This window comes from Abrus precatorius, unplaced genomic scaffold, assembly GCF_003935025.1.
Source record: "Abrus precatorius isolate BTA unplaced genomic scaffold, Abrus_2018 Scaffold4, whole genome shotgun sequence".
In the NCBI taxonomy this organism is placed as follows: domain Eukaryota; kingdom Viridiplantae; phylum Streptophyta; class Magnoliopsida; order Fabales; family Fabaceae; genus Abrus; species Abrus precatorius.
The window spans coordinates 16,214,244-16,356,962 of record NW_020874384.1 but is presented as its reverse complement, the minus strand read 5'-3'; the positions used below and the strand labels follow the sequence as shown (position 1 = coordinate 16,356,962).

Genomic DNA, 142,719 nt, shown 5'->3' with positions numbered 1-142,719 from the left:
TCTACTAAATTGCTGTTTCTAAGCCTTCATTTGGATTTTTTTCTTGTATGTGCAATGTGATCACATATCAAATATCACTGAATTGCAAGCCTTTCAAATCATACATTCAACCTGAAAGAAACAACTTTACAGCTACATGCATTTTTTGAGTGTGTTTTGTACAAAATCATTCACATAAATTTATAAACCTTCACCTGGGAGAGTCAGTCTAAGAGATGGTGTTAGAACCTCTATGATCAAGTAGCCAAAATTTTGATCTTTGCAGTTTCAATTCTTCAAAACAATAGTTGAATTTTAGTATATGCTAAGCTGGATCTAGGCTGTGTTTACGTGTGGCCTCAAGAGCCCTCTAGTGTGATGAGATGTGGTTTATACAAATCATTCATGAGCCCTTAACCAAACAGCTCAAACTTTTGGAAAATCAGTGCATATTATACTATAATGACACCACAACTCTAATAGACAGATAAAGCATCAAACCATATACCCTTCAGGAATCAAAACTATCCAACGCACCCTACTTTTATAGTTATAGCATGTTAGTGAAGGTGAGGATGTTAAATCATATATTGTAACATTGAATCTCCGTATAGCCTCTTACTTGTTTTGGGATGCTGAAATAACGATCTTCTCTGGGATCATTCCCAACTCCTGAACAGGAAGAACAAAGAGATGGATTGTAATTTTCATTGTTTAAAAATTTGTGAACAGATTAGTAATGTGGACATAGCATATTATAAAATCTGTGCATTTTCTTTCAGGTAGAGTGATCAAATGTGTCAACATTTTCTCTTTCTTCAGCTTTCACTTTGGCAATCCTAACTATTTCCTGAATTAGTATGAACAAATACAAACAAACAAATCTCAAACTAGCAAAAGAATTTGAGTGGTCCAAATAATACTATTCATCAACAAAGTCATGTTAACAAATGATGCAATGCCCCAATTAGTTATTCAATTAGCAGTACCACTACAGCCTAGTGGTTTATAAGACATACACTTAATGATAACGGGTTGAAGGATTATATTGTATTTCAACAAAAACATTTTTTAAATTAAAAAATGAGGATAAATAATTCGGTACATGTAGGCTTACATCTCCATGCACACTTAGTTTATTAGCATAGTTATCCAAATAAAGCTACCTGATCCATAAGTCCAGTTTCCATAATTAGAGCACGGATCATAATCCAAAAGACACGTCTCAAACCATTCTGCCCCCATGCGCCAATCTATGCCCATATCTCGAACAAGAAAGGAACACACAATCTGTCAAAAAGGCAATCAAGTTTCACATCTCAGTCACAAAGGTGTGTTCAAAATCCCACTAAAATATAATATTATCTACTTTGGTCCAAGAATCATATTGTATAAATTTCTAACAATTATTATACTGTAGGAACACAATAATGGGCTCTGGTTAACCTGGCGTCCTCGATTTGACATAAACCCAGTAGTTGATAGTTCTTTCATGTTGGCATCTATTAGAGGATACCTTGAGGTCCAAAGAAAGAAAAATAGAAGAAAGAAAGTGTCAACTCATCAGAAATATAGGATACTAATTGTGATTTGATTATTTAAATTTTCTCCCTCATTCCCTAAGATATAATATAAGATAATTCTAAGATACTATTACTTTAGAGAGTGACAAATTTTAGGTCTGTGTTAAAAGAAATAATAAAATTCTGTATAATCTGAATTTCTGACAGAAACAGTACCCCGTACAACCATCTCTCCAAGATTCAAACAAATTCTTGTCTTGGCTCCGATTGTGCTGAACTTTCCTAGGGCCACCTGAAAAGGAAAAAAGAAGATTATACTTATTCTGAACAAACTGATTTTAACAAGAAAGTTCTGCAAAGATGTATTATCTCTCTGGCACTCCATAACTACTAGCTATGGATAACACACTGGTATAAAATCAACAGAATTTTTAAACATAAAACACCAAAGGCATCAAACACTGGAACCTATTAATACCTAAATGGAAAAGTGAATTCCCATATTTCAGAGATAAGAACCTAAAGTAATCTCTCCATATCAACTCGAACAAAACCCTGTAAAAACATAGATGGGTTCAGAAGAAGAAAACATAATGAGATGGGAGTAAAAGTCAAAACTGTTTTTATATAACTTTCTATAATATTACTAAAATTTCTTGCAGATTGAAGTTACTGTAAATCAAAGAACTAAGTTATTCTCATCCTATTTTCTTCCCTTCCATGCATTGTCCTTTATTTTTCACTTCAGTTCATTTTATCACAAACACAGAGCATTGACATTTTTTTAAAAAAACTACTCTGCAAAAATAAGCTTTTTTGGGTGAAGTTAAAGCAGCTTTGCGAAATCCAACTAGACAGATTAGTTAATCTTTAAGAATAATTAATGAAATGGTAATAAGGGAATACCATCTAGAAATATGATAAAGATATATATTAATGAGAATGACGCAATGTTATACCAATAGGTAGAACTATTTGCTAGTCTTTCATTCTCGTATCTCTGCACCTATAAAGAATACACCGAACTCTGTCAATGCACTCACATTATTTCAGATATCATACAAAGCACAAAACAGAATATTTCCAACTTTAACCTCTTCATGTATGAAACGAGGAGACAAGCTTCCTGAGGCAAGCCAGGGTGAGAATTTGGTAGAATAATCAGGCCCCAACATTCCATTTCTGGTCTCTTTGTAGACCTTTAGCAAATCCTACATATGCACAATCTTAAGCATGCATTAGTCCCAAACTAGACTCCTGAAAACGATGAGTTCATTTCTTATTTGACCCTTTTTCCTACTTTTGTGCCATAAGAAATTAAATAGCTCTCATTTATTTTGTATGCAAAGTTACTGCAAACTGGTTATACAAAGTTGACCTGACAACATATTTGGTGAGCGGTGATGCATTCATTTCATAAAGCATGTGTAGATTCTATGTAGGCAATTCACAAATAGAAGATTAGTCATTATCAAAGATTACTCCTGAACATAAAGTACAACCAAAAAATAACAGATCACTCCTGCACTAACTCATTATTTACCGAGTAGCCATATGCAGCAACAGTGACAAAACATAAATTGGAACTACACTGTCAATTTGAGACAACCAACCTTCTTCCAAAAGTACTCATATACTCTGCTCAATGCTGCAGTTTCACCCCCCACAAACTTCATCCCTTTGCTAACCTATATCAAGTGGAAGAAAACAAAGGAAAGAACAAAAATCATTATCTTTTAATTCTTGACTTCAAAAGTCTCACGTTAATTTCCTTTAAAGCATGCAGAAATCTTGAAGAATGTCCAAAAATTATGGCAAAACCTACATTCTGTGTGCAAAGTCCCAGCTGCTCTAATGAAGGAAGGCATCCCCAATCCTCAATTGGGGGAGATGGTCCAAGAGATGCTGGAAGTTTGATGCATGTGCGTATGGTACATTTGGCTTCAACAATCTACAAGTTTCAGATAATTGGATCCCATTAGCATGCTTAACTAGCAGTGAAAACAAATGTCAATTGAATAAAACATGCCTTACGAAACTGAGTATACACATCTGGCAAACAAGTGTCATCAAAAGGGAGGTCATCAAGGTGGTACATTGTGGTACCCCAAATAAACTGCAACTTAGGAACTTTGTTTGAAACTGTCACACCAGTGGATTCCTCAGGAGATATCACCACTTGTTGAAGACCTTTGCTGACTAAGCTTTCAACATTCAGCTCCTCACTGCATGTTTCTTTCTGCGCATACACCTGACAATTTTACACTCATCAATCAACCCTATCTCTTCAACCATGAATTTTCATCAATTTGAACAAGCTTATTTAACATGTTTTAATTTCAAAGACTTTTGCACGTCTGGTTCAGCTTATTTTGAGGAAACAATCACTTATGTTTTAGCTTTGTGAAAGAGTTTTCAAAAAATAATTTTTTAACGGCTACAAACGTCAAAAAATATGCCATTTTTTCTCTGAAAAATAGATAATTTAAACATGCACTTACTGTATGAGCTCCAAAAGCTTTTGCAAGAGAAGGAAGAATGTCCTCAGGTTTGCCATGTCGTATGAGCAAATTAAGCCCTTTTTTAATCAAATTCTTCCTCAAGTCAGCCAAGCATTCAAGGAGAAATTGCGCTCTCAATGCTGCATAGAAGTAAAATGAATATGAATGATGCTATTACTATCAGCTCAAAAAAGACATAAAAGGTGAATATGAGTATGAATATAAGTTATATAAAAATACCCCCGGTTTTTGGAAACCCAAAATGATAAGTGGTGGCAAAGAGTCGAGGATCAACACAATAGACAGGTAACACAATTTCGGAGGAAAGCCATGCCTTAAAGAGAGCCTCATTATCCAATACTCTGAGATCGTTTCTGAACCACACAATGGCTGTTCCCTTGCCACTCCTCTTGGTGTTGGACGTGTACCTTTGAAATGTGTTGTCGGCTACACGGTCCATGTCGTTAGCATCTTGCTCTGGCACTAGGAACGATGACGAAGAGGAAGAGGCCGAGAAAGGTTCGGATTTGGCGCATAGGTTCATCGTTGGGAACCGAATTCTTCTTGTTGGGTTTGTGAATAATATGTTTAACGTGGACTTGGACGAGGATCTTAGTAAAAGAAATGGAAATGGCGCGCAGAGAATTGCCATGTATAACGTTGGTGTTGGGTTTGGCTAAAGGAGAAAGTGAACGACCAACCAAGCAGTTGCACGTATGACACGTGGCAACCAGCGTTAGGTGTGACGTGGCCAATTACTAGCCTGTGGATATACTTACTCCTACCCATTAATCAAACTGTTTTGGTCAAGAAAGTGGTAATTTCATTTTCAATTGTTCTGTTTCAACTTTTTTAAATTATAATTACTTTTTCAAACAAAATGAGTTTTTGTATTTATAATCAAAAGATTATTTTCTATACAATTTTTTGCTGTTATTTTCTATACAATTTTAAAACTTTTTTGTTTTGAATATTCATTATTTTATAGATGTTCAACATCTATTGAACATAATTTTTTTTATGAGGATATACTAGAATGGATAATACACTTCTCTTCTGCGTATTTTCTTTATATATTTTTTCCTCTCTTGATTTTCTAAGTTCTCTGTAATCTGTCTCTGCTTTCTACATATCCCTTTTTTTTCCCTATACAATGCTTTCTACGTATACTCTATTTTGTATTACCTTAGTTTCTTAAACCTAAAAAAGGCATTAAGAAGAGAGTTGAAGAGGGCCGGATCAGTTATGAAAGGTTATATAAGATACTGGGATTGGGCTATTTGGATGAGCCCAAACAAATAACGAAGTACGGTTCCACTTGTTTCTGGAAAATTCATCCAGACCAAAAAACAAAAGTTCTAGAAAATTCAGTAACCTTCCATTCCACGGCAACGTAAGGGACAATATTAGTTTATGTCGTTTGATTGTAATCGGAAAGGAGCATGAAGATGTCGGCGTACGACAGCGTTGTGATTGGGAAATTGAGGTTGAAGGGAAAGGCATTGGACGTGAAAGCTTGTGGGATTCAAAAGAAGAAGAAGAAGAAACACGTTAAGAGGTATCATCACCTCTCTGAAGCCAATTCAGGTAAACTTAACACTCTTTTTTCCTTCTTTTTTTTTTATTCTTTGGCTGAAACCACGTAAGAAATATATTAGCCACTCTGTTGTTTCGAATAGACAAATTCCATTTTCATTTAGATGAGATTGGCATGTGTTGGCAAATATCCAAGGATACTTAATCAGTTGTGTCTTGTAATGGTTTATTTCAAGATAGTTATGTAACAAATAATGTTGAGAAAAACTATTGTGGCGTACAAGATGCAAGGTGCTTATTTTTGCATTTAGTTGAAAAGATAATCCTATGTAAAGAAATAGTTAGCGGACTGCGAACTGTGTTGCGGTTCGTGCACATCATTGGTGAGATCTGTTGATGCTGGCATCAATAAGTTAACTGCATCTAGTGGTGTGCAAATTTACTGGTGAACATGCCATTCAGAATGCCCCTTTGTGAATTTATTTATAGGAGGTTAGTTTATTGTGTTTACAGCTTATTATCATATTAAATGTAGGCATTTTGAAGAAAGCTGAGAGTTGTTACTGGATTAATGGGAAGCATGACGCTTAGCAAACATTTGATGTAATGATATTGCCGCCTTGTTTGGTCAAATTTTGATTCCCCTATAAATTCAATATTTCCCTTCAGTCAATGTATTTGGTTATTGAACATTTCTTCTTGTCTCAGGATGAAGTGATGCAGACTGCTAAAGATTCAGAAAATAGATACACTCAAAAGGGCAAAGAAACATTGAAATACGGTTAATATTTGATTCTGTGCCCAATAATTTTTTCCTTGGGTGTATGTTGGTTACGTTTAGATCTTATTCTCATGTTTTAATTGATAGAAATTTGTTTCGATGCATATTTTTGGGGCGTTTCTTTGATTATATATGCAAGTTTGGCAATTTTGAATATTTCTTTATTTGCGATAGAGTTCAGACTTGTGGAGTTTTTTTATCTCTAAAGGTGTTGAGTATCGTTAGGCAATTCATGTTCCGCTGCAGTTTTTGCTCTCTTTTAAAAAATCTTTTATTAATCGTATTTTCTTCATTTTGGAGATGTTAGATGGAAACATGTCAACGGATGACCATGAAGATAGCATAAATGAGACCGACAAATATGGTGGCAATGAAAATGGTGCATCATATGATGATCATCTTACTCCAGCTGAGAGGCGATTTCTCCAGCAGACACACAAACTTGAGTTTCAAAGGCTGGCAAAGATGGCAAGCATGTCTCATAGAGATAGGATTCATCAGTTCAATCAATATCTGGCCAATCTTAGTGAGCATTATGACATTCCAAAAGTGGGCCCTGGCTAACCAAACACTGCTGTTTTTATTTTATGCTATTAGATGTATTGCATTGTTGAAGTCATAAAAATAAGAATAATGTTTTGTAAGATCATAAACAATCTTAAGATTTAAGATTTCTCTGTCATATTCAACAATGGCTCAATCTCAAACCACAACTTGCTTGTCAATGATGGCTACTCAAGGGGAATAGATAAGGGTCAATCAGTCTGATGCTAAATCTGTTGCAAAGTCCGAAGCAAATTTAGCCGTCATAACACGCAAAATCAGCAGCCACGAAGGTTCTCATTTTCCTCCAATTCCAAACGCAAAATCACTGGTATGATAATTTTATGAAGATTTGTTTATTTAGCTCTTTTTCTAATTATGTTTTGTATTTTTATTCAAGTTGGATGAAGAAATTAGAAGAAAATGTAGATGAGTACGCAATCTGGTTGACGAGCAAGTTTCTTGATCATATGATTTCTGAATACTCACTATTTGATGCTATTCAGACATAACACAACAGAACAAACTAACGTTAATATAATATTTTTAAAATTTTTTTTTTTAATGAATAATATATATATATTGATCTTTCATTTTAGACTCTTCTCATTAAGTAATGAATTGCATTAAAGAAGCATGCTTCTTTTTACAAAATTCAATAACTTCCGTTAGTTTATTTAAGAAAATATTGTTGACCTTGTGCGACAACTTAAACAAATATACAGTTAAATATTTACAGCTTCATAAAAACTTATATCTTTGTCATTTCTTTCTTTCTTTTTTGAAATCCAAATCCTAAGTATATTTAGATGGTTTTAATATTATTTTTAATTAAAATTTTGAAAAATATTTCAAAGTTTTAACAACAATAATTAAAATGAAAAATAAAGTGCTAGTTATCACAGTAAAGCTTCAATTTTAATTAAAAAACGTCATTAAAAAAACGCTTAAAATGCTATTATTAAAAAATGTGTCAATTTTGATTGGTCAATGTGCTATGTCTAGTTATATGCTTTTCTCCTCTTTTCTTTAAGTATAATTGAAACTTTTTTTTTCCTAACTTTCATATTTATAATTGTTTATTTTTTGTGCTTTAACACGCCATGCAACTTATCTATAATTTATACTAGTAATGTTTACAAATCATCTTTCATAACATTTCTATCACATCTAATTCTCTCATGCAATAACTTCTTTACATACTTTTTTATTTTTAAAATTTAGTAATAATTTTTATTATAAAAAATTATTATTTTCTTAGGAAAAATTAATACTTTTAAAAATTAATCAAATCAATTACAATTTAACACAAAAGAGACCAAAAGATATTGTTTAACCCCTCTGCGAACAAGCACTTACTGAACAGTCAAAGAAGAATGAACATAAAAGGGAAATATATCTATTTTACTGTGGAAAGTTGAAGCAGAGTTGAATGAAAAGAAAAAAGTTTCAACTAACTAAACTGCTCTGAAAATGCCTCCAAGAAAAAAAAAGGGTCCCGAGCCACGAAATCCATCGCCGGCGAGACCCACTCGAGCCACGCTTCATTCCTCAAACCGAGTCACTCGCGCCACACGAGCCACCGCGAGCAATTGTCCCATATACTTTCCCGAAGCGTTACGCTCCCCAAAGCGCAAGAAAACCCACCAACAACCTTCTCCCTTTGCTGTTGCTTCCACTTCCAACCCGAACCCAGACCCAAAAACCACCATCCTTATTGAACACTGGTTATTTCCCACCTCTCGTTCTTGCTTATTTGTGTTTTGTTATGTTATTCGAGTTTAATGAAGTAATATGAAAAAAAAAAAACAATGCAAATGGACAATTTCTTGATCATGTGTTATCCATGCAACCCGTTTCTTGATTGCATGGTTTCTGTTTGGCGTCCTTCGTAAGTTCTATTGTGTAAAGATTCATTTATGGCCAAGAATGAACGTTGGGTTATTTTTCATAGTCAATATTTGTTGCATGGTCAAATGTTTTTATTTTAAGAGAAAAAGGTTATCAACTTGCTGCATGATACGTGAAGATTGGTGGGGTTTATGACACGTGGTAATTTATGGAGAAGAGACACTTTATTTGTTAATCTTGATTCACGTTGCAATTTTTGAAACTCTCTATTTTATTTCATTTTAATGGCATTGAATTTAACTGTTGAAACTTAAAATAGTTATAAACACATTTTGGTGCTGCTGTTTGGGCTATTTGCCAAGCTTAATTGTCTCTCTCTTTAACATCTGAGATTGCATGTTTTCTTTGCCTTAGTACGCAAAGTGATTCATTCGAGACAAGAGCCACAGAGGCGAAAGAAGGTCTAGAGGCCAGAGTTCGTAATATCACCGTCAAATTCAACCATAAAAAGGTTTGCTCTCGTTTTGTATATCAGTGGACATCATGAGATATTATTTTGATTTGAAAGTGCCAAATTTTGTTTGGTAATACATGAAATATAACCTTTTTTTTTTACCCTAAGTGAAGGTTACTTCATTTTGCATTTTGGGTGGGACAGGCCTTTAGGAGACTTTTTGCTGAAAATTTTGATTTAATAGCGCATTTAGATCCACATTTAGTTTAATTGTTAATAATTTATGTGTACTTTAATATTATTAATTATAATTTTTACGTTAAAGTACAGAATTTTTAACACAATTTCAAATACAAAGTACATGATATATCAATTTAAAACTTTTGGGCAGGGCAACAATTCTTAAGTGTTGTATGATCTATCATTTGATAGTGTAATCAGTTTAGCTGAGAAGTCAACAGTTTGATTGGTCCAAATCTGACACATTTTTTTCCCATGAACCAGCCTAGGAAAGGATGCTTTGAAATAAGGGAAGAAGGAGGCGAGAAGTTCATCACCTTATTGGTAAATCTTGTTCCTATAATTTGAACAATGGCTAGTTGTTATGTTTAATTATTAATGATTTTTTTAATATTTATTGTATTAAAGTCATAAAATTCCAATGAATACTTTTTTTTTAATCAAATTTTACAATTATTGTTAGTTGTATGTTCAATTAACATTTTTCAATTATTAATTATCAAATAGTTTTTTATTTTTGCAAAATTAGAGTTGCTATGTTACCGATTGGTTCTTAACTATTGTTGTCAGCATCTTTTAATGCTACTAATCCGTTTTTAATTATTATTATTTTATTTCAGAATATGAAGCCTCCTTTTCAACCAATGATGTATCTAGACATGAAGAAGCTCGTCTCGGATATCGCCGACAAGATCAACAATAATAAACAAAATATGAATCCCCATTAAATCTACAATAGTAGATTTTAGGTACTAAGCAACATGTTTTTAGGCATTACTTGAATTTAAGCTAGATAAGTTGTTATTGTGATAGAAATCAAATGGGAACCTACTTGTTCATAATCTCTTTTTTGTTGTTGTTGGTCTTTGTGCTGGATTAGATGCATTGTACAGTATACGGTCCAAAATTGCTTCAGAGAGAAGAAGAAAAAAAAAAAGACCTACCATCCAATGTGCCTCATATTTCTGCCCATTCATTTCAATATTTTGGTGGAATAACCAAACATGCAGATTGGTGTTTGAGACGTATTATTCTATTTGTTAAGTGTCTAGGATGAATTCCAATCTATTGCTTCTAATCCATATCTCTTTTTATTGTTTTTATTATGTGCACAGATTGATTTTTTAAATTAATATATAATCTCATTATATCTTCTTTTTTTATCATTTCATTTAAATGTTACTTATTTTAATTAATTTACACCAAACCCAACATTTGATTAGTAAAAAGGAAGGCATAACAAACAAAAGATATAATTATAACAGTTAATTAAATAATATATTTATGATATTAAATACATATATAAATAAAAAATTAAATTAATCTTAGACAAAAAACCCTAACAATACATTATTTAATATTTTTGCACGTATTCTTAATTATGAAATTAAATATATTAAAAATTATAAAAAATTATTATTTTTAATATAGGGTTAACAAAAACTTAAAAATAATGTGAAGTAAAGAAAAGAGTAATTAGTTGATTTCACCGAAAAGTACTTAAGAGTGGGTATTGACAAAATCAACTTATGCATGAATATTCAGATCAAATTCTAATATAAATTTATGGATTTTATTAATTTTAGTCCTTAAAGCTAAGTTTAAGTATCAAAAAAAAAAATATTACAAAAAAAAATACATAGTTATTATATTAAAGTTATAAAAATATAATAAATACTTATTTTTTTAATAAAATTTTATTATTATTAACAGTTGAAGTTAATAAAATCTTAAATTGATAGCACATTTTAGCTCTCTCTTCACTCTTTTTAACCTTTTCATGATTCATTCGCATCCAATTACGAGATCTCTACGAGCATATATATGTATATAGCGATTTATGATTTTTTTAAATAATTTATACTCTTAAGATAATTATAAATAATAAATATTTAAGAGTCACATTTTAATATCTTCATGAAAATTACGTTGCACTTTGTGCACGTTATCTATTGGCTGATCTGGTAAAGGGTCCATATGGACCCTAGTCATGGGATGGATTTGAGGTAATCAACACAATATTTTTATTATTAATTAAAAATTATAAAAATTTGTAATTTTTACTATTTTTTACTCTTAAATTAATATTTATTTATCATGTTTTATAATTTTTATTAAATTTTATCTAATAATAAAAAATATTAAATAATATATTGCTAGTATTCAATAGAACGAGTTCAGTAAAACGGGTTATTTAATCCGCTTAGCTCAATATAGATTTAGATTTTATTAGACTTTAAAATGAGTTTAAACTTGACTTAAGTTTATATTATATATCTATATTGACTAGACTAGTTCAGTATTGGATTAATTTGTAGATAAATTAAATTACAAACATTAAAATAAATTTAAACGTAAAATTTAGAATCTAAACTTAATGCTTTAATAAATTTATTCGTGCGAAATTAAATTATGTGAACTTGATCGGATTGGTCTATTTTATCATCTTTAAATATGTCAAAATCCAGTATCTAATATGGACCCCTTTTTTTTCTATAAAATACTTAATATGAACTTGACACTTGAGAATTATGTTAGAGCAACAACGTGTAATGAATTTGACGATTTTGCACAGTGGTGAGTTTTATTTTGCTGTACGCATATCAATAAATAAAATTAGATTATATGGTTTTTTGAAAATTTTAAAAATTCAATTTTGTTATATTATTATTTTAAAACATTTTATATATTATGTTAAATTAAATAGAATTAAAGTGATTTATTTTTACAAATTATTAAAATCTATAAAAATTCAAGATATAGTTAAGAATATAAATTTAAATTTAATATATAAAGATGGAAACTAATAGAGGTTGGTCTAAGTAACAAGCGACTCGATATCACTTAAACAAGTGATATATTCACCTACTACATTTAAATGCGTGACTCGGGTCACCTACAGATTAAACTGGATGAAAAATAATATATATATATATATATATATATAGTTATTTTATTTTTTCTAACACCTAACAATTATTATTTTGGTTTATAAACAAATTGTCATTAATTTAGTTTATTGATTATATAAATATTTGTTTAGTTTTTTTTTCAAATAGTATATAAAACTTTAATCTTTCAGCTGTTAAAAATACCACTTTTTTTTAATAATATAAACCTAATATATATTACTTTATGCAATCATAAAAATTACAAGATTTTAAGTCCCGGGTAATCTGATTATATGGTAAATAGTGTTTATTGTGGTTTATATAGATTAACTGGATGAGTGAATGATAGGATAACAAGGATAAAAAAAAGTATTAAACATTTTTTAATATTTACCGCACATGTTATATATTTAGGATTCAAATTTAAGAAACAATTACATGCTAATTAATTTACATGCTCGTCGATCTATTAATTTTATATTATATTAAAATATTAAAATCATTATTTTAATGAGACTATTTATTTTTCATTTAATGAAAATACTATAATTAACATTCTTAAATATACTTATTTAAAAATCATAAGTAATTTTTTTATTAAAAAAAAAAAGAAGATAACACGCCTAATTTTTAAACATAACTCCAATGTGATGTGTTTTTGCCAAAAATGTTTTTATTTAATAATTTTGCAATATGCACTCTTAAAACAGAACCTTTATTTATGGATGAAGTTTCAATATTTGTCTATAAGTGGTCAAACATGCCATTTTAACGAAAGTAGTACAACATGGCATAACGAATCATAATTAACCAATAATTAATGTCAATGAAGCATAAATACACATAAAACCATGCATAACCACACAAAATAGTAACTATTGATTCAGAGCGTTTCACTCCTATGCCACTCCGAACTCAATTTCACTCTAACCAAATCAATCTTTTAATCAATTCCACACGCATATAAATACACAGCCGACAAGGATACATTCCCACACACACGTATTCAGCTTGGTGTCCAATATCAACCAGAAGAGAAGAGAAAAAAGAATATAACTAAAATCCGAAAAAATGGGTTTAAAAAGCTCTTCTCTTCTGTGCCTAACAATGATCCTTGCATTGTCTTCAACCATTCACGGTTTAGACATCACAAAACTGTTAGGGCAATACCCAGAATTTTCACTGCTCAACAAATACCTCACTGATACCAAGCTTGCAGAACAAATTAACAGTCGTATCGGCGTCACAATCCTTGCCGTCGACGACCAAGCCCTTTCCTCTCTCTCAGGCGAGTCCCTAGAAACCATTAAGGCGATTCTGAGCTCAAACATTCTCGCTAACTACTACGATGAGAAGAAGCTCGTAGAAGCTCAAGGTGCCCACTCCAAAGTGGAAACGCTGTTCCAATCCTCAGGTCTGGCGAAGAATAACCAGGGTTACATATACGTTTACTTGGTTGGCGAGGGTGCAGTGGCGTTTGGTTCTGCCGTTAACGATGAACCTACCGATGTGGAGTTGATGGGAACCGTTATGACTCAACCCGAAACCGTTTCCATTATGCATATTACTAGACCCATTGTGGCACCTGGCATTAATGCACTGACAGCTGGCATTGGAAGTGTAAAGGTAACCAAATCTGCTGCCCAGTCTCCGGTTGCCGCCGAAGCACCTGGTTCTAACAGTGGCTCTGGTCGCGTTCATGTGGGTCTCGTTGGTGCTGTTTCTGCCTTAGCTTCCCTTGTGTCCATGTTTGTGTAAAATTAACTGTTTTATTACAGAGAGTGTGAGGAAGAGGAAGTGGATTAAACTTTATTATAGAATAATATAATCCACTCTTCTTTTATTCGTTTTATTATTTAATTTTTAACGTCACGTCTGTTTTTGTTACTGCATTATATTCATCATGTTCCCCCAATCTCCCTTGTGTATTGTTCAGTTTTAAGACAATATTTACAAGTTTATTAATTATATTGATAAAATAATTAATTAAATGAGTGTTGGAGTATGATGTGAATCAATTAATATTTAAGCGAGATAACAATAAATAAAGATGTTCTTTTATATTATAAAGTGATGAGTGTTTTAAAATAAATTAAAATATAAAACGAAAGAATAATTATTATGTTGATTAGTGTTTGGGAGTTGGAGATGCTTGTTTTCTATCACGATCGTTCTCTCTTTTTCTATATTGATTGCTGTAAATTTCAACCCTCTTTTGCCAAATTTCATCTTAATTTTATTCTTTATTGAATAAAGAAAAATTAAACACATTTTATATTTTTAAAATAGAATACTATTTAATCAGATTTGTAAACATATTGGTTAAGAAATTTAAAATAAAGATAAAAGTTATGAATTTTTTTAATTGTTTAACTCGATATTTTAAGATAATCATTGACAGAATCTATGTCTTAAAAAAAACTTTAATCATTATACTTTTATGTGTATCTTTCACGTGGCTTTCACTTTTCCATTATTTAATGAATATTATAAGAGAATATAAAACAGGCAAGTTTTTTTTTTTAATCTTATCTTATTTTTAGTATTGGTTTACTAATAATCTATGATAACTGTATTATATAAATTTATCATTATCCTGATTTTTATGTAAATTTTATTTTATGGAGAATTTAAGCTTCAAATAGACATAAATAAAACAGTATAATGCATCTCGTGTGTTGTTTTAAATTGTACTAAGTATAAAATAAAATAGAATTATCTTATCCTATTATATTATTGTAATCTATCTCTCTCACACACACACAAAACAAAAAAAAAACTATCTTATCATGTCTATTGAACCCCGAAGGCATTTGAGGAAGCAATTACATCATATAATTTTTTCTCTTTTTCTGATAATGTCATCTTAAATTCAACAATTAGGTTTATAAAAGCATACATTTAATTTTATTAAGTATTTTTAAAAACAGTTGCTTACAAATGCTTAATTTTAAATATTTATATGAAAAAATTAAATCAAAGCGAATAATATTAAATTTTGTGAAATTGTGTATCTCATAAAATACAATGACAAATTATCTCAATTTCAATAGTAAAAAATCTATTATAATTTTTTGTAGTGTATAAATGGCTTTCTATTTAGAAAAACTCAAAATATATTTTATAGACAATAACTTGTCCCTGAAATTTTGTCCAGACTAAAATTTATCTGTTACAAACAGCAAACCAAACACACTATTTTCTATTTTGCGTAGAAGAATTAAGGATATCGAATCTCTGCGCGATCTAAGAAATCAATTGCTTCAACTCATTTTGGCTATTATTTTTCTTAACAACACCACTGTGGCCAAGAACCAATGTCATCTTCATAGTATTTTGTGCACGATTGAGGGTGCTGTGCACGTGTCTCAGCGAGAACGACAATCGGTGATCCTTGTGCCTATGGTTTTTATAAAGAAATTTAGCCAACAATTCCGTAAGTTAATTCACATTTTGTTTAACTTTAGGGAATGTTTGGTTTTAAAAACACGTTTTTATTTTTTATTCTTAATTATAAAACTGTTATTTTCTTTTTATTATGTTTTTTATTTTAAAATATTTATACATAAATGTTGAAAACAAATTTTTTGTTTTTACTTTTTTATATGCAAATATTTAAAAATATAAAAAATAAAAATAAGGTAATAATTTTATAATTAAAAATAAAATAAAACAAATGTTGTAAGCGTCGACTCAATTAATCAATTTATATTTGGTTGAGTCGAGTAAATTTTTTTTTTTTATTAAAATCGACTCAATCTAACCCACTCTTACGAGAGAAATCTTTTATAAATAAAAAGTGCCTATCATCAATTAATTATTTTTTATAGCTTTTGTAAGAAAGTTGAATTTTATGGATGATTCCAATATTAATATTTGTCATAAAGACATGATCGATCTGATCCTTTAAACAGGTTTTGCTTTACTATTTCAATTTATCAAATTTGGAAGTTTAGGACCACCACTGAATCAGTCAAATTTAGCTATCTATGATTGTGAGATCGGCCATTTATATTAATGGAAGCCATATATAAATCCAACACTAACACTATCACCTTGATTGACACTCATATTGGAATAACCAAATCGCACAATATCGTATTTTTCTTTTAACAGAGACAATCAATTTACAAATAAGGTTGAATTCTAAATATTTTAATAATTATGATCCATCATTTTGTTGGGAATTGATTCTTTTAGTAAGTCTAACCTCATATATATACTATGCTTTGTTTCCAAAATAAATGTCATTTCCTAACTAGTCGTGAAAGTTCGGATCACGTATACTTAACTAATAAATTCTCTCTCTCTATATATTATAATTTTTTTAATATTTGCTAAATTATTTGCAAATTTAAAATAAATAATTTTTTTTTTATCATTACTGAATTTGCAATTATTCTTCATAATTAGAAATAATAGTTATTCCATGATAATTTTTTTGTCATTCTCATAATTTTTACTCATAATTACAACTCTCTTTAATAATTATTACTATCATTTCTTTCCTCTTCTCGCCGCCATGTGATTTTCATTACTCTTTTTAATATTATCATTACAGAATGTTGTTCCATTCCATTACTTTTTATTTTATTTTTGTTACTGTATTATTTTATTTTTATTGTTATTAAGAGTTTTGTTGAGAATAAAAAGTTAATAATAACAAAATTCTATTAGAAAGAGAAATATTTATTGTATTTTTATAACTTTAATACAATATATATGTATTTTTTCATAAAAATTTTCTATTTGTAGATGTTTGAACTCATAAGATTAACAAAATTCTTGTTATTAATGTTATTGATATAATTATTACTTTGACCACTATTATTGTCATACTCATTTAAATATTTAATATTACAATTTTCACAACTCTATCTTACTATAATCACAATCAAAATCTACGCATTATAAACTTTCCTATTATCACTATTCTTATTACTCGTTACTGATTATTCAACTACAGTTTTAATTAATTTTGTCATTGTTTATCTATTGCTATTGTGAATATTTCCTTTCACCATTTTTATCATTGTTGTTATTTCTTTTCTCATTACTATTATTATTATTATTATTATCCAGTCATGCAAAACTTTTACATAATTATTATCTTTTATTTTTTAATTAAAAAATATCAACACTTACAAAAATAACTATATATTATAATTTTATATTTTATTTTTAAATTTTCCATGTATATTAACAATTAGTTAAATCAACGACTCATTATTAAATAATTAAATATATTCTCTCACATTGAAAAATTGTGTGTTTTGTAATTTGTTAATATGAATCTTATAATAAAATAAAATACACAATAATTAATAAATGTATCTAAAAATAGTCTAATTTATTATAATTAAGACAAAAAATATTATTTTTTTTACCATTAGTGTCGAACAAAAACATATAAAAATAATTATATTATTTACATATATAACTATTTATTAAGTTAATTAGTATGCCTAAAATATTAGATAAAATACAAATTTATTATATTCATACATATATATATTTCACACTTTAATTATATTTATCTTTATCTTATTTTAACTGCTAAACGGTACGCGATTTTACTTAAGCCGAATAAAAAAAAATTTCGGAAACGTCGATTAAGTTTGGCAATTAAGGACACGACAATAAAATATAAACAAACATCCAAAGAGAATTAATGACGGATTTGACAACAGTGTGCTTAGAACTTTTCCCATTGTCGGGGAGGACCATCAAGCCCACGTGATGCCATGTGGATTGTGGGCAACACAATTTTTAAGCAATAAAGAGTTTCTTTGCGTCGTCTTGAGGGCTTTTAGTAGGTCGACAATGATAAATGAAAACCCTTTGTGATGGATTGAAATTTGAGGGTGCTTCTGAAGGGTCTTTGATGTCAAAGCTATGTATCTCAGTGGTGATAGAAAATTTTAAGGATGAGAACAAAGTAGTTAATAAACATATTTTTTAATGCATTGTGCATATACCTCGAGGGATTAAAATAAAAAAGATGATGAAGAATATATAATAAGTGTGACATCATAAAAATATTTGAAATCCTAAAATTCAAGCTTAGGTCCACTTAGAATATCGCATTTCTCTCCCTACTTATTATAAATTAAAACCTTTAGTATATGATATTTTAACGTTTTTAAAATCATTTAAAAGTTATCACATATTTTACTTAGTGTATTTAAATTGACGTATTTTATGAACCATATAGAATTAACCTGTTTTATTTTACTAAAATATTTTAATCAAAGTGTTTGAGAATTTTTTTTATTTAATTATCAAAATAAATCATGATATCATCATCTCACAGCTCATATAAAAAGTCTTCCTCTTGCTTCTTAAGTGTCAATCTAATTTTGTTTTGTATGTAATATATATATATATATATATATATATATATATATATATATATATATATATATAACAGGTGATTTGTTCTCCAAAATTATAACAGTAAGTTTAATCTTGATCAGAAGACAAACATTATATGGCTTCCTAATAACAACCGTACGTGCTTAATTAACATCATAAATAATGCTATAAAAAATCCCATATTGTCAGCTAATAGCTACATATATACCTTCTTAATTACGCCAAAAAGAAGGATTGTTTGCTATTTAAATATGTTTGGAAGAGTGTTTTAAAAAGATAAGAAAGGAGAAAATACATTTGAACACACATCCAAAGACACATAATAGAAAATAAAAAATATAATTTTATTAAAAAAATATATAATTTAATGTTACTTTTACATTAGATCTTATGACATCCAATTAATTTTTAATATATATGAATTTTTATTATGTATCATTAACTAACTATCAAAAACAAGAATATACTACTTCTGTTTCAATTTATATTTTTATATAAAAATTCAAAACAATATCAATGGTTATACTTTCACCAATTCCCTGTAATGTATATTATGAGTTTTTGAAAATAACTTAATTATATCTGGTCTGGTAAAATAGACCACTTTTTCTGAGCCGCAAAATCCAATGTAGGATATTTGACTAGTGGTTAAAAAGTGTCCAATATTTAGTCACATTGATAGTACCCAAAATGAAAAAGAGAGAGGAATGAGAGAGCAGCCTTTATCAGCCTGCCTTCAACATATAATGACGCTGGAACTTACACCCTCCCCCTACCTTCTTCACGTGGACATCTCGTGATGTAAGTGGGAGCAACTCTATCATTCATTGACTTTGTAATTATTATATATTGGTATTCGACAACATTAACTTCTTTTTTAATGTATATAGTTGTTCTTTGTAACTTAATACGTAATGTGTATCACTTTTTATCAGTTACTTCAATTGTTTTTTCAGCGTTATGCAGTTTAAATGATACACACTTGATGATAAAAAAATATTTTGAGCATTCCTAATCATTTCTCATATATATAAAAGCAATGTCAATGCACTCTTTTGGCAGATTAATTTTCTCTAACGCACTATTGTTTAAAATTTTAATGCAATTTTTGTGAATTAAAAGTATATTAAATAATATGTCATTAACATTTCTCGTGTCATTAATATTGTTTCTTTGTTTTTTATTCCCATACTTGTCAATTTAACTTCTAATTATTTCACACTATTTTCTACACTAGTTTTTATATCCAGTGAAAAAAAATATCCTTTTACTGAATTTTCTCTCTCTCCATGTGTCAATTGATTTAACATTTATATAAAGGAGTAAAATGTTAAAAGAAAAAACGTGAAACAAATATTTTTCTATTCATATGCATGATCAGTCCCACGTTAAAATTTAATGACATAGAGGCCCACAAGAAAAGAAAAAAATTGAAAGAGTTGTTTATAGTTATACGTCGGGGCAAAGTAGCCCTGGAGACATAAGCTTGGAGAATTTTGTCAAGTTAAGAAATACCTTTGATTTATAAACACTCCAATAATATTAATATTATTTTTTTATTTTTTTATCCCATTACATTATTTAATATCTTTAATATTTTTTTTATTCCTATCTCTCCCAAAATATAGACGATCCTCAAGGCATCTACTAAATATTTTCATAATGAAAAGAGGGGATGCCTTATTCTGACCCTACTTAAGAGTTTCTTCCAAGAATAGAGTATTTCCTCGTTTTAATATTTGTCTCTTTTCTCACATATATATACCTTCCCACCTTTGCTTTCCTTCACAATAAACCAAAACCCCTTCTGTTTTCTCTTCTTTTTTGCTCTCTATACAGCAAGGAAAATAATCCAAATTAAAAGACGGTATGGTATAGCTAGGAAAACCAAAGAAAGAAGGACCAATAAAAATGTCCGGGGTTTGGGTATTCAATAATAATGGTGGGTTTCGGTTAGTGGAAAACCCTCAAGGTGAGGGGAAAGCATGTAGTTTAAAGAAAAAGGTGTTGGTTCACTTGCCAAGTGGGGAAGTGGTTTCTTCCTATAGTTCTTTGGAGCAAATCTTGACTAGTTTAGGGTGGGAGAGGTACTATGGGACTGATCCACAACTCTACCAATTCCACAAGCATTCTTCCACTGACCTAATCTCTCTTCCAAAGGACTTCTCCAAGTTCAATTCAATCTATATGTACGATATAGTCATCAAGAACCCCAATATCTTCCACGTGCGGGATATGTGAGGCTTTATTCATTGTTGCATGCTTTTCAGCCAGCTCCTAGCCTGTATATAGCTTAGCTTGCCTTTGATTCTTCTAGATTAAGATGTTTCTTTCTTTTATTGTTTTTCTGATCTTGTGGTTTGGTTTATTTTATTTTATTGTGGATGTGGTTCTCTTGTTCTATATCGTGGAGAATCTTGCAAGATGTTAGGTTGGTTTGTTTACAATTGTTTTCGGTGTTTTCAAGGAATAATTTAATTAGTTAGATGTGACAATATTTTGTGCATGAAAAGTAGTCGGCAGACACCAAAAAGAGTGTATTGTGAGAGATAGAAAGGGAAGAACAAAAAATGAAAATAACAAGTGATGTGATGCGATTGAAAAAAAGAAAAATTAAACAAATATTGAATTAAAAATTGCCTTGAAGATTTCTAATAACACTTTATGCCTTTCATATATTTACTTCGGGTACAAATTAAGTTTTGAGTCTTTATTTTCTTAAGTGTTTTTTTGTTCCTTTTTAATTTTTTGTCATGTAAGTATGCTAGGGTTACTTTCCACTTTCCAGGGTAGGGAAAGGCCAATTCAGCACAAACATACTGTGATCTCTCTTGATTGGTATGGAAAACGGTATGTTGTATTTTAAAAAGAAAAAAAAAACCACATATTTTGTCTTCAGAATTATGACAGTTTTAAATTTACATACAAAATTTAATTACTTACTTTTAGTCTCTAAAAATCAATTCAGGGAAAAAGTAACAGAAACAATGTGTTATATCCAGAAATATAAATAGTTTTGTCTTCTGAAATGTGACCTTTTTAAATTTTTATAATTTTTTTAGTGTCTAAAAATTACAAATATCGTGTGTTTTGAGGTGATTCAAAGAGTTCTTAACTTAAAAATTAATGATCATTGTGTGGTTATTTCAATATTTATTTCTTTTTAGTAACTGACCAAACTAAGGTAATCCCTTTATGATATTAAGCAAACCAAGTTGTTTCCAAAATTTGTACATTAACGAAAGATAAAGATATTTAACATGGGTGAGTAACCTGTTTATATATGTTCCGTTAAACGAGTATATTAAGAAGGATTGATTGTAGGTTTATATAATTTAGGTTGGAAGTTATTGAATTAAACGTTCAAATAAAATCGTTTACACTCAACATGTAAAGCAAATTAATTACACTCGAATTTAAATATATGAGTTATATCAATGTCAATCAATTTAATCAGCAAAGAGTTAAGTTTTGTTTTTAAAAATAAATTTAAGTCTTATGAATTAAAAAATTAATGGTTAACAAAATTTAATCTTTTACATAAATTCATCTAGCTATATATATATATATGATATTAAATTTATTAAAATAATATTTTATTATTTTATTTTTAAAAATAAAATTTAATTTTCAAGGTATAAGAGGGCAAAGAAGATGGTGGGGCCTCACGTGAGGCGGATTACCCACTGTTACTATCATACAGGGTTGCGCCACGTCTGCGTGAGTCATTTGGGAAAACGAAATTAAGCTACTTTCTTTTCTTCGCATTATTCTAAACCTCACCAAGAATGACAAGGAAAATGTTATTATCAATATATTAAAATAAAATTAACAATTTTTTATATGATAAATAATTTATAAATAAGCAGAGACAATTTTTGTACATTTAAGATATTATTATTTTGGTAACACTATCCTCTATTAGTAACATTAATATATACTTAGAAAACCAATGCAGTAAACTTTAAGAAACAGTTATTTCATTTTATATCTCATTAAATAAAACTAGGAATCATAATTTTTGTTAAATTTATAGCCATCAGAGTGGTTTGTGACCCATAGTCAATCCCATTCAACTCAACTTACAAGAGGATTTTAAAAATTTAGCTACGACCTCGGGTTAATTTGACCCTGTTTGTTTTTAACTTGCAAGTTAGTATAATTCAGCATAACATGTTAAAGTGTCGAAAATATATCTATTGATCCAGAAAAAAATAAAATATTAATATTTTTAGAATTTTTTAAAAATGTTAAATAATGTAATTTTTTTAGGTAATTTACGACGAAATAGTTTAATATTATATATATTGATATAAATCAAAATTGTATATAATTATAATTAAACGATTCGATTAAGATTATTTTTAAAATTTAATGATAATCATTTTAATTTTAAAAACTAAATTACGAAACAGTAATATGATGTCAAATTATTAATGTGGTGTATTATTCTTTTTTCTTATAAAGGAATTTGGTTTACTATTCAAAGTTTCTAACCATTCAAATGTACAAATTGACAAGGGCATTCACGTCATTGGGCTGAATGTACGGCAAAAACCTCGACTACGTTTCTTTCTCTCTCAAACGTGTGTGAGCGAGCAACCATTGGAACTTGGAAAGAAAATAGAGTTGATAGCACCAATTCCCAAACCTTACACTTCAACAACTGCAATCTACATTGGCACGCACCTAACCTAAGATCGAATCAGTCCGTGTCACTTCCACTCAACTCACCCACCAATCTCCATTTCCGTACCCATTTTCCTACCGATTTATCCTCTATCAAGTGAGCTTTTATCTCTTCTCATTTCTGCTTCCAATTTTACTTGGATTGGGGTGTTCGATTCCACTCCTAACACGCAATTAAATTTCCGCTGCGATTTTATTTATTTATGTCATAATTTTATAATTTATCGGTAACACTCGTTGTTTCGGACTGGTCAACTTTGTTATTGATGTGCAAAATAGTAATGATCGGGTTGTTTTTTCAATATAAAATAATATTGTTGATTAGGGGATGTTATGTTGATCTGATTGGTTTATTTGGAATGCCAACTTTGTTATCCATTTATCTATTATTGTAACATGGTGGTGATACTGCGTATTCTTATTGGTATTTTTTTCTAAAATTTCAGAAGTGTGTGATATGTCTGTGGTTTAGTTAACTTGATGTGCTCTAGATTGGATTGTGTCGGTAAATCTGTTTCTTTGTTATTCAGACAGTATCAGATTGCCTGTCGACGTTATTTTCATCTGAATTTTGAGTTTGGACTGATTTATTTCCTAGAAATAGTCTCTCTGCTTGTGGGGATAAGGCTCTGTGTTGTGAATCAACCTTCACATCCCCCGACACGTAGTATGTATGAGCCTTGTGCATTGGGCCACCTTGTGTTGATAGATAACAGTCCTTTGTATAAAAAAAATGCAAATTCTCGGTCGAGTGATCATATGAGAATAGTGTGTCTATTTGGTTTAGGGGAGGGGAAGGGAACAGAGGGGCTCTCTTTGTTTAGTTTGTTAGGAGAGGAGAGGAAAAAATGGATTGGGAGAGACTCCTTACTTTCTCTTCCTTGCATTATCAATTATCAAATACTATGTTAGTGTTACAAATAAAAGTTATCCCCCAACCCCACCACACACACACATTGAAATTTGTAGTTATGTTTACCATATACTTTGGACAGTTCTAAGTTGGATTTTGAGTCTTGGTCTTCTTTTCTTAGGTTTGATCTAAATTCCTAGACACAATTTGCTAGTTAGGTTACCATGTTTGCGTCAACATGATCTGATAATAGTATAAGGATTATGCCATATACTAATACACTCTGTTGATTATTTACTTATTTGATATAAGTGGCCTGTGCTTGGTTCAGACTTTGTGAGTGTAGTTCAACTCATAGTAAGCAGCATGGAGGATATTCTGTTGGATACTAATTGGGAAGATGTAATCTGCCCCATATGCTTGGAATGTCCTCATAATAGTGTGCTCCTTCAATGTTCGTCTTATGATAAGGGGTGCCGTCCTTTTTTATGTGACACAAATCAATTGCACTCAAATTGTTTGGATCGTTTTAAAAACACATGCACAATGCCACCCTCTTCAATCTATGATGCAACTTCCATAGAAAATAGTGAGCCAGTGGTATCTGATTGTCAATACAAGCTGAGTTGTCCCTTGTGCAGAGGTGATGTTTCTGGGTGGATAGTTGTTGATATAGCTCGTGTGCATCTTGACAAGAGGAAGCGTTGTTGTGATGAGGAACTATGTGAATTTATGGGAAGTTACTCTGAGCTACAAAAGCATGCTCAACAGGAACACCCTCATGCTCGTCCGTCAAAAATTGATCCTGCCCGACAGCTTGATTGGGAAAATTTTCAGCAGTCCTCTGAGATCATAGATGTTTTGAGCACAATTCATTCAGAAATTCCACGGGGGGTGGTTTTGGGAGATTATGTGATTGAATATGGGGATGATGATACTGGAGATGAGTTTGAGGATTTCCCTGGAGATGAAGGTAACTGGTGGACATCTTGTATATTGTATCATGCCTTCAATAATTTCAGAAGTTCCAGAAACCGAAGAAGAACAACAGTTGGTGATACCAGCAGAGGTAGTCGCCGACTAAGTTTTGATACTTCTAATTCTGATGAAGGTTCTGTAGCATCTGTAGAGTATGCCGAGTATAGGCTAGATGAGACCTATGATGACGAGTTTGTTGGTGCAATTGGCTCCTCGAGGGGTAGCAGCGGTTTTCGCAGGTGAGTGGTACATTGTCTCATTTATTTATTAATCAACAATTTGATATATGTTGTTATAGATGTATTTCACAATGCCAAATTTTAGTTACGTACTTGCTATTATATTTTCAGATAATGGTAGGCTCTTTCTATTTTGTGTCTGCTTGGAAAATTTAATGAATAATTTATGGAAAACATGGCTCCCGTGAGTGTTAAATCTAGTACCCAAAAAGCTTTTTAGTATAACTTGTCAAAATAAGCTATTTTCAGCTTCTTCCTATAAGTTTCATCATTAAATTTATGGTTTAAGCTATCTTTTAGAAAGAGCTTATTGAATAAATGCTTAATTAAACACGATTCCCAAACACACCCTTTGGTTTTTCTTTTGGAATGTTGGTCTTAAAAGCTGGCCATCAAAAGATAGCTACTTTCAATGGCCGAGGACAAGATTTCAATTGAATTTGAGTGATTGCATAATAACGTTTTTCCAGAATTCAATGTGATTTGACAATCAATATTGAGAATGACTGGGTGTATTTGGGAGTTACGAGGGGTATTTACTCTTTAATTTGGTTTTATTAAATATAAAGACATTTGTTGTGCTCAAGTAATATCATTATATTTCAATATTTTTAATCATGCTTACTTGCTGGCTTATTCACACAGATCGCGGAGACGTGGTTCTCGCTTCAATGACAACTAGGTGTGTTATCCTCACAAATAACTTCCTTCTCCTTTCTGTTATTGTACCAAGTTCCTGATGACTTTAAAACAAGCTGCTGATAATAGTATATTTCTTTCTGTTGTGAAATGAAGCAGTGGTGGGGCACTGCCGCACTGGTATGATGGGCCTTTTGTTTCATTCCCTTTAATATGCATATTAAAGGAAGCTGAATGAGAGGAAGAGATGAATGCTGGTGTCACGACACTCAACTCAAAAGGCGTCATTTTTTTATCTATATTGCATTTGCAATGAGATGAGCTGCTGGATCAATTCACAAAATTGACAGTTAAATATGGTTCATACTCATAGTTCCCATTATGCTTTCCTTTAAATCTCATTTGATTATTAAATATAAATGAAGAAAGTATGCTAGCCATTGGAAGCCTCTTAATTTACTCGTGCGACCAACGTAATTCGGCTAGCATTCTGCTCTGCTTCATTGTTGGACAATGAATGACTTCATCTTCTTTCTCCTGTACATATAGTTATAGTTAGTTGTGATGGGTCAGATTCACTATTAAGGTGGGGATATTTCTAAATCAATTGAAATTTTTTTTAGTTTTTTCGTCCCCTTCATTCATGGCCCGCCCAACTATTATTACAGTTTATCTCATAAATAGATAAACCAAAATATTATTTCTACCATTCATTTTTGTATCCATCGTTAAGAATACGTTTGATAAAGTCCACCAACTCCAAGGGAAAATTACAGGGAGGATTGTATAATAACCTTGTTATTTGTCCTTTAGGAGAAAAATGCTTTTTGTGGTTGCACGCTAGTGTGAAAAAATCCCCGGTTCGTGGAAAACATTTTAACTGAATTTAGAATTTAGGTAGAATCAGTACAAATTAAACTTCACCAAGAAATTTTTATGATTAAAATGTGTCAATAGCCTATTTTATGAATGTTAGAACCATAAAACAGTTGAGGACGAAGGAGACGTGAGAAAGAAAAATACTAAGATGAATTTATATTAAAAGTAAATAAAAATGATATATTTAGATGTATTATATTTTATTTTTAAAAACAGAAAATTGTTTTTATAAAGAAAAATAAATATGTTCTTAGTTTTAAATATTAACAGGTTAACATTATATAACCTATTAATGGATTAAATCACTTTAAGATTTTATAGGGGAGTAAGTTTAAGTTTTTGTTTTACATAATTCTTAAAATATTTAAAAATGTTTTCTTAAAAGGTTTTATGGAAATTATGTCATTTTTGTTTTTTCAATAATTATGACTTTTTAAATTTTTAAAAGTAACTGTAATTATAATATTTTTAGAAATTTCTCAAAATACTTTATCAAAATAATAGACGATTAAATTTTCTTTCCAAATTTTGTTGTTTTATAACTTAAACAGAGAATTTAAATGTGATTTTTAACTAAGAAATTAAAATAACCAAATTCATATTTACATCACCGATCAAAGCGTACGCAAGCAAATGATTATTGAGGCTTCCTTTATGAATCGACATGGTGCTTTGAACTTCAACGGCTAAGCACAAGGCCTGCAAAGTGAAATTCAAGCGCATTACAGTAGAATTACACGATGAATCATAATAATTTTTTTATGTATGAAATTCGAATAAATTAAGGATCTTTTTAAGTTTGTTCTATTTCAATGTATTCTGTAGCATTTATTATCAAAATATTTTACATCTTGTCATTTATTCATTTTTTATCATTTTTAATATTACTAGTTTACATTTATCTGATCGTTTCATATTTGTAAATTTAAATTTTAACACACTAAATTAAATTATAGTTAATTTAAATATTTTTTACTCTTTAAATTTTAAAAGCCTCATCTTTTATCTTAATTTCATATTAAAAAGGAATAACTTTTTTACAATAAAGATATATTTGTTATTCTTTTTAATGCATATGATTTGTTGTTATCTAATAGTTGTAACATATATCTTTATTTTGAATTGTATTCATGTTAATGTAATGCACAGAAAATTCAGTAATTTCTTTAATAAGAAGGCATCATGCAGAACTGTGTTGTATTATCATAAAAAAAAATTAATCCAAAAGATTTTAAAAGACAAAAAGAGGGTGTATATGTACGTTAGTGAGAATATATTTTAAAGAACACTGAAGAATTTTTGCTGGCCCACAGCTTCTGATAAAAACAAATATTAAAATGAAGAAAAATAAAAGAACGCAATAAACTGAAGATAACCGCTACAACAATCAAATTCTGCGGCTGCTTCTGGGAGAAGAGGTTATGAAGCAGAGTTTAGCAGAAGAGTGTTGAGCAACAAAAGAACACTCGAAGCACTTCTTCAACGAAGCAAAAGCAGCGTTTGAACTCGAATCTCGGTTTGTGGTTGGTTTGCTCTGCTTCCATGGCTTCCATTTCCGAATCTCGATCCGGCGGCAAAATGGTTCGAACCCGCCGAACATCCAGGACCCGCACTCCCTACGACCGACCCGCTCCAACTCAACCTCAAAGCCCTAATTGGCTCTCGCGTTTCGTTGTCTCTCCCACGCTTTTCATCGCTTCCGGTGCCGGAAAACTATTCTCCTCTGTTCTGGATCTCGATTCTGCTCCAACTTCATCCTCCTCCGCTTCTTCTTCTTCTTCTGATGATGATGATTCTGCTCCTGGTAATGTGTATTATTTAATATGTACTCGCTTTTGTTACCGTTGTGCTGTTGTACCTCTAATCCTAGGGTTTTTTTTTTTTTTGGTTTTAAATTCCTTAATTCAGGAATTTTTTGATTTTGACTGTGTGGACTGGAGTGACTGAGCTTCTGTGTGCTGACTTTAGTTGTAGTTGGTCTTAGGTTTGGTAGATCTAATAGTTGAGGTCGGTACCTTGTTATTATGGCGTTTTTAAAGTACTTAATTGGATTTGGAATAGATAAAATTGGACCAGTGTTTTAAATATAACTATATGCCATGGTCATGTTTTGTTTAATTAAAAAAACTTAGCAAGTATGTCTTTTGGTCTCGGGCTATGCTATCCCCTTCTAAAAAATGTTCTTACTGTCCAATTTTGCAGAGGTTGGCACTTTTGATGATGCAAATGATAGCCCTGTTGAAGGTGATGTTGCGTTGAACAAGGTAATTGACTTTCTGTTATGTTGTACTTTGCTTGAGATTTAGTGCTTATATTGTTTGTTCTAGAAGCTAGTTCTTCTTGGTATCTGTGATGAAAGTGTATGACATCAGGACTGATCAGTTTTCTCTGTGAAGGGGCTCCAGCCATCTGTTGGGAAGAGCAAAAACAAGCAAATAATTGAGCAGCTACTTATGGAGGAGTCATTCTCAAGGTAATGAAGAATTTATATTTATTGTTAGTTTAACATATGGATATTTCTGTTGTTGTTTCTTACTGTTTTCACCCTCACTTTAACATATATTAATTTGTTGAGAGGTTGCTTGATCTGCCTCTTCCGTAAACAATGTAATTTCATTAATACTAGCCTGTGGTTAAATAAAGAGACACTTAATAAGTGCAGCTTGTTTTAGGGCAATCTTTTATGTTTTATAAAATTTAATTCAAAATTAGCAGCAATCATAGCCTCTAATATAATTCTATTACATATTTATCTACTTGTATACCATCCAGAATCCCTGATGCTAATGATCATATCGTAGAAGACATTTTTGCCATTGGTCAACTTTTCAGTTTATAGCAAGACTTGATGTCATTGTTTGACTTCAAAATGTCTTACCTAAACTTGGTGGCTTAAAAAAAAAAAGCATTAACCTGGGCCAGGCCAGGAAACTTATCATGTAAAGTTCGCTATGCAACATATATCAATGATAGATTTGACTCCTCTAAAGTGAGAGATGCACTTTAGAAGGTAAAGTAAGAAATTATAACCGTTTCAATTAATGGTTCAGATTGTGATAAAATACATGCTATGCATAACAGATTATGAAGTTGTTAAAGTTTCAATAGTTGATTTTTTGCTATCAGTGGATATATGACACTTTACCTTCCTAAGTGAACCCTTCACTTTACAGTAGTCAAATACATCAATGATCTGTACTAAAATTTGTGGAGCTTGATCTATATGCAGTGTGTAAGCTATAGGGAGTGGAACTGCATTTGTAGATGCATAAACTGTATCCTCTAGTTGTTCAGATAAGATTCTAATAGAGCTTAATATTTGAACAGGGAAGAATGTGATAAGTTGATAAAAATAATAAGATCAAGAGTTGTAGATCCTGCAAATGATGGTGATGGGTTTAAGAGGCCAATGGATATACCAAACAGGACTCTTGGAAGTGGTATTCTCTATTTACAAAATTCAATTTTAACAGATTACTGTTACCTGACCATGGATTTTAAAATATTTCTTAGAGACAGATTCACCTGAGCTCTGTAGTGCTGCTGTTATGGAGGCAAAGAAATGGCTGCAGGAAAAGAAGTCAGGATTAGATTCAATTTCAGATATAGGTTATGGAAGTCCTAGTTTGAATTTGATTACATTACCACAAGTTAGTGACTTTCTTTCTCTCAGAGTTTGTGGAAAAACATATATATATACATATATATATATATATATATATATATCTCATGGTAATATGATTTCAAATTAACTGTTTGTTATTACCTGCATACCTGAATGATATGCAGACTCCCAAAGATGAGGGATCACCAGTGGATGTGGCTAAGTCATATATGCGCTCACGCCCTCCATGGGCATCACCCTCCATAGACCATACTAAACCTCCAACACCGCCAGGAATTCAGCTTTTTAAAGAAGAAACACCGCATCTATTTGGTGACAATTCTCTATCATCCTCCAAGGTGCCATTTAATGTGTTATTTTTTATTTGGAAATTGATTGTGTGTGTATATAGCTGATTTTGTCTTCTAACTGGGAATTTTTACCTATATGTCATTGACTTATTTACTGGAAAATTTATGAAGAGAATTGGGTCATACATTTTGAACTGACATTGATGTCATGGGGTACAGTTACCCCAGAAAATTTGTTACAGAAATTCATGAACTTAAAATCGTGAAAACCAATAGAGGTAAATTATGTATGAGGGAGTATCAAGAATGTCAGTTGGGTTGAAATGATAAAATTTAGTGTTTAATTTCACTGGAGTTATTTTGCACTATAATATTCTCCTAAGTTTTATGGGAAGGGGATAGATTTTATGGGTCCCATCTCTACTACCTCTCCTAATTTCACCTTTCTTAACCCCTCCCCCCCAGCTGCCCTGTGGGTGCTTGATGTTATCAGTTGCAGCTTGGTACTGTTAGCATTTGTTGAATTGAAGATAAGAAGTTGATGCTGCAAAGTTCTTGATGTTTATTATAAAAGATAGTGAAATGCTCCTTGGTATTGTTATGCATATATGCAAGATTTCTTCGATCCAAATATTCTTTTATTATTATTATTATTGTTTTTTTTTTTTTTTTGGAAGATAGATTTGGGAAGGGGGTAGGCAGAGTCAGTAGGCTATTAGGAGAAGAAAGAGATTTGTGGAAGTGCAAATTTGATGTTTAGGTGGTTGCTTGTATAAAAAATACACAAATAGTACGATAAAGGGTTGGGAAGGATTCATCAGAAGGTTGAGTTGGAGCGAAAAAAAACCTTTTGTATTAGCATTGGATCTATAGAGTTGACTGGCAAGTGATGGCAAAGTGGAAAAAGGTGACCTAAAATTAAGGTCGTACAAGATAGTTAACCAATGGCATGGGGCTTTAACCATGCTATGTGCATTTAATTAATCCAATCCATTGGCCTGCCTCAAAGCAGATAAAGCATTGCTAGTTATTGATTGATATGACTTCTATTGCCAAAAATAAGAATTTTTTAGCAATAAACTAAAAGTCATGTAGAAATTTAAGAAAAATATTATTTTGAAATTCTCATGATTCAACTTTAGCAAACAACCTGAGTGAGGAGATTTGTTCTACTAGAAAGTCTATGATTGTTACCAGGTAAAAGCCAAAGACTCAATGTTTTCCTCTTTCAACAGTTAGCTGTCTTAATTATTAATATAGTACAAGAAGATGAATTATGTGCTGTATCTTAGTAGAATTTATCATGTTCTTGAGTGTATCGAGGAAGCTAGATGAGTTTCTTCTGTCAATCATAGCTGGGTTGTCATTTGGGTTGATTGAGTTACAGAATTCAAATGTTCTGTTTATGGATTGTTTTGTTTGTGCTGATACTGAAATGCAGTTGAAAAGGGATTCTCCTGCTACTGGGTCATGGAGTATTCAAGACGAAATACGAAGAGTAAGATACAGGGCAACAGAGGAGATGCTTAGTTCTCTTCCCTCCTCAAAAATTGATTGGTCTGCATTTACTGTGGAGCATAAAAATAATGTAAACTCTTCAGCTATTGAAAATATTGGAGCTAGTTGGGTAGATAGAGTGCATAACTCTACAGATTTAGTAGATGCATCGGCAAACTTGTCCAAAGGATTAGGTTCTCAGGCCTCTCCAGGTATGATTCTACTGCTGTAAGAAACCTGTTGGTTTGATCTGGTAATCAGTTGTTTTAATGGTAAAATATATCTATTTCTTAAAACGTATTGAAGCTCTTGGTGCTTTACGCATTTAACTTCCTTTCTCTTCGGATTCAGAAAGTAAACAGGACGATGGTTTCCAACCTGAAGCTATGCTGTCTGATTCAGCTAATATTAATTTGGAACAGAATCAGGTGCTTATTTGAAGTAGAGTTTACATAACATCCCCTCCTTGAAATACATTCAAGATTTTTTAAGGATCTTCCCTATTTTATGTCTTAATATTTAATCTTTTTTTCATTCCTTAACCAGGGTTCTGTTGCTGTTCAGCAAACCACAGGTAACCCTACTGCCTAAGTATGACAGTATTCCTAATATGTTTAGAAACAAAACCATTTGTTAGTCATCAATGCTTTAGCTTTTGTAATATTCTGGAGAATTTTGAATTTGCAGTTTGACATAGACATTGTTCACCGCAAATCATTTTTATTTTAGAGCTGAGAAATATAATTTAACTACTACATATGTATAATTCCATTGTTTTTTCTGTTGGGACGACCTGACTGGCAGATAAAATGCTTTTTCATGTACATTAGTTTTATTCCATCTCATCTCTCGGTAGAAGTCTTACTTTGCTTATGAAAATCCATGCCACACAGGTACACAAGATGACAACAGAGAAATAACTACTTCAGGACTAAGAGATGGGTCCTCTGATGATCTGCACAGGTTAGAGTAGTGCTATCATGTTGTCATTTCTTTTTGACAAAGTGTTGTGGGTCTATATCATCAGGTTAAGTGTTTTCTCATTTACTTTCTGATATTACCTTATTCTCCCTTCCCACCACAACTTTACCTTAATACGATGCATCTAAGGTCCTTGAGACTCTGTAGTTTGATCTGTTGTGCTACTATATTTGAAACTGTCAACTCCCCTGACTTAAGGTCTTTGGAGTTCCAGTATTTGGTTGTTGTCATTGCACTTTCTCATGGGTGACCAACAGAATAAAGTTGGAACTCTAGACACCAAAATGTGCTGGACTGACACAACGGTTAAAAATTATGTGTTGAGTAATTCTATGTTAATGTGTATGATTACCAATTGTCTCATGTACAGAGAGGTCTGGTCAGGCTTTTTTCTAGGAATTCTGGCCCTGTTAGGTCATATTATTTGTCCTAATTTTATCATTTTTCTGAATGTAATAGGGATGGTGATCTGGTTAAAGTCAATGGCATCAATGACACAAATGGGTCTGATCATCAGCTAGACTCAGTTGAAGAAAGTAGAGAAGGTATTAATCAGTCCCTTTGGCTTCCTTGTGATTAAAAGACACACCTAGAAAATGTATTGTGCTATTTGCAACTTGTGTGTCATGGTTGTTAATAAATGCCATTATGAGATTCTATAGGGTAAGTGGTGCACCACGGGCCATTGCACTATGCTAAATGTTTAGTTTTGTGACCTTGAAATCAATGGTATCTTCTCATAACGATTGAATCTATCAGTGAAGCTAAGAAAAGATTGTGCAGTGTATGTGGTTTTTCTGTTTGGTCTGGCTGAAAATTGAGTACATACAACTCCCGTTTTAGATACACCAAATTATGAGCATTAGTCAATTTAGTCCATCAAATTATCAAATGACAGTTATTTTAGTCCTTGGCATTATCAAACAACAGTTGTTTTAGGCTTTGAAATTACAAATGTAAGGATGAATAATTGACATTTGTTAAATTCAAGAACCAACATGGTTTTTTTTGTAATTTAAGGAGAAAATTGATCATTGCTCATAATTTTAGGAACTAATTCGTGTATTGCTTTTTTTTATATATTATGTAATAGTGTGCATTTTGTATTTGCTGTAGTTCTATATATTGCTGCAAGTGTGCTATTTGATTTTAAAAATTATGTATGTAGTATTAACTTCCTTAAGTTTTTCACTATTTCTTCATGTTCATATTCTTTCCTTTTGGATATAGAGTTAATTAAACCTTTGTTCACTTATTGCAATTCAGTTTTTGTCTGGGTTCTTGCTTCAGCTATGGTATAATTTTCGCATTTTGTGAGAAATATGATTGGTTCCAATTCTAATGTTCCTTGGTCAAACATGTTATGCATTTTTCCAAGGATCTGTTTATATAGATCAGGATGTTTATCTGCTGAACCATGCTGTGTAAATAGATTTATGGTGTGTTCCCCTTATTATGTTATTATAAATTCCTCCCTTCTTGTGCTCTCTTTAGTTTAAACATTTTTTTCAGTATTTTCAATTGTTGATTTTCATCTTATGTGCTGATCCTTCCTTTGAATGCAGCTTTGAATTCTAGATTACAAGATGGTAACCACTTAGTAGACAAAGAGAAGGTTGGAACAGAAGATACAGTGGCAAATGGGTTCCCTTCTTCAGGGCCCAGGTAAATTTATGGTTCACTTCTTTTTCCATAGTTAATCAGTCGAGTGTAAAATTGGGGTTCAAATTTTACTGACTGTCATCGCAGTAGTAGGGTCATTACTCATTACCTTTCCAAGATTCTAAGATAATCTATCAGTAGCCCTACTTCCTGAATTGCCAAAATTGGACCCAAAAAAATTTAATTGGCTTGAATTATGTGGGAAAATCGACTAACTTTCTTCCTACCTGTCTGGGAAATAAATTACTGACCTTCCTGTCTTATTCCAGATATCAAAATCGTTAACTAATTCTTGCTGTTTTCCTTTTTTAGTTTCTATGCAGGGCAGGTTATCGAACAGAACACAAAAACATTGGAGAAGGAACCCAATGCAATTGATTCAAGTCAGGAGAGGACAGCTCAGGGTGTGATTGGGCAAGAGACTTGTAAGCTGTTGTCTGAATCAATGGATGTGCCTGATGTGATTGTGGAGGACTCAGTTGGTTTCAAAGATGACGGTGCTGCCTCTGGGTCGCAGAACAGTTCTAGCGTACAGTATGAAGCTCAACAGAATAGTTCTCAGCCTGGTCCAGAATCAGGCTTGATAACCACACCAACTAGCATTGCTAAGCAAAAGGGAAAAAGAATTACCAGATACAACAGAAGGGGCAGGAGCAAGGGTGTCAAATGATGCTCGTTGTATTTTGTATGTTAAATTGTAAGTTACTATGTTAGCTTAGAAAGTAGGTATTCTGCAGGCCATTTGTTGTGAGATTAATAAATATTCACGGATGAGTCTACGCCAACTTAGTATTTTTCTTTCATCTGCTTTTTTTTTTTTTTTTCTTTGGTGATTATGTTCACGAAAATCAGGCTCAGGAATTTGAATGTATTTGCTGTAGAAATGATTAAATTAGCGACATGATAGATTGATAGTTGTGCGTGCGGGCGTGTTTTCTGGTTAACTAGCTTACAGCCTGAATGGGAGCAGCGGCTATTGACAATCTGCTCCTCCTCCTTCCCAACAAGCCAACAGAGGTGTAGGGAATCATAATGTTTTGTAATGTAACATTACTCGAATAATAAGTTTGGGTTTGATTGATTAATGAAAGGCTTTTGTACGCATCATATGGCTTGACATAAGGTAACAGCTAACAGGGAAGGTTGTCATGGAAGAATAATACATCAAATTAACGTTATTAGTACCAGTAGTTCAGTCTTTGAAAATATAAAAATATTATTTTTAAAGCTTCAAGTTATCAATTGGAGATTATTTTATTTTAGTCTTTAAAGTTAAAAAACAACAGTTATTTTAGTTTTAAAATTTATAATAATGACTTAAATGATTTATATCTGATCATTTTAGGGATAAATTTGATGTATTGTTACATATGAAAATAACTAAGATAATTATATTTTATTTTTCTGTTTTAGTTGCAGGAAAAAAATTAAAAGAGGAAAGAAAATTATAATGAGATTAATTTTTCTTTTTTATATGAAGAAAATAAGATTAAAAAATATTTGAATTGATAAATTTACTTAGTTCATTATAACTTGTTTTTTTTGTTTATGGTCGATTCTTACTTTTATGGGTGAGTATATTATTATATTAAAAGAATATAAAAGTTGTTTACTGTAAATATTTACTTAGTTTATTATTACATCGAAAACATTAAAAATGAATTTTCTAGCAAGGTTTTTTAAAATTTCAATATATATATATATTGTAATTAAAAAAAAAACTTATAAAATATATATTAAATAATGTGTTAAAATAGTATTTTCGTCTCTTGGATTAATGTCAGACATCCTAACTACATACAAATCCTTTGGACCTGAATACGCTTCATGATCCGTTACTTTGGAAAAAAAAAAAAAACTCCACTGGTAGCGTGTCACTTGAAATTTGTCTGAGGAAAACAGAGTTGAGAGTCCTATTCTGGAAGCGGAATGGAAGGGGTGTCTTCTTCTTCTTCTCCTTCATCGGCGATAGCGCAGAAAACATGGGAACTAGAAAACAACATAATCCCAATGGACACTCCGGGAAGCAGCGCCCCAAGCGCCGATGACTCAATCTTCTACTATGACGAGGCCGGTCAGAACGAGTTCCAGCGCGACAAGCCATGGGCTAACGACCCTCACTACTTCAAGCGCGTCAAGATCTCCGCCCTCGCCCTCCTCAAGATGGTCGTTCACGCTCGCTCCGGCGGCACCATCGAAGTCATGGGCCTCATGCAAGGCAAGACCGACGCCGACGCCATCATCGTCATGGACGCCTTCGCTTTGCCCGTGGAGGGTACCGAAACCCGCGTCAATGCCCAAGCCGATGCCTACGAATACATGGTCGATTATTCCCAGACCAACAAGCAGGTTCTCTTAAACCCTAGCCCTAACCCTAATCCCATTTTCCCCCACTTATCCTATCGTTTTTCTTTTGATTGAATTTGTTCTTCGTGTGTAGGCCGGGCGGTTAGAGAATGTCGTGGGATGGTATCATTCTCATCCTGGTTATGGGTGCTGGCTTTCGGGGATTGATGTTTCGACGCAGATGCTGAATCAGCAATTTCAGGAACCCTTTCTTGCTGTTGTTATTGACCCTACGAGGACTGTTTCTGCTGGGAAGGTTGAGATTGGGGCTTTCAGGACTTACCCTGAGGGTTATAAGCCTCCTGATGAGCCTATTTCTGAGTATCAGACTATACCTCTTAATAAGATTGAGGATTTTGGTGTTCATTGTAAACAGGTCTTATTTATTTGCTGTTGCTTTGCAGAATCCTTGTTCTGGAATTTTGTTTGAACTGTATTCATGTGTTTTTTTTTTTTTGCAGTATTATGCGTTGGATATCACTTACTTTAAGTCCTCTCTTGATTCCCATCTCTTGGATCTGCTATGGAATAAATATTGGGTGAATACGCTGTCGTCTTCTCCTCTCTTGGGTAATGGAGATTATGTTGCTGGACAAATCTCGGATTTAGGTACTCCTTTTGCTGCAATATTGTTGTTTTGGTTTTGGTTCTGGTTCTGGTTCTGCCATTTGTCATCAATGTGATAGTGGACTACAATGGTTTCTTAATTTTATTATAAAATGTCCTGTAATTTTTATATTTTATTTTAAAAGTAGGAGTATCTCAGTAGGGGATTCCCTTTATTGCAGCTGAAAAGCTAGAACAAGCAGAGAATCAGTTGGCACACTCACGCTTTGGGCCACTAATAGCACCCACGCCTAGGAAGAAAGAAGTGAGTAACTGTTGCTTAACAATTTACAGCAATTTATTTCCTTCATTTATTGGAATTTCTGTATTGAGTGTTTGCTATGGATAATTGGAGTGTTTCATCTTGTTAGTTTGAACTAACTTTTGGATGATCAGAACCTTTCTCGGTCAAGCTGTCATCTACTTGTTGCTGTAGGGAAATTTAGATATACATCTCATGAAATTCTGAGCCTGTTTCTAAAGTTCGTAAGTGAAAATCCATGATCAGTATACCTTGCATTATGCCTTCTCATTTATCAGTCTAGAAATGTAAAGAAAAAACTTCAAGCCAATACTGAATGAATTAACAAGATTCATTGTAAATTGTTAGGAGGGGAGATAGAAGATTGTAAATTGTAGGATCATAACCGGTATTTTAAGATCGTATCAAACATTCAAAATTACACTTAAACCTGTACATATATATATAAAAGGAAATGTGGAGTCATGTATAAAGGCTATGTCAAAAAGAAGCAGAAAACCATGAAACTCAGGCAGCAGCACCCAAGTCACACAAAACAGGGTACCCATGCAGAGACATGAAGCTGATTTTGAACAGAGAAATAAGAGAGAACATGACCCGACCTTGGGCTGTAAGGTTCATTGCGCAAAACTAGAGTTTCAATATGAAAATCAGGTCAAAAACTAATGGGAAACGTATTTTTCAACCTGGGTTATGAAGTCCAACCCAGAAACCTGCACCCACGAATATTGAATCTAATCATAGATCCTATGTCCGTAACGACCCTAGGATGAAAGATGGCAATTCGATGCAATCCTTCTTGCAGTTAACTTAGCATAGGCTTCAATCTTACTATCATGAATTGCGATCGTGAGAACAGTGATTATAATAGCTTTGTAAAGGCCATATCTGCCAAATTTTATCCATCGATGATGCCACATGGCCATGTCATAAGATTAGGCCCCTAATTCCAAACAAAGTTTTCTCCCAACCTCCTGAATATGTGTGCTGGCACTTACACTATAGTGATTTACTTACAGGATTTACCTTAAAATTGATATATATTACATATTTTCTGATATGTTGTAAAATGACATTTATCTAGAATTTTTGTTGGAAACATAATTTGAAATATGTATAATCATGGTAGAATGGAGCTGTATGTGTCTTGCAAACCTGACATCAGTATCGAGTGGCAGCATATGATTCGACTAGTTATTCTTCCTTCTGTGTTACATGCTCCTGTGGTGCGGTTTCAAGGGTGGAGCAGCACTTCAAAGTGAAAATCGTTGGTGTGGTGTGCTCCAAAACGTATTGGAACTTCTGTCTGAAGCATGCAAGTTTGTTGAAAACCCCTAGCTGATTGCCGTTTTCCTAAAATAGCTTCCCTCTTTGGTTTTGCTTCTCCATGGTTGTGTCTTCTTCCCAGCAAAAACTCTTTGTTCCCTCTCTCCCTCTCTCCCTAACTCTCAAATCCTTCTCCACCTACTTCTCTTTCTCCCCCAAAACACTGGTGTGAATATTCTGTGTTGCTGCACCTATGTGTGTCACTGTTGTTGCTGTGTGCTCTCTTCCTCCTACATCCTATCATGGTTTTCCTTCTCTCTGGTCATTGCTACACCCTTCCCTGTTGTTGTGGGCTTGGTGTGTGATTCCCTCCTTTTGCTCTTACGTGTGCTATGGTCTCTGTTTTGTTTTTTGATTAAGGGATGTATGTTTAATTAAATGTTTGGTGTGAGTCAAGAGTTTTATTTTATTTATGCTATTTTTTATGCATATCTACATTTTAGTTGACTCTTACGATTTGTGTTATAATTCACCGATCTTATGATCCAAGACTCCGTTTTTGCTCCCAACTTTTAAATTTGATTTTGACAAACTTGAGCACAGCTGGTAAAGTTGTATACTAGTGTCTTTTGTCAATTAAATTTATGACAGATTGGTTTGGGTCGATTTTTGCATTATTGAGGCTGTAACCCAACCTGATATAGGATGGATTAGATTGGATTGGGTAATCAGGTTGCAGAATTAGAAGGAAAAAAAAAAGCAGAACATGTGCATTGATAGATCTAACAGCTAGTAAATGCAGATCACATTAAGGTAAAAAAAAATAAAAATACAATTCTGTAAACATTGCAGTGAAGGAGAGTAGTGTTGGATTGATGACCTGGGTGGTTGGGTGAATGTTGTTGCTGCTTGGTGGTGAACATCATCACTGCTACATGAAGGGATTATGTTTGAGTGTCTTTCTATGTGGGTGAGCATTGCTGATGCAGTGCAAGGGACTGCAAGTGTCTTGTGTGAGGTGTTTTTTTGTATGACTGTAAAGTTGAGAGGCCACGAGGGAGAGGCTGAGAGATGAGAGTTTGCAAAGCCACCTAGTTACAAGGGTTACATAATTAGGGATTCTGGATTTGTGAGTGCTGTACTTTTGATTCTAAAAATTGATGAACCCAAGCAAAAACTTAATGTAATTTATAATTATATATATTATAAATGAGTTTGGGTAGTGGGGATAGGTAACACATTGCAGGACCGAATACCAAACCAACTTAATTTGGTTATTTTTCAAGAAACCACTGAACCCCATTTTTTGATTGGGTCGGGTCGGGTAGCTTGGGTTAAATGGGTTCACCCGACTCACTATTTCCCTTAATGCAATAAAATATGACCTGAATGTTAGAAGCACGTGGATGGTTGACACCAAAGGATTTTTTTTCCAAATGTATTTTTTGTTTGCTAGAGGATTTTTCAAAATCCTAATACCCCATATTCTTGTTGGCAATGGTCCATCCCATACTTCATAATTAGCGAAAACAGAAAATCACAATATGTCTTAATTCTAATATTTACCTTTCCCCTTGATTGGAAATACTGGATAAATGCATTTCTGAATGAGGTTGTTCCCCACACGCCCCTGCGACCCTGTGTCTGTTTTGCTGAGTCATGAATATGTATTTGTATGGGTTACATGAGTACTTAATTGTGCTTGGTGCTTGATTAGTTTTCTCTGAAGCAGTAAAATTTTGCTGGTTTAACTTGTCATATTGGTTTCCCCATGACATGATTTATTTAGTCAATTTACTGCTCTATTACAGCAAACCTGTACAAGTATGCATGTCTATACTCACATAGAGCACACACAATTGTATGCTTGCTAACAACTCCCCTCACCAGTGTGTTTTTTCATATTCTTTCCTTTTGGAAAAAGTTTCATCAGAGAGAGGCTGTGCTTGTGCTGTCAAATTGCAAAATAAATTATGTTGAAGTTTGATTAGTTTATGCTCATGATATTATTTGGCTACACATCATTTACACATCTCCATGATGGACCGGTATGAATAAAGATGTTTCTTAGTTGGGGGAAAATCTCCTGCAACATGCTTAAAATTTTAGTATATTTGATAATTTCATGATGATGGGTTACTACGCGCATTGTGTAAAACCGATCCAGAGCCATGCAAATACATAGTAGATCTGTTTCTCATTTGACGCTATTCTGTCATTATCAACTCTGTGAGCCATCATTCATTAAAAAAAAACTTTTTGAGCCAGTCAGCCATCATCCATGAACACTACTCAATCCTGAAGTTAATATTGTGTTTCCACTTCCCACAGGAATTTTCCTTTGTATACCGTACGCTGACATCTCAATGATTTGCAGGAAGAATCTCCACTTGCTAAGATTACTCGTGATAGTGCAAAAATAACTGTGGAGCAAGTGCATGGTCTAATGTCACAGGTGACTTGCTTTACCGTCAATCCCCCTCCTTGTCTATTTTGGAAGACGGCTGGAATCTAATGGTCAATATTTATTTTATGTAGGTAATCAAGGACATTCTATTTAACTCCGTTCACCAAGCACACCGATCTCGCACAGAAGCATCTGGCCCTGAACCTATGATTGAAAGCTGATTCTGGCATCTTATAGACGCGCATTTATATATTCTTTTTCTCTTTCTTTGTTTTGGTCTTTTACCTCAATGTCAGCCTACCCATTTACATTTAACAGGACGGTAAATCTAGTTTTGTATTTAGCCTTTTCTTCATGTGCCCTTGCATATCTTGGTTTTATTTCACAAGAACAAATGTGTACTATCGACCTCGGACTCGATTCTAACTAACAGGTCCAAACCGTTGGCCAATGCAAACATAACTCGTACAATCCTTTATTGGTTTGTCCATTAATGCATTTTACCATTAGTTGCTGCGGCGTGCATTTTATCACTTTATATACTGGCCGTACGGACTGTGTGGTCTTTGAATTACGCTCAGTTGATCGCTGCACTCGTTGGTTCATAGTCTGAATGTGACGTGGGTAATGTTATACATTTTTATTTAAATATAATCATTCGAATTAAAGTTTTTTTCTGCGAACTACTAAAAGGCATTTAATGGAGTATAGTTTAAATATACTGTAATTATAACTGTTAATTAGGACGTTTAACTGTTGAGGTTACAATAAAATATAATTGTATGTATGATAAAATCTGACGTTATAGCCTTAATGGTTGATGATCAGTGGAGTAACAGTTGTAATTGTATGTCATCATCTGAAGCTTATTCTTTTATTGTCGAAAGAGTTAAATCCAAACATTGTGTTAAAATCTAAAATGCTTTTCTATTGACTTCTAATATTTTAACAACATGATTCGGGTAGCAAGTATCAAGTCACAGAAAAGGTGAAAGAATACAAGTACAATAAATTTTTTTACATTTTAAAAATTTCCATTATTATGAGATAAAATCTTGTCAGAACCCAAAAACAAATTTCATTCTAGTTTTTATCAATCGAAAGTGAGCTACTGTTGTTTGGCGGAATTAGCACGAGTTTGAACTTGACAATGGTAGCGCAACGCTTGTTACCTTATAACTAAATTCCCGCGAACGTAAATGTTGATTTTAGGCTTTGAACCGTGATCTTCGAAGTCATAAGTTAAACCAGCTTTTTCGTTCTTTTTGGCACTACTTTATTATTCCAATAAGGTGTATTTTCACGAGATTTTTCACAATACCAAATATTTTTTTTAAGTGTAGATAAATGAGTTGCTAACATCTTACAATGACACAAACTAGCAACATAAACCGAGGGATTAACCACCGAAATACGTTACATGCAAATACAACTAAACTTGGATTTAAGTCACCATTTTGATCCCCAATTCGGGATGATTGAAAATAGCGTATGATGAGGATTAGACAGCAGTGGTGAAATTGGATACGTATCATTGCTATGAAGAAGGGATGGTTGATACAAAATGGATGGCTCTGAGGTAAAGTAGATTGTGGACTATGTTCAGTCCTTGTGTCTGCACATGAATATGCATGGAAGGCTATAATTTTGCAAGTCCTTTTCTTATGTACGATAGTTCAGATTATAATCATTTAGATACCCAATAGGAGAGGCCTCAATTTAGACGTACTTTTCATCTTTCTTCCCCATCATTCACCGGCCATCAGAGCAAAAGACCAACTGAAACAGGACTTCTGAGTTCCTAATCATCTTTATTTTCTTCGCCAAACTCACTTTTTAGGCTCTGTGTTTTTGGTCAATTACTTTTAAGTGGGAATTTAGTCTCTATTCACTTTTGTGAATTATGTAGAAATTATGCTTTCCACCGTTCCCTCTCTAAAAAATCAAATTGACTTGTTTAGGCAAATTGATACATTTTTTTTTCTTAAAAATGTATTTAGAAATATTAGATGTTAATTTGAGAATTTCTGGTATACGATCTCTGGAGTCTACTAAAAGAATTTTGTTTTTCTCTCTCTCACTATCATTGCAACATGCGTTCGATAAGATTCTTAGGGGATAACAAAAAGGGACATGTTCATTCACAAGCAAATGGTCCTCCACTTTATTATATGTAACTCTGATAGTACCTGTGACAATTTCACATGGGACTTAGTCTTAACCTACCACCACGAGACTCCTCTTATTTCTTTTTCCAGAATCTGGGAAGCCTAGCCACTTCCATTTCCAACTTTCAGAATCCAACAACTTCTCTGCCATAACACATCATCAAATGTTTTTCACTTTGCCATTTTTTTTATTTGTCTTGTGCTAATCCCTCTTGTGACTATGATCACTTCATCCTCACGAACTTCAACACCCAAATTGTCTTTTGGGTTTTCGAGAGACATGTCCTACCACTCTTCTCGTGAGAAATCTAACTTTCAAGGTCCAAGATCATATCATAATCCTATCACGACTTCCAGTAGCTAAAGCCAACCAAAATAACATTTAAAAGAAAAACATTATCTCCATTGTTTCAAAGGAGATGAATTGTTGACTCGTTATTTTTTCTTATTAAACAAATGTTATGTTCACTAATGTATCATATTATTGCAAAAATTCCTCAAGTGGCCTCATGGGTCAACAGAGATTAGTTTGTTTGTTATCATTGTTTTTCGCAACTTCATGTGTGAAGCAAAACTGTAATGAAATTTTTGTGTTTGTTGTTACTTTATTCTATATTGAGTGATAAATACGATAATACTAGCACAAGGGTGGTGGACAAGGAGAAAAACAGAACCTTAGGCTTTGACTTCATATACAACGTTAGATGATAAACATTGGAGAGTTAACAATCAATTAAAGGATAAATAAGTAAAATGATTTTAAGTATAAACAATTTAAAATCCTAATGTATATGGTTGGTTGCAAAAAGTTTCTGAAATCCCATCAAAATTGACGGGAAAAGAGAAATAATTCGGAGTTATCACAGAAAAAAAATGCCTTGGCCACTTGAGCATGGATTGTCTACTCTAGTCCTATGCCTTATGTTTTATGTGCTTCTCAATCACACTGAAACAAAATATGGGGTCATTTTACATGCACTGCTTTTTCAAATGCCTCAAACAGAAACACTTGTCCAAATCTTGCCTTGGCCTTGAGAGTGAGGGGTGGGACATGGTCACTATTCCATCGTATACATTCGTCCTGACCCAGCCAACAGGGAATTTGTAGACCCAATCCATATTGCATGCCCTTGTGTAAGGCTACTCCTAAGAATCTTTGCTCCACTTGGTACCCATCATTGGAAAATAAAACATTAATTTTTGGTTAGTGTGCCTAAAAATTTTGAGAACAACTATAGCCTATTCAACTTTTGTCAGCAACAATAATTATTCTAATGGCATCTCTTATCTCTGCTTTTCTTTCCCAACCCTTTTTCTATTAAACTTTATACTCGAGGCGTGTCCATCTCCCATTTGATTTGGTAGGTCACAAAAATGCCGAAAGAACTTTTGTGGGGGTAATGTTGGGATGCAATAACAAAGGACCACTTTGCAATTAAGGGACAACAGCAAAATTGTAATAGAATTTGAAATATTGATAATTGATGTATCATTCGGTTTCAACCATTGCTTGCTTGAATTCTATTTGGATATATAGTTTTATGTTTTTTTTTTTAATTCTAAGTCATAAATATAGTTTTATTCTTCATACCAAGATTCACACCTTTTTCTTTTGAAGCATAAATGCTTATTTATATTCGCATGCAGCATAAAGGATAGAAACGGTGAATAAAGTCCATGGGAAATGAAAGCTTCATATTGACTATTTGTAACCATACAACTACTTTAATTTGAATTAACTTGTTACATATCTCAGTTGAAACAACATAATTTTATGGTCAATATATCTTGTTACTTGAGCAAAGGGAAACAAAAAACCCTGTATTTCTAATGTAAGTCAAACGTTTCAAAAAATTGGACGTGGAATTAGTTTTACGTGTTACGGTTTTATGCCCCTCACACATCAAATCTACTTCCGGCATTTCCTTGTTTAGTGTTAACAGCTAAGTAAATAAAAATTTGTGGATCTGTTGACCACCATAAAGTAGCAAACTTCTTGTTATACCTAATAAATTAATGTTGCTGATAAAAAAATACTAAACAGCTTTAAGGATAATTGTATGGGTCTACTTGAAAAGTAACATGATTTCAAGCTAAGATTACTGTCAAACCTTAAAAATAAGTCATAAACAACCTAAATTTTTAGATAAACCTAGGTCCAACCCAACCACAATGACTTATGTTACTAAGCTAGGACTAGCCATGAGCACCTCCTACTCCAAGAGCAAAAGCAATGGTTTGATTTAGAAATGTAATGTGGATAGATAGTGTTAAAATTAACATTATCCCATTAATAGCAAGTGTTAACTTTGCCAGGAAAAATTCTACACCCTTTTTTTTCCTATTTGTTTACATTAGGTTGTGTAAAAATGTAATGTGGTGGAGATCAAACTTCTCATATTATCATCTTTCCCAAGTTTCAAAAAGCACAAGTCAATGCATTTTGAAATTGCTCTGTCAACTAACCCTTCATTTCTAATTCTTTACGTACTTGTAGATATAGTCAAAGTGCCCAGAGATTTTTTCTGATCAAATTTAATATCGATACATATACAAGTTTTGAAGCTATATATCGTTTCAATTTTAATAATTGAATATATGAATATTTAAGATTAGGCAGGTAGTTTATTTCATGTTAAAACGATTTTATTGCATACCACGCTAGTGCTCTTATATATAAACTTGATGAGAATCATTCCTGCCATTTTGATTTCTGATTTTTTATTTTTAAATTAATATAATTGTATATTATTTATGATGATAAATAAATAATTAATAATTAATATATTAAATTTATGATAATTTATTAAAATAAAATACTTTTATTTAAAATAAAAAAATTGTTCTTTCTTCACTCTTTATTTAAAACCTTCTTTCTCAAATAACACCTAAACGTCCCAAGCAAAGTACATCACGGAATGATATAATGAAAAGAACAAACAAAGACCACATACTGAATACGAATATTTTATGAAATAGTCTCACAAGTAACATTCACTATTTTTTCTTCTAAAAATAAAAATCTGGTACAACGAGATTTCAATACAAAATTATAAGACATTCAAACAAGATAACAGCATCAATTAAAAAGTTAATAAATAAAAATTATAATTTATGACATTTAATATATTAAAAAATTTAAATATTATATTTGATTCTTTAACTAATATTCTAGTTTACTACTGATTTGTGCATCTATTTCATGAAAGAGATGTATGTTTATAAATGTCTTCACGATTATACGAGAATTTGCTTTGGAATAATGCTTCTAAACTAGAGTTTGTGTTATTTATGTTTTATTTTTTAACAAAATTTTATATCATTTATCTTATTTTATATCTTTCTCTTATCTTCTATTTTTTCCTCCCAATTGTGTAAATTGTTATATAAAAATTATTCTCAAACAGTACAATTGTCTTTAAAATATATGTAGTGCTCGACTTTATTAAGATTTTTTAAAAGAATTAGCCTCTTTATGCCTTGGATCATTTATCTTTTTAATTAAACTTACCAAAAAGGAAAAAGAGGAGCTAGTAACATGATGATATATTAGGTTAGGGACATTTAGAATAAATACCCCATTATTATTATAGTAAATTAGGCATCTACGTTTTATACTTTTTTTAGTGTGAAAATTGGATTATTTTTTGTAATATGTGAAGGGCATAATATACCATGTTTGCCACCCAGAGTAAGAACACGTGTATTCAAAAGGTAAAGTGGCTGGTCTGTTTGGAAAGAAAAAAAAATTAGCATGTTTCATTTGTATGTTTAATTGATAAATAAAAAATTAAAAGGGAAATTTATTTTCATTAATCAATATTAAAGCACTTAATTTATATTTTATCAATTAAAAGCAAGGTATAAATGTAATAGCAAATTTTATAAAAAAAATGTAATAGCAAAACATACATATAATAAATTTGTCGGTCTAACACAAATAAACAAAAATTTTAATTTTTTTTATTAAGTATCAACATTTTATTAAAAATAAAATAAAAATACAAAGATATTAACAATATATGTTAATAAATTATTCATACAATTCATATACATGAACTTTTCAAAAATTTTGCATAAGTCACTTCCAAAAATAATATTTAATAAAATTAAATATTTCACTAATTTTTTCAAAAGTGTTTATTTTTAAAAAAAGAATATTGTGTTATTTATCATTTTTAAGCACATGTAATATACATTTTAGAAATTGAAATTATTAATTACTTTTATTTTTTTATTTTAGAAACATTATTTTTCAAATATCATTTAATTATTTTTTAAATTAATTATTTTAAATTTTTCATTAAATTTTTTTGTTTTCTTTAAATTTCAACTACTCTGCCCTTATATACTAAATTAAAGTATATTATTTTGCAAGTGATTTAATCTTTTATCCTCTCACAGGGTGCAACATATTTTATTCTTAATTTCCATTTTCAAACTTTAATTATGCACTTTTTATTGTTTTAATTTTAACATATATTTTAAATTTTTCTTAAATTAATAACGTTATAGTGTTAAACGTTTTCTTTTGAATCTATATTTTTTTTTTCTAAATATAAATTATATAATCAATGTAGGTATAGCTCTTATTCCCTATTAAAGTAAATTCTGAGTGATAGGAATCTATCCTTATTTGGAGGAACAACTGATCATGGAAATAAAATCAAGGATATGTAGGCTTAATTAATTAAGTTTTTATTTAATGATTTCTTATAATATTTATATCATAAATTTAGTTATGAAATTTATTAAAGTTAGAGTTTATTTTAATAAATTTCATCAAAATTTTGTTAAAATAAATTTTTAAAAATTTGTTATAGTATGTTTTCATGTACTTAAATTTATGTTTACAAATTTTTAAAAGAATTTTTAAAACAAGATATAATACTTTGCTAAATTAATTTTTTTTAATCTACAATGAACTAAAAAAAACAAGTTTTTAATAGAAAAAAAAAACAAGTTTTTAATATAACAAACTTGTCATTTCACCCACGAAAACACCCCCTTTGACAGTGTCGTAGTGCATTCGTACGAAAGCTTTTAACAGAGAATTACAATTCTCTATGAAATAACCTTCAATTAGAGAATAAGAATCCAGCGAGTGCACATAATTTCTATACCTCCAGCCACCGATCCAGCTGACACGTGCCCTTTTTTTATTAAAAGGAAAATTGAAGATAACAATTACTCACACAAAGGGAGATGAAAAAGATTGCACATTCATTTCCGTTTTGGTCTTCAAAGCTTTGATCATTTCCCATGTTGCGTGATTCTGTACTCGTTAGTATGACTTGTATCAACATTTTCATGTTTCCATTTTCCCATTCACTTCTTTCAATTACCCATAAATTTTTCATTTTTTTAAAATATATACATATTTATATTTATGTAAACTTAATAATGTCATATAATTTATGTATAAAGTTTAATTAATGAAATAAAACTTTAATGTTATTATTTTTATATGTATATTTATTTCTAATATACATTATTATAAGGAGTAAGATTTTTTTATTAGTGTAAGTTTAAAAACTTTTATATCCAATCTGAATTTTATATTTAATTTAAATTTAATGAATTATAATTTATTATTTTATTTACTATTAAATGTAAGTTAAATTAAAAATTTAAATTAAATATAAGAGTTTTTAAACGTGAAAATATCATTTCTTCTATTATAATACATATATTCATGCATTTTGTTGTTAGGTATCTTCTGATTACAATATAACATGAAAAGTCCCAATCAAATTGCTGTCTATATATTCTAGTGCCATTGACGGAAGCAAACATGCAGGTCAATCACGGACCCGATATGAACGTGTAGACGCTTTTCTGAATAAATTGAACCGAAGAAGAAAAGTATAATGGAAAATTTTGTTTTTTTTGCTTCAACTGCACAAGAAGAATCGGAATGGAGAAAATAATTTAGTGTAAATGTATGTTGAAGCCAACGAATATTCATTAACCATTAATTTTATATATCATTATGCACTACTTATCTGTGATCTCTTCATCAGAAGAACTATTTAGTTGCACATGCCTCATGTATTTATAAATCTCAAATAAACTGGGAATGAAGAACCATACAAGCTGTTATATTCCACTTTTTCCCTCTCAATCATTAGATTGGAAGAGAATTTTTGGGCACTTTGCACTTTGCTGCTTCCGATTACTAAGGATATATGCATCGTCTATCTCCAGCGCATAATGAATATGAACGTCGTTACCTATGTTAATTACCTTCCTTTTTTCATGTTTTACAATTTTATTTTAACTATTGACATGAAAAGAAACAAAGTGATATGAAAATATTTTATATAAAAAATATTTTTCACTGAATTCAATAATATTTTATATTCATGCAACTGACTTTACTTGATCGATAAGATTTTGTTGTTGTTGAGAAGAAACACCAAAGTCTTTTTAAGCTGTTTTCATTATTCTTCAATACTGCATGATCGACATCTTTTGAGTTGTCGTCACTGTGATCACTAATACTCGAGAATCGTTTAATGTATTTCACATTTGGAAAATATAACACGTAGCAAGTTTGGTTCGATTTTCTCGATTAGTAATTTACTTTTGATAAGCAAATTCATTTATAAAAGAGTTCCACTATATGAATAAAAAGGAAAGTTATGTGTGTTTAATTTTTTTATACGATCTTTTATATTTTAATTGAATTTGGTGTTGATATTTCATTTTTAACTAATTTATTATGTAGTGATTTTGATTGTATTAGTATTTTATAGATCAATAATAGTTTATTGGTCTTTCCATGCATGTTGCGTCAATGTTGAAATCCTAATAGAATATCATTTTGAAAAAACAGTTTATTCATTAAAATAATATATGATTCTGTCGTACTTTATGATAGATTAAGATGAGTATAAAGAAGATAAAAGTTATAAAAGATAGTTATAAATAGAATATAAAAAGTATAATTATTACTAAAAAGACAAGCTTGGTGGCGAAAATAACAGTTTCACCTGCACTAGTTACTGACTAGTACTACCTTTGAATTATGAAGATAATGTTGACTTTCTTTAGATAATTTATATTAAGGAAAATAATCCTTCGGACACTCAATTTTATCACGGCTGTTACACTGCCATCACATGTGGATTAGAGTATGAGATATGATACAGTTCTCATTTTGGAATGAGTGTCCAAATACAGTTCTTATTTTGTAATTTTAATGGGAAAGTTCCTGTCTTTGAAATAATCCGTCTTTAATTTTTTAATTAATTTAAAAAAATATTTATTAAATATACAATTATTTTTAAGTCTGTCATAAAATTTTTAGTTATATTTACATTTACTTAACTTACACTACAATTTATTTTTATTAATTTCGAGTGTTCGAAATGATCGTAAGTTTCTTGGTTTTAGTTTTACACTGTAAATAAATATGTGGTCAATTAAATCTGAATTTAATTGATTTAACTTAATTTTAAAATGCTTTAAACTTAATTTTCAAAAGTATATTTTATAATTTAATTATAAAATAAATTATTTTATTTGACTTCATTTTTTTTCCAAAAAAATCCATATAATAATTTTCATATTATCATTATCACCACTACTCTCAATATTGTTAATCATGATTGAAATTATTATGTTACTGTAACAATTATTAATTATTTTAATATTTTCATAATTATTATTTTATAACTATTTTTATTAAGTTGTTAATGTTATAGGTTAATTCGACATCTTTATTTGTATTGTCATTTTTACTATTATTATCGTAATAATTATTATCATCGATCATTTATTTCATTATTATTATGTTGTTTTCACTACCTTTATTTATTGCCATTATTATTGCTTTTACTGCCATCAATAAAAAATTATTGTTATCAAATAAGTTTAACTAAAATAATTATAAATAAAGCTTTAGTTTCAATTTAGGTATTAAAGTTTAAAAATATAACTAATTTAAACAGTTTTTAATTTAAACTAACAATCACTCCAAGTAACTTTTTGAAGCTTCGTTAGGTTAAGGTGGGAAATAACTTCAAATTTAACTATAAAAAAAGGTTCTATAAACAAAGCGAATTCAATATATAACATGCTAAGTTTATTAGTTAAGTAATGTGCTGGTAATATTTTAAAAAAAAAGTTTGGATAGATCAGTGCTAAATATTAAGAAATGAAAGTAGGTAAAACGAAGATGAATGTGATGTGAAAAACTAGTAAAAGTGTGATTACGTATGGAAATAGGAAGTGGATGGATGAGGGAAGAAGAGAGAGAGAGAGAGAGAGAGAGAGTGAAGGGTGATAGAATGGGTGAAGAAGTGGGTCAAAGAGGCATAAAAGCGTTGGGGTGTGGAACCCCACCACCATAAAATCGCATAAACCACACCTCTCACATAGGGGATATATATATAGCACCACACAGCACTGCACCCACTACCATCTTAATTTCTCCTTCTTCATAACACTTTTTCTATATAACCTTACTTCTGATTGCAACGCCACTCCATTTTTCTTCCAACATGGGCGGTATCAGCCTTGAGGAAATCAAAAACGAAAACGTCGATCTGGTATATTTTTCGTTTCTCTACCATTCTCCTTCTCTCTCTCTCTCTCTCTCTCTCTCTATCTATGTATATATAAATTATATGTCTGTCCTCAATTTTTTTCCTTTCCATAGAAATTCTTTACCAAAATTAGTTCCATTCCATCACTCAACACATTCACTTTGCGTTTCTCTTTTCATACTGGTTCGTTTCAGCAGTAACACGAACCAAGGTTAAGCTTCTCACGGCAAATAACTTCAAAATTATATTCGGAAATTGAAAATGCTTGATTCTACGAAAGTTATTGCACAATTTTGTCATAGAACTGTGCATATTCATCAAGTATTTTATTTTATTATTTTAAAATTCTCCAACAGAATTTTAGTAACTCTTTCGTACTCATTTCGTTCCGTGCTAAATAAGGGTCACAGTCATAATTCCTATTAAACAAAATTAAGAAATATGATGAATATTTTTTCAATAAAAATGTTGGTAAACTTGTTGTTGTAGTTGGACAATTAATAAAGAATAAAAAAATAATTATCAAGACATTAGAAAAGACAAAGGGAATATGAAAGTTTAATAACACCTGTTAACTGAGGAAAGACATGGCGTGGCCTTTTGCCGCGTGACCCGAATTTCCTTTTTGGTTACTACGCTAACAGTCCTTTTTCTCTTTCACGAATCTTTTTAGTTAAATTTTTTCATATATATTTTTATTGTATAACATTACGAGAGGAAAGATTAAAAAATATATTATTTAATTGATGAGTACTCTCTTGTATTTTTTTTTTGTTATCCCATTTCATCTCTCTCTGTAAGAGAGGTTTTGTGAGTCATTTTTAAGAAGTATTTAGTGTGAGAATTCATTTAATTTTCTAAATAATATTAAACTATGTTAACTCTTTATATTTTATATGGATATTTTTAAAAAAATTAAAAATATTTTTAACTATTTTTTATGAATGATAATCTAAGATTTTTACGAAAAAAAATTGTTGTAATATTCATGAAAATATTTAAAAATCCGTAAACATTATAATTTTCAAAAAACAAATCCATGTACCAAACATTGCGTAAAAGAAAATCAAGAATAAAAAAATAATTGATGAGGTATAATAGTAACTGTTTGATTTTGTATCTTATGGGTAGAACAGTAGAGTGCTACATAACATATCTGCGCCTGCAATTGCACGGAAAGAAACGAATCACGACAATTACTGCTTTCTTTACCAACCGCTCGTTTTTACGATTCCCTTAACGCACTTCTGACGCGTGTCCTCAAACCATTGACATTCCATTTCTATGCCCCTTTTTCTTTTGAAAAAAATAATGATTATTATAATTTTTTTAATATTCTTTAATCAAATCTATTTTTTTCTTTCTCGTAATTCATGATAACCTCTTTAATTTTAATAAATAAGCAATACTATAAACTCTTTAAGTTTTCCCTTTTACGTCCAAATTTTAAGCAAAAAAAAAATTGTTTATTAGACTAATTAAAATTAAATTAGCAACTTATGCTGTGTTATATAGAACCTCTCGATCGGTTTCCGCTGTCTTGCGTGGAATGCATCCGTCGTAGTAATTTTTAATGTACAGTTTGTCTGTTACTTTCTGTCATATTAAAAAATATTTATATTTATATGTTACCTTTAAAATTTTAAGATAATATTGGTTATTTTTTTTATCAGTTATTTTCTAATTTTGAAATTAAAATATTAATTAATAAGAAAGATAAAGATATGTAATGGAAAATTGTACGATAATTTTAATAGAAATGAAATCATTAGATTTTTTTAAAATTATGTATTGACAAAACAGGTAAAAAATAGAGGAATTACTATTCTAATTTAATTGCCTTTTATTTATTGAAGAGTTATATACCTAAATTTTATTCACCTAATTTATCTGTTGTCTTCCATTATTGTGGATCAAAATCTTACGTAGCACAGCACTGCTTGAATACCGGTGAATAAGCTAAGCAGATAAATATGACATAAGATAAAGTTGGTTGGTAGTTTTATGTAATTTTTGAGAAATAAGGAGGCACTGAAACGTGTGTGCCATTTCCCAGGAACGAATTCCAGTAGAGGAAGTGTTTGAACAGCTGAAATGTTCAAGAGCAGGCCTTTCATCGGACGAAGGAGCCAGTCGGCTTCAAGTTTTCGGGCCAAACAAATTGGAAGAGAAAAAGGTCACTTTTGTTTATCTCACACTGCATTTAATTTTTCGTACTTGATTGAGTTGTTTCATTAACATTATATTCTTGGTTTCATGAACAGGAGAGCAAGGTTTTGAAGTTCTTGGGTTTTATGTGGAACCCTTTATCATGGGTCATGGAAGCTGCTGCTATAATGGCCATTGCTTTGGCTAATGGTGGAGGAAGACCCCCAGATTGGCAAGACTTCGTTGGTATCATTGCTCTTTTGCTCATTAACTCCACAATCAGTTTCATTGAGGAAAACAATGCTGGCAATGCTGCTGCTGCACTCATGGCTGGTTTAGCTCCCAAGACCAAGGTCTAATCTTTATCTTTGCTTGATTCATGCACGTGCAAACTTGCATGCATGCATTGTTTGTGGTTATTGATGGTGGTTGTGTTTTGTAGGTTCTAAGAGATGGGCGATGGACTGAACAGGATGCTGCAATTTTGGTGCCAGGAGATATAATCAGCATTAAGCTTGGAGATATCATTCCTGCTGATGCACGTCTTCTGGAGGGCGATGCTTTGAGTGTTGATCAATCTGCTTTGACTGGTGAATCTCTTCCAGTGACAAAGAATCCATCTGATGAAGTGTTTTCTGGATCAACTGTTAAGAAAGGTGAGATAGAAGCTGTTGTGATTGCTACTGGGGTGCACACATTTTTTGGTAAAGCAGCTCATTTGGTGGACAGCACCAACCAAGTTGGGCACTTTCAGAAAGTCCTTACAGCAATTGGTAATTTCTGTATTTGCTCCATTGCTGTTGGGATAATCATTGAGCTCATAGTCATGTACCCAATACAGCACCGCAAGTATAGAGATGGAATTGACAATCTGTTGGTCCTATTGATTGGAGGGATTCCAATTGCTATGCCAACTGTTCTGTCTGTCACTATGGCTATTGGTTCTCACAGGCTTTCCCAGCAAGGTGCAATCACAAAGAGGATGACGGCTATTGAGGAAATGGCAGGGATGGATGTCCTTTGCAGTGACAAAACTGGGACTCTGACACTGAATAAGCTGACTGTTGATAAAAACTTGGTTGAGGTTTTTGCTAAGGGTGTTGAGAAGGAGTATGTGATCCTTCTTGCAGCAAGGGCTTCTAGGACCGAGAATCAGGATGCCATAGATGCTGCAATTGTTGGGATGCTTGCTGACCCAAAGGAGGTAAATGTGCCATAATGATCTCTTATATTATATACATAAGCAAATAATTATAATTGAATTAGATATCTACGAATATCTAAATTTTATATATAAGATCATTATGATATCACGAGTCAATGGTTACATTACTAAAATTACTTTTGATAAGAAGTTATTAAGGATATTATTTTACTAAATTTGATATCGTCGGATCTTGTCCTTGTATATATACATATATACAGTGAAATTGGGATGAAAGAAAAAAAAATTTAAACTTGTACTTTGAATTTGTCAGGCACGAGCTGGTATCAGGGAGGTTCATTTTCTTCCATTCAATCCGGTAGACAAGAGGACTGCTTTAACGTACATCGATTCTGATGGAAATTGGCATCGAGCTAGCAAAGGTGCTCCTGAGCAGGTGGATATTTGTTATGTTGGCACCATTTGGTTTTGTAGACTGTTTATGAAGATGTTAGATCACTAATCTATGCTTTTCTCCTGAATTAGATATTGAACCTCTGCAACTGCAAAGAGGATGTCAGAAAAAGGGTTCACTCAGTGATTGACAAGTTTGCTGAACGCGGCCTCCGTTCTTTGGCTGTTGCTAGACAGGTTAGCAAAACTCATAGTGACATTTCTAGTTTCTTCCAACCTATTGTTTGAATATCGTTCATATATCGCTGCCTGTATGGTCTGTCTATCACAGGAAGTACCTGAGAAAACAAAGGATAGTCCTGGTGCACCATGGCAATTTGTTGGTCTGCTACCACTGTTTGATCCTCCCAGGCACGATAGTGCAGAAACCATCACAAGAGCTCTGAACCTCGGTGTGAATGTTAAGATGATTACTGGTATGATTTAAGGTCTTACTTTCATGTAGTTCATATTTCATACATAAATGAAATTGTATAGTTTGAAATTGTTTGCGGGTTTCTTGTTCTAGGTGATCAGCTTGCCATTGCCAAGGAAACTGGCAGAAGGCTTGGGATGGGAACAAACATGTACCCATCTTCTTCATTGCTTGGCCAAAGTAAGGATGCTTCTGTTTCAGCTGTTCCTGTTGATGAGTTGATTGAGAAGGCTGATGGATTTGCTGGAGTATTTCCTGGTAGGGCCTTGTCCTTCTAATAAGAATAATGACAGTAGCATTAACCATTGCTTGTGGCTTTCAACTATTTCAAACATTCTTTACCTGTTCATGATTTAACAAATGAATAACACTTATAATCCTTTCTTCTCTTTCTCTGAAATGGTAGAACACAAATATGAAATTGTCAAGAGGCTGCAAGAGAGGAAGCACATATGTGGAATGACAGGTGACGGTGTCAATGATGCCCCTGCATTAAAGAAAGCAGATATTGGAATTGCTGTTGCTGACGCTACAGATGCTGCTAGAAGTGCTTCTGACATTGTCCTCACTGAACCTGGTCTGAGTGTCATTATTAGTGCAGTGCTCACCAGCAGGGCAATTTTCCAAAGGATGAAGAATTATACTGTTAGTTTCCTTGCTTACATGATTTAATTGCTGACTTTAATTTATAATATCTTAGCAATCTAAACTCAGAAATGTTGATTGTTGATTATGGCAGATATATGCTGTGTCAATCACCATTCGTATTGTGGTAAGTGCAGAAAAAACATGTTCACACCAAAAACGTGTCAACATTTGTACATACTTATATACATTGTTCACATAATTTATGTGCTCCATTCTTCTTTTTGACAGTTTGGTTTCCTGTTTATTGCATTGATTTGGAAGTTTGATTTTGCACCCTTCATGGTGTTGATCATTGCCATACTAAATGATGGTAAGATAATATTTGCATGACCTTCATGTTGTTCACTTTGACTATCTATGAAAATGTTTAATTTAATCTCTTTCACTCCTATACCTGTAGGTACCATTATGACAATATCCAAGGATAGAGTGAAACCATCTCCACAACCTGACAGCTGGAAACTGAGGGAGATATTTGCCACTGGCGTTGTGCTAGGTAGTTACTTGGCACTGATGACAGTAATATTTTTCTGGCTCATGAGGGATACCGACTTCTTCTCGGTAATAATCTATATTTACTGTTTATCGTAGAATTATCACCAAATGGTGAAAATTGTAAGAGCTAAGAGCACAACTTCCACTATTGCAGGACAAGTTTGGTGTGAGGTCTTTGAGGAAAAGCCCCGAAGAAATGATGGCAGCACTGTACCTACAAGTCAGTATTATAAGCCAGGCACTAATTTTTGTCACCAGGTCCCGCAGCTGGTCCTATGTTGAAAGACCTGGTCTTCTCCTACTTGGTGCTTTTATGATTGCACAATTGGTAAGCTTAGACCTGTTTTTCTCCTATCAAAACAACTTAGTATATATATATATATTTGTTTGTTAGTTTCTCTTCGCTTTTGCCTTTTTTATTGAAGCAGTGTCATTTAGTTTTGTCAAGAACCAGGTCCCCAATATCATGCGTGCTCGTCCCCCACTCTCCATATTCACCTTTCAAAATAAACAGCAAATTACTGATTAATTAATAACAGTTTTGTTAACAGTTATTGAGGATAGTTTTTAGCACCCAAAATATAAGTTATATATATATTCACAATATAATAATTACTTTTTTAATAAATTTTTTTTTAACACTTTTAATGGTTTAACTCGTCTATGGGGGGAATTTTAACATATTTCGTTATCTAAAACTAAAAGCTTTTGGCTTTCTTCTGTGGCAATAATAATTTGCTTCATGATTGACAGGTTGCAACTTTTCTAGCAGTATATGCTAATTGGGGCTTCGCTAGAATTAAGGGAATGGGATGGGGTTGGGCTGGTGTAATCTGGCTCTTCAGTTTAGTGACATATGTGCCTCTTGATATACTCAAATTCGCAATCCGCTATGTTCTGAGTGGGAAGGCTTGGGATAATCTTTTGGAGAACAAGGTATTGTCTTCTTTATTATTATTATTTTATTATTAGTTGCATTATCATCTTAATCTAAAAACATTAAGATTCAAAACCTGTTTATGCTTTGCGATGTCAGACTGCCTTCACTACAAAGAAAGACTACGGCAAAGAAGAAAGGGAAGCACAATGGGCAGCTGCACAGAGAACTCTACATGGTCTTCAGCCACCTGAAACAACCAACCTTTTCAATGACAAGAACAGCTACCGGGAACTTTCAGAGATTGCTGAGCAAGCCAAGAGACGTGCTGAGGTTGCAAGGTAAGCCATTGATTTTACTTGTATTGTGTGCAATCGAGTTTGCATCCCAAAGCATTCATGAAGTGGTAACTTTATTGTTTTTGCTAAGTATGTTTAAACGTGATAATTTTGTATTATAATAACATAACATCTAATATTACTAATACATTCTTCGTAAGATTTCTAATAAAAATCTTGTATTTATTTATTTCTTATTTGGTTCCCTCTAGGATAATGGATAGAAAAACCGCTACAATATCAACAATGACCTTCATACACTCTAAATTATTCATATATTATTGAATAAATAATATACACGGTAGTGTCTTAACAGAGATTTTTAAATTTGTTCACAGGCTCAGGGAGCTTCATACTCTGAAGGGACATGTTGAGTCAGTGGTGAAGCTGAAGGGACTTGACATCGATACAATTCAACAGCATTATACAGTTTAATTAAGGAGCTTGGACAACTTTCAAGAAGAACATGCTTCGGTGCTTGTCCGAGAACAAAAACAGCAACATAATGAAGACCTAAGTTACTCCGTGTTTTAGATTAGGATGAAGGTCCTTTGGTGAAAATTTGACTGGTTATTCCTCTATTCCATCTATTTTAGTAGCTGGAAGAGATGCTATTCTCTTTAGGTACCAAATAACATGGTTGATAGGATTTACTTGCGTCTTTTTTTGCGAACGTTAATGATATTAAGGTCACTTTAAAGCCCTATATATTTTTTTCTCTGAACAAAAATCTCAATATATTTTTTATCTTGATTAATGTTGCTAAATGCTGAATTCAATCTTCGTGTCCTTTTTCTACATCCGTTCGTGTCCAGCCCAAAAAAGACAACATCGTGTGAATTTGTGTCAGTAATGGATCCAGCAACTGGTGGATAGATGCAGAAAAAATGGAAGCACTCCGAAATTAAACTGAAAAAAGGGTCACGCGTGATCTTTATCCTTGTTTCTCGTTTTGAGTTCAACCAATGGGTGGAAAAATGGATGCTGTGTTGTTGGATGAAAACATGTTCACAGGGACATGACAATAGACAAATTACTGATTTTCAGGAAGTCGATAAATATCTCGTCTTGATAAAAAAAAGCTGATATTCCTGATACAGCAATTAGATCTTTAATGGTGACGTCATGTGCATTGAACTTTGCTAATTTGAAATAAGGACGAGCTCCAGTATTTTTTTTTTTTCACCTTTTTCTTGGGTTAACTGTATGGTTTGTCCAAAGCCGAGTGAATGTTCAAAAAGTTAAATAACACTCATATACTTCTTGCAACAAATTTTAGAAATTTTTTTATTTTTACCTTTTCTATCACACCTGTGTAAAACTCTCCTAATTATAGAAATGTTGGCATAAAATTTCTCAAAAAGTTCAAGAATAAATCCCATACAAATGGTATCCAGCTAAGTTTTACAAGGGATTACAATGTTCTCCTAATCTTTGAAATACTATTAAAAATAGTCATTATTAGCACTTAGCTGTATGGTATACATCGAGTGGTGGATAAACCCACCAGCAGTATGATCCTTCATCCTTCTATGACTGCTTATAGCTGTAGCACTTTTTCAAATAACAATTTTCTTCTAGATTCTTAACAGATAATTTTGGTGCTGTGCAGAGCACTAACGCACGTCGTTTTTTGGGTATAAAGTTGCCCTCAATAATTACAACTATTTGTTGCGCTATTTGAAGATAAGAGATTCCGAAGGAATAAAGTGATAGTTTCCCGATTCTGATATCTACCCACTGAGGATTTTCAGAAACGCAAATCTATTCCAACTGTACCATCTACAACCATGTATCATGTGCGTTCCGAATATGTGCTTACCAATTTTTCTTTATGCGTGCCGAAATTACCAATTAAAAGAAGAAAAATGTGAACAACCCTTTTTTTTAACATATCCGTCACTGTTAACTAAAAATATTAAAAATTACAAAAATTATCTGAATTTCACTCTTTCTCACTTCTAAATTAATATTTTTCTCACATTTTTTTAATTTTCAACTAATAATAAAAAATGTTAGAAAAAAATGTTAAAAAATACATTCCTAACATTCCTCTTAAAAGAATTATCAAGTTGAGTACAAAACCGTTCTCTCAAGCCAACACCACAAAGCCATCGAAACCTCAAGTGCACTTAACCCACAAGTATAGCACTCGACGGCATTTAGGTTAAAACGAAATACCATTCATTATAATCCCAAATCTAAATAATTACAGATGGTCATTCGTCCATACTAACCACTTTTGACTTATCATGTAAAAAAGAGAACCAATCATATGAAACCAAATTACATGTATATTGAATTATGAAGTAAAGATGAATGAAAACAGTTGGAACTTGGCATGGATGTAGAACTCGTAAAAATGATATAAGAAATCAGAGTAGGTATTGAGCCAAAATACAAATGGAGTAGGACAATAGTACATAAAAATGTGTTCAACCTATGACCAATTTTGCTAGGTAACAATTCTAAAGCTATTTTTTCTAACATTTAACAGCTCTACCAAGAATTTTTACAGATGAATCTAGACTGCAGCAAGGGCAAGGCGAGGCGAGGCTCTAGGTGGGGGCTCTTTGATGATATATCTGCTGAAGCGCTTGCGGGAGATTTAATACAATCTCTGCATATGCTGGGATGGGAAACAAAATATAAAATCAGTTGCAAGAGAACTATCAGTAGAGCAACGCAGAAACACATACCACAGTCAAATGAACAGGGAAGCAGGCTTGTAAAATAAACTTGGGGAAACTTCATAAAAAATACTTGCTAATTTTAAAATCCAAATTCACAGGTATGACAGCTTCACCAAGCAGCACACATCCCATTAGGACGTGATTATAGACCATCTGCTGATGACGAAATAGTAAAAAACAATAATGTTCTTAGAAATTAACCAAGGGGTTGCCTGTTTTGTGTCCATGGAATATTGTATGAAATTAACAAATACACCATATTAAATGTTTTGAATTACTTAAAGCAAGCTTTGAATGACTTCTGCATTAATTATATTATAAACACTTTCTTTTCAAACAAAATTTCCATTTTCACTTCTTATCATGTGCTCATTAACCAAAGCAATATAACTTCTACCTTCTGGCAGACTCATGGTTCGTAAGGCATCTTCCGCATAGGTTAGGCGAATTGGATCAGGATGACTTCCAGAGTGTCCATCTTCCTTTGATGTTTTTTTCTTAAACATTGGCCAGGCTAGAACACTGATTCGAGTTGGAAGCACTGAAATGAGATCTGCATATCGAAGACCAACTGTCACCTTGCTGCAAAAGAAGAAAGACTTGTTGAGCACAGAATATGTTTTAAGCTTTCACTTTATTTTTTCTCTCTTGCATATCTATTCAATTGCATTGAGAGGAACTAAGGTTAGAGGTTAATAATTTTTTAACAATAAAATCCCGATACACAGAAAGAAATGTTAATAATAAATTTAAAAAATAAACAAATGAACTATTCATAGTCAAGATACAAACAAAACAAAATTGTCTAACTAAGAATCCTCTTTTTATACAAGCCATTTCTACCAACACCCCACACCCCAAGCCACTTGGCCAAAATTTTCAGCTTGACTTGGCATTGACAAGATTGCTTAAGAGCATATTTGTAACTCAATTCTGGATCAGTTATTTTTATATCAAGGTTAACCAAATGCATAAATTTCAGTATAAAAAACACCATTAACGTCCATTCTTTTAGCATTGAAAGCTGCAGCACACCTGACTTCAACTTAGTCACCTTTTACTTTTAGCATCAGATCACAAATTAGAATGTCCCAAAAAACAAGAAATGGATAGAGAAAAGAACACACCAGCACCAAGTATAAATCTTGCTTCACCATCTGACTTCACCTTAACTAACATTTCATTTGATTATTCAAACATTCTGAAATAGCCTCCAAATATAACACTTATTGCAGTGGGAGAAGAAAAATTTAAAGGGTAACCATGATACTAACCAGTCAAAATCATCCAACACGAATTCAATCATATGGTAGGGAAGGCTATGATACAGCTCTCCGATTTGATTTCCATATAGTTCTTTTATAAGTCTGACCTGTACAATATTCATAAGAGACAAAAAGCTAAATGTATTGTTAATCATAAATAAGCACACTGGTATAACCATATGGTTCTTATCATCAAGAAGATTTATTGAATTTCCAAATATGAATGATAAATATATTCCATAGGTAAACTAGCCATATATAAGCCTATAACCTCATGTTTGAAATATACTTAGGCTGTTTGGTAAAACAAGCTGAAAGCGAACAATTAGCTAAAAGCTTATAACTGCATACGTAGCTCATGAAATTAAAAGTGTTTGACAAACTAATTGTGCAACTAACTAATTTGTGTTAAATGACTTAAAAAGATATGCAATATTATATTAATATAATATTAAAATTAAATATCACTTATTTTATTTATTTACTATCAATCAATTAATTAAATAAAAAATAGATTTTATCTTCATATATATTTTGAACATAAAATATTCTAAGCTATATTTTTTTTAATATAAAATACATTTGAATTGAAAAGACAAGGGAGTAAACAAAAAAAAATAGAAAAAAAAAAGAATTAGACTGTGAAAGTGAAGAAAACAAAAAGACAATAAAATTAATGTATGTACACATGATCTTAATTGTGTGAAGAGAAAGTTGTCTTTTTTAAAAAAAATGAAGGGTAAAAATGTATTAGAAATATTTTGAATAACTAACTTTCAAAAGTTACAAGCTTCTCTTATTTTTTATCTATCAAACAGTTCTACAAGCTTATTGACCAAGTTAATAAATTACAAACTCTTAAATAAGTTACAAACTACCTTTGCTAAACATAACCTTAGTACGGTAAATATCTAATCTTAATAGAAGGAACAGATAATAAAAGCAATAGAGAAAAAAATTCTTTTAATTAAACCATTTAGTGGAGCACAGATCAAATTCTTATGCACACCCAACTTTTGACACACCATAGACTATAAACGCAGGCCTCGTTGAATTCCATTCCTCCTCACATACAGTTAAGAGCCAAAACGCACATGATATTATTTGCATTTCTATCTTCATGTAGTTGGACAGTTTACATAATTTAAACACCATACAAGCCTTTTGCATTGCCATTTTGAAAAAAAACTATAAGTGCAGACCCTATTCAATTCATCCCTCCTCACATATGCCAAGGGCCAAAAGACATGGAACTTTGCATCCACAATGTCAAGTAATGGGACAGTTTACATATTTAAGGGTAGTCGCATGATAAAATTTATACTAAAGAGACAGGATGTGATAAGCTTATAGAATAAGCTTATATCATACCAAGTTAATTAAGCAAACACCAGAAATAAAATAGGATAAGAAAAGTTACCCTATTGTGTTCTTTTATCCTGCCTACCTTACAGGCCCTAAACAACGTTCAAGCTTTTACTAGTGATGTTTTGAATAAACACCCATTTGTACATTAAGAAAGAAATGCATCCTTGAAAATTGACTTTTAGCTCTTCTATGCACAACAGAAATGTCCTTGCCAAACAAAAAAAAAAAAAAACTAAACTGAAATGTTAGCATTAGCCCCTATTTAAATATTCTTAAATGGCATTGGCAAATGAACTGCAACCTGAAACAAACACTTCAACAAATTTCCAAAAAACAGAAAAATTCCATGCGTACAGTACACCCCTGATTGATGCAGGAGATGGTGTTTTGAGAATCCAAACTACCGAGGACATGTCATTTAGTAACAGCATATTACATGTCACAAGTATATAAATATATTTCACTGGAAGTCCAGCTGATACAGGTAAACCAAATGTTAATAAATTGCTTCAGGACATTCGGGAACAGGCAAACTAGTCAGAAAGTACTTGATTGAATATGTTTTGGAATTATTCTTTCATTCACATATTTAGGTTATTAATTCTTCCATAACAGAAGTATGATTGTATAAGTAAACTTTTATTACCCAATGCATCACAGCAACTTCATGTGGATTATGAAGACAATATATTGTTATTCCAAAAGAAAAAACATTATCATTAATGATTACATACATGGGCAGTCTACCTGTTCCCGTCTGTCTACATAAGCCTGCAACAGATCTCCAACATGATCTATGAATTTCTGAAAGCCAACCAATAAAACAATTATTAGAAAAAAAAAATTGAAACAAACATGGTGTAAAGGCGATACATACAAAAGTGACTTTACCATTGCATTGGATGAAAGGAGATCATTTTCTGTTTCATGTATTGGCAGGAAAAATGGAACTGTGTGTTCAAGGACAGTCATCTTTTCAAGAAATGATTTACTCTCCAGTACACAATGGTAAAATTCACAAGGTTCACCTGGCAATAAGGGAACAGGCTTTATCATTTATCATCAACTAATGGCAAAGGCAAAGACAAGATAATGAGGCAAAAGGAAAAAAAATCCAGCCCCCATCTTGTGATTTATAATGTCATCTCAAGTTAAATAAATAAGTGTTCGTGAATAAGCAAGTCAAGAGGAATTTAGTTCCAAATTAGAATTACCAGCAAAAGATGTCTCATACTGAATACCAATTCTTGCCCCTTCCAAACAGCAAATCACCTGCTTCCAAATACACAACCAAAAGACTACCTGATCATGAAGTTAATGCACAAAATAACAACTAATCCAAGTACAGCAGTAAACACCTAGACATACCAAATTTTTTTAATACATGTTTTTTGGAGGGGGGAGATTAAAAATTTTAGAGCAAACAAGTTCAATTAGCAGAAAGATAAAAATGAAACTCAAGATAGGACAAGAAACATGAGAAAAAAAAAGGAATATAGCAAGGTTGCCCATCACTCTAGTGGGATAAGGCTTGGTTGTTGTTGTGTAGCAAAGTTGCCAATCACTCTAGACATCAGAAATGCAACTCCCTTGAAACAGCCATGAGCATAATAACAATGATGAGTCATAAATAAAATCCAATCCCATAACAAGTTAAAAGAGACACCTATACAGATATAAGCACTCTACTCCATCTAAATGCACCATTTGATTGCAGAAAACAGTTTCTAAACAATACTATCACTTCCTAGCATTATATACCAACACATTTTTTGGCAAGTAGAAAAGAGAAACTGGAACCCACAAACATTCAGATCAACATTTCTTAATGTCCAATATGAAAACCTACAGTCCAATCAACCCATAGTTCATACATCATTAAACCCTTGAGCAGCCATAGGTAATATTAGTGTCATGAAGCATCCATATAATCAAGGATCAATATTCACATAAAAAACTCCTCTTCAGCACTTCCTACATTTTATGTCTCTCCTTGCAGGAATGAAATATGCATTACATAAATCCCAAATTATAATCCTCTACCTCATCTAATCTGCCTATCTTTTCTTCTTAAGCAACTGTCTAGAATCTTTTAAACATACACTTAATGGCAAGTATAATCTGCTATTACTGAAAAATAGCTGGACATTTGCAATGAAGTGTTCAAGCAGGTGTCGTCATACAATATTTACCTTATTTCCAATTTTATAGGTAATTTTTTCCTGAGGACATGCCAATATGTCAGCATCCCCAGGCATTGCTTTTCTGTCTGCCTCCATATGCACCTGACAGAAACATAATTTAATGTATCAATCATTATTATCAATGTAAATAGGGTAACTTAAAACCAACTGATAATTACAGAGACCATTAAGGTCAAATATCAGAACACGAGTGAAGTAAGGTAGCTATCACATAACCAATACCCGCTCTCTTATTGTAGCTAGTAGACCATCATTCCACTGTTCCCCATCTAAACATACCTCTACAAAAAAAAAAAAAAAAGGTGGTATGAGAAACATTTCTGGGCATCTCTAAAATTAAATGAACAAGACAAGTAGGTCAGCATTTCAGACGTTACAAAACCAAAAGTATAGGTTCATCTAGTCAACCAAGATTCACATCTAAAGAATCTTCCCCTATTAAAATCATTTAGATTATACAATGTTTCTTCTTTGTTTAATTCCCTTTCCTTATTCCAGACAAAAATGGCCCTGATATTTATTCTACATGATGAGCAAATATCAACAGCAGTAACATTTTTTATTTTATTTGGGTCCAGTGCTATTCTTGCCAGTATAAAATATACTGTGGACATTCTGACATTCAAACAGTATTTCAACCAATACATGACACTCAAAAGATCAATTTATGATTTTTGTTTAATTAAAAGAATCTTATTTTGCTATTTATATTCAATGTTTTATTGGATTCCCTGTATCAACCAACCCAACCAGTACATTGTCTCCTCTGGCACACAGGGCCATACATATAAGATAATATGAACCTTTTTTTTCCCAGATGATATAGGCAACGTCACTCTGATCCTCCAAAGAAAGCTGACATCAATTTAGCTCCCCAAACAAAAAGTGACATCAAAGTGTCAACCTTCTGAGTAAGGATTATGAGAACACTGTTAACAGCGCATCTGATTTAGAGACTAAATTGATGCCACAATCTATGATTGGGGACTAAATTCATGCTACTTTATGATACAAGGACTAGATCACTGTCAAATTTATTTGGAGGACCAAATAAATAGCACTTTCTATGACTCGGGCTAAATTAATGTCAACACTCTTCAGAAGAACAATTTGATATCACCCTGGGGGCATAAAAATAGATCGGTGGCCTATATGACATCCTATGATCGTATGATAAAGAAAACACCCATCTTTGGAGCATTAATTATGCTAAAAACAAGCTTGATTAAGTGAATATCAATGCACCAGTAATCCAGACAACAGAAGCCAGTAAAATATCCGTCAAAAAAGTGTCACATTATGCTGGATAGAATCTCAAGAGATACCTAAGCTATATTTAGTAAAAATCCATTTACTATTAATACTATCTGACTAAAGTGCTGCCCCTGCTGAATTACAATGTACATTCACAATATTAGGAAACAAATTATCATTTAATCATTTGCTTATAGTATATCTCTTACCATCAAAACTAAAATCAGAGTATTTATATGAAAAAAGATTGGATGGAAAGATGAATGGATGGAAACACTCGTAAGCAGTTATGCATCCATGTAAACAAAATGAATTGGAAATTGCATTATAAATGAAATAAATTAATTAACTAAAAGGTTGAAAAAAGGAAAGTTGTCAAGAGTAAAGAATCCTATCAGGCTAGACTAAGTCCGCCAAGGGAAGTAAAAAATTTATCAACCAAGATCAAAGTAAAACATACCTTCAGTTTGAGAAGCTCGTGCAGCTTCAAACTCTTTCTGTAGACGCTCAAATATTATCTTGTCAGAATCCCTATAAACCCAGTAAATATCCAAAAAAAAAAAAAATATTGTTACTACAGCATACCCACAATTAATGGACATTCAAAAACAATAATCTTCAATTTAGGCATCCACATATAATGCAATCAGATCACCAAGGAAAAGAGGAGAACTAAAAATCTCAAATTGACCAAATAACCCTTCATTGTATATGAAGCAGTTTCAAAAACATGCCTATAAAAAAGGGGGGGGAAGATCTTTCTATTAATGTGGAATTGGAATTGTGACACCTACATCACAGCACAACGAAATCTGACTTTGTATACTGGCCATAATTATCAGTCCAGGATAGCAAGGTTTAAAAGCAAGGCCCCAAAAACATTATAACGAGATAGCACACTATAGTGATATAGGTACAAGATATAAAAATTTATGTAACAGCAATACATACACAAATGCTCAAAAACTTAAAAATACCCAAGTTAAAAGAAACAAAAGTAGAAGAGAACACAGTAGAGAAAGATTTAACTTGAAAGACCTGTTTAAGAATGTGGAATCTGCTGCAACAAAGGTCCAAATGAAACAAACAGAACAAAAGGATGCAACAGTAACTGAGGTTTGAGAAAGGGGACAAAACAGAACAGGCCACAGAGATCACAGGTTGGCCAGAGAAAGCTAGAATAAACAGGAAATACTGCTGCTGGGTGTGGTTTGTCCAGATGCAGGAGAGTGTCAAGCTGTGGGAAAATTTACTGTGCATATTAATTTGTGTGATTGTCACATTTTCATGGAGCACTACTGATGACTTCTTGTTCTATATATATTAATTTGCAGTTTAAGCAGGTGCACACTGATGACTTTTAATGAGAAATTAAACTAGAGAAAAAAGAGACATGCATCTTGAAGAGCTTTTTACCTAGAAAGGCGCTCTGTCAAATCTCCATGCCTTTTAAGCAAACTTCCAACTGTCATGGACAGAACAGAATAACTTCTATGTTATCCAGAAAATGGAAGCAACACTGACAAGATTATTGACTTACATCTAGCTCGTGTATTCTCCAATCGATTATCATCATCTTGCATAAAATTCTGATGAAAAGAGAGAATCCAAATATGGTTTCAGCAAAGATATATCATTTAATAATACATATCAAGATAGAAATATGAAACTTGCATAAATTTCAAATCTTTTAACTAAAAATATTGGACAAGCCAAAAATGCACACAAACATCATAAAAAATTTATTGTCAAATAATCAAAAGGAGAAAGGAATTGTTCTTACTATATCAAATCTATAAACAGCCCAACTCATGACACGCAATGTTCATAATTCGCTATTTTGTTTTCCAATTGATCTATTAAGGCAAAGTGCTAATGCAAAGGTAAACATTCCCCACACCCTGCCCCAAAAAATAAATAAAAAATAAAACTTATACATGGTCAATCAAGGCCAATGCAATCAATGGCGCTTTTCATTTCAGTCTGCCATACCATAGTAATCAATCCCAAATGGTTGTGCAGAACAGCCAACCCCAAAAATGGTATAGTGGGTAGCAGAATGACTTCTATTTTGAAGTTTTAAGATACACATCACATAACTTTTACAACACAGTGTGTGTGTGTGCCCATCTTAAAATTTAAAAAAACTAAAATTAAAGACTTAGTCATATTTAGTGATTAAAAGTCAGAATATAAGAACTAAACACATCGATAAAACAAATTCAAGAAATCAAACAATTTTAAGCCTCTCCACAGCGGTGTTTGATGTTGTTCCTTGTATCTGAGTAGATGAAGCCATGAGTGTTTCAGACTTTTAGAGAGGTTGAAGGACAGAACAACGAAGAAAGAAAACAAGAACAAGGCTGAAATGGCTACAGGCAAGCCAGACAGTGAAGAACGCGCCAGAAAATGGCCAGAACAGAGATGAGTGGGTCTTCTTCAGAGATGGTGTGTACTGCTAGAAACTGGCCACAAATGAAGTGTGCAGCCAGATTCTGACTGGAAATGAAGTGTCACTGGATTCTGGGTAGAACTTGATGTGTGCCACAAGGAAACTCACTAGAGAGAGACGGGCCTCTTTCAAAGATAGCGAGGGTAGGGCTTCAGATGTGGAGAGCACATATACCTAAGGCTATATCAGACCTGGTTAAATGAAACAGATTTTCTAATGTGTTTTCAATGGCACACAATAAAAAATCAATAAATAGTAAGTTTTAATTGAAAATTTTAGCATTTAATGTTATCAATGCATTGAATCATCTGATTTCCAATAAAATTTTACTATGTATAGGTTACATTAGAAAACCCATAGACAAAAAAGAGGTAAAATCCCAAGATTGCCCACCGCCTTAAACAACTTTAAAATTTAAATGGCATGAAGAAAGGTCAGAAAGGGCTTTTATGCCCTATGCAGAAATAGAGGCAAGATGACACCAACATCCCACTAAAGCAGCCACTATTTGCACTGCTCCAGGTATGACAGTGTAGTACTCAACAACAAGGGAGATTGGAGCAGCAGAGGGCTGCTAGTGCTACACTCCGCAAAAATACTATACTTTCATCATTTCCTTTTTGTTTACGACTCCAAAGAACAGGGTGATAAACTTGAAAACAACAGATATATCATTTCGTTTTCATGTAACATCAATAAACCGAATCATGATATTGCAGTCTGATAGCATTGAGTTGTTGCCCTCATCTAAATGGTTTCATGCCTTCTTCTCATGGAGAAAGGGGAACCCCAGTTAATCTGAGTTTAGTTTGGCTTGCAATATCAAATTATCCTCATGTGCAACCATCTTAGCAGTAACTCATAACGCACTTCTCAGAAAAAGCGATTAGTGATACTAGTTACCAAAGAAAAAAATCCATCCCCCCGAATGCATCAATTCGTTCTCAACATTTTCCTAATCTCTTATCAGTTCTTTCATAACCTTTTGCTTAAAGTGAAACAGCAGTTATCATCTCGCAATCTCTAACAAAATTTAAAAAATAAAAAATAAATAACTGAAAACAAAATTGACGAATAATTTACAATTATAAGTAAAAAAAAAAACAGAAAATAAATGTGCCGAAGGAAGGGGTCACCTCTTGGTGTGTGAACTGCGGAATGCTCATCGGTGAGCGACCAATACAGTCCAGAATAAGGTGGTCGCTACTGTGAGGAACTTGCCACTGGGTTCAATTCTGCAGATTTGTGTGTCAGCGGCGCACAATAATGGAGATTGCAGAATTAGGGTTCGCAATAAAAATACGAGCAGTAACGCTCTCGCGCTCACGCTTCCCCCACTCAGAAGAATAATCAAAATTGCAATCGAAATTGCTTTATCTCTTCTCTGTAATTTTTTGGGCCAAATTTTTTATCGCCTGATTTTTAATTCGTCAATCTTTTTCATAGGATAACTTTCAAAAAAATATTTTTTCATTTTATAATAATTTAAAATAAATCGTAAATTTTGAGATTAACAATTTAAACTAAACATAACCCAAGCAACTTATCCAAACACATCCTGGACCATGGTTATTACCCTTCCTTTTTAAAAAATTTCAAGATTATGCAAAAATTAAAATTTTTTGTCATATTCTTAGTTTAAATAGTCAATCATTAAATTTTTAACAACATAAGTAGTTGATGAAATTTTACGCGTGACACGCATATGCTATCTAGTCTCAAAACTCTAAGCAAAAATGTTGATAAGTTTTTTTAAGGATTTTTCTTATTATTATTCATTATGAAGAAGGTAGAACGAGAAAGATAAAATGTATAGTAGAAATATAAAATTAGGAAACTTTTTAATGTCATTTGTATTTTTTTTTTTTTTTCAAACATTTGGAATATCAGGTGCATGTCGTATACAGTTTTTGTTTTGTTTTTCAAATAGATTAATGATGTAATAAATGTACCTTTTTGTTAAAATAAAAAACAACATAACAAAAAACTAGTATCTACATTGAGCAACGTTGAAGTATCAATTAACAATGGATTGTCATGCCACATCATACTTCATTAGATGATTCCCACTATATACAAGGAACTTGATGGTGCAAATAATGGGGTGATGTTTGTGAAAATTTGAAGCATCTCCTTAGATTAAAGACATAGCCTCCTTATAATATGAGAAACAAAATACACCATGCAATCTCACTCCACGCAACCTACAAACCCTTTTTAATTGTCATAAGTTTAACATGAATGTTTCATAAGGATAACTTATCAAATTTACGATTAGGAACTACCAAAAAAGTTAATAATAATGTCTAAAGATAACTCGGTACATCAAGCCTGTGATGTTTCAATTCTTCAAAAACACATACTAAAAAGAATAACATTATATTTAATTTAAGATTAAATAACACTAAAAAAATTATATATATGTATGTATATCTATACATCGTTACCAATGGATTTGTAAAAATAATTAAGATTTATAAATGTTCTCCGCACAAATAATACTATATTTATTGAATTTTAATTGAAAAAAATACTGTTGGTACATAATATTGTTAATTTAAAGTGGAAGGGGTAATCTCTAGTTATGAGTAATTATTATTAATATATAAGTGTCTTTAATTTCCAACTCTAAAGAAAAGAAAATGATACATGACACATTCAAAGAAAGGCATGTTTGCTCCTTCAACCAAAGACAAGGTTTTAATATCCAAAATGTACATTTAACAGTGCATTAAAAACCACCTCAATCCTAAATACCAAACACAGACCAAACTAAAAACAATCCAAACAGTGTTCTGTGTATTTTAACTCTTATTGTTCTTAACTATGTTAAAGTGAATAAGGAAATGATCCTTTGGGGAAGGCTACCCTTGTTGAGGCCACCCGTAACAGTTCACGATTCAGCCAAATATTATAATAAATGTGGTAAGAGAATATAATCTAATCCAATGTTATATTTATGAAGCTATTAAAATGACACAAATAGTCAATCTAGTAAGACTTCCTCAATTGAATAGATTAATTATTGACGGGATTTCATTACAACGTTGCCTTCTGCATGAAGGACGTCATTTTCTTAGTAGCCATAACAAACCATAAGATCTTCTATAAAGACTTGCTCATGTCATCTTCCAAACTTTACAGTAATTTTGATTATGCAAATTTTACGGATTTGGATCTTCTTTTTCTGTTATGCCAGTGACTGCACATTCAATTTTATTTTAAGTAGAGTCACATTTTTAAACTTCTAATTGGCAACTCTGTTTTAAAAATTGAGAATTGGCAATGTTAATACTAATAAAATTTAAAATTTGAGCCATTCTGTTTTATTCACTTACTCCAATGTTAATGCTAATAAAATATCCCTTATAAAAATTAACTTCTAATCCAGCAGCCAAGGTCAATCGTAAATTCAAATCCAATTAGACAATATCTTTATAGCATGAAATTTTCTATATTTTAAATATCTCAAATCATAACATCAATTACTTTTAAAACTCATGCTAAATAAACCGTACATTCCCCTCAATAGATAAATAAATATAAAAAAAAAGGTCCTTGAACTAGAACAGGGGTGTACTATACTAAAATCGGAAAACTTCAATAAATATCAAATGACTAGAAAAATGGTTTTTAAAATTCAATGAATAAATTTCCACTTTTACTTAACCAAAATGTAAATAATTGTATTTTTTTAATATAGGGAAGGGGTATGACATGGTGAGAGATACCGAGAAAGACGGGTAAAAAAAACAAGGAAACAAAAGAGGGAAAGAAAGCAACAATAGTATTAGCAACGATCGAGCTACGAAGAGCAGAGCTCAATATAAAATAACCAAAGAAAAGAAAAATTAAATTAAAATAAATTCGAGAGAAAAAGGAAAAAAAAAAGAAAAAAGAAAAAAAAAAGGAAGAGAGAGAGGCAAAGACGAAGCTTGGAAGATTGAAACCCAGTGAGTGAGGTTCGAGATTTGTGACCAATTCGTGAACTTTGCGAAGGTCAGAGTTCAATCAATGCCCAAGTCCTTTGTTTTTTCCTCAAACACTTGCTACCTTTAGTCTTTCTTCTTCTTCATTGTGCTTCTTTCCATTGCAATTTTGAATTTTCGTGTTTTTTTTTTTCGTAACTCAGTTTTGTCCAACTCACTGATCTCTTTCCCTCTACTTCGAATTTTGAAAATTGAAGTTCGAAGCTTAAGAATTTGGTGAAACAATGGGGTTTAAATGGGTGCAGTGATGTAATGTTCGCTTCGTGGTTTTTCGACACAACCATGGTGTTTAGGACCCTGGTTTGGTGATTCAAACTTAGGGTTTTGATATGCTATTCAATTCAACGAATTTTAGTTTGATTTTCGGAATTTCGGTCTCGGAGTTGGGGAGTTCCGTTGCGGTTTGATCTCTAGGGTTTGAGTGTTGGGAAGATGGGATTTGGCTTTGCATTGTCTGTTCTATTGGTTGCTGATTTTGTTCTGTTTTGGGCATAAGGGTAACCTGTTCTTGTTCAGAATTGGAAGTTTCTTTGTGGGTTACTCTGTTATTAGTATATCATTCATGCATCTGGCTGTTGACATATGCAGGGATTGTAGTTAGTTGATTTGTAATAAGCAGATATGGGGGAGGGGAAGTTTAGTGTTCTTTGGAAACGGAAATAGCTGTAATTTGGCTCTAATTGGGGTTATTGGTGGGTGGGTCATTTTTCTGATTTGTTGGGCGTTGTATGAATTTGCCTCGTGAGAAATGCAACCCCAGCAGAGCTCAAGAATTGATTTGGGTGAATTGAGAGCACAAATAGTAAAGAAGCTTGGAGCGGATAAGTCAAAGCGGTACTTTTATTACTTGAACAGGTTTCTGAGTCAGAAACTGAGCAAGACTGAATTTGATAGGTTGTGTTTTCGAGTACTTGGGAGGGAGAATCTTCAATTGCACAACCATTTTATAAAGTCAATTTTGAAGAATGCCTGCGAAGCCAAGACCCCACCACCAATCCTGCCATCAGGTCCTCCAAAGTCTGGTGAACATGGTACAGACATATCTCCTGGTAGAGAAGACGGGCATGAACAGAGTGTTGCCAGCTCCCAAAATCAAAAGGCCCACATTTGGTCAAATGGGGTTTTGCCGGCATCCCCAGGTAAGGTTAGGTCTGGAATACGGGATCGGAAGCTGAGAGATAGACCAAGCCCTCTCGGACCAAATGGGAAGGTTGATTCTGTTTCTCACCAATCAATGGGTACAGAAGACAGTGGTAGTAAGGTCGATATGGAGAATGGAATTCTTACTCCATGTGATTATCAGAGACCGACACAGCATCTTCAAGCTGTTGCTGAGCTACCTGAGAGTGAAAGAGGAGATTATATTCATCGACCTGCAGATAAACCAAGAATGCACGGTAAAGGGCCAGCTGGAAGGTCAATTGTTGAAGATGGGGAAGAGGTAGATCAGTTAAACCGCCTGGGTTTCTCTAGAAGTCCCTTGATGGCACCACTTGGGATTCCTTACTGCTCAGCAAGTGTAGGGGGAGCCCGCAAAGCATTGCCAGTGGGTAATGCTGGTGATTTTGATAGTTATTGTGACAGTGGTAGGTTGTCTGATACAGATACTCTGCGAAGACGCATGGAGCAGATTGCTACAGTACAAGGTCTTGGAGGTGTTTCTATGGAATGTGCCAATATGTTGAATAATATGTTGGATGTGTACTTGAAACGGTTGATCAGGTCTTGTGTTGAATTAGTTGGAGCTAGATCTACAAATGAGCCAAGGAAGCCCCCTGCCCCCAAACAGCAGATACAGGGTAAGATCATCAATGGTATGTGGCCAAGTAATCATTTACATGTTCAGAGTACTGGTGGATCAGCAGAACCTGTGCCTGAGCACAGACCGCCTTGCTCAGTTTCTTTGCATGATTTTAGAGTTGCCATGGAGCTAAATCCACGGCAACTTGGAGAAGATTGGCCACTGCTGTTGGAGAAAATATCCATGAAATCATTTGAGGAATAACCCATGAAAATTTGTCTTCTTATGCATCTAGTTCTGATGGCTCAGCAATGGTTGGTGAATGGTGATCATTGGTGCACCTTGTCTTGTTCTCTGTGCCAGTACAAACAAGATGGTCGCAAATAGATACTTCTAGCCCTTTCGAGATAAAATATTGGTTTTGAGCTTCAATTTGTCTTATCTCTAAATTTTCTGCTAACCAAGGGTACTTTCAAATCAAACCCACGATTGGTTGCATTGTTGTATGTTTTAGCATTGCTGTTGGCTGTATTTGCCATTCTAGAGATCTCAAGGCTTTTGTTTGCTTTACAGCCAATGAGAAAGAAAACAAGGAAAGTTTTGCAGGGATACTGTGTTGTGTAGCTGGATCAGGATCAAGAAACTGTGACATGTATAAGAGCTGCAGGGTTGCTCTGTATGTATTTTTAGAATCGGAGGATTGATTTAAATTTACTATCAATAACACATTAACATCTATTGAAATTACCCTGATCATTCCAGTTTTATGGTTGAACTCCCTGATTTCAAAATTCACCAATACCCAAGTAGTGTTTTGGTTTCCTAGTTTTTTTGGTGTAGATTTGTAACTTACACTACTTTTTAAGTGCAAGTTAATTTGGTGACTGTAATTGTTATTTTCAATAAAATGAGATTTATAAATTTTGACATTTCACTGTTTTATTAATTTAATGTACAGAGTCATTTTTTTAATGAATGCTTATTGAGGTATCCTATACATTTGATGTTTCATTAGTTTCATTATCTCTGTTTAAGGAGTCATAATTTCTCCCTGTATTAGTTGAACCATTTTGATGCATTTGTTTAAAATTTCACTGACAAAAGTTCTTTGCACATTTTTGTGTATCACAAATATAGTGACATATGGGATGCATTCTGTAATATCAGAACTTTTGGGACTAAAAGCACTGTAGGCCTAAAATGCATGAAAAATTGAAAATTCTACAGGAAAACTTGAAGGGAACAGTAGACGTCAACATTCCATTCTCTCAAATGATTGGAACATTTTCTACTCGTATATATGTAAATTATACTGACACATCTGCAGTTGAAGAGTGGTCGTGTGTTAAGCTAGTATAGCTGAGAATCTGATAAACCGGTAAGTTACATGTGCAAAGTCAGGCAGATTGGAGGAAATTACTTGCAGAGGGGTTGTGGCATGTTGTTTATGAATACAGCTGCAGACGAAGAAAAAAGAGACCTTTTAATCTTGATCTGTCTTGGTTTTTCTCCTATTTGTTACAACTAGCTGGAGATTCAATTTACACAATATATAAAGATAATTCCATAAATTTATAGTCTGTAAACATGCCCAGCTCAGTGAAAAATAAATTTTCAACATGGTCTATTGGTATGAATTTTCAAATAGACTCAACATTGAATTGTTTAGACTTGTTATATGCTATTGATCACCAAAAAGTCCTTGACACATTTGCTTTTGGTAGCATTTTGTGCTCCTGGTAGATAATTGCCAATATTGTTGAAAATTACCAGAATCTTTCCGTGTTGTCAATTTGTCATTAGGTAGCAATTTTTTATGGTATATTTTTAACTGATTTTCTTTCTGTTCTTGCATTGAACACACAATACATGGGTGGCTAATGGCCTTTTTTCATTGGGGTTTTACTTTGTCTGTCTATTACCATAATTTATAAATTATAAACACAGATCAAGTATAATTTGCCAATGACAATACTCCACAATAAATACCAAAAGGTGGACTGTTGTATAGTATGGTGTGAAATATGCAACCCATATCAGGCTTAATTATGGAAATTGATTTCATCTCACTGCTAATAACTATTAAGTTTCTGTATTTATTAATACTGCTCTAATTTTTAGAAATTTATTATCCAATTCTATCCTGTGAGTTATCACTCTGATGCCTTATTTTTAATAATATACAACTTAAAACAATGTTTGGACCTAAATTATATTGGAAGTTTGGTGTTTATTTTATGCACTGACTTGGTATTTATTTGTATTGCTTCTTAATAACTTCAAATGGCCATGTGTGATGCAAGTGACCATCATGCATGGCATCATCCTCGTAAGATTCGATGTAACTCGTGTAAGTTTTGAAAACACCCTCAGGGTGACATTGTAGGGATGATATTACATTAAGAGAGCCAAGTTTTGGGGAAAAGTGCATATAACATATGCCTGAACTTCTAGTTTAGGCAAGTAACTCCTGGAATCTTAAAAAATTTGCAAATAGCTTCTTCCACCTAATCTATAAATTTCTGTTAAGTGTCAGCACCTCAGTTTATGGTTGTTTACAGAAGAAGTTGGACGGATACAGAAGTTGCCATCTGCAAATTTATCAAAGTTCTGACAATGATTTTCAAAAGGCTAATGGTGAAGTGGCAACTTTGTTTTACTCAAAGAACAAAATATGCTGTATATGTGGTACTTATTGAGCTGTTATGAATATTGATATTGATTACCTGAATTAGGTGACGTGTGCATTCGCTGCATGAGATGGAACAAGCACACAGTTGAGAAGCAGCTGATTCCAACTTCCAAGTCCATCCTATAAGTTGTCAAGTGAGTGCTTACACAGTGCTCAGTGCATACTGCTTTCAGATTTAAAACTAAGAATGTACAGGGGTAAGGGAGAATTGCTTTTGACTGTTTTTTTCATTGATCCTTCTTTTGGGCTATGCATATATGGCACAGCTTGGAGGAACTTGACTGTGACAAAAAATAATTATGAACAGAAAATGTGGATTATATATATTTTTCTAAAATGGTCGTCCAATTGGTTTGGAATTTATTTTTTTAAGAGCTGCTATCTATTCATCATTTTCTTTCCATTGATCAATTAGATTTGTCTAGTTGAGTTTTGCTCTAATTCTGAGTGATATTTATTTTACGGTTATTAAATTCTAGAAGATTGAATAGTCCATAGTCAGTTGGGGCAAAATTTCAAGGTTCTATCATGGTAGATATTAGACACGTCTTGATGAAGTATAAATGCAAGATGAGGGAAAAGATGCAATGCGTTAGAAGTTTTCAAAAGTACTAAATTACAGTGATCCTGAGACTAGCCAGTAGCAACTAGCCAGGATGCTATTATAATTGTTTTCATTATTGTTAGTTCAACCATCCATATAAAACAGAGTTGTGAGTGACAACATATTATTTGTTATCTGTTGAAATTGAGACTGCAGTTCAATGCCGCTGGTTTAATGTCTGGTGCTTGAGCATTTGTATAATATTATTTATGTTAAGCAGCCCAAACGTAACGTTGGAAGACCAACACGCTACAAGGACTGAGACTTGAAGTGGGCCAATAGTTAGCCCATGCAACAACCAGTTGTACCTTTTATTTTTAGCTTCAATTTTAGTTTTATTATCTGGTGCCATATGTTAGGCTCATATCCATGAGCACTATATATATTGTCATTTGTTATTTTTAAAATTCAAGAAAGAAGTATTCAATATATTTTTGTTTTGTATTGTAGAACCCTAGTATTCTTAATGCTTCCTAGTGTGAACAACAGCCTCCATTAATATACCCTATCAATTCTCGTAACAATTGCTGCTTTCATTGACCTTACTCCATGCCTCCTAAACCAACTACCCCCTACATCCTATTAAGACCCTTCTCCAGCACCTACCATGGTTGCTCTCACTGTAGAGTTAGGACACCTTGGGCCATCATGGATTCTAGACATGCTGGAGTCACCACTATCCTTGCCAACCTCTTGCACCGTCTACCTACTTCCCCATCCTAATATGAGGTACATTCTCCTTCTTCATTTACTTCTACACCCATTTTCCTCCTGCCTACCACCCATTCCATTTCGTCTCCTATACCACCAATTCTCTATGCCCCTTCCAACTTTACTGAACCCCATAGACCCTATCATTACAATTCCCAATATTCACATCCCTACCCTCTCTGACCCACTTCTCTACCAATACCTTGCCCTACCCCTTTCCACCTCCCACATTTACACCTCCCTTTCCAAACAGTCTCGCCACTTAATGCTCAGGCACATTATAAGTTACCTAAATTACAGCTGGATGCTTTTGATGGAACAGACTCCTTAGGTTGGTTATTTAAAGCAGATCAATTTTTTCAATTTTACCAAATTCCATTAGATCAACGGTTGCCCTTGACTGCTTTTTACATGAGAGGAGATGCCTTGACGTGGTTTCAATGGATGTATTATAATCATCAATTTCTAGACTGGTTTACTTTTACAAGAGCTTTGGAGGTGCGTTTTGGTCCATCAGCATTTGAAAATCACCAAGCCGAATTATTTAAGTTACGACAGACTGGTTTTGTTGTTGATTATCAAGTGGCTTTTGAACGTTTGTGCAACAGAGTTTATGGGTTGACACCGAATATGATCCTTAATTGCTTTATTTCGGGTTTAACTCCAAAGATTCAGCGAGAAACTGCAATACTTCAACCTCATTCTATCACTCATGCAATTGGCCTTGCTAAATTGGTTGAAGCTAGATTCAAGGATTCTAAGCCTTGTTTTTCCCGTTTCTCTCCATCCACTTCCCAAACTCAACGCCCACCACCCACCACTCCTACCCCCACCACCCATTAGATGACTCTTTCAAACCTAAATACAAGAACGACACGCCCAAGGCTTATGTTTTTATTGCGATGAATGATTTATTACAGGCCATCGTTGTGCTAATAAACGCACATTTCTCATTCTGGTTGATGATAATAGTAAACTACCAATTGACAATGTTGAGTTTGAATAGGATTCTACTACCCTTCTCCTTGATTTTGACTCCTTCCATTTCCAGCTCTTACCCCATGCCCTTTCTGGCCTTCCCTCTCCTAAGACTTTGCGCTTTAAAGACATCATTGCTGGCCTGCCAGTTGTTGTTCTAATTGATTCTGGCAATTCCCATAATATTTTACAACCACGAATTGCTTCTCATTTGACAATCCTTTCCATTCTTACCACTTCTTTCTCCATAATAGTGGGTAACGGTGATCGCATTTCTTGTACAGAGCGCTGTGAGAATGTCCCTATTTCCTTATAGGGCCATTTGTTTTCCTTACACTTCTATCTACTTCCAATAAAAGGTGCAGATATTGTTTTGGGAGTTGATTGGCTTCGTTCTCTTGGACCATTGGCAGCCGATTTCGCCATCCCTAATATTTCCTTCACCCATAATGATACACACATCACCCTCACAGGCCAAAACACATCCCTTTCTTCACCTATATCCTACCTTTAATTTTGCCAATTAGTCCACACAAATGTGATCTCCTTATTACACTTTTTGCAAATTTTACCCATTAACTTAGATTCCCAACCCTTCCCCTAGCCTTCCTTCGTCCCCCTCCAACCTACCCACTGCAATTCAACAACTTCTTCAACTCTACCCCACTGTTTTAACCCCTCCCCCACATGGCCTTCCCCCACTTCGACCCCACGACCACCACATTCCTCTTTTACCCAATACCCCGCTTATTAAAGTTCACCCTGACCGTTATCCTCATTCCCAAAAGGAAGTTATGACCAACATTATTCAGGATATGCTACGCGAGGGCATCATAGTCCCTAGCAAAAGCCCCTTCTCTTCTCCTGTTCTCCTAGCTAAAAAGAAAGATGGCTCTTGACGGTTTTGTGTTAACTAAAGAGCCCTAAATGCCATCACTGTTAAGGATTGTTTTCTAATTGCAACTATCGATGAGCTACTGGACGAACTAGGATTCACTACAATCTTTTCTAAACTTGAGTTAAGATCTGGGTTTCACCAAATCAGAGTAGCATCCCAAGACACTCACAAGACTGCTTTTCACACTTTTGATGGATACTACGAGATTTTGGTTATGCCCTTTGGCTTAACGAATGCTCCTTCCACATTTCAATATGCCATGAACGATCTTCTGCGTCCTTACCTACGTCGATTTGTTCTTGTTTTTTTTATGACATTTTAATTTAAAGCCCTAATTTTTCTGATCATTTAACTCATTTACGCCTTGTTTTAGACCTACTTTGTTCTAATCAATTTGTTGTTAACCAAATGTGAATTCGCTGTCTCCTCTATTGGTTATTTGGGCCATGTGATATTTAGCTAAGGGGTGGTCCCAGACCCAGAAAAGGTCCAAGCCATCATGGACTGGCCTCAATTGTGCTCGTTAACACAACTTCGCAGCTTCCATGGCCTCACTGGATTTTATTGTCATTTTGTTCATCACTATGCTACTCATGTTGCCCCTCTCACAGATTTATTACAGTCATCCGAATTTAAATGGACTATAGAAGCTTCTGTGGCCTTAAAAAAATTAAAAGAAACAATGACAACTCTACTCGTCCTCGCATTACCCGATTTCTCCCAGCTTTTCCAGGTTGAAACTGATGCCTCTGCTGTGGCTGTTGGTGTTGTTCTCTCTCAAGGCGGTCATCCCATCGCTTTTTTTAGTAAGAAAATGGGTCCTCGTCTCCAAGCTTCCTCCGTTTATGTTAGAGAGATGTATGCTGTCATAGAGGCGGTCAAAAACTGGTATCAATACTTAATAGGGAGGCATTTCCATATCATAACCGATCAACAGAGTTTGAAAAGTCTAATGTCCCAAGTTTTCCAAACTCCTGAACAGCAAAAATGGGCAACCAAATTACAAGGCTTTAGTTTTGAAATTCATTACCGACCTGGGTGCTCAAATCGTGTTACTGGTGCTCTCTCTCGCTGCCAGGTGGTTGATACCCCTAATGATAACACCCTGCTCTTTTGTGCAATTTCCATCCCTGTTCCTTGTCTGGTCCAGCAGCTTCAACATTTCTACACACGTGCCACAAGGCCAGGCATTACTCAAACAGTTTCAAGACTCTGGGACTCCCACTGATTTCTATTTTGCACATGGCCTTCTTTATCACAAAGGGAGTTTGTATGTACCTGATTTGGCTGATCTGCAACACTCTCCTTAGTGAATTTCACGACACACCTTCTGCTGGCCACTCTGGTGTCAAGCCTACACTCTCCTGCCTAGCCACCTCATTCTATTGGCCCAACATGTTTAAAGATACAAAACAGTTTGTTAAAAAATGCTTGATTTGTCAACAAAATAAATATGTGACACAAAGAAAGTCGGATTATTGCAACCCTTACTAGTTCCACGACGAGTTTAGAAAAACTTATTCATGGATTTCATCACCCATCTTCCTCCTTCCTTTGGTCACTCCACCATCTGGGTCATCTGTGATCGTCTCACCAAGTACATCCACTTTCTGGGCCTTCCTAGCAAGTTCACTGCCCCCAATCTGACCACTCGTTTCTCTACTGAAATCTGTCGCTTGCATGGTATTCCCAAGTCCATTGTCTCCGATTGTGACCCCTTATTCCTTCACTCTTTTTGGAAAGAGCTCTTTCGCCTCCAAGGTGCCAAGTTACAGTATAGCTTTGCATATCACCCTGAGTCGGACGGACAAACGGAAGTTGTCAATCGCAGTTTGGAAGCCTACATCCACTGTTTTGTGGGTGATTATCCCAAGCGTTGGTTCAAATTTTTGCACCTTGCAGAGTTTTGGCACAACGCCGCTTATCATTCCTCCATCAACATGACTCCCTTTCAGGCCCTTTATGGCAGACCCCACTAGCCATCATTGACTATATTCCAGGCTCAGCGACCATTGAGGTTATAGACACCACTCTCCACATGCGCTCTGCCCTCCTGCTTCAGTTAAAAGACATTCTTAAGCATACCAACAACGTATGACAGATCAAGCCAATAGGGGGCGACATGATTATGAATACAAACCTGGAGACTTAGTTTTGCTGAAGCTTCAACCATATCGGCAACAATCGGTGGCCAAACGTCTTTCTCACGAGCTGTCCAAGCGCTACGTCGGTCCTTTCGCTGTTCTTTGTCGTATAGGAGCTATTGTTATGAGTTACGCTTACCACCAGATTCTAAGATGCATCCGATTGTTCATGTTTCTCTGCTCAAATCTTACCATGGATAAAACCCAAAAACCTATTTTGTTTCCCTACCCAAGGACTTAGAGCACAACCTCTCTGAAGAGCTCTCACATGTTTCATTTTTCCAAGAGCATAAGCCAACTAGTTCCCTTGAAGTACTTACTTCTTCTACTTTAATTCCTCCTTTGCGCTCCAGCTCACCCCCTTCTCAACGGTCCAACTTCCCCTCCGTTGGATAAATTCAAGTCTCCCAAAGTCCTCAGCAGCACAATCTCCACCGTCCATTCCAAGCACAACCCTTGTGCTATCACGTCACCCAAGGCAGGCTCTCCATCTTTTTCTACTCGGCTGGATCCCACCATTCCAACTTCCCTTTCCCATGCTGACTTTTCTCTGCGAGAGCTGCCCCACCAGCAGCGTGTTTCACACGCTCAACCTACCATCTCATCTAGTCTGTCCATCTCTTCCTCGAGCAGTGTCCACACTAACACAATCCTAGCACCAAGCCCCACGCTCACTCCTTCCTAGCTGGCCCCAACCCGTGTGGTTTCCCCAATAACCAATGCTTCCCATCTTTGGACCACAACTACCTCACATTCCCCCGTTGTCAAACACAGCAAACCCACAGACCTTGAGGACAAGGTCTATGTTGGAGCGAACGGTATTGTTAAGCGGCTCAAATGTAACGTTGGAAGACCAACACGCTACAGGGATTAAGTCTTGAAGTGAGCCAACAATTAGCCCATGCAACAACCAACCATGCCTTTTATTTTTAACTTCAATTTTAGTTTTATTATCTGGTGCCATATGTTAGGCCCATATCCATGAGCACTATATATATTGTCATCTGTTATTTTTGAAATTCAAGAAAGAAGTATTCAATATATTTTTGTTTTGTAATATAGAATCCTAGTATTCTTAATGCTTCCTAGTGTGAACAGCAGCCTCTATTAATATACCCTGTCAATTCTCATAATAATTTCTCTCTATTTTTATCATCTATTTTCTTTGTTGAATTTGGCAAATTTTCTCACACTTACGCTGTAGAAAAGGCAATCTAAAGCAAAGGATTTATGCAATTATGCTATGCATTTCTTCAGCTGAGTCATCTTTCATATGGCTAAAGTATGACTTGTAAGAAATCTTGAGCAATAGCAATTTTTGTACTGTTATTGCTACAATTCTATTTGGAGACCGTCATTTGTGTTTCTGACTTGATGCGTTCAGTTAATCATGTATAGTGGTAATATGAAGCTTTTAGCAACTCATATCACTATAATGAAGAGACACCACGGTTTTACAGTTTTACTTATTACTTCCATTGCGATGAGAATGGGGTTAGGCAATGATATTTTTATTTACGAGCTTTGTAATAAATATTTTGCTTTTTCATTTTCTTTTTTTCTCTTCTGAAAACCTAGCTGTGTATATAGTGTTCTTTTGATGTTAAACAGAATCTTCTGTCAAAGTTACTCCAAGCTGGGAATAATTTTGGTAGATATCAAACCTAAATTTTCATCAAAAGTAATATCTATAATTGTCTATTAATTGTAATAAATAGAAGACAAATGGTAATGTTCAAAAGTATGAGAGTTTGTCTATAATTATCTTAACATTTACAACTTATTTTTCATTTTCGGACGTGCCTTTTTATTGCTTTTGATCCATTAATGTGGTAACTATTATTGAACATTCTCTTTCAAATTCAATTAGATTAAATTTACTTAATTATAAATTTTTTTTAATTTTTTAATCTATGTACTTCAAGTATATGCTTCAAATATTTATTAATTAAGCAAAGTTATGTCCAAAAATATAAGTTTATAGACTTTTACCTTAATGAAACTATTTATTCAAATTTTTTTAACACTTTAAACTTATAACCTCTTACTAATACATATTTTATTTTGTTTCAAATCTATCAATGTGAGATTTATTCTCTAACATTTCATTTAAGTCCAACTAATTTTGGAACTTGTTCTGCAGTAATTATATATATAAAAAAGAAAAGTCCTATAAATGAGTGCTTTATTCCAAAGTATCATTTTGAAAAGTTACCAAACACCTCATTCATAGTAAACGTTATGTTATAATGAAAGAGAAGCATCTTTTTTCGCCAGCCAGTGGCTTCGATTATTGGGTAACTGGGATGAATATATAGGTTATGTACAAATGACCAATATGAAGAGATTTGTACAGAAGTGATGAAAAAACTGAACAGAATGAGGGGAACAAAGAAATCAGTGTCCCTTGTCTTGCCTAACATTGTAATTCATGGGATGAGGATGAGTTTGAAGGTGCCACCGATGCTTTGCAAATAGGGCACCAGTTCTTTAGCCGTAACCACTGCTGTATGCAAACCACATGATACATGTGCTCACATTGCAAACTCCCCAATTCATCTGCAACTGCATATTCTTCCTACAAATCAAGTCAATTTATCTAAATCAGTTATTGTAACAATAGCTTTAGAGTGCATATCAGTTTGAGAGAGGCAATGACTAGTCCCATACCCCTTTTTGCTAAGGATGGTAATGTATGACATTAAAAGCATATTAAAATTTACAGTGAAAAAGTACTTGTTTCAATTAGATAGAATGCAGCAGCACTTTTGTCAAACGACACCTAGTTTAGCACTTCTAGAATCAAATACCAATGTTGTGATTTTGTCAACCACATCAGCAATAAGCTTTAGAAAAATACCTGGCAAATGCTGCATTTGATATCATCCTTATTCTCATTGCGACTCTCAGCTGCATCGGATTGAAAGAAACTTCTCTTCAAGCATTCTGATAGTGCTTCCTCTCTTACAGCTGTGCTCACAGAACCCATCCTCTCTTCAAGAGCCAGCAGTTGCTGCCATTTATAGCAAACTTTAGGAGGTGAGAATAGCTAGGGGAAAAAATTACTACAAAAACTGCATGCACTATCAAGGATAACGTCCCTTCACCAAGCCATCTCTTGCAACACAGATAAATTTCGAACTTCTCCTTCAAAAGTTGAAAAGTAACTAAGCACCAGTAAAAAGCACTTAACATTAGCTTGTAATTGTCAATATTATATTAACAGCTTAATTGTTTTTTTCTTTTTGGTACGATTTTGATTTCTCTAATCTTTTAGCTAATTATATTTGTGTAATTTTAAAATTATGCAAATTTAGTTCTTCCAATAATTTTATTTTACTTAAAACTCTCAAGTTATTATTTTGTCAAAATATTTGAGGGGTTTACGATAAATTTATTATATAAAATAATTTTAAATATTTAAAAGTAAAAAAAAATGGACTGAAATTTTGATAAGATTTAAATAAAATTAAGATATGAGATTGAGGTTGAAGAAGTTTTTTTTTTTTATATTGGCTGAAATCTTATGTTTGAATTGCTGTGTTTTAAGGAGAAGAAAGTTTAAAATAATTTAATTGGCTAATTTATTAAGATTTTGAGTATAAAATAAAAGTTGAGTGTTTAGGTTGAAAAATTTTGACAAAGGGACGGGATTTTTACAATTTTAAAAGTAGAACTTAACTAGCTTAATAAAATCAAAAAGGACCGAAACGCATATATGTCAAACTGAAGGGATAAAAAAAGTAACTAAATCTTGTTTCATCCAAATATTTTGTAATACAAAACTATCAAAAGACAGAAGATATTATAAGAAAGAAAAAGAGGAAAACAGGCAAACAAGTCTACCAAATTAAATTGTAGCACCTTATGACATTAACAAACCTCATATGACATATTATCAATGTCCAATCGCATTTCTCTATGTGGATCATAGAAGTTTAGTCCAGTAAGGAACAAGTTGGACTCCAGTAAAAGAATTTGCTGCAAAGACAAAATGAATGTGTCAAATAACTTGCACATTAAGTCAAATAAATTTTTAACCTAGGATTACCTCATGTGTCAGCTCAACATCTTGTTCAATCCTCTCAAGTGCCAACAATACCTAAATAAAAATTACCAAAGTAGGAGAAAAAACATTAATTCAAAATTGAAAAAGGGTGAAATCTAAGTGATTTTATAATTTTCAAATAATTAGGAGGAAAAGTGTCTAGAGAGTGTGTTTTTAGTATTCCTCTAATTTACCTCTGCAATACCATCCATGTTGTAACGTCGCCGGAAGCTATCAGGATTTACTAGAGAATGAGCAATGGCATACTCTGGAGAAGATGAAGGCATAACAGCATATAGTTCCTCACTGCCTCTGCTGTAAGAGCTTGGACAACTTAAAGGGGTATCTACAGAAGCATGATGTGATATGGCAGGAGCATTAAGATCACCAGAATGAGGCAGAGAATGTATCATGGCATTGGGTGGCACATGATTAGCAGTATTTCCTTGGATACAAAGCCTTCCATTAATTGATCTTCGTGTTCTAACTGAAGCCACACTGCTATCTGACCTGTCCCTGTGGGGAGCATTATTCCTAGATATTCTTGAATCAGATATTGATATGCCATTTCTGCAACCAGAATTTGATCCACTCATCTTCTTCCCTCTAGCAGTGGAACTACTTTCCCCTTCACAATTTCTTTTTTTTATCATATCCTTCTTTCTGTTATGGGTTGAATCTGATGATGAACAACCAGAAGGAGGGACATCAGAAATAGAGTTGCATTTGAGGTTCCTCAATGCATACTTACTGGTACCAGCACGTGTCACTGGAACATTTCCAGGCTTTGGATTGAAATTCCTCCGAGATTTTGTTTTGGATACTGCACTAGAGCTTCCTACTTCCATTGAGATGATTTTTTCAGAGGGAGGTAAGAGTTTTAAAGCTTGTGGTTCATTCTGTACACTACCAGTTTCAGATGAATCAGTCTCGAACTGAGATGATAATGATTTCTGAAGCTTTATAATGGGGCTACTAGTCTTGGAAAATGTTCTAGAAGTGCTTCCAATTGCTTCTTTCCCACTTGAAGAAGACCTTTTTGAAGGTTTCAAAGATTTACCTTTTTCAGAAGAACCACTTTTAGGAGTGTTCACTCTGCTACTGCATGTATGGCGGCTGCACACGTTACCATTTCGATCTCTAGTATTACCAGTCTCTCTGAACACATGGGTCATCCCCTTTCTAGGGACTACCACCCCATCATTGGCTCTTTTACCAGAATACTCTTCCATCAATGGCTTCAATTCTGTAACACGATGGCATGGTGTATCAGATCATCAAAAAACTCATTATGCTACATGATTGTCAAAAGCATATAATATAGATTGTTTGAGACAATAACTTTACAATAGCAATATGCAGAACTGAAGACTCAACATAAAGACTGGTCAGATTGAGACATAAGAGACTCCACTCATACATAGACTCAACAAGGAATGGAACAATGATGACTCGCTTGTATCTAGAAACTGCTACAAACTTAGCATGTACCATAGTTAAATTTCTTCATCTTAATGCCTTCTTTATAATTTCCACTAATTAATTTCATGCATTGAATTTTTTTTTAAAAAAAGTTCATATATATATATATGTATTTATAGTTTCCTAATAATTTGAGTTACATGAAATATTTCATTTGGATTTTTATAGAGGAGCTTCAGACGATCTGAGCAAAACTCTTACAGCAAGTATATACAATAGCTGGAATTCAAGTGAAAGGAGAAAAAAAAAAGCAATATATTATGCATTTGATAAGATAAAACATGGGTCATGAGAAAAATGTCATTGTTATCAAGTAACCCAAACAGGTGATACATATCATGCAGAAAGTTTCCAGAATTCCAAATGGCAAGTGAAAAACAGAAAGAAAAAAAAAAGAAGCAAACAAACCAATACATGATCTGATGAACGCTAACTGTCAGAAACCATGATCAGACATATAGAAATCTATTTCCTCAAAATCAAATGAATCAATGACAAGTAGACGAGAAAAGAAGAAGAAAAAGAGTAAAAGGGCATAGATAATTGACTCTAGAAAAAGAGGAAGTCTTTGGTCTTTAAAGGATTCAGCTTTACACCTAATATTCTCCACACAACCACAAAAACTTGGTTTCCGCAATTTCAGCGCTGAAAAGAAGCTAATCACTAACCACACCATATTCACCAAAATAGAAATCACAATTCCTACCTCATAATCATTTCATCACATAACCAAACACTTTCATCCATTAATATTTTCATCTTCAACCAAACCCATCCCATTTTTTTTAATACGCAATCTTCTAAATTAATTAAATTAAATAAATATGTTATTTATAACTATTACTATAACAAACATCGTCTAAGCTTATAATTAAAGCAACTTAATTGGATTAGATTATTAGACTTTGCTTCTCTCTCTTTCTCTCTGCGTACCAAAGTTTCTTCATAACTCCTTTTTCTCTTCTCTGTTCCAAGTTTCAATCACACCGCGTTAGCAGGTAAATTTCTCTGAACTCCTCCGGAATATTTTCTTAATCTTTTTGCAACAACCTAAACTGAAAAATTGGATGATTGATTTTATTTATTTTTGTTTAAATATCGGTTGCATGAATAGATATTTGGACGATGATCGAATTTTTTTTTTTGTTACTCTGATTGTGTAGAGAATGTTTGATGCAAAGATGATCGAAGGACTTTCTCCTTTTCTGGAGTCAATTGTTTATGCCTCTTACTCTTTTTCTTCTCTTTTCTCGTTTACTTGTTGTTTATTCACTCTCAAAAGCGTAGCTGATTTTTGTGGAATTCTGACCATATGAGATTAGACTTTTTTTTGACTGAATCATGTTAGTTTGACTATTTTAGTTTATGTTTTGACCTTTTGTCCCGTACTAGTATTTCTTGTTTTGTACAGCGGCAGTACTTTTCCATGTCATCTGTTTTCTAACTCTTGATATAGTAATATGATTAATACCCCTCTTTGATGTAGTTGTCCCATAAGGATGTGTTCATCTGAATCTATGATGTTATTCTGAGAAATAAATCTCTGAGGATGAAATTGACATGAAAATTGGTTAACTGCACAGATATTTTTCTTAGATTGAATTTTCTAGTCAAAGGGGTTTCTACGTGCTTACTGACATAGGCTGATTTTACCACCCAACGCACAACACAAGCACGTTAACAATGACATTTGTCTCATGACCCTTGTTTTATCTTATAAAATGCAGAATATATTTTTTCCTTCCCTTTAACTTGAATTTCAGCTATTGTATATACTTGCTGTAAGAGTTTTGATCAGATTCATCTGAAGTTCCTCTGTAAGAATCCAAATGAAATATTTCATGTAACTCCAATTATTAGGAAACTATATATATATATATATATATATATATATGAACTCTTTTTTTTGTTCATTTCAATGCATAAAATTAATTAGTGGAAATTATAAAGAAGGCATTACGATAACCATTGCTTTACAGTGATCAACATAGAAAAATAATGATTATTACAACGAGTGTTGAAAAAATTGACAATTTGTTACGGAAGGTGGACCATTCATTGAATTTGAGTAATAGGGAATTACAAAATGAGTTGTTATATGAATATCATTAATTAGGCCACTAATTAACTAATTGACAATCAACAATAGTTTTCTTAATTAACTAATAAATGCGATAGATTGGAAAATGAGTTACTATATTACCTGTGTATTAGACATCCAATAGATGGCGATGCATTTGATAGCCTCCATCCCTTTGTTAATAAAATTGAGAATGGGGTTAGGGTATGGTATTTTCATTTACGAGCTTTGTGATATATATTTTTTTTTCCTGAAAACCTAGTTGTGTATACGTATAGTCTTCTTTAGATGTTAAATAGAATCTACTGTGAAAGTTGTCCCAAGCTATGAATAATTTCGGTAGATATCAAACCTTAATTTTAATCAAAAGAATTATCCATAATTGTCTATTAATTGGGGGAAAAAATAGAAGACAAATGATAGTGTCCAAAAGTACCAGACGACTATAATTATCATAACTCTTAGAACTTGCTATTCTTTTTCAAACGCGTCTTTTTCTTGCTTTCTTGCTTTTAATTAATGTGGTAACTATTACTGTATCTTTCCAGTTCAATCAGCTTAAATTAAATTAGTCGTAACCTAGTGTTAATCTTTATGTACTTCAAGCATATGGTTCAAATATTTATTAATTGAGCAAAGCTATGTCCAAAAATGTAAGTAAAATGATTGACTTTTAGCTTAATGAAACTATTTATTAAAAATTTTCTTTACACTTGAAACTTATAGCTCTCTTACGTGTACATATTTTATTTTGTTTAAAATCTATCAATGTGTGAGATTATTCTCCAACATTTCATTTAAGTCCAACTAATTTTGAAACCTGTTCTCCAGTAATTATAGAAAAAAAGTTCTATAAATGTGTGCCCCAAAAAATTATTTATTCCAACATATCGTTTTGAAAAGTTACCAAACACCTCATTCATAGTAAACGTTATACTATAATGAAAGAAAAGCATCTTTTTCGCCAATCATTTACTCTTCCAAATCCCTAGTGTTTCTTATGCAAGGATTAAAAAAAATAGAACTTAAGAGGGATATTTAGATATTAAACCCGCAGCTTAACAAGTTAAAGTGGCTTGGATTATTGGGTAACTGGGATGAATATATAGGCTATGTACAAATGACCAATATGAAGAGAAGTGAGGAGGAACTGTATTTTGTACAAAAGTGATGAAAAAAATTAACAGAATGGGGGAACAAAGAAATCAGTTTCCCTTGTCTTGCCTAACATTGTAATTCATGGGATGAGGATGAATTTGAAGGTGCCACTGATGCTTTGCAAATAGGGCACCAGTTCTTTAGCCGTAGCCACTGCTGTATGCATACCACATGATACATGTGCTCACATTGCAAACTCCCCACTTCATCTGCAACTACATATTCTTCCTACAAATCACGTCAATTTATCTAAATCAGTTATTGTAACAATAGCTTTAGAGAGCATATCAGTTTGAGAGAGGCAATGACTAGTCCCGTATCCCTGTTTGCAAAGGATGGTAACGTGTGGCATTAAAAGCTCATTAAACTATACAGTGAAAGAGTACTTGTTCCAATTAGATAGAATGCAGCAGCACTTATGTCAAACGACACTTGGTTTAGCACTTCTGGAATCAAACACCTATTTTGTGATTTTGTCAATCAAATCCAACAGTACTCAGGTAGATCATCAGTCCATCATCTGCAATAGGCTTTAGAAAAATACCTGGCAAATGCTGCATTTGATATCATCCTTATCCTCATTGCAACTCTCAGCTGCATTGGATTGATAGAAACTTTTCTTTAAGCATTCTGATAGTGCTTCTTCTGTTACAGCTGTGCTCACAGTACCCATCCTCTCTTCAAGAGCCAGCAGTTGCTGTCATTTATAGAAACTTTAGGAGGTGAGAATGGCTAGGGCAAAAAAAAAAAAAAACAAATACAACAAAAACTGCATGCACTATCAAAGATAACATCCCTTCACAAAGCCATCTCTAGCAACTCAAGCTAAATTTCAAACTTCTCCAAAGTTGAAGTAACAAACTACCAGTAAAAAGTACTTAACATTACCGTATAATTGTCTATATTATATCAAAGCTTAATTGTATTTTTTATGCTTATGTACAATTTTGATTTCAAACCTTTTTAGAGCTAATTAAATTTCTATAATTTTAAAATTATGCAAATTTAGTTCTTCCAATGATTTTATTTTACTTAAAATTCTCAAGTTATATTTTGTGAAAATATTTGAGGGGTTCGAAATAAATTTATTATATAAAATAATTTTAAATATTTAAAAGTAAAAAAAAAATAGAGTGAAATTTTGATAAGATTTTTAAAAAATTAAGATATGAGATTAATGTTGAAGAAGGATTACTTTTTATATTGACTGATATTTTATTTTTGAATTGGTGTGTTTTAAGGAGAAAAAGTTTAAAATAATTTAATTGATTTAATTTATTAAAATTTTGAGTATAAATGAAAATTTAGAGTGTTTAGGTAGAAAAAATTTGACAAAGGGACTGGATTTTTGTGATTTTAAAAGTAGAACTTAATTAGCCTTAAGAAAATCAAGAGGACCAAAATCGCATATATGTCAAATTGAAGAGGGAACCAAAAAATGTAATTAAGTCTTGTTTTGAAAGTCTGTTTCATCCAAATATGTTGTAATACAAAACTATCAAAAGCCAGAAGATATTATAAGAAAGAAAGAGGAAAACAGGCAAACAAGTATACCAAATTAAATTGTAGCACCATATGACATTAACAAACCTCATATGACATGTTATCAATGTCCAATCGCATTTCTCTATGTGGATCATAGAAGTTTAGTCCAGTAAGGAACAAGTTGGACTCCAGTAAAAGAATTTGCTGCAAAGACAAATGAATGTGTCAAAAAACTGGTACATTAAGTCAAATAAATTTTCAACCAAGGATTACCTCATGTGTCAGCTCAACATCTTGTTCAATCCTCTCAAGTGCCAACAATACCTAAATAAAAATTACAAAGTGGTAATTTAGTTGTCAGCTCTCACATTAATGGCCAAGATAAAAAAAGAAAAAAAAAATCAATCCTCATGTTTATAATGAAGATTACCTCTGCAATACCACCCATGTTGTAACGTCGCCGGAAGCTATCCCGATTTACTAGAGAATGTGCAATGCCATACTCTGGAGGAGATGCAGGCATAACACCATATAATTCTTCACTTCCAGTACCTGATCTGCTGTAAGAGCTTGGATAACTTAAAGGGGTATCTACAGAAGTATGATGTGATATGCCAGGAGCACTAAGATCACCAGAATGAGGCAGAGAAGGTATGACATTAGGTGGTAAATGATTAGCATTTCCTTCGATAGAAAGCCTTCCCCTGGCATGACCACTAATTGGTCTTCGTGTTCTAACTGACGCCACACTACTGTCTGACCGGTCCCTGTGGGGAGGATTATTCCTAGATATTCTTGAATCATATATAGATAAGCCATTTCTGGAACCAGAATTCCGTCCTTCTACTGAAGATCCACTCATCTTCTTCCCTCTAGCAGTGGAACTACTTTCCCCTTCACAATTTCTTCTTTTTATCATATCCTTCCTTCTGTTAAGGGTTGAATCTGATGATGAACAACCTGCAGGGATGACATCAGAAATAGAGTTGCATCTGAGGTTCCTTAATCCATACCTACTGGTACCAGCACGTGTCACAGGACCATTGCTTTTAATTTCTTGACCACGTAATCCAGGTTTTGGATTAAAATTCCTCCGAGATCTTGTATTGGATACTGCACTAGAGCTTCCTACTTCCATTGGCATCACATTACCAGACTCTGTATTTTCGACTTCTGCTTGAAATTTTTCAACGGGAGGTACGAGTTTTGAAATTTGTGGTTCATCCTGTACACTACCAGTTTCAGATGAATCAGTCTCGAACTGAGATGATAATGATTTCCGAGGCTTTATAACAGGGCTACTAGTCCCGGAAAAAGTTCTAGAGGAGCTTCCAATTGCTTCCTTGCCACTTGAAGAAGACCGGGTTGAAGGTTTCAAAGATTTACCTTTTTCAGAAGAACTACTTTTAGAAGAGTTGATTCTGCTACTGCAAGTTACACGGCTGCACACCTGACCATTTCGATCTCTAGTATTACCAGTCTCTCTGAACACATGGGTCATCCCCTTTCTAGGGACTACCACCCCATCAATGGCTCTTTTACCAGAATACTCATCCATCAATACCTTAATTCTGTAACACGTTGGCATAGTGTATCAGATCATCAAAAACTCATAATGCTACATGATTGTCAAAAGTATAATATATATTGTATTAGACAATAACTTTACAAGCATCTTGATAGTAATGACTTGTATACAGAACTCGAGACTCAACATAAACTGGTCAGATTGAGCCATAGAGACGCCACTCGTAGTGCATAAATTTAGGTTCAGATACCAACAAGGAATAGAACAAAAACTGCTACAAAATTAGCATGTACCATAGTTAAATTTCTTCATCATAGTACCTTCTTTATAACTTCACTGATTAATTTTATGCATTGAAATAAAAAAAAAATAGTTCATATATATATATATATATAGTTTCCTAATAATTGGAGTTGCATGAAATAATTCATTTGGATTCTTACAGAGGAGCTTCAGATTATCAGAGCAAAACGCTTACAGCAAGTATATACAATAGCTGGAATTCAAGTGAAAGGGGAGAAAAAGAAATATATTCTGCATTCTATAAGATAAAACAGGGGTCACGAGACAAATGTCATTGTTAACATGCTTGTGTTGTGCGCTGGGAGGTAAAAGCAGGCTATGTCTGTATGCACGCAGAAACCCCTTTGACTAGAAAATTCAATCAAAGGAAAATATCATTGAGACAAATAACCAATGTTCATGCCAAATTCATCCTCGGAGATTTATTTCTCAGAAAAACATCATAGATTCACTGAGCTAATTATTTAGATTTTGCATGTTCAATTAAATACATCCCTATGGAATTTGAACTACATCTAACAGGGGGCATTAAATCATATGCCTATATCAAAAGTTAGAAAACAGATAACATGGAAAAGTACGACTGCTGTAAAAGACAAGAAATACGAATAAAGGACAAAGTTCAATACATAAACTAACATAGTCAAATTAACATGATAAACAATTAAAAAAAGAAAGTCTAATCTCATATGGTCAGAATTCCACGAAAATCAGCAAACTGACAGACGTTCATCCAACAGTCAATACAAAAGTGTGTTATCAAGTAACCCAAACAGCTGATACATATCATGTCGAAAGTTTCCAGAATTCCAAAAAGCAAGTGAAACAGAAAAAAAAAAAAAAACAGAAAAACAAACCAATACATGATAAAATGAGGATGAACGTCAACTGTCAGAAACCATGATCAGATATATAGAAATCAATTTCCTCAAAGCCAAAAAACATATCGCTTTCGACAAGTAAACGAGAAAAGAAAAAGAAAAAGAGTAAAAGGTCCTTCGGTCTTTAAAGGATTCAGCTGTGCATCAAATATTCTCCACAATTTCAGCGCTGAAAAGAAGCTCAACACTAACCACACCATACTCACCGAAATAGAAATCACAATTCCTACCCCATAATAATTTCATCACACCACAAAAAACTTACATCTATTAATATTTTCATGTTCAACCAAACCCATCCCGTTTTTTCAAATACAAAATCTTCTAAATTAATTAAATAAATATATTATTTATCACTGTTACCATAACAAACATCCTTCAAATATCTATTCATGCAACCGAAAAAACATATATAAACAGAAAAAATATTCAATCATCCAAATTTTCAATAAAGCTTGATGAAAAAAGATTAAAAAAATATTCCGGTGGAGTTCCGCAGATAAATTTGAATTGGGACGATACCTTTTAAACGGCGTTGTGATTGAAACTTGGAACAGAGAAGATAGAAAAACGAGTTACGAAGAAACTTTGATACGCAGAGAGGAAGAGAGAGAGAAGCAAAGTCTAATACTCTAATCCAATGAAGCTGTTTTGATTATAAGCTCATTATTTTATTTTATTTTATTTTATTTATGGTTACGGAAACGGAACCAAAAAGAAAAAAAAAATAAGAAAAGAAAAACGAAAAGGGTAGTAGTGGCGCCGTCCTAATTGAAAAGCGAGAGGAGCAAGATCTGGACCGTTGATGTAGGAATGGGAGTGATGGAGGGCTAGGATTGAGTAACGTGTCAGATTCAAAGAAGCTTTGTTACGAGCCACCAACGTGTGGGAACACGAAAAGAATTAAGAGTGTGATCCTAATTCCTAATTCTGTTTCTGAGGGGAATGAATCTGAAAGCTTTTCCCTCACCTATTTCTACCCCACTATTTTTAATTCTATTGCTTTTTATAAAATTTTAAATAAAAACAATCGAAATCTATATTTAAAAAATTAAGATGATAATTTACTCATACACGATTAATTAAAAGTAATTAACAAAAAATTACTCATACATGCATTAACATTGTTCATCATGCTTCATGACAGTCACGAGAATCATCATAATTAATAGAAAATGACGAAACATTTTCCTCTTCGTCATTTTGATAATGACATGATAGTTACACGTTTCACATGTATTATTTGCTTCATCTTTTGTTTCTAATCAACCTGTCAATAATTTCGTTACATTAAATTGCAATCTATTTATTACTATTAATATTAATATCTAAACAGTTGTATATCATATATCACTTTTTTAAGTTACAATATAAGCTATCATTTTAATTATATACATGTGCATCATCTCGTTCTCTTCATAACCAGGGAGAAATAATTTTAAAAATTTTTAATCATAAAATTAAATTATACTTTTGATTTATAAAATTATAGTAATTTTTATTTATAAAATTATATATTTTAAAACAATCTTGATTAATATATAATAACGATGTGACATGTATTTAAATATATTAAATATCTATTCCCTTAATATAATTATTGACATTATATAATTAGGTATATACCATGTCACTATGATGCAATAAGTAAATTTAAAAAAGTATATCATTTTTAAAAATAAAAGTAAAATTTAAAAGATTAAAAGTTCAATTAAATTATATTTATTATGAATAAAAGCATTCTCAAACTTTATAAATAAAGTAAAATTATGGTTAAATCACTGCGAACTATAGTTGAAATGCCTCCTATAATTGAGCCAGCCTTTTTATTTTTATATTTCCTTGTGTATAAAATTTTAATTTAATTTTTAAAACGGGATTTTTTTATTTAAAATAAATAATAATTTTGGTATACTATAATATAATAATACAATAATTTAATTCAATGGTTGTTCATCGTATTAAAAGATAATTATATGTTATACAAGACTTGCCTAACTAAAAATATTTTATTGAAAAGTTATATTTTAATAAAAAAAAACATAGTGTGATGTTTTAAAAAGTATAAATATGTATTATCACATTTTTAAATAAAATTTTTAATTTTAACATTTTAATCAGTAACTCTAAAGCATTGATTCTATTGTTTTAATAAAAAAAAAATGGTAAGACTTGCTTGCTCAAAGAAATAGTCGATCAATAAAATCATTTCATTTTTTGGTTAGGAGGGTTGAGCTCCAACAAAAACATTAAAGAAGAACCCTACAAACAAAGACAAACCAATAGTCATTACACAATAAACTATGGCAATCATCAGGAGGTTGATATTTAATACATTCAAAGATATTTAATAAGAAAAATGCCAATTAATAGGAAAATTAATTTAAATATGAAATTTTAAATTATCATATAAAAAATGAAAATTTAGAAAAAATTATGAAAATATAGAACTAAAAATTTGTTAATAATATTTTTTTAATAAAAAATTTAATTTCAAATTTTATAACGATAATTTTTGAATTGTGATTTTTTTTTAAATTTCATATTTTGATCACTAAAACACATGAATTAATTGAAAAAATTTGAATAGTCACGATAATTTTATCCGACTCAAAGAGAATATTGAAAAAATCTGTGGTTTAAATAATATGAATATACAATTTTTTAATTAAAAATTATTTGTTAACTAATGATATTAAAGACGCGGATTATGAAGACGCATTAAATAAATATGGGTGTCTTATAAAGTAGTCAAAGTTATCGGTACCCTCATGACTTAACTACTACAAATAGTAAACGGGACCATTGTCTATGTAGCAGAAGCAATTATTATGGGAAACTGATTATCAAAGCTTTGTTTAAGAAAGCAGTGCCTTTTTCAATGAAATTATAAGAATCAATTGGCAGAACAAACCCAAACATAAAAAATTAGGAAGAACACATGAGGTAAAGTTTGTTCCCCGACTACATAAAAAAAGGCTAAAATTTTCCGACCAAAAGAAAAACATAAGCTAAAGTTGGACTGTTTGCATGTAAGCCAAGTGTGACACATGGAGGGGATGGCACATACTCATTCCTCCACCACTGCCACTTAGTGATGTAACCCTTTGTTAGCTATACTTTGTTTTATTTTGGGTATTGTTTGTTTGCCAAAGATTTAGATAAGCTTAAGGCCTATCTGGCTACATAGCGTCATAGGCTAATTAATCACAAGAAGAGAAAAAAAAACCCACAAAAGGAATTGGTGGGGTTGGCAGTGGTCAATTTGGACCATTCATTGCATTCATTATTCTTCAACAAAACATTTAAATCAAACCAAATAATAATGGACAAATTGGCTTCGTCCACTATGTTGGCCTTAGCCAAATAGTTATTGGTGTGGTGAGGCTTTAAGGGTAAGCCTCAACTCATCAACTCGTGGGATTAGTTTAGCCAACACTTGCAGCTCAAAAGCTCTCTTCACCAACAAAACCATTGCTTCAAGGCCAACACGTTTGGTTGTGGTTGGTGGTGCTCCACAAACAATTGCCACCCATTCATTGGAAATTTGTTTGTGTTAACCTAAGCCCCTAACGCGGTCACCCCATAATGGAGATTTCCCATTTGCTTGAAAGAATTATAAAACCACATAAAATCGAGTTCCATAATCATTGATTAGGACAACCCAAGAAGCAAGATTCAATTAAATCAAATTAAATTAAAATGACACCTTAGTTTCTTGAGTATTGGATAACGTATATTACCATAGAACAATGAAAAATATTTTTTTTATAAAACTTTTAATATAACTTTATACGGAAAAAACATTGAATTTGTGAAGATTGCGTGTAAAAAATTACACCCAAAAGCGTTACTCAACCAAGAAACTTATACATTTGTAAGTAAAAGGATAAAATTATTTTTCTGCATTGCCGGCTACTTGCCAGTATTTAAAGTTGAAGGCCATGCTATTTTTTTAATTTATGAATGCCAATATGATACAGTAAATTCCACATGTCTCTTTCTCTAACTACAGTTTTGTATCTTTCTTTAATTTATTTCTTCAATTAGGTGTGTATATTTTATAATAAATGAGAATGGACGTTCTCAGCCATTAATAAAAAAGAAAAATAGAAGACAATGAACTTTCTCAATTCTCACGTCACAGAATACATATACGACAAAATTAACGGAAAAAACATCGAATACAACATGGTTCGAATGGTGCTTCTGCCAAATGACACCATACTTCACCGGCTTTACCATGTAAACATCCACACTACATAATCAATCTCCAGTTGGGCTCGGCCCAAGATGGTTGCTAATATTATTTTTTTTATAATTTTTTATGTAAGATCATTCATAGAGTTTTAGAAGTATTTGTTATTATTTATATATATTTGTTCATTTATAAATATTAAACATGTTTACTTCTTCAATAATTAATATGATAGTAAGGTTTGACTTTAAATAAGGATAAATTTTAAATGTTATAATTGAATTTTTTAAAATAACCCATTGATTAATTTTAATAAAGTTTCTTAATTTATGTAATTTAATTAAAAGGGTCAAATAAATAGCAATTACTGAGTAAAAAAAACAGTTTTTTCATCCGTTGATTTTGTAAATGAAAAGGTCAAATATTTAACCCACATGTTCCGGTTATTCACAGCTTTGTTTGATAAAATAAAACATTTTATTGTTTGGATTCAATGGCCTGAAATGCAAACCCCGTCACTGCCTTCACAAACACCATCACTGCTTTAAGAGTTTGTGCGTAATTTGCGCTTCATTGATGATATTATTAGGCCTCCCAAACACCCTGTTTTCTGAATTTTATGTTCCAATCAATCTTATCTTCTAGTTTTACCTCTTTCTTCATACATTCTCATCTTTTAAACCAATTTTGTTGTTGTGCCCACAAATTCACTCTTCCATGAACTTTCTTTTATCAAGGTACGTTTTCTGAACCTGAATCCTGCTTTGGTTGTTGCAATTTTACTCTTTCTTTTTATTTGATTGCTTCTTTTGATTGAGTTTGATTTGCACAAGTTCATGAATATTGCTTGCTTCTCCTCGTATAAAAAAAATGTAAGTCAATCATCGGGTCACACGATCCATTAGTTGTTCTTCTTCTCTTGTTTGCGCATTGAAGCAACATTGATTTTGTTAAAAGTATCCTACATGATGATCAATTCATCATATCATTGTTTTTTTATTTCTTGATCTTATTGTCATCTATAATCAATTTGTCAAAACAATAAAAAAAAATGCTAACGGACATCTCATGAGCATTGTTTTAACTGACATTTAAAAATAAACGAACAGACTATTTGGAAATTATAATAATTAATGCTCTTAATTCTCCCTTGTTATAATTTTTGATAAAATCATTTATTTATATATATTTTTATTAATGTCATGACGAAACCCGATAATATAAGATTCTTAAAACAATTATTCTGACTGAAATAGATAGTTTTCTTCTCATTAAGAACAATGGATACGCATCAATGGGCTTGGAAATGTGCAATAATGGTGGACTTTCTTATATATTTGTTATTTACAAGCACAGAAAAGAAAAAACAAAATAAAAAAAGAACACCATGGAAATGGGAAATTAGGATGTGCTATCCTTTTTGCCAGATAAAGTTGAAATAGACATTTTCATGTTAATCCATGCGTGGCTACATTTAATTTTCTGAATTAGTGTCAGCTAATACGTGGTGTGATGGTGGAGCAACTACAACGTGTTGTTATATCAAAACAATTGACCATTTATCGTAATTGTGATTTTAATTAGTTGAGATTATGTGTGTATCATCTAGCAGATTCTGACGTGATTAAATTAAACCCTGTTACCTTCTGATAGATTTCTTATCACATTGTGTAACGTATATTTCAATTTTTTGTTTACTATTTCCAAATATACATTAATTACCTGCTTTAATTTTTATGCAAGAAGTTGCCCTAGTTCCTTCAGAAGAGTCATACCAAATATTTTGGTTTTGCATAATAAATCAAGTTTACAAAATTAGAAAAATGTTGACAATTCATTTTCCACTTATGATTTTAAATGTTGAAATTCTAACAAAACTCTACCTAAAGAATGAGTTGACCCATCAAATAAAAAATAAGACACGTCATATTTTTTGAAACTCATAAATTTTTAACAATAATAAAAATCATATTATCTATCTTTATGCAGGAAAAAAAAAAACATATCCCAAAAAAAGTTAAATCTAGTAATGAGTTTGTTTCTCCTGGACGAGCTCAAATTTATCCAATAAAATACAAAATTTGAACTTTAAATTTTGAGCTTCGATTAAATTTTAATTTTTTAGTTTGATGAGGTTAAGTCTGCTAAAGCGTACTTAAAAAAAATCAAATTTTACCCGTATTAAATATTGTTTTTGCATGTTCAAATTAGATTAAAAATTTTAGCTCAACTCGTTAAAATGTCATTTATAAAAGGTCAATCTAAATAGAAAAATAATTTATTTTATTGAGAGTTAATTTTTAAGTTAGTCTTTACTTGGAATATTGAGACAATACCCTTAATTAATATCTCATTTAAATTTTTAGTTTGATCCTATTAACTCTGATGCGGGTCAAGTCTGTTAAAAATTATAAAAAAAATATTTAAATTTACTCTTTTAAAATATTATTTTTTGTGAGTTTAAATTAGATTAAAAATTTTAATTCAATTCATTAAAATGTCATTTATAAAAGGTCAATCCAAATAAATAATAATAATCTATTTTATTGAGAGTTAATTTTTAGTTAGTCTTTACTTAGGATATTGAGACAATACCCTTAATTAATATCCCATTTAAATGAGAACCGTTGCCTTAACATGCTGCTGCTTTTTCTTTTGGTACATTACACACAGATCGTTTTCTACAAATTCTTAGCATAGACACCTAAACATATATGGCAACAAAAGCAAAGGAGACTGGCATTGTAGGGAAGGAGAAGAAGGTCCAATCTTCTAATTCTCCCATCACCAGCACCAAAAAGCCCACCACCAAGTCCACACCAACCACTCCGGAAAAGCCCACATCAAGCCCATCAGTTGAAAAACAAGTCCCCAACTATCTGAAGCCCACACTTAGCTCAGTTCGTCTTGAGTCCCACTCCTTCAAACTAACCAAGAATGACGCTCTAAGTAGGGCCACTTTAAATAGAAGAAGATCTTTTGACAAACCACCATCACCTTCAAGGTTACCAAAACAAACACACCACCCTTCTCTTTCAAGACAACACAAAGCCCTTGTTTCCCCTGGCCCACGAGATAGAGCCCTACCACTTCGATCTTCAAGTGCTCCAATTAAAACTACTACTTCTACGACTAACCCTTCCAAACCCATTTCAGAGAGGCTCTCAAAGACTCCAAAAGAAGGAAAAACTCAATCACTACTTGCAAAAAGCGGTAGGAAAAGTGGCCCCAGTGTTTCTACTTCAACTACTAAGAAGGTAATAAATAGTGATCATGCTTCTGCTATCTCAACCAGCGCTACAAAGAGAAGTAGTAATGCCGAAACCACCGAAGCTACTATCAGTGTTGAAACTGAACCAGTAGTTAAAGAAGCTATAAATGAAGAGGTTGGAGAAGTTAAAGAAGCTATAGATGAAGAGGTTGAAAAAGTGGAAAATCAAAATGAACAATTGAATGAGGTTGAAAATATCCCACCTCGTTTGGTTAACTCTGAAGATGAACATGATCATGAGAATGATCAAAAGCTTGAGGAGTCTGATCAGCCTCATGTTGAAGATGATGATGACAAGGTCATTCCTACAGAGTTAAAACAAGAAGAAGAAGAAGTAAAAGAAGAGAAAAAAGAGGATGACAATACAAACCAAGATGAAAGCAACACTAACGAGAGTCATCTAGTGATTGATCATTCAATTACTGAAGAACAAGTTGAGGTAAAAGAAAAGGAAGGAGGAGAAGAAGGTGGGGTTATAACAGAAGAAGATCACCTAAGTGAATTAGGTGTGGTTAAAATAGAAGACCACAAGAATGAGATCAATAATGAGGAAGTGGTAGAGGAAGAGAAGGAAGGGGTTGAAGAAGGGACAAGTGAAGAGGTTAATAAGTTGACGGAAGAACAAGAACATGGTGAAGATGAACAAGAAGAAGCAAAAGTGGAGTCAACAAAGTCAAAGCAAATAGAAGTAGGTGGTGGAGTGCAAGGAAATAAGAAGGAGTCCCCAATATCGAATGACGTGATTGAAGAAACAGCTGGCAAGCTATTGGAGGCGAGGAAGAATAAGGTGAGAGCATTGGCTGGTGCTTTTCAAACTGTCATTGACCACCAAACCAAGTGAAGCATATTATGAAGAAAAAGCAAACACAGAAGAAAAGGGTTTAGATACGAAAATGGAGTAAAAAAGATATGTATATAATTATTCTTAACTACATTTCTTTTATTAGAATTAATATTTTTCATAAAAAGTAAAAAAAAAGACTTTCTAACGATAAAACAAATAAGCTCTCTAAAGTATATAGAACGCCATTGGAAACATTATCATTTTTTGTTTTTCAATTAATTGTCCAGTTATATATACAGTGACTAACTACTATGAAATTGACATATCTGTAGCCATTCAAGCCCAAAAATAGGCTTAGTACATTCATGACACCTAAAACTTATTGGTAGTCAGCAAAAGCTCAGTATATTCTTTATTTTATATTTTTTTGCATCTTAATTAGTAGTTAATTTTCTATTAGTAAATTTTCATGTGGACAAATCCATAAAACCTTAAAACATATAAAAATAAATGCGCGGTTCATTACAATTTTTATTGCTTTCAATTTGCCTGGTGAGAAAAAAAAATGCACCTTCAAGTAGCAGTTGTGTCGTCTAGCAAGAGAAGCAGAAGAAACATATACTAATAAAGACAAAGGAGACGTAAAAAAAAGGTTTGTGTAAGTTATCGTATATATGGTATAAACAACTTCATCTTAAGTACATTTATTTATAAATAAATTAATAATACATTTTTTTAATACAATATCTTAACTTCATTAATCTACTTAAAATGAAGTTATTTATTATCTAAAGTAACTTAGACAAAGCTAGATAAAATGACATTTTGTTATGATAGCTAGCCAAAAATACAATGCAGGTAAGCAAACTTAACTTATTTAAAACAAACCTTAACACACCAATTTGGACACATTACATACATAAAAAACTTGGAGAATAATAACTAGTTGAACCATTTCCTAATTAGTCACAAAAGCTCTCTCTTATATAATACTTCGGCTCCGAATAAATTATTCTCTCCAAACTTAGCTGACGCCGAAAGTTAGCAATAAAAACCTCTGCCCTTTTATCAATATCATCTTCCGAAACATAACTTAATGTTCTTCTATATTGTACCATACGATCCCTATTGATTTGTTCATCCACAAGGAACCTTTGCATGCCCATTCGTTTATTGAACAACCTCAACCATCTTTGTTTTAAACTTCTTGATACAACGGAAGGCTCTCGCCAAGTGTGTAGTAGAGACTTCAGTTTCTTTATAGACCTCTTTAATTGTCTAATGACTCGTGAAGATTTCTGCTTATCCATAATTGTTCTTGTTGAAGCTAGCTTGCTTTCGATCATTGATGATATGCAAAAAGGAAGTGGGTCACTAGTGCTTATATAGAAGAGAAAACACGCAAGATTCTCACAGAAGCTACCGTGGTAGTTAACTAAAAGTTATGCACCGTGTATCGTAAGAACTGAAATGATTGGAACAAGTGAAGTTTTCAGCTAATTACTTGGTGGGTTTCAAGAAATAGAGTAACCATCGGTGAATCTAGATGCATCAGATTCGTCATGAGGAAGGTGTTATGTCTTTTTATAAAAAGGTCCTTTTTTTTTCATATTTATAAACGCTTAAATAATGTCAACACTCTCGTTTAAATTTTTTTCTCTTTTTATTATCATAATATATACATGTATATAGTCTGAATATGTAGATATTAGATGTCTGTGTAACATTTTTCTTCGTGAATTGAGTACAGGGAAAGAAAATATGTTTGTGGACGCGTTATGTTTTATTTGTTGGGACAGGAATTGGTCATTGGGCCACCTGGCCATCACTTGATGCATAAGGTTTGAATTTTGGACATACTTACATGTTATAACCAGAAAATAATATCTTTGGGGGGGATTTTTCTTTTCTCAAGGGATTGGATGTGCAATGACTTGCGTTATACAACAATTAAAAAAATTATTTAAATCTTTTTTAAAAAGTTGTATTGATTTTAGTACTCATCAAATATCATATATATATATATATATATATATATATATATATATATATATATATATGTCATTCATTAATGTGAATAATTTTTTTTTTTTCTTGTTTGTGTTTGTTCATGAAAAATTGAGAAGAGAAACTAAAGAGAAAGAAGTGAGAGAGAAGTGAAAAAAAAATCCACATGAGAGGGAAACAAAGAAGAAAAGAAAGAAAAAGTGACAGAGGTCCACTAACATATTTTGTTCCCTTACAAGCAAGAAATTATAAAGAATATGATATCAAAATTTCTAAATGCCAACTTATCCTTTCACATGATGTTTTTTTTTTTAAGAATAGGACACTATGTATTGCTTTATAAAGTAAAAATGTCTTTATGTTTAATATTGCTTTTTAAACTTTTTAATCAAGGTCTGTTCATATTTGGTATAGAACGGAAGAATATAACATTCCAAAGTAAATGCATGATGTACAAACTTTGTGGAAGCAAAAAAAATAAAATTCCGTGATTAAAGAAATAGAATTAGCCAAAGAATACAGATAAAGTTCAAGAAAAGTTAACAACTTGTTTTTGAAAAAAAATTAAACAACTTAGCCTCTTTTTTTTTATCTTTTTTTTTTTTTTTCATCGCACATATTTTTTTCCTCCCTGATTTTCACCCTTAAACAAAGAGGTGAAATACGCATGTGTTAACAAAAGTCTTAAAGTATCTTTCTAAAGCTTGCAACTCAAGTATATTTAACAACCCAACTGAAACTTTGGAAATTTCTCAAAACTTTATAGATATGTTAATAGATGTACAGTTCCTAAGCTTGGTGTCTAGCCACTGATTCATTCAACATGATGTAGATAGCAGGATATATGAAGCATAATTAACATACATATGCAATCTTTATGGGTTTTCTTTTTGGGTACAACAGAAACATTTTTAAGGATCCAACCTACTCGTCAACTTTTAAGCAATTTCTCGTCGCGGTAATCAATATAATGCCATGTCATTTGGCAACAAGAGCAAGATATCCCAGACGTTTAGAAATTTCTACGTGCTGCATACTGCATAAGTATACTGCATAAGTGTTCCTTTTGCTTTACGTGCAGAAATTGTTTCTCTAAAACAAGTTTCAAATATTCTAGAAATTAGTGTATATATCTAACTTGAAAATGTTGTCAAACCACATAACTCGTGTGTTGTGTGTGCGCGTGCTTAAACGTTGGTTGGATTATATAGTTCATTTTTTCAATAAACTTCTTAATTAGTTATAAAAGTAAATTAAATATAAAATAAATTATATTCTTTAATAAATTAAAGTTAACTTTTATAGTTCTCTATCAAGTTGTTTACTTCTAAAAAAAATTTAATAATATTTCATGGATCAAATGAAAGTGATAAGAGGATAGCTAAATAATTTATTAAGTACGACCAAACTATCCAATGTATGAGAATCACGGGTTAAATGAAACTCAATTTTATGCATAAACGGAGTTAGAATTGTGTAAGTGAATTCAAGTACGACAAAAGTTAAAAGTATGGCTGAATATGTGTTAGAGAAATAATTCCAACAACACTTCATGATAAAAAAATATATGAGTGTCTTCTAATACTAGTAATACAATATTAAATTGTGATGTCATGATAACACATAATTTTTTTTTAAAATATGGTAAAATAAAAACTATGTTCTCTTTTTACCTTTTATGTAGTTCTTGCTTTAAAATAAAACAGACCAATTTAATATTTTAATACCTAACCCAAAAGGTAGTGTTCTTTAAATTGACATACCAAAAACTATTATAATATTTTTTTTATATATAAATTTAGAAACTAATTTAAAAAATTAGATATACAGATTATAAAATTAAAATAATTCTTTCATATTTATTTTAAAATTAATTTATCAAATTTGAATATAAATTATTATATTTTAAAAATTGTAATAAAATATTATATTTTCATATTTTAAATAAATTTATCAGTACAAGAAATACGTCATTTAGCGACAGTTTATTAGCAGCAGTTAATAATAATTGTCAATAAATCATTTTAAAAATAACATTTAACGTCAATTTTAGTAACTACTGCAAAAAAATGTGAGATTTTGTGGCTTTTTATGTAATTGCTGTAAAAAATGCAGAATTTAGTGGTAGTTTTGTGTAATCGTTACAAAAAATGTGAGATTTTATAGCGATTTTGCATAATCGCCGCAAAAAAAGTGTGAAATTTAGTAGTGATTTTGCAAAATCGCTGCACAAAAGGCGAGACGAGTTTTAGTGGCGATTTTACGTAACCATCATAAAAAAAATGCGAGATTTAGCATCAGTTCACAATAACAAAATGTAAGAAACACAACTTTTTTTCTATTTTTCATCACTCACTCAAAGTTATCATTCATCTCTAACTTGGCCTCATGAGTTTCACCATTCTCTTTGCCACTACCGCCATCGCTATCCCTACCGCCACCGCCAAAATGTCTTCTTCAACCGTGACAACTTTGGCAATCTTCTACTATCATTTTTACTTCTTCCAAAAATGACTTTTTTCCAATGATTCTACACTATAAATTATATAATATATATATGTTGTGATGTTAAAAAAATAAATGGAATGTGAACCCAAATAGTAAAAGAAAGAATTGAGTAGGTGATAAAAACAAATAAAAGTGTAGAAGCCAAAAATAGAGCACTGTCATTCTAAAAATAAAACACTATCCGCCAAAAATAAAACAATGTCGCGCACAGGTTAAAATTTGAATTTAAAATTTTAGCAGTAGTTCAAAAATGCCGCTAAATAACTGCCATAAATTTAAAAATTTAGTGATGATTCAAAACCGTCACAAATTTAGTTTTATATCGTCAATTTTAACTTCAGTTTCATAATCATTAAAAAAATACTTAGAGACAGTTAAAATCGCTGCTAATCATAAAATTTAACCGCCACAAAAACATATTTTTTTTTGTAGTATATATAGTTTATTAAAGGTTTAAATGATATTTTAGTCCATATACTTAACTCGAATTTGTAAGTTAGTCTTCATAGGTAAAAAATTTATTAATCTATCTTCATATATACATTTATTTTTTATTTAGTTCTTGTCGTTAATTTTAGAATAAATGACGTTAAATAATTAAGAAACTAAATTAAAAATAAATGCAGTATGAGGATTTATTTACAAATTTCTTATACGTAGAAACTAACTTACAAATATGAATCAAAAGTATTTTTATAAATTTGCTATATACTTTTAGTTTGTATCTTGATTTTTGCAATTTATCCACATCCTCTCTTTTACCTTTGTTTCCATCTCTAATTTTACTATCTTTATTCTTTTTCTGTGTAAACTTCAAGAGGTCAAAGTTTTTTTTTTCTGAGCTTCTTATTCCTAAAACTCAATCAACTCTTAACAAACTTTACTTAATTCTCTTCTCTTTTCAATTATTTCATCGTCTTCACCCTCACTCTCACCTGCATCCACACTCACCTACCCCAAATCTCAATCCCTCATTAAAACTTTATTTGTCTTCGAATGCACCCTCATCAGTGTTACTAGCAATAAAATTACTAATGTATTTATCTATACTTTTATCCACTCTTCTAACACCATTAAAATTAAGATACAAACTAAAAATCTATCACAAATTTATTATAATACTTTTGACTCAAATTTATAAATTAGTCTTTATATGTAAAATTTTGTAAATTAGTCTATACATATAAAAAAATTTATAAACTAATATTCATACTATATTTACTTTCAATTTAATTTTTTACTTTATTGTCTATTCTAAATTTAACATAAATGACTAAATTAAAAATAAATATACATATAAAAATTGATTTATAATTTTTTAAATCAATTTTTTTTACACGTAAAAAGTAACTTACAAATCCAAATAAGTATACGAATCATGACATTATTTAAATTTTTATTTAAAAAAAACAATGCAACTTTATAACTAGTAAAATAAAAGAGTAAAATGTGTTGGGTGGGGCGAATGAATTGTTAAAGAAGACTCGTGACACATAAAATTGTTAGGCCGAGCTTACCGTCTCATCTGACATCAATTGAAGTGTTCACGTGAGTGGGGCCGTTGGGGTCTAACGGCCCACACCATTTCAGACCATGCCCGTGTTTCTTCCACACTTGCTTGGTTTCATTTTTTTATATACTAAATTTGTAAAATATATTTATTAAAATAATTATTTTTTAAAATTATAAAATATTGAGTTTAAAAATTAATATTGATAATTTTTTGCATAAATACTTATGTAATAACAAAAAGTTCATAAATATAAAATTTGATACTATATTAAAATTGTCACGTGCAATTTTTAAATAGTTTTCATATTTTTATAAAATTTTAAAATACTATATTTTGATAATTTTATCATTTTTTATATATAAAAAAACTCACACAACTTAGGTTTACATTTTTTTTAATTATCAAATCACTCATTCTATCATTATATCTATATTTTTATTTGGACAATATTTTATAAATATTATTCACCAAAATATTTCACTGTTCTAACTATAGATGAAATACTTTTTTAGTTGAGATAAAAAAAAAAATTGTGCAGTGATTATATTTGTTGTTTTAGGTTTCCATTGTCTTATGTGTGTTTCTTGTATATTCTATTTTACTTGGTCTTTGTGAAGTATTATTTGTGATATTATGTGAGCAATAATGATAATTCACAGTGATTTACTTTGCTTGACTCTTGCAACTCATAAACTCTCTTACGAGGCCAATAGTGACTAAGCATTTCAGGGTGGCTAAGAAAGGTACAAATATTAAAATAAATCAGAAAAAATGTTTATTTGTTTACAAGTAAGTTTTGAAGATACATGTACATTAAAAAATAAAAAATAAAAAGTACTTGTATAATATCTCTCATGCACGAGTCATTATTATTTGAACATTATGATGACCAAAAAAACATTTTACAGCACGAGTGACACAATTCTAAGTTGACTGCTGTTAATCACATGCGTTGACGCATTTGGTTTCACATTCTGTTTATGTTTGATTTCTGAACCTTTGTTTTCATATCGGGTAAGACAAAAGTAAAATCACTTCACATTCAGACACTCCCAACTTGTTTCTTGTTCACTCTATGCTGCGATTAAATCATCGTTCACAATCCACTCACTCGTGACAGCGATGCCCACCGTTTTTGAAATAATTATCACTTTTGAATTTTTTATTTATTTTATTTTTTTCACCGCTTAAAAAATTAAAATGATTAACACTTATAATTTATAAGACCAAAGTAAATATTTCATTACATTAAAATTGGGTTTTGGAGCGTTAACACAATTAATAGAAATCACTTTAGAACAACAATACTTCTAAGAGTCATTAATAAAAAATATTCTTTAAGATATATTTCTGAAAGTAGTTAATAAAGTAATTTTTTATTAATTTTTTTAAAGTTGTTTTTTCATCTTCTTTATTTTTTTATTTTTATGTATACATATTAATCTTGATAATAAATTAATTTTAGTTTAAAATAAAAAATTTATAAAAAATATTTTAAATTTTATTAGTTTATATTCATACTTTCAAGCTATTCTCTAATATTAAATTTAACAACTCTCACTATTACTTTCTGGCTATTGTTTGTTGGAAGAAAGAGTAGTACTTGATAAAGCTTTGGAAGGTGTTAATCACGGAAAAATGGGGCTGACTTCGACACAATTGAGTTTGTAGCCATCCAAAATTTTGCCACCAAAAGGAATCAACAAATGTCAAAAGATTCGGTTTAGTTACTTTCGATGTTAGCTTTTTGATAGGGGTAAGTATATATTAAAAAATGATCCTTATGCCTACAAGTACAACCCAAAAGCATGATCTCCCTGTCATTTCATAATGAACATGAATGCTTTAGGTTTAAGGGATAACTTCATGATTCTGTCAAATTGGGTCCAGTACACATCAAAATGTATCATACAGTGCTACACTAGGCTCTTATATTATTATTCAATACACATTAATTTTCGTTAACCAAACTAACAATTACACAGGTTAAGATAGATTTTACATGAGCAAATATAGTATATTTAATAATTTTAAAATTTAAGTTTCTTAATTGAATTGTAAGTTTTGTAGAGAGTAAAAACTAGTTTATTTATCTTCCTTTGAAAGCAACGGTAGGAACTAGAGAAAATAGTCACGGACCTCATTTCCTGTTTCTACTATTTCTTTTCCTTATCAATGTTCATCTGCTTTTGGATTTTTTTTGCTTTTGTATATATGTGCCGCAAGTGTTCACAAATCACAACTTATCCACACCAAATCTGTCTCTTGGTGATACTGTCCTACCCATAAATAGATTGGGATTCAATTCAAATAGTTTCTATAATTTTATATAATTTTTTAAAATTTTATTTCAATTGTTTTTATATACAATTTATTAAGATAAATTTCTAATAGATATATGTAATATCTTATAAGTGACAAGTGTTCACAAATCACAGCTTACCAGAATTGCTCGTTGTGTGATATATCCTTTGACCTCCCAACGCCAAATCTATCTATTGGGAACATTATGTTAATTAAGGCTGATTTTGACTCATGGAATCATTTATGATGTATATATATTTTTAAATTATTTTAATGAATTTGTTAAGATATTTTGAAATAGATTTTATAATTAAATTTATATTATAAATTCTCATATAATAAATAAATATTGAATGAAACTATTTGTTCATACGTTCCTAACATGATAAATTCTTATCATCACCGTCGGCTTGAGCTTCATCGTGCACATTGACAGATATTGAGAAGTGGATCGCTTTATAAAAAGGACTAAAAGTTATAATAACAGGCAATCTCCATCTCACAGTTAGGCACCAAGGACATGTTCTGTTTTATAGTTGAGAATTGTACCTTTTTTTAATTAAAAATATAAGACTATTATACATAACAATTTAAATAGAGTTTTATTTTGACAATCTCCATTCTTCAAATAATAACAGTAATAAGATTAATTTCAACATAAGTGAGCTTATGCATTGTTCACGCTTTAAACTACACATTCTTATTTTTTTTTAAAAGTGCAAAAAAGTAGTATTCTTTGTAAACGGTGAAGGTGAGAATCCCTTTCAGAGGGGTAGACGGTGAGGTTGTGAAAAGACAATACTATATCCATCCAGGTGGGTGACTACAGTGAAGTTGTATTATTATCTTGGCAACGTCGTATTTGAAAAGAAAAAGAAAAAACATGTTTACATCAAATTAGGTTACTGTTTATTACTGATTGTAAGTTAAAAAAATGAAGATGATGAGGAGTGGTAAAGAAGGTGTGTTACAGAATAATGTGGGGCTATAGTTGGGATGTTGCGATCAGTCGCTGTCTGGTGTTAAATTAAGAAAAACAAGGCACGGCGCAGACCATAAAAGGCATTAAATTCATGCGGAGAAGCAAACACACAGCACATATCTTCCACCCATCCATTGTCACCCAAGAAATGCTTAGCTTTGAGTTTGATGGAAACAGCATCTGCAGCCACAAACGCATCACTCGCATAAAGTAGACCCTCCCCCAACTAATCAACTTAGCCGAAAAATATAAAATAAAAATTACAAAAAGTCCATTTGGGGGGTTCACCTTGCCACAATCATTCATACTTTTGTGTTGGCCATCGGCACGAACCGTTCCTTCTTATTATTATGTACACTCTCTCTCTCGCTCACTCATTCATCCCTAAAAATTATAAACCAATCACACACTCTCAACCATTTCAACTTCAATTACGTCACTTTTATTCATTGTTTAATTTCATTCAAACGGATTTGCCGCAAATATTTAGCTCACTCCTCACTCCACCCACCTCCAATTATTAATCATCTAAAGACCCTGCTTTTCACTTCTCGTTCGTTTTCAACTAAGGACAAGAGAATGGCGGTGGTCGAAGGACTCAAAGAAAACAACGAGCGCGAGGAGCTTATTCCGGGGTTGCCCAACGAAATCGCAGAGCTGTGTCTTCTTCACGTGCCCTACCCTTACCAGGCTTTGGCACGCTCTGTTTCTTCGTCGTGGAACAGAGCAATAACGCACCCTTCTTTTGTCGTCTCCAAGAACACGCTCTCCAACCCACATCTCTTTGTCTTGGCATTCCACAGACAAACATCGAGGATCCAATGGCAGGCGCTGGACCCATCTTCCAAGCGTTGGTTCGTTCTGCCGCAAATGCCCTTGCCGGAGGGCGTGTGCCCCACGGCGTTCGCGTGCGCGTCGCTGCCGAAGCAGGGGAAGCTCTTCGTCATGGCGGGGATGAACTCCGACGCGGAGGCGCCAATGCGGACGGCGCTGGTCTACCGCGCCGCCACGAACCAGTGGTCGGAAGCGTCGGCGATGCCGGGGGGGAGGTCGTTCTTGGCGGCGGAGAGTGTGAACGGGAAGATCGTGGGCGTAGGGAGGAGCGGGACGGATATCTACGATGCGGAGAGCGACACGTGGAGGAGAGGAAAGGGGTTGGAAGGGGAGCTGGGTCGGTGCGAGGCCACGGTGGTAGGGGGGAGGATGTTGGTGACGGAGGGGTGGTGGTGGCCGTTCACGTTTCGACCGAGGGGGTGGTCGTACGAGGTGGAGAGGGACACGTGGCGAGAGATGGGGGTGGGAATGAGGGATGGGTGGACGGGGGTGGGAGTGGCGGTTATGGGAAGGGTGTTGGTGATTGCGGAGTATGGGGATTGCCCCGTGAAGGTGTACGACGAGGATAGTGACACGTGGCGGTGTGTGGGAGGAGACAGGTTTCCGAGGGAACAAATGCAGAGGCCATTTGCTGCGAGGGGTTTGGATGATCGTATCTACGTTGTGTCTTCGGGGTTGAATGTGGCGGTTGGGAGTGTCACTGTTAACCAGAAAGGTCGGGGTTATGGGGTGGTGGTGACGTGGCAGGTGGTGGAGGCAGCAGAGGCTTTCCGTGGTTTTTCCCCATTTAGTTGCCAGGTGTTGTATGCTTGAACGCTTACTCTCTTTTAGTGGTTTTAGTTCCCAGGCCCTGTACTGTTATTGGGGTGCAATTCAAAGCATAAACACCTTTGTGTTTGTGTTTTATAAATTATTGTGGAGGCCATGTTCTCATCTCCTCTAATTATTTTATTATAATGGGGGAGATAAACAATACAACAATTTCATTTCAAATACTTGTTTTAGGTAAACTCTTGCTTTTTTACTTAATAAACAGCTATGTGATTATTCATCCATCTTCTTATCAGCCTACTAATACCTTATTAATTACTTAAAAAGTATACAATTATATTTTAATAAAATCTAATAACATATTTTTATTATTCTCATTCTCACAATCAGTAAGTATTTTTATTAGTATGTTTTTCCTTATATATATCGAACGTAAAATAATTTATGGTATTCTACAAATATTATTAAAGAATTTAATTTAAATATTTTGATAACGTAAAATACTTTTATACTTTCATCCAATCATAAATTATTATATAAGCGAGAATTGTTAATTATAAAATTAATATAAAAATTATATTGACAATGTATTTTAATCATTTTATAATACAGAAAATTTACATTAATAATACACTAAAATTAAGCTCATTATTAAATATTTCCTCTACTTTTTATAAAATTTAATTTATTAAAATTAATAAAAAAAGTATTTATATATTATAAGTTCATAACATACTTTAAAAAATATCTATAGTAATAACTAGTAATTAGTCACTTTTACAGTAAATAAATAAATATATGCACCTATATGAATAATAGGTGAATATTCCAATAATTAATAAATAAGAGGGTAATTTTTTTAATAAATAATACATATAAAAACAAGTCTTTATTTCTTATAAATGTAAAAAATTATGTCAAGATAACAAATGCTCAATAAGCATACGGATATTCAGTTCATTTTATATTGACAAAATATTTTTCTATTTTTTAAATTCTCAAATTTTAAGTTCAAATAAGCATGGACTAAAGCCGTTCGATTAATAAAGTAAAGTTTAAATTTCTTAACAGGCCATTCGAAGTTTATATATATGTATATATCCTAAATAAGGGGTGCTATGCAAGTGTAAAAATAGATCATAAAAAAAATTCTGGAAAAAAATTTTAATTTAAAAGTATATCATTTATAATGACAAATATATTATTAATATATTAAATTTATATTATATGTTAATTTATACATATTTTAAAAAAATTAATTTTAATATGTTTTTTGGTAAAATATAAATTTTTCGTGTGCTTCTCCAGTGGATTCCAATCAAGCACTAAAGTAAATTCCATATCCAGCGGCGTTACGATTCTAATCCTTGGATTTCTTAGGGAAGAAGTTGGGACCGCTTTAAAATAGTTTTCAAACCACTTGCATTTTCAGACGATTATTGTACTTAACTCAACGTCACAGGAGGCATGGACACATGCTGACGCGTGGCGGCGGCGGTGAAGGAAAAGGTGTGATCAGAAGAAAAGTAGAAAGGAATTTTCCGAAAACGCGCTTCGGTTGGGTTCTACTTCTGCACCTTTATTCTCCGTCTTCATAAAATTTCTAATAAAAGAAAGCAAGACATAGCGAGCGATTATTACCTTAACGTAGTGAGTAGAAGATGTGTATAGTGTTTGTGTGCGGCGAGGATGAAAGGGTGGTGTCGAGGCAACCAGCACCGGGAGCGTGTCCTTACTGCGGAGGGCTGATACAGGCTGTTGATGTAGAGAGCCACTGGAATTTCTGTTTCCTCCCTTTATACGTTAAGACCAAGCGAAGGTACTACTGTACCATCTGCAACAGCCGACTCATCCTCCAGTAGGTCCTCATCATCATCGCTCTACCCACCTCCCCTGCCCCATCGACGATTCCAACCAAAAACATCTTCCTCCTCCTTTCTTTTTTCTTTCCTTTTTTATTCATTAGTTTCCATGTATAGGTATTTAATGCTAAATATATGATGTGACTTTCAGATCATGAAATAATATTTCACCGTTTCCAATTACATTATGTGATAATTCTTTCTTAGGATAGTCGGCTTATTTAAATTAATAGAGTATTTGTAATTTAACAATAAACTTTATTAAGATAATGCACGTTCCAGTCACTTCCTCCCTTCGAAAATTTCGTGCATTTTAGGAGAGATGGCAAAGACTTAAAAAATCCCGAATTACCAGTCAGGTTTCATTGCATTTTCTCTACCATTTACGAGCAAAGAGAGAAATTAGAAATAACATCATACATGACATCATTTACAGAGTTTCAGCTTCTTAAAATACGAAGATACCATTGACTTAGGGTAAGGTTTTGTGGCAAGGCACGTAGGTATGTTCTCAGGTTGTTCAATCCAGAGTTTGTGAATGATCCCACCAGATGTAAGCTTCTCAGACAAGTTTTTGATCTGGGATTCTCCCTTCACTTCAAGTGTAACCTGTAGTTGAAGTTCAGTATTAATTTAATTCATCAACCAGGGTAGAAAAAATGAATTAGATCTACATAGCCCAGAACTACAAACAACATATGCACAGACGGACAGACAGACAGATACTATTATATATATAGATAAGTGGATAGATTCAAATTTAACTGATGTCAAATGGCACAATATATAGGAACAACAGGTAAGCCCCGATTGCTATGCAGAAACATTCAACAGCCAATTGCATATACAATTGTTGAGGAACGAAATATAAAATCCTGTAAAATATTTACCAATTACCACACTGTTGCAACGTATTTGTGCTCTCAACTCTAATTAATCCCCACACCCCCGCATGATATGTTCAAAATATCCCAATTCACAACACGAATGACAACCAGGATATTGTACTATCCCAGCTTTAAAAATTAAAAAGCTAATTCAAAAGTTGATATTTTGGGCAGAGCGCACCAAAATAGACTCAAAACAATGTGCCCATCGCAATTATCACAGTGACGAGCGTAATATCACTTTAAAATATATCGGAGATGCTAAATTAAATGTTCCAAAAGCAATCATTTGGCAGCCCTCAGGCAAAAAATACTAATTTAACCATGATGCGAACAAAGTTCCATCCATCATAAAGAACAACGCAACAATATACATACAGTAATATCAAAATACTCACAATTTTCACTTAATTAATTGGGTTTTTTCGGATGTTGTCTATTTAACACTTAATACCTAGACAGAGGAAGCGAAGATAACACGGCTAACTAATGTCCCATAAAATAAAAACTGTTATCTAAAGGCAAAGGGTTTTTAGTATCGCCCTCAAAAATAAAGAGTGAGCAAGAAATAGCTGGAGTTCACATGATTTACGTAAAATATGTATATACAATCATATTCTTATCCTTCTCTGCACCCCCTCCTCAAAATCAAATTGAGAGAGTGAAAATATTTGAAGGCAAAGGAAAACAACCACTTAGTTTGTACCGTATGTGCAAAGACGAATCTTCATCTATCTTATATATATGAAAAACATCTACTTCAGTCAAGTTGCAATAGGCTAATAGCAATCCAGAACATCTGTTCTTGGCGAAAAGCACCATCCATAACCCGACTACATGTCACCAAGAATCATCAATTCAGATGGACTTTCCCTGACATCATTAACAATTTAACATGGTTTCTAAAACCTCTCGATACCACATTTTAATAATTCCTAACAATATAACTATGCGCCGGTTCCTATAAATAAGTTCAAGAAAGGTTCCTTCCATGTGAAATCCCATTACAAATTCAAGCTTCTATGTTTCTCATTCACACCTCTATCTGGTTTCAATTCAACTAATAACTAATAACCAATACCCATTACAATAGATTAGGATTTTATTCACTACATGTGAGAGTATAGGTTGGTAGCAAACAGTAGAAAACACACAACTTTTGTAACCATATGTAAAGCATACAATACAATGTCATACATGTTTAATTAAAAAAATCAACCACAAAAAACAAAGAAACATATTCACAAACTATAATTTTTTGTAAATTGGCACAGAATATGAACATTGTGATGTATAATGAAGTTTCTGTAATTGAATTGCATTCATCAGAAGAATACCGAAAAACCTTACTTTATGCATAGAATCTATTTTATCGGGGCTACAATAATCCACGGTGAAAGGATCGTCTTTATTGGACCAAACGGCCGAAACAGAAGCGTGGCAACCTTGAGTCACCACACTCCCTAGCGGCCACGTGTCGATCAGATCTCGCCGGAGCACCACGTACTGGACGACAGCATCAGTGTTCTCCGGCTGCAACGGCGCGTCATTCGTTGTCTCAAGAGCGTTAGGATCGGCGGCGGCGGGTTGACTCATTGAGTTAGAGCTGAGTCCACTCGTCCGGTTCGCAACGGAAGCCGTTGGTAAATGTATGTGCGGAACCCTAATTCTGGTGCCTGCGAAAGCGAGATTAGAACCGGAGAGACTCGAGAGACGAAATGGCACGGTGCAAGCCATTGATAAATTCACACGTGGACGTTTTTTTTAAGTGGTTGCAGTCCAATTCCATAATTTTACGAAAATGTTTTTTAAATACTTCTTTTGTTCAGTTATTGCAATGCATTTTCTTTTAATTTTTTTTTCTAATGTTTTGTTCTTAGTCATCTATATTTACCATATAATTTATTAAGATAGAAAAATAATATTTTACAAGATCCATAAAATATGTGTGTGTGTGTGTTTTTTTTTATTTTTTATGTAATCTTAATATAAAATATATTAACTTCTTAATTTTAATATGAAAAAACTGTTTGGAATATACAAAGTTTTGTATGGATATTTAAATGTTAATTCGATTGTAATAAAAAGATTGTAGAATATATAAATAGTAAATGTCGTGCATTCCAAGAAGGTTTGACTAGAAAACTAGCTAACCTGCAACTTTCTTTCAACCTAATCAATTTGACGAGCGAACCAATATGTGCTCTTATTAGAAAATTTCCGTGTCTTGTACTCCTGGAATTCAATCCTTTTTCCACATATTTTACGCATGATTTGAATGGGTTCGTTGAGTATTCAAATTCTAGTATCGTTTTGTGTTAATGCTGAAAATAATGCAGCGGATAACCATTCATTCAACTTGTTTAAAATTCTTTTCAATAACTATGCATTTGCTAATGATGATAGACAATTATTTGAAATATCAAGGATAAACACGAGTTGGGTTCGGTCAAATAAATCCAAGTTGATCAAATTATTAGATTGGATGTAGTTTTGTTTAGATTTTTATTTTTCTCCTTTTTTAACTTCCAGAATTCACATGATGTGTGACATTTAATGCTCCAGAATTTAAAAATGAGCGAAGTTGGGTAACCTGTTAAGGCCCACGAGCGTGACAAAAACACCTAAGTTCATTAAGAAATAGTCTAGCCCCAAAATGTTTTCGTTCTTACATGTTCAACTTAACATTAATGTTCTATCACTCTTGACAAGATTGCCAATTTAGGTGAACAGAGAAATGAAGAGAAGAAGATTTTTTCTTTTGTTAAATAAAAATAATAATATAAAATATTCAGTTTTTCTTTTTTTTTTCTTAAAATAAAAGTTATAAAATTTTATATTTATGTGATCCCACCAAAAAGAAAAATGCAATTTTGTTAAATAACTACGGTATCTGTTAATGTTATTGATAAACAAATAGATGGGTGAGGGAATTAATTTTGTTACTGTACTAAAAAGCAGCAAAATGACAGAATGGGTACCTGTAACAGAGGGGAGCATTGAAACGTAATTTGTTATGAAAAATGGTACAAAGAGACCAATAATATTCTGATATAATAAATACGGCAATTTCTTTTCAACCCAAAGAGAAAATATGGGGGATGATATAATTGGGTAAATCTACTTTATTATAAAATGTGAGAAAATAAAAATGGTGTTTGTTGGGAGTGACAAATGATATTGGAGGCTTGCAGCGGCAACTAGGCTGACTAACGAGATGCATCCCCTCCACCAACATCTTGTCAAAGTCTTATCCGTTTTATCATCAACACATGGGAATCTTCAAACACTCACCACCTTCCACTCTTTCCTTTTTTTCTTTTTTTTTTTTACTCCCACTTTATCGCCACCAAATTCAACTCATTCTTTCCAATTACACTTGGTTAAGATTATATTTTAAATCACAAAATATAATCAAGATACATTTTTATAATCACTTTAGTGTCAAATTTTTATATTAAACGTACATTACGTCTTAAAAAAATTGATATAATGATTTTGCACAAACTAGCCCTGTACTCTTATTCGGAAGAAATAAATTAACTAATTTTTAAGATTACATTGAAACGTCAGCTTTTTCGCAGCTTTTTCTTAATATTTATCTAGGATCCTTCTTCTTCTTTTTTTATTCTGTTCTTATTCTTTGCATTTTCTGCTCGTTAATTTATAAATAGACAGTATAAAAATTCGGTAAGAGAATCTAAAATTTAATTCCAACTGAAAATGTTACCGCAATGAAAAAGAGGGTGAGAACCTTGACTCGTTCGTCCCCTTGATTCCGCGCATCTTTTTCTCCATTTTGATCTCCCACATAATCCATAACACGAGTTTTAAAATTTATAAAATATTAAATTCTGAGATTATCGTTGGCTACCGTGCTTGTTGACAAATTTTAAAAATGGGAGTTAATACGGCACTAATTTTAGGTGTAATCGCCTAGCCACCAAAAATATTTGTTATTTTAATCTAAAGATTACTTTAGACATACATTTAGAGAAAAAAGTGAGTTGGAATCCAATGTTCACTTCACTTGCAGTAATTATCGGAGATAATAGAAGGGGTCCACACTTCCCAGCCATATATCCAAGGCAGAAATTCGAATGGATCGTATAACAAATCTGTCACCAGACTTGAAAAGTGAGGTTGAACCATGTTATCCGCTTAGCCAATAAACGACGAAATGAAGTTAGCTAGCTAACACCAAGGAACCAAAATGGCAAAGCCTACCTGTGTTGATCAAACTCTACAAACTCAATTCTTATTCAAGAACAGACACCGGGGACACCACCTGCAAGTCACAATAATTTAATAAAGACAAAAATTTGAATATGTCTTTCTTTTTCAGGAGATGTATTGATAATTTAAAGGATATGATAAGATTTGTTAAAGATACGCTCTAAATACACTCACCAAGTGACCCTGCTTTCATGACCATTCGCCACCTATCTAATTTCCAAAAAAAATATATAAGAAAGACTTGACATTATACGTATAATATTGTTCACCCAATTTTGGATGTTTATCCTTTCCTTCATGTGGAATGTGAATGTGTCCCAATATCCATATCCACTTTATATTAGCATACAAACAAACACCATCAGAAGAAAAGTAAAGCTCGGAGCTCCTGTCATTATATGAACTACCAAGCTTTCATTACTTACTTTCCTAGACCCACCGGATATGCACAGTATATCCTTTAACAAAATTCTTTTTTTTTTTTTTTAAGATTTAACCGAAAAGTAAAAAAGAGAAACGTAAGATTTTTAATTTCTAATAATTTTATTTAGTAACAGCAGCAATAACAAAAAGAATAAAAACAAAAACCCCCTATGTTAAATGTTAATTAATCATCATCTTCTTCTTCATCATCGTGTTCTTGTAGATCTGCAAGAGAGAAGCTCCTAGACTTGAAGCTTCCGAGTCTAAGCCTCATCTCGGCAGCATAAGATTCAGGTAATCTTTTACGGCACAGGTGAACTTGATCTTCTTGTTTCTTGTCCTCAGCCAAGGAGGAAGAAGAGGAAGAAGAAGCAGAGGGTACTTTTCTGGCTTTTTCTTCTTCCTCTTCTTCGTAATCATCATCTTGATCCTCGTTCACAGGTAAAAGAGGCATGGATTTTGGGTTTGACCACGAATAAAAAGCTGATTTTCTGGACCACTTTGATGCAATCAAAACCCTTCTTCTCTTGTTGAAAGGACTCTCTTGCTTTTGCAATTCCTTCAAGGTGCTGACTTGAGATAGATCTGTGAACGATTTTGATTTCCCATCAAAATGGCTCGACAATCCCCTCCTGCATCGCTTACCAAAAATTCCAAAACACCCCATTCATATCAGATGCCGAAATCATAATCAAACTTGAAAAAAAAACAACAAAACAAAGAAACCAATTATTACATGAAATAAATGAAAATTATGTTCTTTCAAAACCCCAAATGGTTGGTGAAAGCAATTTGTTTTTTTATTTCAAGTTTTAACCAACCCAACCCAAGATGGAAAGGATCTAAAAACATTCGATGATTACGATGATCAAATAAATAAAATTGTACAAAAATAAAGGAACTGACTTGATGGGAAGAGAATCCTCCAAAGCATCCAAAGAACCCAACCCGGAGCGTCCCTTCAACTTGCTTTGAACTTCCTCTTCCTCCTCCTCCTCGTCGTTATCACTCTCATCGGGGGTTCCGATCGACGACGAACTCTCCGACTCTGACTCGCCGCCGGCGAAAAACTTGGGTGGCCCCGAGATCCGGAAGTTCGACCCGTCACCTTCCGTCACTCCGTTCAAGAAGATCCGTTGGTTGGCTTCGCCGGGCGGCGGCGGAGACGACGGAACGTCGATGGTGAAAGTGGGACCCATCAAAAGCTCCATTTTTTTCCCTCCTTCTCCTGCTTCTAAAAGTGGCAACGAAAAACGAAAGAAGAGTGATTCGGTTACCCTTGTCCTCTTCGTCTTCTCCTCCTCTTGGGCTTCCACGTAATGGGGTTGCTTGTCATCAATCTCCACACTCCGAAAGTTACAGTCACTGATAGTGAATAACGTTCTCAATCTCTCACTGTACCAAAAGATCAATTAAAAACGACGACCCTTTGTTCATCAATTTAAGCAGAGGAAGATGGAAGAACGAGCACGGAGAGAGAGAGTGTAGAGATAAGACCCAAGAAAAATGAAGTGAGAAAGATTATATATAAAAAATGAAAATGAAGGAGTGAAGGGTGAGAGAGAAGGGTTTGACACGTTCGTGATGACGTGGCAAGGACAGAGACCAGAAAATGTGTTTAATGTAATTCATCATGGGTGTCTGATACTTATCCTCTCATGTTTCCTTTTATTAGATCAGACCAAGCGCATGCTTCCTTATTTAGGAATTTCAATTTCGGATATTTTGTTTGAATGATTTTGTTTCGTTAATTCTGAGGAGAATAATAATTTCTGTATAACGAATGATTCCAGAACCAGAAGAAAATCATCCTTCACGTTTTTCTTTTGTTAATTTCTATATCTGATTTTCATTCACATCAAGATTTTTAAGTTTGCTTATTAGTTTTGATTTTCATAAGATATAAATTTTCAAATATAGTAATAGAATAATTTTGAATGTTGAAACCTGAAACCGCATTTACTTTAATATTTTAACAATTGCATGGAATATGCGCTCGTCATAACGTATGAATTTTCACTCTTTTGTTATGAGTTTTATATTTACAATCTAAGAAATAAGTTCAACAATTCAACTTGGGTTTCTTCGTAACACTAGATTGCAATAAATGTCGATAATCATTATGCAAGTAGGTATCTTTCTAACTATTTTGGATAAGATGTATATCTTGCAGCTCAAGCGAGGATAGGGATGAAATCAGAATAAATACTTTGATGTTGTAGTTGGTAGGAGAGTTAATAGAAAGATTGAGACTATAATAATAAAGAACACAAAATATTGTTTGATTATTGTGCTTTGATAATTTCTAATTAAATTTTTATTTATTCATTTTAACGTTCTTTACTCGACTTATGTTGGCCTATTTAAACTTACGGTCAAATGATCCGTTAATTTTCTCCATTCAATTTTGTAATGAATTTCTTTTAGAAAAAGTAATATTCTTCAGTAATTTTGCAAAATTTTAAAAGTATTTATTTTTCATGATTATCTTTTTATGAAAATTTATTTCTAAACTTCTTTATAATCAATAAAATAATATTTTTTTTATTTTAAGCAAAGACTAACTTCAAATATTATAATATTTTTTTTATAAATCATTCATTAATTTTAAGATTTTTTTATTGGCTTCTTTCGACTCATTTGAATCGCCTTTTTTTTTATTATTCTGGAATAATTAAAGTTTTTTTTTCATATTTTTTTATTCAGATAAACAAGTTAATGTATGCTTGGCAAACTAATGAATTAATTATAAATAAAAAATTTAAGTTAGCTCGAAGTTCAAAACTAACAACTTGAATGATTTATATTTATTTTTTTATTTTAAAAATGCAAATAAACATACTCTTAATTAATAGTATTTAATAAGATTAGTAATTAAACTAATTAAAAGATATAAAAAAGTCGTATTTAGTTAGTTATCCTTATCTTGGAAGTTGATAATTATGTATAATTCTAAATAAATAAAAAACCAATTATGATAATCTTATATTACAAAGGATAATAAAAATATGTGATAGAAAGAGAATGTTTCTAAGGTTTTGTGAAATTAAAGAGGAGCTAAGTGTTTTGAAACTCAAACATTCGATTGTAGCATTTTAAGAATTGTATAAAATGTTGATAGCTATTAAAATACTTTTCTTCATCTTAAACAAATACACTTTTAAACTAACTAGACAAGTTAGAAGCTATTTTATTTTTCACTTTGATAAAATTACTGTTAATCTACAATTTATAAACGCTATTAAAATAAAAATTATGTTAACTTAAATTTACTAAAGTTAAGTAACTAAAATAAAAAAATATTTATTAAGAGAAAATATATTTATTATATTTAAAAGATAATTAATATTATTATTTTTAGTTTAAAATCTGATTGAATCCGAATCTAACTCAAATCGCGTACTTAAATGTTTAAAAAAATTTTAATACACAAAAATTCAAACTTAAAATCCTATTTAAGTAATACTAAGCTGCTTGTCATTTAAACTAACTTTTGTTAATTTTTAAAATAAAATTTTAAATTTCTAAACACTTACAATCAATATCACTAAAGTTAAAATTAAAAATATTATTAAAATAGGTCAAATATTTTTAGTAATATATGAAATTTAATTAATTAATTTCATTAATTATGTTAATATATTTTAATTATAAATAATATACTTTTACTACTTTAGAAATACAAATATCTCCAGTATTGTTTTGCTTTTAACTATTTTGGATAGTTTGGATAAGAATGATTTGGGGTGTTTATTTAATTGTTTTGAATAAAAGTTGTAAGATATTAACCATTAACAATTAACAATTTATGGCGGAGAAAAAGCTTCGGTGACTATTAAATAAATTACTGAAGTCTTAATGTTATTTTATGATTTGAATCCTTAAGTAAGTTGAATCTAGTTGTCATTTAAGCTACTTTATTATTGTTAATTGTAACCCTGAGAAACCCTACCTGCCAGCATCTGTTTACATAAGATAAAAACGCCATTATTTTGGATTAATTTATATAATTAAGAGTAAAAAATATTAATAAATTTGAATAATTTGCTGACTCAAATATTTTTCATTATATGAAATCCTGCAAAGTACAGTATGTATCCTGCATATATATATATATATATATATATGAAATCCTGCAAACCTATTTCTATTGTTTTTATGTTTTCATAGAAAATTAATCTATGAATTTAGAAAATGATAATCTTAAAAGACTAAATTGTTGGAAAAAGTCAACTAATTTGCAAAGATGAGCAATTTGGTTGACTTTTTCCTTTTCCAAGTATAAACTGGCTAGTTCATTGGTAGATTAAAATTTAGAGTGATAAAATCAACTTGACTTTATCTTTTGGTTTGTTCAATTTGCCAATTTTAGTTCAGTAAAATGTGAAAGAATATTTTTTGTTTATATTTATTAGATTTTTTTTTATCAAAAGAAAAAAGGCGCATGCATTTTATATTTTGTGAGTTTTACACATATCAATATATTTTAAAGACCTTTCCCTCTTTTAATATATCATCCAGGAAAAAAAATTATAAATAAAATATAGATTAAGAATGACTAGTGGAGCGAGTTGACTCGCGAGGTTATTAACTAAAAAAGTATCAAAATATATTTATTTAGTTTAACTTTATTTTTTAGTGTAATTTTTTTATGCTATTATATTTTTTACTTTTTAAATTATTTGTAAGCTGCCTGCTCCATGTAACTTGCTTTATTTATTTTTTGAATCTTTGAGAGAGCAACTCACTGGCCCGATAGCAAATAAAGTTTAATATACGAGGAATTCCTTCATGTATATTTTATAGATTTAATTAATTTAAATTTAAAAATTATTTATCATTAAATTTAAATTAAAACATTGTATTTGCTCGTTATGTTATTTATAAATTTAATTACACATATTGAAGAATTTATATTAATTTTCTTAGAGTATTTAAACTTTCGACAATAGCAATTGATATGAGATTTCCTGGAATTTGAACTTAATCGAAATTATATAATTGAAACCTGATAAGGAAAAGGCACAGCCCACAGATAACAATGTGCTGAATAGATGACACCAATAAGAATGTACGGTGCATGGATTTAATACGAGTTTTCCAGTTGTTAATGTCCCTACTTGTTGGTTAGAATCCCATTATTAAATGAACTTTCTTACATGGGAATGAGTGTGGAAATGGGGAAATGGAGAAAAAGATAAAATAAACATTTGGGTGTTTGATTTGAGCAAGCAATGAAAATAGAGAGTAATATAAGGCCTCGTTGATTAAAATGAAAATGGCTATAAATATCGCAGATTGATTTTGGTGGACTTTGGCTTATTGGCAGACAGATATTCCAAAACAATGGAATTTTATAATGAAAAAGGTTAAAAACACTGCAATGAAATCAATAGGATGGGAAGAAAATGGGTCAATGTGAGTGACTAGTGGTTGCCCTAGCCTCTACCAGACCTACCTTATCTCTTTCTATACACTATTTTAATCAATCATGCACCATATCATGTTGCTTCCATCCAATAACACTTGTGCTTGTTTTAGCAGCCATCTTTTTAATTATTTAATTATACAATATTATATTTGTTATTATATATAAATTTCATGATTATAAAGAGTTATAAAATAAAATAAATTGAAGATTTGTTAGTGAAGTATATATGGATGAATTTGAACTATTTAACGAGTTAATACAAAAACCGTCCTATAAAAGATATGTTAAAAAATGTGCTAATGATAATTTCATAGTTACGAAGCATGTGACGCAAGGGATGAGGTATAAAAAACTTGTGTGTTTCTTGTTAAAAATAATAATAATAATAAATTACCATAGATTAGTTAATTCAACTTAGCGTTTGTTGTGATCTGTGTTTTAAAAAAGTGAAGTTATATTCTATAATTAAAAAAAAGGAAGAGATAATCTCTGTCTCTCTCGAGCGTAATTCACAGGGTCATTCTGCGAAACCTTATCTGATAAGGGTTTGAACGGATCTTTATAAAGGATTTTTATACCTAATAAAACAATTGGTCTCTTATTTTCAAAGAAAAAACAATAATCTTTTACTAATTTTCTTCCCAACCCCTCTCTTAGTCAAATCGCATCGTTTATTGTATCTAACGATTTAAAGTAATTAATTTATTACTCAATTAATTGTGAGTGATCAACGTTAATATAAATTAGCTGGTATTTTTGTGAACATTAGTTAATAAAAATGACTTAATTTAATATTTATTAAAATTCGAGTTAGTAATTGATTTACTAAATCGAATTTTAAAATCTGAATTTAGACAAATAATAATAATATATTTTTAGTAAATCAATTAATATATAAGGATGTGATTGATAAAGAGAAAATAATGCCAATTAATATATTAGAATCCAATGCTATTACACGTGAAATCAGTTTTTTTTCTTCTCTGTGTCATAATTATACTTAGCAAGTTAGCAAATAGCAGAGAAAATCAAATTTAATCGATGTGCGCTGTCTAATCAACTAAATTAATTATTCATAAGAGAAATTTGTGATTTTACGTGATCCAATAGCTATGACCTTGCATAAACTTTACTTTTATGCCTCACTATTCAAAGAAGAGGCACGCACATCTAATTCCTTTCCCCAAAGGCATTTGCATTACTGTATCTTTAATTTAGTTTAATTAGAACCTTAGACAGAACTTTTGACTATCCGAATATGTTTAATTAGCAACTTAGTTATAAAGACATTTTTTAGATTGTAATTAAACGTGACTTAAAATTTATGTCAATACATTTTATAATTATAAATAAAACTATTTTCTATTAAATAGTGATCTTGCTTACTGATTTAGTTAAGCCTTCAAAAGCCTATTGGATTTGTTTCAGGTGATAATATGAAGATAGTGACACTAGTCCAAGGCAAAAGTAGAAATATGTACTTGAAAACACACTCTATCACTTGAGTTAATATTTATTGAAGTAGAATAATGGTATATGGGATAGGAAGATTATGTAAAACTATATTAAAAGAAATTTTTTTGTTAACCTCGTTTCTTAGGACTAAGAATAAGCGGTTCATAATAGTAAAATTTTATTAGAAAGAGAAATATTTATTGTATTTTTATAATTTTAATATAATAATTATATATTTTTTTAATATTTTTTTATTTTTGTATATTTAAACTCAATCTTAATGTTAAAAAAAAAAATACTATTTATATTGTTCAAATATAATTAAATCACTGCCATAATATTTAAGTGCAATTATAAGATGATTCCAATGAATTATAAGATCTTTTAATAGTTAAATATTATAAAATCTCTCACGTTCATGTGAGTAAGTGAAAAAGACTTTCTACTTTAGATGAAGAGCATGAGATAGTGCAAACTAAAAAGTATATTGGATATTGTATTGATGCCTTAACATTGTAAGGGATTTGGGCGGCTGGTAATGTCTTAAGTTTGATATATCATAATGGATCTAGTTAGTTGTTTAAACTTAAATAAATGCAATGAAAGTGAATTGTAACTCTAAGATAATTATGTGTTAGTGATCCAGTCAAAGATTAAAAAATATTTTATTTAGTTTAACAAAATAGACAATTGTATCAAAATAAAAAAAATAGTTAAGTTTTATAACGAAAAAAATGTTATTAACAAAATAGACACTAATGTACATTCAACATTAAATAAAAAAAATAGTTTAATTAAAAGTACATTGATAGTGTAAATTTTAATATTATTATTTAATCATAAAATGATACATAATTAAAAATTATTAACTTTTATAATATTTACTCTACAAAATTATACTTATGGTATTTTTTAATTGATTGATAATGCATCAAAATAAAAAAAAAAATCAAATAACAAATTAAGAACTAATCATATGTTTAAAATGAGGGATAATGCATGACAAACCACAAAACTTGGGGGCATATTATTGTCCATGTTTATATCATTTGTCCATTTTCTCCAATTTTGTGAGTTCTTAAATTTGTAGCTTCGGCTTCAAAGTTAAAGGACTCAACTTTTGGAGCAAAAAAAAACCCTTTGTGGGCTCTCTTGCATGGTATCACTGTTTAGTAAAGTTAGATTAGGATATAACGCACACCAAGTGAATACGACAACTTTAACTTTGGGAAAGATCAAAGTCCCAGTGCAGTGATTTACATGTACTCTTGGCCAGTCATTTGATCCTATAATAGCATGGTTTTAAATTTGATGTTAACTCAAATGGTAAGATGAGGATTCACAATGCAGTTGGAGAAAAAAAAAAATCAGTTATGGCCAAACGACGTTTTGAGGCCAAAACAAATATTCTGTCACTCCACAACTTAGTTTGTCTTTGTTTTGACATTATTTGATGTTCTAATGCTTTATTTGTTAATGTCGACTTCTAATGTTGAGTTTTTCTATTTAAAAGTAGTAAAATTTTATTTCAAAATAACAGACGTATTACTTCGGTGTCATGTTAAATTTGGGTAAACGATTATTTTAATTTTTTTTATAAAAGAGTTTATGTTATAAGTTTGATTATAAAATTTATTAAAATAAGTTTTAAAAAATTATCGAAGTCATTAGCAAAAAAAAGTTATTAAAGTCAAACTATTTTTATAAGTAGTTTGTATTTTTTTTTTTATCAAATATCTCTTAGAATATTTTACTATTTTACAGTACACTTTTTTTCTTATTCTTCCATTACCCTCGGTCGTGGAGAAGGAGTTTTGAACCAAACAAGCTTTTTGTGAAGGGCTTACCAATGTTGGAGTGATATAATAATAACAATAATAATAATAATTAAAAAAAATATCTATTTTAGATAAAAAAAAAAAAAAACCTGATCATTTCAATCTTGTTCGATTAAACAAAAAATAGTAAGGTGAGAGAAAAATATAATAGTATTAAACGACTTTAAATCATTCTACTCTAATAATTAATCTACACATTAGTACAAGATTAAAAAAAATGTTCAGCAAAAAATATAATTTAGCCCACCTAAGTAAAGCTTCTAAAGGAGGTGATTTAAATACCTTCCGGGAGCACCATTATAGGCAATTAAATCGCAGGACTGTGCCCTAAAGAAGTTGGACTAATTAAGTAGTAAACAACTTGCACTCTTGAAGGTAAATGTTAATTTAAATCCTATTTGAACCATCATTTTTCAGATGAAGCTCAACACTAAAAATCTATATTGATTATTAAAGTAAATCTTTAATTTAATTAAAGCTTAACGTTAAAAATATTTAAAATTTTACACCTGAATTTTATCTTTTATCATAACCTTTACCTGTACAAACGATCATATTTTTATTTTCAAAACAGTCATTTATTAATAATTTAATATTAATTAAATTATCCTTCAAGTGGTTAGTATATGTCTTTTTTAATAAAAATGTAAATATTAATATAGATATTACAAGTTCATATTACTATATAATATATTATTTATTAGTATAAAGCTTCAAAATCTCAAAATAAAAATTATTTAAAAAAAACAATACTTAAAAAAGAAAGCATCCTAACATTTCAAAATTTAACTTGTTAATATTTTTCTAAAATCTTCCTGCCAATCAATTGCATTCTTATAAACAAAAAACTGTGACATCAATTATCAATGAAGGGATAGAATAGTGAATAGTAATACTCTACTCTGCTTTTGTCTCTTTCTACTTTTACAAGCGAGCTTCAACGTCGAGATTAAACATTTTAGCACCCCAAATGAATGATGCGAGTGTCATACAAGAAAACTTAGTTTGGTTAGGAAAAGCAATGCCTAACTTTGACGTGAGCAAATATCATCAATAGGTTATTTATTGGGCTTTTTGGGAAACATGTTCCATCACACCATGCGAAGTTTCAACTTCCACCTAATTAAGTAAAGGCCATGAATGAAAAGGGGAACGAAACAAGGAAAAAATGGCGAAAATTGTTGACAAGGTAAAGGACAAACCAAATATCAATTGCCATAGCTGGAATTCCATCTTAGTCTCAATAATGCAGTATGTTTAAGTAGCACAAACAAGAACTAGGGCAACTGTAGGTATTTTCATTGCATAAAGAGGAAGTGCTTTGATGTTATTATTATTATGTCACAGCATTAAAAATTCTTAAAGTGTGGATAGTTTATTTAGGCAGCTAAGGATACATTTGAATAATAGCTTAATTAAGTACTTGTTGAATAAATTTTTATTATATAAAGAGTTTATGTTATAAATTTGATTTTGAGATTTATTAACAAAGTTAAAGAGAACTAATGTTAATAAATTACATAACAAAATTAATTAAATTTTTGAAATACACCTAAATAATTAATTGGGATGTGTAAGTTATAATAGAAATGTGCCTATCTTTAAAAATGTTATAGTATATATGTTAATTTAAGTGCAAATGATAAACTATACCTACCAAAAATTTCTCCTTAATGTGACACATCATAAGGCAGTAGTATCAAGGGACTGGGACGCATTCCCCCTCCCACAGGCTCCCAAATGAGATCTCATGACCCTTTAGCTCCACCTAGTGGTAGGACCTCCACTGCCCAAAAGAAAAAAAAAAGTAGTGAGTTGAAGTAGCACAACCATGAAGAGATTAAAGTATTAAATTGAAGTAGTAGTGTGGGACAAACTTTTAACATGGGACTGTGTTGGAATGTTATTTGCATTAGGTGGCAGTGATTTGATATTATTGTGGGTCAAAACTGATATTCATTATCAGGATAAAATACCCATAATTGAATGTTCTGGGTCGACATATTTTGAGTTTTTATTTTTATACATTTGCACAGTTTTTTTTTTATTTCTTTCAAGATTGTGCATGTCTTGAAGTTATAGGGCTTTGAATAAATTTATTTAAAGTACTTAATGCAATATACATTATCAATTTTTATGTGTTTTTTTTAATTTTCTGAACCATGAAATCATGTAGCATAGTTTTATAATAAATTCTAATCTTTCATTTTTATTATATAAAGGTTGTTACTGTAAAAAAAATTCACAATTAATCGACTTAAGTCTTATGTGAAATTAACTATGTCAAAGTAACGCAATTAGAAAAGAATATATGTTCGTTGAAGTAGTTTAATATTTTAATTTGTTTTGTTAAAATGTCAATTAATAATAATATATATGTAATATTATCGTTGTGTTTTAATGACTCTTCATTCATTCGAAACAATTACGCATATTAACTAATGATAATTCATTATTTGAATAGTCATTTATAAGTGGAAAAACAAATGGGTTATATGGTTAAGTTGGGAGTCTTAAGTAAATTTGTCTTAGTTGCACTTACATTATTTTTCTGACATCTTTTCTACCCTACTTTTCTTTTTACGTCTCTCTTCTCTTCTTATATCTTTCCGTGTGTAACCACCTTTTTCCATGTATTTTAACTTAGCGTTTATATGTCCAGTTGTTCACAGTTTGGATTCAAAAGGAAGATTGAGAAAAAAGTAAACAAAATTGGACATGCACAAAAGAATTGCACTAGTAGTTTAGTTAAATATTCGATATTCAAAGAATTGTGGGGACGCAATTAGTTTGAAGTTAACAATGCCCTACATTGTATTCAAAAGCAACCAAGAGTATTAAAAACAATGCCCTACATTACAGGGTTATCTTCATATAATGGTTGATCATAACTACCAAAACTATCTGTCATTACTGCCATAACAGTGTAGTAGCCAGCTTTTCTTTAGTTTCTCAATTACTTGTTGGCAGTCAAAACCAAAAATTAAATTTCACAACAAACTAAACATGTAATCGTAGCAAAAAGGAGAAAATAGATTTGCCACCACACGCTACAATGGATGAAAGTAGTGGCTTCATCTAAAACAAGGAACTGAAGGAAGAGGAAAACAAAATGAAAGTCAAATATGCATTCAATGCAGCAGCCAAAAAGTTGACAGATGACAATAACCTATTTTCCTGAGGCTTCTTCTAATACAATGCTCTAAAATGAACAGGTCTTATCTCACAATATTCTATATTTTACAACTGTCCCTCCCACATGGGCCAAGGATTGAACTCTACGTAAGGCCCACGACACTCACTAGGACTAGGAGACCACATCATAAATCATAGAACCCCCAAAAAAAAAGAAGTTGGACGTTTCTTCCCCAAAAACTAAGAGGTTTATTGATCCCAAAAGAAAATGGAACTCACAATTTATTTAGGACCGAGAAGTGACCCACCCTCTTTCGGAATATTTTCTAAATGTAAATACATTTATACTTTACAATATTTGGGTTTTTTGTTTCTACAGTGAGTAGTATCAACAAATGCCTTAGACTTTAGAGATTTTATTTACCTTACAAGAAGTCAACATTCTTGGGCTTTTAATTGGCAGCGAACGTGTGGGAACAGAGAAAAAAAGAAAGTTAATTTGTTTGTAACAATCCCCAAGTTGAGGCACGTAAGCTAAACCCGTTCACAACTAACACGTCTGTAAAAAAAATGTTTAATAATATTTATGAATGATTTTAGGTCTCAGATGAACGAAAATGATAAAAAAAAGCCTTTTTTTTTTCTTATCATGCCCAATTATGATATATTGTAATCCAAACAGTAGATAAGTTAGTTGAAAGTACTTAACAAAAAAAAAGTGTATAGTAAAATTAATTATTGAACTAGTTGATAAATATAAAATGATAAATAAGGATATCATTAATTTTTAGTTCAGAATTTAAAATTTAGTGATAAAACATTTTTAAAGAAATATACATTTTTAGTTGTACTATTAGTTAATAAAACGAGATAATACAAATTAATTTATATTATTATTTTGATGATTTCATGTTATGAAAGAGATGTCAGTGTCTATATTCATATACTTTTCCAGCATAAGATGAATGATCTAGAAAAATAAAAGTAGTTTGAATGGTGACATATTATATTAACCGTGGACTTGGCAAGTCTTGAAAGTTGATATGTTTGTAAATAAAATTGATATGGTGCGAGGACAATAATTGTTTAAATAAGATATCATAAATGGATTTAAAAAAGCTGGTATTGGGGAAGTAGCTGATAATATATGGTTGATTCGTGATACGCTGGAAAAATAATAGCCATAGATTGTTTCTACTCTGTTTTTGAAAGTGTGACACGCTTCTGGGTCAAGAATATCAGGTGGAAATTATATGCTTTCAGCGCACGTTTTGGTCATCTTAAGTTAGCAGTGCTCGTCGAATATCGAAGCTTTGTCAACCACTTTTGAAAATGGAGTAATAGCTGCCTTTTTTCTTCAACCAGTGCTCCAATGGTGGAAACAGTTGTAAAGAAAAGTATTCACTTATATATCGTATTATCATCTTAAATAATCTGAACATGTCATAGGAAAATAACGACAATCAATTGAGGTCAGTAAACTTTTTAGAAAAGTCTTGAGAGAAAAAATAATTTTAAAAATAATTTTTTTATAAGCTCTCTTATTGGTGTATAAGGCAAAATGTGGATAAAGATTTAACGGTCTTTTCAAAAAAATCAGAAAATAGTTTGAGGTTGAAGGAAATCTCACGATTCAATTGTTGAATTTGAAAAAAAGAAAAATTTTCAGCGAATAAATCAAACGTATTAAAGGGTTTACCCATTCAAATTCCATATATTGTATCTTAAAGTGAAAGCTTTGAATTGTTCAATAATCCATAGGAAGGGTAAAGGCACAGATGCTCTAATTTGCTCACATAAGCACTTTTCATATTCCTTATACTTTTGTGTGGAGCAAAATTCTTCCTTCACAAATAGACGTAAACACACGCACACATAAAATGAAGTTAGACTCAAGTCACCAAAAGGAATGTAAGCGAAAACTATATCAAACAGAGTTACACAAGAATAGGTAAAAGGAAGAGTGTGTTTATTTTTTGTTATCATCAATTCTAATATTAAAAAGTAATTTTAATAACTCAATTTTTAAAAACATCTTTTGAAGCACTTCTCAAAATCAAATAGCATCCGTACAAAAGAATATTAGGTATACATTAAAACTCAAAAGTCAGCAACTTATTTAAGAATTTTGTTAACTTCAAATTCAATTATTTTTAAACAGTAACTTTTATTAAAAAAATATATTTATTGCACGAAAATTATAAAAATACAAAAAAAAAACTATTTTTTTAATAAATTATTATTATTATTATTGATTATTGATTTCTTAATCAGATTGGGACCCTTTACCATTACCATACCCACTAAAAAGATGACTCACCTTTGTATCCCACTTCCTTCCAATTAGAAAACTCCACAAAAATTCAAAGACAAAACTCAAACCACAATCAAAATCTTGTGTAAAATAAGCAATAAACAAGTAAGGTGAGAGTTTAGTGGGAGAAGATTAAGATTCCCATTCCCTGTAATATAGTACTAACATAATAATAATCTTTTGAATCGGAGCAGATTTACATTGCAACCCCGCCTTAATTCCCATTCACATTTTGCTTCTCTCCAACTAAAAAAAAAAAACCCAAAAGTTGCCCTTTCCTAATTCCAATGTCATGTTGACTCAAATATCAAACCCCCGGAAATATTCTCCTGCATCGCGGCATGAATAGAGTGACGGTGTTCCCCCTCGTACGTCACGATCAACATCGTTGGATCGTCCGAAGCACGCTCCACGTGTTTCCTAGCCGGACACCCTCTCATCGTACTGCACTTGTAATACCCCCTGAAACAAACATAACCAAATCACCGTCAATAAACCGCCTTTGACCAAAGTCAACGCTAAAACATCACCCGTTATTCACCTCGGATACGGCGATCCCTTGATCGGTTTTTGACCGTACTTCCTCCACGAGTACTCGTCCGGCGGAATGTCGGCGATCTTTGAACTAATCGCCGGCACTCTTATTGTCTTCTTCACACGATTCTTCCTGAAATTAAAAAAATAAAATTAAAACCTTTATGTTGTGCCGGTTTTGCTAACATGAGCCAATTAATATGGTCAATAGTCAAAAGCAATAACAAAAAAAATGAAAAAAGGTGAAGAGGTTGAGTTTGGGAAGTTCCATTTTGTTGTCTTTATTGTGGGACATCATTTCTAAAAATTCGTCAATTTGACAAATGCGGTACAAAACAAAACCTATTCTGTCACTGTCACGCGTGCTGTGTCCATTTAATGCCTTTAACTGCACTACTACCGAAATCGTTGACTCTTGAACTCGGACTCGTTCACTAACGCGACTGAGTCCGTTATCCGAGTCATATGGTTATTGGCTGATATTCATAAGCTCCCGTACCCATTTTTTCCAATTACGGGAATGATAAGGTGAGATGCGGTGTACCTTCTCTTAATGCAGTGGCACTTGTTGGAGCCGGAGATCTTGCCGGAGTTATGGTCGGAGTGTTCGCGGTGGTCGTGGCACCTCTTCTTGACTGTGACCGATGAGATAGGGGGTTTTCCGGCGGAGAGAGGAGGCGGCGGTGGGGTGAGGAAGATGGAGGAACCTTGTTTACCGTTGGAAACGCTTCCGTCTCCGGTGATGGCGGAGGAGATGAAGGAGGAGTTGGAGGAGACGGTGAATGTTTGGTTGGAGAACTCGAGGTCGATGGACTTAGCATTGGAGCTGAACATGTTAGGTTTTGAGAAATCGAGAGTCAGAGTGTGTGACTGCGTGGGGACGAAGCTCGAAGGAGGGTGGTGAAGGGTGACCGGATTAGGCGGTGGCGGAGAGACAGAAGAAGAGGGAGACGAAGGAAGCGGCGCGCGGCGGAAACGGGCGTGGCCGGTGCGGTTGAGTAAGGAGATGAGTTTTTTGAAGTGGGAAACGGTGGCGTCGGTGATTTGAGTTTGTAGATGAGAGGGTTGGTTAGAGAGAAGACGAGTCAGGTGTTCCATTCCCTTTAATCCTTCCGATGCAGCCTCTTCCATTGCTTTCTGTTCGTTCATTTTTGGAAACCCCATCAACTCCACCGCCATTTTCACTCTATCTATAGACAATGGTGTGGCTATGTCTCTGAGTTAAGATCCCATGCCAAGAAGAACCCGAGTGAAAAAGAGTAATGGGAGTGAAGCCAAAGGGTTAGATATATTGGGGCCAAGGTGACCGGATGACCGGGTAAGACAACACATAGTTGCCTTTTAGTCAACGTCTTTTTTTTAATGCTTTTGCTTAATTAGACATTATAATACTCATAGCTATTCATTTTAATGTTAATCGTTATTTTGTATTTTCATTGAATAATAGATTCATCAGTTGATTTAGAAGAACCACCTTGCAGTAAAAACGTGGCACGCTCGTAAAAGACAAAAATGTTAGTTACAAGGATAATGAATTATTGTTTTCAATTTTAAAATGAACAAAATATATTATCAATATACAAATTTTCAAATTTCTATTTTAAAATTTAATGTATTAAATAATGTACAGATATTTGACCCATGGGTGATAAAGTATTCATACTAATCCTCCTGTTTATAATTTTTTTACAACTTATTCATCTCAAAACTTTCCTTTTTATTATAAATATGCTTTCAGCATTGACTTTTTATTTTTTATTTTTTTGTATTAATTCATGTACGTGTTTAGATTCTTGTTTAATTAGTTATATATTTATGTTTATTTCAATATTATTAATTGCGCATTAAATTTTTTTTTACATATTTTAAAACATACACTATGTCTAACCGTGAGTTTTTTCTTATAGAATATGAATACTTGCTTGCTTATATTATGTCTGTCCATAATAATATAAATTTCTGTTGTCAACGTTACTGTTTCATGTTATTAATCGAAATTCATTTAAAAACGGCAACTCATTATAGTTCTAATGGTAGCTTCAGTTCTTCGTTTTTGTTTTCTCTTTTCATTTTTAAAACAACGCGTTTTTCTTAGAGTTCTCACTTACCACGGTTGACAAGTCTGGTAAAACAATGGAACTTGTGGAAAATAGAAAGCCACCTCAAAGATCAGTTTCCCATTTGGTTTTTATTTGTCACGTATTAGCCTCTGTTTTAAGTGGGAGGATATATATTTTATTATTTTTTAGTGGTAAATTTTAATGATAATCATAAAATTTAGGACCATAATTTTGACAAAGTGTGACATATTCATTTTAGTTTTATAAAAGGGAACAAAAATTCATTCTGGTCGTTGAATTTGGTATCTGGGTTGTCATTTTTGGTGATTGAATATTTGAATATGTTTCCTTGTTCTCCTCTACCGGATTCAAAAAGACGTAGGAAGCTTGGACCTGGTAAATCAACACTGTGTTACTATTTTTTTTTTATTAGTTTATTGAATTAAGTTTTACCAGTTTCACACCATGACCTTATGAAATTTGAATGGGAAACTTATATTAATTATTAAATAAAATTTTAAAATTTAGCTTTAATTTGAATATTTAAAAAACTAAAAACGAGTAATTAAAATTATGAATACTAAAATCTTACATATGTCAAAGTATAGGGACAAAAAAGTTGAGTTAGCCTAAATAAAATAAAATAAAAATTGGTTTAATAACTAGGAAAACCCTAATAACTTAACAGTTGACTTTTGAGCAAAATCAAACAGTAATAACAACTTATACATTATTTAAATGTATATTAGGTTAAAGATTCTCCCCACTTGTCCTGTACTTAATTCGTATGATATATGTGTGTGACAGAAGTTCAATAGCACTTGTACACAAACCATCGTAATATTAATTACAATTCGGTTCATCAGAAAAAATAAAAGAAAATTGGGCATAAACCTCGTCACACTTTATTCCATCCATGCATCCACAGTCTTTTATGTGTTTTGCTTTTGTTTAAAAATAAAATAAAATTGTTAGATGGCAGGATAAGATTATCTGGCTGAAAGGTCGACCAAACTTTTGTTCTCATATTGAATAATAATCTCATAAAATAAAACATGGATTTCTTAGCTGATTATTTTCAAAACTGAATTAACGAGCTGCACAGAATCGAAAAGAAGAAGAAGAATTCATATATTCAATTTGTTTATTGAAACAATTTAACCATATAAAACAGTGATTTTCTTTGCTAAGAAACCTTGCTTAATAAATGACTATGACAAAATGAATAATTTTAATTAGAGTGCATGCTCGTAATTCAACCATACCAATTGAACCAATGTTTAATTACAAGTTCATATAGACACATACTCAGTTGGAGTACACTAGTTTGGCTAATGCCCCTTGATTGTTTTTTCTCACGTTTGTACATTTTGATTTGGAGTAACCTAATCTTAATCATAACATCAGTGAAGGAAATAAAGCACATGACCCAAAATATAAAGCTTATAATAAATTGTGCCCTCCTGAGTAAATATGTATTTAGCAAAAAAAAAAAAAGAAAAGAAAAGATACGTATGCATTAAATACACACATTTAAAGACATGTTGAATTATTAATTTAAAATTTTTGTTAATTTCAGCTTTTAAGATAAAAAATAAATAATTTATAATAATAAAATTTTATTAAAAAAATATTTATTATATTTTTATAATTTCAATACAATAATTATAATTATATATTTTTTTATAATTTTTATTTATTTATAGATACTTAAACTTGATCTTAAAAACTGAAGTTCACAAAATTCTTAATTTAATTTTATTATAAAATATTAACTACGATATTTTATAATAAAACAGTGTATGAGAATAAGAAAGAATCAAATAGTGAACTACCTAGGTAGTAGGAGAAGAATACTTGAATTTATAGGAAATTAATGTTATCAAGATAGGGTTTGACTTTTGGGCAGTGAACTATCTAGGTTGGAGAAAAAATCTTGCAGATCTCTCCAATAAGCTTTATGATCTGTATATTGTAGTGTACATTGTATTTTATTGGTGCCACTTATCTCAAATCTAAATTTATTAGTGGATTTGATTTATCTTTCTCCTAAAGTCCACGGCTACTAATTGATATCGAATCCGCCACGAGTCACTATGGGATTTGCAAAATAAAATAACCCAAACAAAGTAAGCTAAGCTTATCTTAAGGTTTATGTCATTCCCAAGTAAAATTCAATTTGATTAGATGCATGTTTACAAGAAAGACAAAATAATGGTAAAATAAGAACGGGTTATATTGTTTTCTAGTGTTAGAGTTTGA

General features: G+C 32.1%; 17 protein-coding genes across 36 annotated transcripts in view; 11 read left to right on the top strand and 6 right to left on the bottom strand.

Moving 5' to 3' along the window:
- LOC113864643 (cryptochrome DASH, chloroplastic/mitochondrial) overlaps positions 1–4,671 on the bottom strand; it is a 5,215-nt gene extending 544 nt beyond the window's left edge. The window contains exons 1-12 of one of the 2 annotated variants that reach the window (XM_027498603.1): positions 4,244–4,671; positions 4,004–4,143; positions 3,532–3,753; positions 3,328–3,453; positions 3,116–3,190; positions 2,597–2,713; positions 2,462–2,508; positions 1,981–2,057; positions 1,719–1,794; positions 1,426–1,495; positions 1,146–1,269; positions 602–651 (exon numbers count right to left, since the gene is read on the bottom strand). In XM_027498603.1, the coding sequence (XP_027354404.1) occupies positions 602–651; positions 1,146–1,269; positions 1,426–1,495; positions 1,719–1,794; positions 1,981–2,057; positions 2,462–2,508; positions 2,597–2,713; positions 3,116–3,190; positions 3,328–3,453; positions 3,532–3,753; positions 4,004–4,143; positions 4,244–4,655 (1,536 nt within the window). In that variant the 5' untranslated portion in view covers positions 4,656–4,671. Of the gene's footprint in view, positions 1–601; positions 652–1,145; positions 1,270–1,425; positions 1,496–1,718; positions 1,795–1,980; positions 2,058–2,461; positions 2,509–2,590; positions 2,714–3,115; positions 3,191–3,282; positions 3,454–3,531; positions 3,754–4,003; positions 4,144–4,243 lie in introns of both variants that reach the window. The other variant, XM_027498602.1, reaches the window with a different exon arrangement.
- Positions 4,672–5,643: 972 nt separating this feature from the next.
- On the top strand, positions 5,644–6,960 carry LOC113865705 (protein FAM32A-like). Its single transcript, XM_027500428.1, has 3 exons — positions 5,644–5,757; positions 5,953–6,320; positions 6,628–6,960. The coding sequence occupies exons 2-3, from the start codon at positions 6,212–6,214 to the stop codon at positions 6,882–6,884; spliced, it is 366 nt and encodes a 121-aa protein (XP_027356229.1). The 5' UTR covers positions 5,644–5,757; positions 5,953–6,211; the 3' UTR covers positions 6,885–6,960.
- Positions 6,961–13,370: 6,410 nt separating this feature from the next.
- LOC113866203 (fasciclin-like arabinogalactan protein 3) lies at positions 13,371–14,057 on the top strand. The gene has a single exon (XM_027501085.1). The coding sequence runs from the start codon at positions 13,371–13,373 to the stop codon at positions 14,055–14,057; it is 687 nt and encodes a 228-aa protein (XP_027356886.1).
- A 6,528-nt stretch (positions 14,058–20,585) lies between these two features.
- On the top strand, positions 20,586–20,915 carry LOC113865920 (flowering-promoting factor 1-like). The gene has a single exon (XM_027500729.1). The coding sequence runs from the start codon at positions 20,586–20,588 to the stop codon at positions 20,913–20,915; it is 330 nt and encodes a 109-aa protein (XP_027356530.1).
- Positions 20,916–23,204: 2,289 nt separating this feature from the next.
- Positions 23,205–26,727, top strand: LOC113864613. 5 transcript variants are annotated; one of them, XM_027498536.1, is made up of 4 exons: positions 23,205–23,460; positions 24,529–25,433; positions 26,079–26,115; positions 26,232–26,727. In XM_027498536.1, exons 2-3 carry the CDS (start codon positions 24,583–24,585, stop codon positions 26,113–26,115), a joined length of 888 nt encoding a protein of 295 aa, XP_027354337.1. In that variant the 5' UTR covers positions 23,205–23,460; positions 24,529–24,582; the 3' UTR covers positions 26,232–26,727. The 5 variants fall into 5 exon arrangements, with proteins under 5 accessions (XP_027354337.1, XP_027354334.1, XP_027354332.1 ...); XM_027498531.1 differs by having other exon boundaries at positions 23,250–23,460; positions 24,548–25,433; positions 26,232–26,726; XM_027498534.1 differs by having other exon boundaries at positions 23,299–23,460; positions 24,548–25,433; positions 26,229–26,726.
- A 1,533-nt stretch (positions 26,728–28,260) lies between these two features.
- On the top strand, positions 28,261–36,107 carry LOC113864653 (protein KAKU4). 4 transcript variants are annotated; one of them, XM_027498619.1, is made up of 13 exons: positions 28,261–28,755; positions 29,154–29,215; positions 29,348–29,424; positions 30,279–30,391; positions 30,465–30,601; positions 30,741–30,914; positions 32,308–32,575; positions 32,715–32,791; positions 32,910–32,937; positions 33,257–33,326; positions 33,804–33,889; positions 34,910–35,009; positions 35,319–36,107. In XM_027498619.1, exons 1-13 carry the CDS (start codon positions 28,494–28,496, stop codon positions 35,674–35,676), a joined length of 1,812 nt encoding a protein of 603 aa, XP_027354420.1. In that variant the 5' UTR covers positions 28,261–28,493; the 3' UTR covers positions 35,677–36,107. The 4 variants fall into 4 exon arrangements, with proteins under 4 accessions (XP_027354420.1, XP_027354423.1, XP_027354422.1 ...); XM_027498622.1 differs by having other exon boundaries at positions 28,316–28,755; positions 29,357–29,424; positions 30,279–30,388; XM_027498621.1 differs by having other exon boundaries at positions 28,316–28,755; positions 29,357–29,424.
- Positions 36,108–36,826: 719 nt separating this feature from the next.
- Positions 36,827–42,405, top strand: LOC113865190 (COP9 signalosome complex subunit 5a-like). Of its 2 annotated transcripts, XR_003504967.1 has the most exons (7): positions 36,854–37,355; positions 37,447–37,728; positions 37,814–37,961; positions 38,141–38,223; positions 39,350–39,510; positions 41,864–41,941; positions 42,025–42,357. XR_003504967.1 is itself a non-coding variant. In XM_027499587.1 (6 exons), the coding sequence occupies exons 1-6, from the start codon at positions 36,936–36,938 to the stop codon at positions 42,112–42,114; spliced, it is 1,101 nt and encodes a 366-aa protein (XP_027355388.1). In that variant the 5' UTR covers positions 36,827–36,935; the 3' UTR covers positions 42,115–42,405. The 2 variants fall into 2 exon arrangements, 1 of the variants encoding a protein (XP_027355388.1); XM_027499587.1 differs by lacking the exon at positions 39,350–39,510 and having other exon boundaries at positions 36,827–37,355; positions 42,025–42,405.
- Positions 42,406–52,411: 10,006 nt separating this feature from the next.
- LOC113865242 (plasma membrane ATPase 4) lies at positions 52,412–60,419 on the top strand. Of its 4 annotated transcripts, none has more exons than XM_027499663.1 (16): positions 52,412–52,616; positions 54,670–54,789; positions 54,878–55,114; positions 55,204–55,965; positions 56,240–56,362; positions 56,452–56,556; positions 56,651–56,795; positions 56,888–57,052; positions 57,201–57,439; positions 57,534–57,566; positions 57,671–57,752; positions 57,843–58,003; positions 58,092–58,265; positions 58,691–58,873; positions 58,974–59,155; positions 59,491–60,419. In XM_027499663.1, exons 1-16 carry the CDS (start codon positions 52,569–52,571, stop codon positions 59,585–59,587), a joined length of 2,856 nt encoding a protein of 951 aa, XP_027355464.1. In that variant the 5' UTR covers positions 52,412–52,568; the 3' UTR covers positions 59,588–60,419. The 4 variants fall into 4 exon arrangements, with proteins under 4 accessions (XP_027355464.1, XP_027355463.1, XP_027355465.1 ...); XM_027499662.1 differs by having other exon boundaries at positions 52,471–52,616; positions 56,888–57,071; positions 57,166–57,439; positions 59,491–59,915; XM_027499664.1 differs by having other exon boundaries at positions 52,471–52,616; positions 57,704–57,752; positions 59,491–59,914.
- A 1,000-nt stretch (positions 60,420–61,419) lies between these two features.
- On the bottom strand, positions 61,420–71,736 carry LOC113865018. 2 transcript variants are annotated; one of them, XR_003504949.1, is made up of 13 exons: positions 71,525–71,714; positions 69,477–69,525; positions 69,353–69,401; positions 68,397–68,467; positions 66,905–66,963; positions 66,671–66,763; positions 65,693–65,750; positions 65,370–65,506; positions 65,226–65,282; positions 63,120–63,217; positions 62,973–63,017; positions 62,840–62,880; positions 62,318–62,427 (listed from the first exon to the last, which is right to left on the bottom strand). XR_003504949.1 is itself a non-coding variant. In XM_027499328.1 (12 exons), the coding sequence occupies exons 1-12, from the start codon at positions 71,552–71,554 to the stop codon at positions 61,711–61,713; spliced, it is 957 nt and encodes a 318-aa protein (XP_027355129.1). In that variant the 5' UTR covers positions 71,555–71,736; the 3' UTR covers positions 61,420–61,710. The 2 variants fall into 2 exon arrangements, 1 of the variants encoding a protein (XP_027355129.1); XM_027499328.1 differs by lacking the exons at positions 62,840–62,880; positions 62,973–63,017 and adding an exon at positions 61,420–61,781 and having other exon boundaries at positions 62,243–62,427; positions 71,525–71,736.
- Positions 71,737–74,231: 2,495 nt separating this feature from the next.
- Positions 74,232–77,037, top strand: LOC113865274. Its single transcript, XM_027499715.1, has one exon. It carries the CDS (start codon positions 75,126–75,128, stop codon positions 76,380–76,382), a length of 1,257 nt encoding a protein of 418 aa, XP_027355516.1. The 5' UTR covers positions 74,232–75,125; the 3' UTR covers positions 76,383–77,037.
- Positions 77,038–86,423: 9,386 nt separating this feature from the next.
- LOC113864863 (E3 ubiquitin-protein ligase MBR2-like) lies at positions 86,424–97,776 on the bottom strand. 7 transcript variants are annotated; one of them, XR_003504927.1, is made up of 7 exons: positions 97,633–97,776; positions 88,388–89,439; positions 88,197–88,247; positions 88,028–88,126; positions 87,006–87,158; positions 86,882–86,938; positions 86,665–86,723 (listed from the first exon to the last, which is right to left on the bottom strand). XR_003504927.1 is itself a non-coding variant. In XM_027499051.1 (6 exons), the coding sequence occupies exons 2-6, from the start codon at positions 89,423–89,425 to the stop codon at positions 86,562–86,564; spliced, it is 1,503 nt and encodes a 500-aa protein (XP_027354852.1). In that variant the 5' UTR covers positions 89,426–89,439; positions 97,633–97,776; the 3' UTR covers positions 86,424–86,561. The 7 variants fall into 7 exon arrangements, 6 of the variants coding, with proteins under 6 accessions (XP_027354852.1, XP_027354855.1, XP_027354854.1 ...); XM_027499051.1 differs by lacking the exon at positions 86,882–86,938 and having other exon boundaries at positions 86,424–86,723; XM_027499054.1 differs by lacking the exons at positions 86,882–86,938; positions 97,633–97,776 and adding an exon at positions 90,609–90,895 and having other exon boundaries at positions 86,424–86,723.
- A 6,246-nt stretch (positions 97,777–104,022) lies between these two features.
- Positions 104,023–105,420, top strand: LOC113866202 (microtubule-associated protein RP/EB family member 1-like). Its single transcript, XM_027501084.1, has one exon. It carries the CDS (start codon positions 104,023–104,025, stop codon positions 105,418–105,420), a length of 1,398 nt encoding a protein of 465 aa, XP_027356885.1.
- A 9,560-nt stretch (positions 105,421–114,980) lies between these two features.
- LOC113865870 (F-box protein AFR) lies at positions 114,981–116,493 on the top strand. Its single transcript, XM_027500648.1, has one exon. It carries the CDS (start codon positions 115,257–115,259, stop codon positions 116,322–116,324), a length of 1,068 nt encoding a protein of 355 aa, XP_027356449.1. The 5' UTR covers positions 114,981–115,256; the 3' UTR covers positions 116,325–116,493.
- Positions 116,494–117,876: 1,383 nt separating this feature from the next.
- Positions 117,877–118,207, top strand: LOC113865964. Its single transcript, XM_027500799.1, has one exon. It carries the CDS (start codon positions 117,944–117,946, stop codon positions 118,142–118,144), a length of 201 nt encoding a protein of 66 aa, XP_027356600.1. The 5' UTR covers positions 117,877–117,943; the 3' UTR covers positions 118,145–118,207.
- A 309-nt stretch (positions 118,208–118,516) lies between these two features.
- Positions 118,517–120,775, bottom strand: LOC113865916 (putative peptidyl-tRNA hydrolase PTRHD1). The gene is made up of 2 exons (XM_027500724.1): positions 120,382–120,775; positions 118,517–118,753 (listed from the first exon to the last, which is right to left on the bottom strand). Exons 1-2 carry the CDS (start codon positions 120,766–120,768, stop codon positions 118,571–118,573), a joined length of 570 nt encoding a protein of 189 aa, XP_027356525.1. The 5' UTR covers positions 120,769–120,775; the 3' UTR covers positions 118,517–118,570.
- Positions 120,776–123,519: 2,744 nt separating this feature from the next.
- Positions 123,520–125,207, bottom strand: LOC113865230 (nucleolin 1-like). Its single transcript, XM_027499643.1, has 2 exons — positions 124,597–125,207; positions 123,520–124,322 (listed from the first exon to the last, which is right to left on the bottom strand). Exons 1-2 carry the CDS (start codon positions 124,899–124,901, stop codon positions 123,875–123,877), a joined length of 753 nt encoding a protein of 250 aa, XP_027355444.1. The 5' UTR covers positions 124,902–125,207; the 3' UTR covers positions 123,520–123,874.
- A 12,780-nt stretch (positions 125,208–137,987) lies between these two features.
- On the bottom strand, positions 137,988–139,658 carry LOC113865183 (probable WRKY transcription factor 17). The gene is made up of 3 exons (XM_027499578.1): positions 138,942–139,658; positions 138,405–138,530; positions 137,988–138,325 (listed from the first exon to the last, which is right to left on the bottom strand). The coding sequence occupies exons 1-3, from the start codon at positions 139,574–139,576 to the stop codon at positions 138,154–138,156; spliced, it is 933 nt and encodes a 310-aa protein (XP_027355379.1). The 5' UTR covers positions 139,577–139,658; the 3' UTR covers positions 137,988–138,153.
- Positions 139,659–142,719: the final 3,061 nt, after the last annotated feature.

Coding starts and splice junctions, on each gene's coding strand:
- LOC113865183 (XM_027499578.1), bottom strand. CDS start 139,576: ATGGCGGTGGAGTTGATGGGGTTTCCAAAAATGAACGAACAGAAAGCA. Junction 138,531..138,941: donor TGCCACTGCATTAAGAGAAG/GTACACCGCATC, acceptor TTTTAATTTCAG/GAAGAATCGTGTGAAGAAGA. Junction 138,326..138,404: donor AAGGGATCGCCGTATCCGAG/GTGAATAACGGG, acceptor TGTTTGTTTCAG/GGGGTATTACAAGTGCAGTA.
- LOC113865018 (XM_027499328.1), bottom strand. CDS start 71,554: ATGAGCATTCCGCAGTTCACACACCAAGAG. Junction 63,218..65,225: donor ATGTAGACAGACGGGAACAG/GTAGACTGCCCA, acceptor AATATTGTACAG/GTCAGACTTATAAAAGAACT. Junction 62,428..63,119: donor GTGTTGGATGATTTTGACTG/GTTAGTATCATG, acceptor CTTCTTTTGCAG/CAAGGTGACAGTTGGTCTTC.
- LOC113864613 (XM_027498536.1), top strand. CDS start 24,583: ATGGAGGATATTCTGTTGGATACTAATTGGGAAGATGTAATCTGCCCC. Junction 25,434..26,078: donor GGTAGCAGCGGTTTTCGCAG/GTGAGTGGTACA, acceptor TTATTCACACAG/ATCGCGGAGACGTGGTTCTC.
- LOC113865230 (XM_027499643.1), bottom strand. CDS start 124,901: ATGGAGCTTTTGATGGGTCCCACTTTCACCATCGACGTTCCGTCGTCT. Junction 124,323..124,596: donor GAGGATTCTCTTCCCATCAA/GTCAGTTCCTTT, acceptor TAAGCGATGCAG/GAGGGGATTGTCGAGCCATT.
- LOC113865242 (XM_027499662.1), top strand. CDS start 52,569: ATGGGCGGTATCAGCCTTGAGGAAATCAAAAACGAAAACGTCGATCTG. Junction 52,617..54,669: donor AAAACGAAAACGTCGATCTG/GTATATTTTTCG, acceptor GCCATTTCCCAG/GAACGAATTCCAGTAGAGGA. Junction 54,790..54,877: donor ACAAATTGGAAGAGAAAAAG/GTCACTTTTGTT, acceptor TTTCATGAACAG/GAGAGCAAGGTTTTGAAGTT.
- LOC113866203 (XM_027501085.1), top strand. CDS start 13,371: ATGGGTTTAAAAAGCTCTTCTCTTCTGTGCCTAACAATGATCCTTGCA.
- LOC113865964 (XM_027500799.1), top strand. CDS start 117,944: ATGTGTATAGTGTTTGTGTGCGGCGAGGATGAAAGGGTGGTGTCGAGG.
- LOC113865274 (XM_027499715.1), top strand. CDS start 75,126: ATGCAACCCCAGCAGAGCTCAAGAATTGATTTGGGTGAATTGAGAGCA.
- LOC113865705 (XM_027500428.1), top strand. CDS start 6,212: ATGTATTTGGTTATTGAACATTTCTTCTTGTCTCAGGATGAAGTGATG. Junction 6,321..6,627: donor CAAAGAAACATTGAAATACG/GTTAATATTTGA, acceptor TGGAGATGTTAG/ATGGAAACATGTCAACGGAT.
- LOC113864653 (XM_027498619.1), top strand. CDS start 28,494: ATGGCTTCCATTTCCGAATCTCGATCCGGCGGCAAAATGGTTCGAACC. Junction 29,425..30,278: donor ATGGAGGAGTCATTCTCAAG/GTAATGAAGAAT, acceptor ATATTTGAACAG/GGAAGAATGTGATAAGTTGA. Junction 33,890..34,909: donor AGTTGAAGAAAGTAGAGAAG/GTATTAATCAGT, acceptor CTTTGAATGCAG/CTTTGAATTCTAGATTACAA.
- LOC113865190 (XM_027499587.1), top strand. CDS start 36,936: ATGGAAGGGGTGTCTTCTTCTTCTTCTCCTTCATCGGCGATAGCGCAG. Junction 37,356..37,446: donor ATTCCCAGACCAACAAGCAG/GTTCTCTTAAAC, acceptor CTTCGTGTGTAG/GCCGGGCGGTTAGAGAATGT. Junction 41,942..42,024: donor TGCATGGTCTAATGTCACAG/GTGACTTGCTTT, acceptor TATTTTATGTAG/GTAATCAAGGACATTCTATT.
- LOC113865920 (XM_027500729.1), top strand. CDS start 20,586: ATGTCCGGGGTTTGGGTATTCAATAATAATGGTGGGTTTCGGTTAGTG.
- LOC113865916 (XM_027500724.1), bottom strand. CDS start 120,768: ATGGCTTGCACCGTGCCATTTCGTCTCTCGAGTCTCTCCGGTTCTAAT. Junction 118,754..120,381: donor AAATAGATTCTATGCATAAA/GTAAGGTTTTTC, acceptor CTTCAACTACAG/GTTACACTTGAAGTGAAGGG.
- LOC113865870 (XM_027500648.1), top strand. CDS start 115,257: ATGGCGGTGGTCGAAGGACTCAAAGAAAACAACGAGCGCGAGGAGCTT.
- LOC113866202 (XM_027501084.1), top strand. CDS start 104,023: ATGGCAACAAAAGCAAAGGAGACTGGCATTGTAGGGAAGGAGAAGAAG.
- LOC113864863 (XM_027499050.1), bottom strand. CDS start 95,986: ATGCCAACGTGTTACAGAATTAAGGTATTGATGGATGAGTATTCTGGT. Junction 94,723..94,828: donor ACATGGGTGGTATTGCAGAG/GTAATCTTCATT, acceptor ATTTTTATTTAG/GTATTGTTGGCACTTGAGAG. Junction 94,603..94,671: donor ATGTTGAGCTGACACATGAG/GTAATCCTTGGT, acceptor TTGTCTTTGCAG/CAAATTCTTTTACTGGAGTC.